This window comes from Eptesicus fuscus, chromosome 23 (assembly GCF_027574615.1).
Source record: "Eptesicus fuscus isolate TK198812 chromosome 23, DD_ASM_mEF_20220401, whole genome shotgun sequence".
NCBI classification, from domain to species: domain Eukaryota; kingdom Metazoa; phylum Chordata; class Mammalia; order Chiroptera; family Vespertilionidae; genus Eptesicus; species Eptesicus fuscus.
This window is the reverse complement of record NC_072495.1, coordinates 26,740,373-26,877,275: the sequence shown is the minus strand read 5'-3', so window position 1 is coordinate 26,877,275 and position 136,903 is coordinate 26,740,373. Positions and strand designations below refer to the sequence as shown.

Genomic DNA, 136,903 nt, shown 5'->3' with positions numbered 1-136,903 from the left:
AGCATCCCGGGAGTCACATGACGTGTGCATCACAGCACGTCCACCAATGAGAGGCCGCTGGGCTTTCAGGCAGGGCAGCAGGGACCACCTCCCCGAGGAAGTGACCACAGAGCCAAGACTTAATGCAGGAGAGAGAGGCAGGGAAAGATCCTCACCAGGAACCAGCCAGGCTGGCCCGGCCGGCGGGGCTCGGTGGTTGAGCATCGACCTAGGAACCAGGAGGTCACGGCTCGATTCCCGGTCAGGGCACAGGCCCAGGGTTTCAGGCTCGATCCCCAGTAGGTGGCGTGCAGGAGGCAGCCGATCCATGATTCTCTCTCATCGTTGATGTTCCTCTCTCTCCCTCTCCCTTCCTTTCTGAAATCAGTAAAAATATACTTAAAAAATAAAAATAAAATAAAACCAACCAGTCTGGCACCCTTATCGCAGCCTCGCCGCCTCCAGAACTGTTAGAAAGAAAGGTCTGTCGTGTAAGCCCCCAGCCACACTGTTCGCTAAGGCAGGCCCACTCGGCCCTCGGCTGGTTCCAAAACCTGGTCCTTTCTGTTGGAGGAATGAACGAGGAGATGGGCCAGCGGGGAGTCGGGGTCTCCCCGTGGGCGAGGGAGCCGCTTGCACGCAGGTATCCCGGCCCTGGAGCGGCACAGCTCCGGCTCAGTCCTGGGTCGCCCCAATCGACGGTGCTCCTGAGAGGGTCACTGGCTTACTAGCTTCTAGACGCACAGAGGGGAAGGCACCGTGATGCCAGCCTGAATTGGGGGTGCTGAGACCCCGGGGGGAGGGGCAACACACACAGTCATGGCAACAGGTGCTGCCCAGGTGCAGAGCCTCGAGGACGTACACCTCCCAGGGGAGCCCTGGTGGCCCCTTCCCCAGAGGAACGCCGAGCTGGGAAGTGGGGATCCACGTAGGCAGGCCCCCTCCTGGAGCCTCGGGGGGGCTCAGCCGCATCCTGAGCTGGATCCCCCACTTCCGGCATCCTGGGCGTGAGCTGAGGCGGGGGTGGTGATGGGGTGAGGCTTGGTGATTTGCACCAGAATTTTGAGAGGCGCCGGATGATGTGAGCGGGCGTGAGCCGCCCAGCGCCAGGCCGGAGGTGGTGGGGGGGGGCGGTCAGAGTCCAGGCTGACGCGGGTTTTCCCCTGGACAAGCTCCTGTGCTCCTGGATCCGGCGGCCGGAGCACCCCACCCCGAGGGACGCGTGTGGAAAGGGAAATACAATTCCTCTGCTCCAGCCTCCCCCTCCCGGCCTGCAGGGCCTTGTCCTCACATCCCTAAAAACCCCTCCTTTCATCTTGCCGTTCCCACCGGGGAAATGGGGATAATGACGCTCCACCCACACACGCCGAGGGGGTGGCCGGCGAGCCAGAGGAAGGAAGCATCCGGAAGCACAGGTCTCACCCGACTGGAAGCCTCGGCTATTGCCGCGGTCCAGCCCGCCAGTTACAGGCTCTCTGCGCTCCTCCCCACAAACCCCACGCTGTCCCGCAGCCCGGCTTCTTCTTCCCCTGCGGCTTCGCTCTCTACTCCGTGGCACGCTCCCCGTGCTGTCCCCCCCACCCCCCAAGCCCACCAGGGCCCCACTCCGCCCTTCTCAGAGCCCAAAGCGGGTCCGCCGGGAAGGCCCGGGCTCTCCATGGTCCCAGCCACGAGGCGCCTCCCCAGATCTCCTCCCCAGCAAGAATCGGCAGGAGCGCCCCAGCCGGTGTGGCTCAGTGGATAGTGTCTATCAGCCTGCAGATCCAAGGGTCCCGGGCTCGATACCCATCAAGGCACCTACTTGGTTGCAGGCTCCTCCCCAGGCCCAGGCCCAGGCCCTGGTTGGGGCTCCTGCAGGAGGCAACCCATCGATGTGTCTCTCCGTCTTTCCCTCTCTCTTCCACTCTCCCTAAAAAGCAACAGAAAAGTATATCTGACCCTGACCGGTTTGGCTCAGTGGATAGAGCATCGGCCTGCGGACTGAAGGGTCCCAGGTTCGATTCCGGTCAAGGGCATGTACCTTGGTTGCGGGCACATCCCCATTAGGGGGTGTGCAGGAGGCAGCTGATCGATGTTTCTCTCTCATTGATGTTTCTAGCTCTCTATCCCTCTCCCTTCCTCTCTGTAAAAAATCAATAAAATATATTAAAAAAGAAAAAAAGAAAAAAAAGAATCGGCAGGAGCAGGCCCCACCCCCACCCGCAGGGCCTCAGAGTCTGCCGGCCGCAGGGTTTCCGCGGAGCGAGCACAGGGCCTGAACACAGCCGAGGAACCAGCCGGCGAGGAGCTGGGCGCAGATGCGCGGAAACGGAGGACGAGCCTCAGCTCTTGACCTGAAACTTGAAACTGTCGTGTGGGAATTACCACCGACGGCGATAATCCCGGTTGTCATCGCGGTGTGACAGCCTGGACCGGGCCCCAGGCTCACTCCCCAGCTGGCCAGGCGCCCACCCTCCTCCCCCCGGGCCTGGCACAGCTGTCAGACGCCCACTCAGCACCATCTCTGCCACCTGCCAGACAGGAGAGCAGGTCCTGACACAGGTGCTTGGTTCTTCTTTTTCTTTTAATATATATATTATTTTTTAAAAATATGTATTGATTTTTTTTTTTTACAGAGAGGAAGGGAGAGGGATAGAGAGCTAGAAACATTGATGAGAGAGAAACATCGATCAGCTGCCTCTTGCACACCCCCTACTGGGGATGTGCCTGCAACCAAGGTACATGCCCGTGACCGGAATCGAACACGGGACCCTTCAGTCCGCAGGCCGACGCTCTGTCCACTGAGCCACACCGGTCAGGGCTTTTTAAATATATTTTTATTGATTTCAGAGAGGAAGGGAGAGAGGAGAGAGAGACAGAAACATCCGTGATGAGAGAGAATCATTGACTGGCTGCCTGCTGCACGCCCCCTACTGGGGATGGAGCCCACAACCCAGGCACATGCCCTTGACCGGAATCGAACCCGGGACCCTTCAGTCCGCAGGCGGACGCTCTATCCACTGAGCCACACCAGCCAGGGCAGGGTGCTGGGTTCTGAAGGCGCCTTGGGGAAAAGTGAGTCCTCCAGGGACAGCCTCAACCCGTGGGCAGGGCGGTGCAGACGCCCCAGGAAGAGGCCGCCGCTCGAACATCACGTGACCCGGGGCATCTGGCAAGGCTCCCTGCGGCACCCGACACCAGCGCCCAGCCCGGTGCCTGCCCCAGAAACACCCCAGGCGGCGGGGTACCAGCTTGGCTCACCTGGTCCGTCACCCGCCCGGCACTCACGCTGCGAGGCTGGCACGTCCCTCGGGTCCTGTTAAAGGCACCGCCTTGGAGCCCGGCTGTGCCCCATTCTGAGCCCTGAATCGCCCCTCGCCATCAGATGGCTCCCTGGGCCTCCGAATTCTACCAACTCTTTTTATTTTTTTAAAATATATTTGTACTGATGTCAGAGAGGAAGGGAGAGGGAGAGAGAGCTAGAAACATCCATGATGAGAGAGAATCATGGACCGGCTGCCTCCTGCACGCCCCCCACTGGGGATCGAGCCCAAAACCCGGGCCTGTGCTCTGACCGGGACTCAAACCCTGACCTCCTGGTTCATAGTTCGACGCTCAACCCCTGAGCCATGCCGGCCAGGCCTACGGATTCTTCACAGCCTGCCACTCCATCACCCCTTCCCCTGCTCTCCCTCACCGGGGCCCCCGCTCCAGGGTCTTTCTCCCACTCACGGGGTGTAAGAGCCTCTTCCATTTCCCACCGACTTTAGAACCCGTGTCCGAAAAGCCAGAACCATCCTTGGCTGGTCAGATGCTTCTCAGGACGGCCTGTCCCTCCATCAGACCACGACCCTACAGGACCCACGGGCCGTAGGCGGGCGGACCAACCAATCCCCTCCCCACGTATTCAACGCATGTGCCATCCCAGGGCCCAGATCAAGAGAAACCCCCACCCACCCGTACATACACCCACCGACACGCAGGGGTGCCGGGAAACACGCCACGAAAGGCGACCCCCCTTTCCTAAAGCTGATGGCACGTAGCAGCTTCCCGTCCACGCTCTCCGAGAGCCCAGCTGTGCCCGGACGCTGCGCGGATGCTCACACAGACAGCCCGCAGCTGGCGCCCTCCGGAGGGCTCGGCCCGGCTTTCAGAACATCTTGGGGGGGCGGGGGGGAGCCCCTTTCTGAGTCACACAAAAACCAAAAGTGACTTTTAGGGTTGGTGACAACCGGGAGAGGCTCTGACATCTGCCCACTGACCCCACGTGTCCATGGCCGAGCGACGGGTATTCCCGGGGCGCCAGGCGGGAGGGCGCAGCTCCTGCAGGGGGCGCCGTCGCTGTGCCCTACTGAGAACCAGGAGGGGAAGTGCTGGCAGAGAGGGGAGGGGACCCCGAGGGCCTGCGGACTGAAGGGTTCCGGGTTCGATTCCGGTCAAGGGCACGTACCTGGGTTGCAGGCTCCTTCCCGGGCCGGGGCCCTGGTCGGGGCGTGTGCAGGAGGCAACCCATCGAGGTGTCTCTCTCGCACCGATGTTTCTCTCTGTCTCTCCCTCTCCCTTCCACTCTCTCTAGAAACCAATGGAAACAGATCCTCGGGGGAGGATGAACAATAAACAAACTAGGGGATGACGCTAAGGTCTGAGTGAGTAAGTCAACAGCGAGTCCCTGGACGAGGAGGCGAGGACACGACAGCTCAGTATCCGGGGGCTGAGCTGTGGCCTTTGGACAGACGGGGGTGCGCCGGGGAGCAGGCAGGCCAGGCGGGGCCTCGGGGGAGCCAGGTCGGGCTGAGGAAGAGGATGAGAGACCCCAAGACTCCCTCTTCTGGGACGGCCCCACCCCGCCTGCCGCTCTAGCCTGGGATGGGACTCTCCGTCCGAGAAGGGGCATCCCTGGGGGAGCGGGCGTGGGCATGGGCGTGGACATAACTCCCGGGCCTCGTGTGCCCGAGCCGGCAGAGGGTGCAGGGCCCGAGCATCCCGGGAAGGACGGCTGTGCATTCCTGCCGGATTCCACGCCTGCTCTGCGCAGCGGCGGGCAGCGGGCGGGGCAGCACAGCCTCCCCACGAGGCAGCCCAGGTCCCCCCAGCACGTGCTGCTGCTCCCCGTGCAAACGTCCAGCAGGGAAATCACCGCCACCCCCACCCCTCCCACGGCCCTGGCCGGTGTGGCTCAGTGGATAGAGCGTCGGCCTGCAGACTGAAGGGTCCCGGGTTTGATTCCGGCCACAGGCACATGCCAGATTGCAGGCTTGATCCCCAGTGGAGGGCGTGCAGGAGGCAGCCGATCAATGGTTCTCTCTCACATTGATGTTTCTATCTCTCTCTCCCTCTCCCTTCCTCTCTGACATCAATAAAAATATATTTAAAAAAAAACACAAAAAAACCTCCTCCTTTCCCATTCCCGAGCACCGAGGGACCCTACTGCTAATCCCAACACAGCCCTATGCGTGCCTAGACCCGCTCCCACCTGACACGTGGGAATGCGGACGCCGAGCAGTAATACCGCACCTGACGCCCTCTGCTCCATCGACGGTTCCAGACGCTGTGCTCCCCTCTCCCCCCGGGAGCCCCGCCACGGGGAAGCAGGAACCCCCGACCACGGTGGGGCACATTCCACGAAGGGTCGCTATGTGTCCCTAACAACTGCAGGGCGTGGGTGGCACTCGGGAATGACAGCTGGAGGCAGGGCTGGGACGGGGCTGCTGGGAGGCAGGCCTGGCATCTGGGAGGTCCGGGGGTCGGAGGGGGGCGCCCTCTGGGGTCCTCCGGCCAGGAACCCCTGGTGTTGCCGAAGGTCTCGGTGCATTTGTGGCCGGAAGCCTTTTTCCCGTGGAAACACGGGCAGGAACTTCAATTTGCAGACAGCTGTACCTTCTTTTTAAAAAAAAAAAAAAAACGTATTTTTAAAAATATATTTTTATTGATTTGAGAGAGGAAGGGAGAGGAGAAACATCAATGATAATAGGGAATCCTGGACTGGCTGCCTCCTGCACGCCCTCCGCTGGGGATGGAGCCCACAACCCAGGCACGTGCCCTTGACCGGGAGTCGAACCCGGGACCTTTCCGTCTGCAGGCCGGCCGACGCTCTATCCACTGAGCCACACCAGCTCGGGCAGCTGTACCTTCTTGCAAGGAGCTCTGAGTCAGACAGACCTTGCGGCCAATGCAAGGGCCTGGCGCAGAGCAGAGGTCGCGCAAACGAGGGTACGCCGCTGAGGAACCCGCGGGGGCGGAGGGAGGCGCTCCTGCAGCTCACCCCAAACTGGAAGGCGCTCTGGCTCTTTGGGGTCAAAGCCAGGAGGGCCCTGGAGCGTGGGCCAGGCTCAGGGATGGGGGAGGGGCTGCAGGGAAGTGACCGGGGAAGGCGGAGGTGCCCCGCACAGGCCATGACCCTCAGAGTGATGCCTGAGGGGGAGGGTCCGTCCCTGGGAGCAGCCACACGGGAAGAAGGCTCAGCACACAGGCACGAGGGCCTCGAGAGACGGCCGAGCCTTCCCGACTTCTTAGGGCCCTCGCCGGTGTGGCTCAGTGGATAGAGCGTCGGCTGGCGGGCTGAAGGGTCCCGGGTTCAATTCCGGTCAAGGGCACGTACCTTGGTTGTGGGCACATCCCCAGTAGGGGGTGTGCAGGAGGCAGGTGATCGAGGTTTCTCTCTCATCGATGTTTCTAACTCTCTATCCCTCTCCCTACCTCTCTGTAAAAAAATCAATAAAATACATTTCTTTAAAAAAGAGGTGTTCTCCAGGGGCCCTGGCCGGTGTGGCTCAGTGGATAGAGCGTCGGCCGGCGGACTGAAGGGTCCCGGGTTCATTTCCGGTCAAGGGCACGACCTTGGTTGCAAGTTCCCTGGCCCTGGTCGGGGTGTCTGCAGGAGGCAACCAATCGGTGTGTGTCTCTCTCATCGATGTTTCTCTCTGTCTCTCCCTCTCTCTTCCACACTCTCTAAACATCAATGGGAAAATATTCTCAGCTGAGGATTAACAACAACAACAAAAAAAGAGAAAAGAAAAAAAAGGTGTTTCTTCAGGGACCATCGAGACGGGTGCCGTCACCCAGCAGCTGAACACCCGAGCACGGAACAGGCCCCGGAAAAGAGTTTACCCCTCCCCACGCTCCCCAGATGGGAATTTCTCACATTCCTTGACAGCTTATCCCCGCGGTTAGCCAGCTTACAGCCAAGATGTTCCCCCATCTGTCCCACAGGGCAGCCCCGTCCTGACAACTCCCACCCTGGTTCCGAGCTGGGTGATACGCGAGACACACGCCCTCGGAACCTCTGCTGGCAGCTGGGGATGACGGGACGCAGCAGGGCTGTTCTGAGACTGACCGTGACACACAGTAGGTTCTGAGCCTGCTCCTGGCACACAGTAGGTCCAGAAAGTGGCAGCCACCAATAGCAAGGCGCACTTGCTAGCCTGCGTCTCCTGGCTGTAACAATCCACATCTTCAAATATTTTCCGGAAGGCTCTATTTCCTTTTCTTTCGGTTTTGTTTGTTCATCCTCACCTGAGGATATGTTTCCACTGATTTTTAGAGAGAGGGAAAGACAGAAACATCGACGTGAGAGAAACACATCGACTGGTTGCCTCCTGCACGCGCCCCGACCGGGACCCGGGCCGGGAAGGAGCCTGCAGCCGAGGTATGTGCCCTTGACCGGAATCGGACCCGGCAGGCCGACGCTCTATCCACTGCGCCACACTGGCTAGGGCTCGCTGACCTTTTTTTAAAAGACAATCTATGGGGATGGAGAACAGGTCACCAGCTGCAGGGGGCGAGGAGGGTGGAGTAATTACAAAGGGAGGTTTTTCCGAGTGATGGAATATTAACTGTATCCTGACTATGGTGGTGGCTACAAAAGGCGTTAAAATTCACAGGACTGCCCTCCCAGCCCAAGAAGCCCGTTTTACTGTGTGACGACGCTCAAAGTAAATAGATGCCGTCTAAAATGAAAAACAAAACGAAATAAGAGAGGGACTCCGGGCCTTGTGGGAAGGCCGTGTCTAAAGAGAAGGCGCACATCAGCCAGGGCGGAGGCTCTGGGCCCGGCCTGCCAGGCCTCCTGAACAGGAATTCTGCTGGGAAGCAGCTCGGGGCTCCTGGAGGAAATGAATCACTAATGGAGCCCTAGCAGGAGGCCTGAGTGGTGGCTAAGCCGGTGCCCGCCCCGCCCTGCCCCGCCCCGCGGAGGGCCCTCCCCCTGCAGCAGGGCCTCCAGGGCCTGAGGACGGAGCAGGCTGTGGCCAGGCTGTGGCCGGGGAGCGTGCCAGGCTGGCTGGGGCGTTTGTTTGTGTAGGTTTGTCCCCGCCTAGTTAAAGGGCTCTGAGGCGGCCCCTCAGGAAGCCAACAGTGCGAAAGGCAGCCAGTGGGAAGGGAACAGAGCCGACGAACCCGAGCCCGTCCCGGGGGCGTGGACCGCAGTAACATGCCCACGACACTGAGGGTGGCCCCACACTCCCTGGTGGCAAAGGCCGGGAAAGGGGCTGAGTCTGGGACAGGTGGGCTGCAGGACCAACCACAGGACCCTGTGGGCTCCGGAGGTCCGTGATCCGACCCCCGACCCCTCACCCCCACACCTTGCTGGCGCATGCTGCAATGCACGATGGCGAGAATGGGCTACGAATAGAGGTCAAAGGTGAGAAGCACGGTCTGGGGCATCTCAGCCTCCTCCAGACCCACAGGGGTTTCCCCCAAATCAAAGTCCTGGACAGCTCCCAGCACAGGCCGGGCAGGAGGGCACTCAGGCCATGCCCTCGGCCTCCTGGGCGGGCGGGAGAGCCTGGGGCCTGGGCCCTGCAGTCCGGGCTCTGGCCTCTGGCCTCTGGCCTCGCCCACACCCTCCACCTGGCCTGCCCAGCCCACTGCCGGAGGGAGGTGAGGTGCAGGGTGGGGTCCACCGAGCGAGCGGGCCCCGGGGTGCCTGGAGAGGAAGTCCCAAAATAACCACAATGCGCTCCCCTCTGGGCTCGGGGACGTCTGGGGTCCAGGATGCTGAGCGTCGGGTGTTCTACTTACGTGCAAGAGGGGGACCAGGGACAGGAAATGCCCGACACCGAACCGGCTCATTAACAAGGACACACGGCCCTGGCCAGTGTGGCTCAGTGGACAGAGCGTCGGCCTGCGGACTGAAGGGTCCCGGGTTTGATTCCAGTCCAGGGCACAGGCCCAGGCTACAGGCTCCGTCCCCAGGAGGGGGCGTGCAGGAGGCAGCCGACCCATGATTCTCTCTCATCGTTGATGTTCTCTCTCTCTCTCTCTCACTCTTCCTTCCTCTCTGACATCAAGGACACACACATGGGCACACCCCTGGGGAGGAGGATGGGGTGACCTCAGTACCGCTCAGGGCAGACTCGGCTGCCTCCCGCTGGGGCACGCCCGCCCTGCAGCTGCCCAGTGAACTGCCCTGATGCCAGGCCTCCGAGGCTGACCCCACGGTCTGTGGCTGAGAGGACCAGAGACGTCAGTGAGAACCCGGAACTCCAGCCCCCTCCCGCCCCAGGCTTCCCAAGGGCTCTGTGCCAGGTGTGGGAGGGCCCCAGGTGGGTGGAGGCACTGCAGTGGGCAGCGGGGTGGGGGATGGGCTCCCCTTCACGCCTCTGCCCTCCCCTGGGTGGGAGAAGGGGGCTCACTCACTCACTCACAAGGCCACTCAGAGGGGACTCTGACCCACCCAGGGCGCAGGCGGAGCTGAGCTTTATTTTTTATTTTGATTTTTAAAAAAATGTTTTCTTTTCTTTTTTAAAAAAATACGTTTTTATTGATTTCAGAGAGGAAGGGAGAGGAGAGAGAGAGAAACATCGATGATGAGAGTCATTGATAGGCTGCCTCCTGCACGCCCCCCCTTACTGGGGATCGAGCCCGCAACCTGGGCCTGTGCCCTTGACCGGAATCAAACCCGGGACCCTTCAGTCCGCAGGCCGACGCGCTATCCACTGAGCCACACCGGTCAGAGCCGGAAGCTGAGCTTTAGAAGAAATGGTGTCCACGCCGTGGCCTACCCAGACTGCCAGGCAGGGCCGTGGCCACGTCCACCTGCACCACAGTGCCACGGGCAGGTTTGCCGTTCACACGCCACGTCAAACATGTAAATGCCCGTGGGAAAACCCCGCTCTGAGGGAGCCGCGGGGGCCGGAGAGGGGGCCCCGGGGGCAGCAGGAGCGGCTGCGGCGTGGCAGCCACGGAAGATGCCCGGGAACCGGCGCCCGCCCGGCTTCCTGTTGTGGACTCGGTGCCTGCGTGTGCCGCTCGGCACCCGCTTCCTCTCGGCCGCATGGAGGGGAGAGATAACCGGGCCCTCCAGGCCGGCGGCCAAGATAAGGGCCCCCCCCCGCCGTCACTCCCCCCGACGGGCACCCCAGGCCCCGGCCGCTGCCCCGGGAGAGGCAGGAAGGGGCGGCTCCCGGGAGGCAGGGCCTGCATCAGGCTTTGCTGGGGGAGAGGGAGGGAAGGGGCGAGGGGAGGGCTGGCACCGCCTGGATCACAGCCCCGGGCCGCTCTGTGCGGGAGGCGGGGTGGGCACCGCGTGCCGTTGGGGTCCGGCCACAGAACCTGCCATCCCGCGGCTGGTACCACCCCCCCACTGTGCGCTGGGAGGGGGAGACATGGCGGGCTCCTCACCAGCTGGGGTCTGGGGGTTCGCAGACCCCGTCCACCTGGCCTCTCCTGGAGCCGGCCTCCCGGCACCTTCTGGGGGCCCAGCCCGCCGGGAGGGCTCATGCTCCGAGGGCGCCCCCCCCACCCCCACCCCAGCATGCACCGCGTCCAGGACTCTGCCAGTGCCCTCCTTCATCTCCGGCACACGAGGGGCCGCCGTCGGAGGGTTCACACTCTTTGCTTCTTCACTTTCTCTCCTCCCCCCGGATTATTTTTAAAAGACCAGGTTTCCTGTTTTCACTGTCTGGCTGGCCCGCCCCGTCCATCCGTCCGTCATCACGGCCATTAGGGCAGCGGCCGGGCGGGCGCGGGTTGGCACGCCGCAGGCCTCCGGGCTCCGTGGTAACGAGGGATTAGCCGCTCTGCGCCCCGCACCAGCTGGCCGCTCGGTAAACACCACTTCCCCCCACGCTGGGCCGGGCCGTGACCTCTCCCACGGCCGGGGGCCTCTCAGTGCAGCGAGGAAACAGGCGATCCATCCAGCTGCTGACAGTCCCCTGCCCTCCGAGCAGGATCATTCCAGGACGGAGCACACAGCCCTCCCAGCAGGTGCCTGGCCTGGCCTGGCCTCCGCTCCCCGCCCCTCCCCTCCCCTCTCCGGCTCTGCCCCCGCCGTGGGGCCGGGACACCAGCCGGCGGCCTGGGCTGGATCAAGGGCCCCCACACCTGTCCCATTACTTGTGGCCCGAGTGGTCAGCATGCTCTCAGGTTGGCTCCCGCCATCCCTGCCCAGGATGCCGAGCGGCGGGGCTGGCTGCCGGGCCTCGCCTCTGCCCCAGGACATCACAGCCTTCCTCGCTGTCACCCCCCAGGTCAGGAGGGCTCAGACCCCACCGCAGGCCCCGCGGAGGGACACTGCAGGGCGGGGGGAGTGCCAGCCAGCTTCCTCTGCCTTACACGCTGGGGATCTCACAAACCTTGCCCAATGACCCTGGCCGGTGTGGCTCAGTGGGTAGAGCGTCGGCCTGCGGGCTGAAGGGACCCGAGTTCGATGCCCGGTCAGGGCACATGCCGGGTTGTGACTCCATCCCCAGTGGGGGGCGTGCGGGAGGCAGCCGATCCATGATTCTCATCATGGATGTTTCTCTCTCTCTCTCCCCCTCTCCCTTCCTCTCTGAAATCAATACAAATATATTTTTAAAACATCTTGCCCAGAGAGCTCTGCAGTTGTTAAGGACAAAGCTGGCACCCAGTGGGCCAGGGGAGGAAAACTCGGGTCTGGGTACCCCACGCACCAGGCGCGGTCCCAGGTCCCCTCTCCGAACCCTCGCGTGGCCTCGGGGAGAGCGAGAGGCGGGTGAGGGGACAGGCGCTCTGAGGCGGACCAGCAGCAGGAGTTGGCCTAGAAGGGGAAGTGCTGGGGGGCTGTGGGGAGCTGGAGGGATTGAGAGAAGAAGAAAAGGCGGACGCAGGACCCTGGGCCTCAGCTCTTCCTTCTGCAGCACGAGGCCTCTCGGCCTCTCCTGTCCCAGCCGAGGGCCCTGCTCAGGGGGGGGGGGAGGGGGGGAGGGAGGAGGGGGTGGCTACAGCTCACGCCCACGGCCCACGGCCCTGCCCAGAGCCCCAGCCTTCGAGGGAACGCCCTTCCTCGTCCTCACAACCCTCCCGTGCGTAGGCAGAGCACGGTTTCCGAGTATTTATTTATTTAACGTTTTATTTTGAAACACTTTCAAACGCACAGAAAACTTGGGAGGAGAGTACAAAGAGCCGTTTGTTTGGGGACCAGCCATGACCTACAAAAGGAACCCGGAGCAAGAGACAGACAGACCGCGTGCCCGGCTCTGTCCACCGGACAGGAGGGCCCTGTCCCGGCCACGAGGGCCCACAGGACGCCCCCTCGTCCTACACATGGTCATCCTCGCCCCCGATGGCCTGGGTCCGTCACCGCTCAGCCAAGACACCCTCTGTCGGGTGACAACGGAGAGAGCGCCCCGAGGGGCTCAAAGGCGCCCACAGCAAGTTCCACTTTGCCACGTAATTTTCACTGTTACCCGGCCGGCGTGGCTCAGCGGTTGAGCATCGACCTCTGAACCAGGAGGTCACGTTCGATTCCCGGTCGGGGCACAGGCCCGGGTGGCAGGCTCCACCCCCAGTGGGGGGCGTGCAGGAGGCGGCCGGTCCCTGATCCTCTCTCCTCGTGGATGTGTCTCTATCTCCCTCTCCCTTCCTCTCTGAAATCAATAAAAATATATTTAAAAAAATAATTTTCATGGTTGCCATTGGATAATTACATAATGTAACCCATGCCCCCTCTCCACTGCGGGATGTGTAGTTTCCAGTTTTCCACGGTTATGAATAGAAGGAATCGCTTCATAGAATAATACCAAACGGGGAAAAGGAGAGGGGGAAAAAGTCCTATTTCCATAGGAAAACAGCCCAGGGTGGGATGACTGGGTCTGAGCCGATAAACACGCTAATGACTCTTCAAACCGTGTAGACGCCGAGAATTTAAAGAGAAAGACACCCTGAGCCATGACGGAAACGGGGTGGGAGGGGAACGGGGCTTTGCAGAGCCCTCGGCGCCCGCCCGGCCCCGCGCCCATCGGCGCTGGTGCTGCCGCCACGTGTCAGGGTCCCCGGCTCCAACCACGGGGCGCGGAGCCCCGAGCACCTGTCCGCGAGGCGCACCCACACTTCCTCCCCAACACGCGGGGGGAGCGGGGGGTGGCGCACGAGACGTGGCTCGGCTGGATTTCGCCATCGCCAGCCCGGCCAGATTTCCTGAGTGCGGCAAAACGAAAGGGAGCCGGGTTGTTCTAGAAAATGACCCGGGTTTCCAGGAAAGGTGCCATGCCTCAGCGTCTGTCACCACTGGCCTGCCCCCCCCCCCCCCCCCCCCGCCTGTCCCCGACTCACCCATCCCGTCTCCCTCGTACACGTCCCCATCCCCGGAAGGCAGGCTCCAGCCGGGTCCCTGACCTGCTCAGCGGGGTGCAGAACCACGGGCCCATCCCAGGGCCGGCCGGACACTGCGGTGTGGTCAGGAGGAGGGCCCAACCCCCCCCTCCGCCCCCCGATTCCGCTTGGGAAGCAAAGAGTCCAAGCCAAGCATGTGCTTGTCCCACCTCGACTCTGGTTTCGTCACTGACTTGCCTGGAAGGGGAAGGGGGGGGGGCAGCTGGAATCCCACGGAAGCACTCCCCCGTCTCCCCGGAACCTCCCTGGAGGCTCCCCAAGTCCCAGGAGCGGCTGACTCAGGCCCCCTCGGCAGAGCAGGCGGCTGGAAACGGAGGTGGGACTCGCAGCCAGAGTGGATGGCCCTTCCCAAGACCGGCAGCCTCGGCACCAGCGGCTGCTCCAGCCCCGAGGACGGCACTCTGGTCACTGCAGGAGAAGGCTGCCCCCCGCCCGCCGCCCTCTGCCCTCTGCTCTCTCCCGTCAGGAGGGCTGAGTGGCACCCGGAGTGCTCAGGCACGAGGAGCCCACTTGTAAGAGGTCAAGAGGAAAAAGGCATGACACCCCCACTCACGGCAGCCAAAAGGTGAAACAGCCCCCCGTCCATGGATGGATGGATGGATGGATGGGTAAAAAAAAATAAAAGGTGGTATAGCCCGGCCGGCGTGGCCCAGGGGTTGAGCATCGACCTCCGAAGCAGGAGGTCACGGTTCGACTCCCAGTCAGGGCACAGGCCCAGGATGCAGGCTCCATCCCCAGGGTGGGGCGTGCAGGAGGCAGCCGATCCATGGTTCTCTCTCATCATTGATGTCTCTCTCTCTCTTTTTCTCTCTCTCTTTCCGGTTTGGCTCAGTGGATAGAGCGTCTGCGGACTGAAAGGTCCCAGGTTCGATTCCGGTCATGTACCTTGGTTGCGGTACATCCCCAGTTGGGGGTGTGCAGGAGGCAGCTTATCAATTTTTCTCATCGATGTTTCTAACTCTCTATCCCTCTCTCTTCCTCTCTGTAAAGGTGGTATATTCATACAATGGAATATTATTCAGCTTTAGAAAAGAAGGCAATTCTGACACATGTTCGAACGTGGATGAACCTTAAAGACTTTGTCCTAAACCCGTGGTCAGCAAACTGCGGCTCGCGAGCCACATGCGGCTCTTTGGCCCCTGGAGTGTGGCTCTTCCACAAAACACCACGGCCTGGGCGAGTCTATTTTGAAGAAGTGGCGTTAGAAGGAGTTTAAGTTTAAAAAATTTGGCTCTCCAAAGAAATGTCAATCGTTGTCCTGTTGATATTTGGCTCTGTTGGCTAATGGGTTTGCCGACCACGGACCTAAACGCAGGAAGCCGGACACCAAAGGACAGCTACCGTAGGATTTTACTGTGTGAGGCACCGAGCGCCGTCGAACTCGCAGAGACAGAAAAGAGAAAGCCGGCTGCCGGGGGCCGGGGGCCGGGGGCCGGGGGAGGGGGAAGCTGGTGTGTGTTGGGGCAGAGTTTCCATGTGGGGAGATGAAGACGTTGTGGCGATGGACGGTGGTGGTGGTTGCTCAACCTGGTGACTCCCCTTCGTGCCAATGAACTATACCCACTTACAAATTCTTTCCCAATTTACCAAGAAAAGGGGCAAAAGCAAAGGGCTGTGACAGGCCCAAAGCCTCGCCTGTGCCCCCCCGCCCCCAGTGCGGGTCTGGACGGCAAATGCTCACAAGCCCAGGCTGTGAGCTACAGGGTCCCCTGACTTCTGTCCCCCCACATCCACCCCAACGAAGAGCTGGTGGCTCCTGGGACGGCCTCCTGCTCCCTGCTCCCGGCCTGGCCAAGCCCTCCTGAGAAGACGCAGGCCCCGACCCATCTCCAGGCAGGACCTCCCCACGGATTCCCGGCCACCAGCACCGCCCCCCGCCCCCCCCAAGAGAACCCACGCCCAGTGAGGCAGAAGGAAATGCACGTGGGTCCTCAGAGCCACGTGGAGGCTGTGAGCAGCCAGGGCGGGGTGGGGAGGCTCAGCTACGGGGGGGTTCCCTTCTCATCTGTGTCATGGACTCAAGTGTCACCCAAAAGGTCACTGGCACAGAAGGGCTCTCTGTTCCTAAAACAAAACAAAACCGGTTGAAAAAAATCACCGCTCGGACACGGACGCGCTGGGCTTTTCCAACTCTGATGGGAAAGGCAGCTTTTCATCGTCCTCTCCGCCGCTTAAAAAAACCCACACCAAAAACACACCTCCACACCCACACCGTCAGCCAGCGGTGCGAGCCAGCACCCCTCCGGCCGTCTGTCCTAACAGCAGCCAGCACCCCTCCTGCCGTCTGTCCTAACAGCAGCACGGAGCCTCCAGATGAGGAAACAGCCGTCCTCCGTCAATTCTCAGGCGTGCATTTTTCTTTTTTAACGTACTTTTACTGATTTCAGAGAGGAAGGGGAGAGGGAGAGAGAGAGAAACGTCAATGAGGAGAGAGAATCATGGATCGGCTGCCTCCTGCAGGCCCCCCACTGGGGATGGAGCCCGAAACCCGGGCCTGTGCCCTGACGGGGAATTGAACCTGTGACCTCCTGGTTCATGGGTTGATGCTCAACCCCTGAGCCATGCAGGCCGGGCTCTGTTGGCACCCTGATCGTGGCCTTCTAGCCTTCAAAACAGTGAGAAATAAAAGTATGTTATTGATAAGCCAGCCGGTCTGTGGTATTCTGGGACAGCAGCCCCAATGGACTAAGGCAAATGGCGGGATGGACACACCGACGGCAGAGGGCTGGGTGGGTGGGTGGGCGATGGATGGAGAGCTCAGGCATGGCGGCCGCCTTCCCGGGCACATCCTGGCCCCGGGCAACAGGTGAGCGGGAGCTCACTCCCATGTTGGGGGCCTGAGGACGCGTCAGGATCCTACGCCCTGTTCTCCCACGGTGGAGGGCGGGGGTGTTTCTTCAGAGCTTTGATCAATGAATGACGTATTTTTTTTAAAACTTTTCATGCCCAGCCGGCTGGGGGCTTAGCAGTTCAGCTTTGACCCAGGAACCAGGAGGTCACCGGTTCGATTCCCCATCAGGGCACAGGCCCAGGGTTGCGGGCTTGATCCCCAGTAGGGGGCGTGCAGGAGGCAGCCGATCCATGATTCTCTCTCATCATGGATGCTTCTCTCCCTTCCTCTCTGTAAAAAATCAATAAAAATGTATTTAAAAAAATAAAAAAATAAAACCTTTCATGATGGGAAATTTCAAACACATACAAAAATAGAGAACAGAGTGTCATGACGATTCCCCTGCGACCAGCCTCGTTCCCGGGGACGGACAGTCAGCACTGGGAGCGGCGGGGGGCACGGGAGGGACGGGGAGCTGGCACCCAGGTGGCCGCCTCCCACCCGGAGCAAGTTCCTGGGGGGGAGCGGCCTCGGGGAGAGAGAAGACAGACCCTCCGGACGCACAGGTTCCGGGAGCGGTCACGTGAGCTGCTGAACACGGACGTGAGCCGCCCACACACGGCTCGGCCACCTCATTTCATCACCACCAGGAATCCGAGGCGGCTCCCTGCAGAACAGGGGCCACGGGGGCCCACGGGCCAAAGCCAGAATGTCACCACCTGCTTCTGTGTGAGCAGGGGCCTGAGGATGGTCTTTTATTTTTTTTTATTAATATATTTTATTGCTTTTTTTTACAGAGAGGAAGGGAGAGGGAGAGAGTTAGAAACATCGATGAGAGAGAAACAGCTGCCTCCTGCACACCCCCCACTGGGGATGTGCCCGCAATCAAGGTACATGCCCTTGACTGGAATCGAACCCGGGACCTTTCAGTCCACAGGCCAACGCTCCATCCACTGAGCCACACCGGTCAGGGCCTGAGGATGGTCTTAAACAATTACACAGAAGATGGTCCTAGAAGCTCCTGTCCAACAGCCTGGATTTCGCCTCTCAGCCACAACATCCTCAATGAGTTACCACCTGGCCCTTTAAGGAAAGGCCCGCCAAGCCCAAAGCTGCAGAACAAAGAGCAGAGGCTCCAATAACCGAACAACCGCCTCTGGTTGAACGCCAGAGCCCGCCACGGACGGACGCGCGCCCTTCCCAGCTCCGGCTGCTGAGCATCGGCGAGGCCGGCACCTCCGCGCCCCGCCTCCCGGCGCGGTGCAGTGGGGCGCAGATCCCGGACGGCGCGTGGGATCCCGTTACAAAGCGTAAAGCCGAAGTTCCCGGACGGGAGGGTGTGGGGGGGTCTCTCTCCTGCAAGACCACAAGAGCAGGCACACAGGACCAGTCTCAGGGGGCCCTGGGGGCCGCCGTGCACAGCGAGCCAAGCCCGCCAGGTGGAAAGTCAGTTCTGAAGGAGCCCGGCCAGCGGGGCTCAGGGGTTGAGCGTCGGCCTATGAGCCAGGAGGTCACGGTTCGAATCCCGGTCAGGGCACAGGCCCGGGTTGCCGGCTCGGTCCCCAGGGTGGGGCGTGCAGGAGGCAGCCGATCCGTGATTCTCTCTCCTCATGGATGTCTCTAGCTCTCTCTCCCTTCCTCTCTGAAATCAAAAAAGATCTATTGAAAGAAAAGAAAGTTCTGAAGGAAACGCAGACCTGCACTGGGGCATCCTCGCCGGTCAGCACGGACGCCTTCCTGTCCTCGCCATCCAGACAGACCAACCCGTCCCCGGGGCTGGCCGGCTGGGCACCAGGGCGGCCCCGCTCGGGCTGGCACTGGGCATGCCCAGAGAGCTTCCACTGCAGGACGCGAGCCTCGGCCTCGGACCCCAGGTGGGTCCTCTGTGATGGAGGGACGCGATGGCCCCGGGTCCCCATGTCCCTCCAACACCGCGGCGCCGAGATGCACGCAGCCGGCACCGCGCACGTGAGCCCCGCGCGGGTCAGCGCTAGAGCCTCCGCCCGGCGCTCCTGGCCACGCAGGGCTGCTCCGCTGGCTGGACACCAGCTGGCACTCCCAGGCCTCCCCCTGCCAACCACCTGCCCGGACACCGCCACCTCTGCCCTGGCAGACGCCTCCCTGCTGCCCGGGCTCTGCATGCCAGCACTCAGCCCAGGGCACACCTGCCCAGCTCCTGAGCGCCCGTGCCAGCCCCAGGGCTGACCCGAGGGGTTTGCTGAGCCCCGCGCCTCTGGCTAGGGGGGCAGGCAAGGGAGATGACCCATCAACCAGAGCCACGCGTGCACGCAGAGCCAAATCCGCCCCCCGCCCGCCCGGCCCCCAGCCACCGCAGGCAGCCAGACCCAATCAGGGTCTTACACAGAGATTGCGCTGGGACGCCTGCCAACGAGGTTTTCCAAGTGATTTCCTGGGGACGCAGGATGACATAATTTAATTCGGAATCACAAAGCTAAAGGGGTCCGACAAGGGGCGGCCGCCGGGTGGCTTCCTGTGACAGGTGGGCGCCCAGGCCCGGGGCGCGGAAGCGATGCCCTAGCAGCCGAGCGGCAGCCGACCGCAGAGCGAGGACGGGCAACTCCGAGCAAGGAAAGGAAAAGGGGGGGGAGCCCCGCTCTCTAGGTCCGCAACCCGGGGAGGGCCGAGCCTCCTGGACGGCTGGCTCTCAGCGGCAGTAAGTCCTCCAACAATCCGACGGGTGCCCACTGCCGTGGGAGACACCAGGTCAGTGTCAGAGACACAGCCGTCCCTCTCCTCCCCTCCCCCCCCAGCCCGTGACACCACACCGCCCGCCCTCCAAAGGCAGCCTTGCTGTGTCTGCCCCCCCCTTCCCCGCCCCCCCACAGCCCACACAGCCACACACCCGACCCACCGCTGCTGAACGACAAAATGCAGCAGCATCCGGGGCCTGGCCGGGCTCTTACCAGCGTCTCTCCCTTCTGTAAATTCCCTTTCCCACCTCAGCGTTCCGTGTCCTCAGAGCCTCCCCCCAAGCCAGGCAGGAACTCCAGGGGCCGGGACGAACTGGACAGTGCCGTCCAGCAAACCGAATGCCTGGCCGGAACGCACGAAGCCAAGATGCTTCTCAGCTGCCGTTACGCGCGGTCCAGAGCAGCCGTCAGTTAGCAAGCTTCGGGATACACAGGGGGCGGGCACCGCAGAACTGACCACGAGGGTCAGGGGGCCAGCAGCCTCAGGGATCTTCCCAAATCAGAGGCCGGGCCTTTGTGGCCCCACTCGGGGCCTCTCCTGTTTCTGGAAGCATCAAGGAATCAGAAGTTACGGAGGGCCTGGCCAGGGTGAGTCAGCGGCTGAGCGTCAAGCTATGAACCAGGAGGTCACGGTTTGATTCCTGGTCAGGGTACATGTCCCGGGTGGCGGGCTCGATCCCCAGGAGGGGGCGTGCAGGAGGCGGCCGGTCAGGGATTCTCCCACATCACTGATGTTTTTATCTCTCTCTCCTCTCCATTCTTCTCTGAAATCAATTTAAAAAACCATAAAAAAAAAAAGATGTTCACGGGATGTAATGAATCTACTGAATTGCGCACTTACAACGTGGTCAATATAAGCAGCAGGCTATTTATTCCTCAGCCTTAGAAAGGACGGACATTCGGACACATGCCACACCATGGGCGAATCCTGAGAGCATCACGCTACGTGAGAGAAGACAGTAATACTGCGTGATCCCACTTATATGGGAGGTACCTAGACTCGACCAACTCCTAGAGACAGAAAGCAGAATGGTGGTTGCCAAGGGCTGGGGGGAGAGAGGGATGGAGACTTACTGCTTAACTAGAGGCCCGATGCACGAAATTCATGCAAGAGGCTCGGCCCTCACAGCCCCCCAGCTTCATCTGGAAGGACGTTCGGCTGTCCAGTCTAATTAGCATATTATGCATTTAATTATTATAGACTAGAGGCCCATTGCATGAAGATTCGTGCAATAGGCCTTCCTTCCCCTGGCTGCCGGCACCGGTCTTCCTCTGGCACCCCGGTCCAGGCCTTCACTCTGGCCACAGCAGAGAAGCCAAGCCTCTTCAGTCTTCACTCGGGCTGGAGCCTTCAGTCTTTGCTCTGTGCCTGCATATGCAAATTAACCCGCCATCTTTGTTGGGTTAATTTGCATATTCACTCCTGATTGGCTGGTGGGTGTCATGGAGGTATGGTCCATTTGCATCTTTCTCTTGTATTAGTGTAATTGAGTACAGAGTTTCAGTTCTGCAAGACGAAGAGCGTTCTGGAGATGGACTGGAGGGGAGGTGGGGGAAGCTGAGGGACCAGATTCTGCTAATGTCAACGGGCTGAGAAGGGGGACATGGAGCCCCGGCTGGGAACGCAGGCCTGGCTGACACTTTGCAGCCTCGGCAGACCCAGCTGTGCCAGGCCCAGGCTGCTGACCCATGGAGATGGGGAGATTTAAACACATAAACGGTAAAAGCCTCACCAATCAGATTCCCCAGGAATGACAGCAGGTGTGTCTGTGTCTGGGTATACGGGCGATTTTTAAAAAAATATATTTTTACTGATTTCAGAGAGGAAGGAAGAGGGAGAGATAGAAACATCAACGATGAGAGAGAGTCATGGATTGGCTGCCTCCTGCACGACCCCACTGGGGATCGAGCCCACAACCCGGGCCTGTGCCCTTGACCGGAATCGAACCTGAGAACCTTTAGTCCGCAGGCCGATGCTCTATCCACTGAGCCACACCGGGTAGGGCAGCAATTTATTTATTTATTTAGTTTATTTATTTATTTTTAACGACAGCAGAGGATGCTGTCTACACAGGCAGCCAGGGTGGGGGCCAACCGCCTTCATTCTCTGCCAGCCAAGCACCCCGTTTCCCACAATCACTCTGATGACAATCTTCGGGCTCAGCAGCACGGAGCAGAGAAAAGCTATGCACCCCCCCCCCCCCCCGCCCCCCAGAGCCCAGGCACTTCCATGGACACAAGACGTGGGCTCCTAACGTCACGTGCTGTCCTGCTGACCAGAGGCCGCGTCAAGATGAAAAGCCCCAGGCCTTTCCCAAGCGAATCACCGACCAGCCCAGCATTAAAAACACGCTCAGCCCTGGCCGGTGTGGCTCAGTGGACAGAGCGTCAGCCTGCGGTCCGAAGGATCCCGGGTTCGATTCCGGTCAAGGGCACGTACCTCGGTTGCAGGCTCCTCCCCAGCCCGGGCCCTGGTCGGGGCTCGTGCAGGAGGCAACCCATCGATGTGTTTCTCTCACATCGACGTTTCTCTCTGTCTCTCCCTCTCCCTTCCACTCTCCCTAAAATCAATGGGAAAATATCCTCGGGTGAGGATTAAAAAAATAATAAAAATTAACTTAAAAACACACCTCGAAGCTTCAAAACAAAACAGCTCTAACAGGGGACAGCCGAGGACCGACCCTGGGCCTCACCCACTGCTCCTGGCTGGTCTGCGCACCCCGGAGCCTGAGCATTTGGGCGTGGGTGTCTGAGCTCGCACCGCGGGGCCTGCAGGTCCCAGGATGTCCCCACCAGCAAGTCCCGCCTCGGCCTTTGATGTCCGAGGTCTCATTAACAGGCAGGCCCCGTCCTGTCCGTGGGAAGAGTTCCAAAAACACAGTGGCCTCCTCCCCGAGGAGTGACTGATTCCCGCACACGCTCGGAGGGAGCTCTGTGCTGAGGGAGAGAGGAGAAGAAGCAGCCACTTCCCATCCTCCTCCCGCGTGCCCCGTCCTCCCGGGGCGACTCGGCTAGGGCACTCTGGTTCTGGCGGCCACGTCCCTGTCCATCTGTCAATCGCACCCCGACAGCTGACAGCTTGTACCTGCAGATTAGAGGGCAGGCCCCTCGCTGGGGACCCGGCCGGCCCAGCCCAGCAGTGGCCACTCCCCCAAGAAAGCCGGGCGCTTCCTGAGCAGTTGGAAGGCAGCTATGCTCACCACTATACCACCAACGCCGACTCTTCCTGAGCAGTTGGAACAAGTGCCTCCCCCAGTCACCTCCCTTGCCAGGTTCTGGAACCCGACACCCCAGCTGCCCAGGGCTGAAGAGGCAAGCACAGGGCTCCCCGGGCTGGGAGGCCCAGTCCCCCACTTCCTCACACACCCCTTTCTGGAGCCCCACACACCGCTTTCGTTTGTTTGTTGTTGCTGTTTTAATCCTCACCCAAGGATATATTTTGCCATTGATTTTTAGGGAGAGTGGGAGAGAGAGGAACATCGATGCGAGAGAAGCACATCGATGGGTTGCCTCCTGTATATAGGAGCCCTGACCAGGGCCCAGGCCGGGGAGGAGCCTACAACCCAGGTATGTGCCCTTGACGGAATCGAACCCGGGACCCTTCGGTCTGCAGGCGGACGCTCTATCCACTGAGCCACACCAGCCAGGGCCCACACACCTCTTTCTAGAGCCTCGTCCAGCCCTTCCTGGGGCCTCGCTCGCCCTTCCACAGAGAAGAGTCTGCCGTGGCGACTCACGCCATCTGGCCGCGGAAGCAACGCCACAGGAGAGGAAACCAGACGTATGTTCACAATCCAACCCAGAGCCTTTAGGCTAAACTAACAGCGGCCCCCCAGCTGCTCCAGGGGTGAGGACAGGCCCGCCCCGCAGCTCTGCGGCGAGATGCCGGCCACGGGCCTCCTTCCCTGGCCGCCACCAGCCCAGCCAAGTGCACAGCAGTCTCCGATCTCAGACCCTTACCCCCAGGGTGGTGGCTTCTAGAACGCTCACCTTATATGCACGGATGCTACATGTGTGTAATATGCAGACAACCTCCTCCGGTCCTCCCGGCTCACCAGCTGACCCAGCAGCGCTGTCTACACGGGAGCATCAGGCATGAAGCTTCGGAAGGGGATCCTCAAAAGCTCCTCTCCAGCCATGGCAGAGCACTGCAGTCAAGCATCCCCCCCACCCCCCCCGGGCTGTCAATCCCTGGCCCCATCCTCTCCTCCCAGTGCCCCCTCGGCTGGCTCCTGGCCACCTGGCCACGCCTCCTCCCAGCTCCCTGGTCCCCGGCCCGGCTCCCCGGGCCACGAGCCGGACACTCTGTGCAAGAGGCTGGCCTCCTCAGTCACACCTTCCCCGCCAGGCGCCGTCCCTCGGCGTCTCCACAACCTGCTCGCAGGTGAGCAGGGCAGCCGGCACCCGTCCCTCCCCCCGCCCCTGACTGTTAGGACAGAAAAGGTGGGTGGAGGGCCGGGCCCTTCCAGCAAGCCTGCCCTCCGGGGCTCCCACCTCGCCCCACGCCACGCCCCGAGGACGTGTGGGGAGTTAGAAAACCCCTTTCCCTGGCAGATTTGCAAAATGAGAGAGAAGCAACACCCCTGCGTGGCTGGCACTCTGTGGCCGCCCGAAGGCAGGGCCGGCGGATCCCTGTCAGAGACTGAGGGCTCCCTGGCCGTCTCCCCGCCGGACGGAAAATGACCTGCTGGGAGGCCTGTCTCCTGACACGCAGCACCCTGACCACCCGACACAGCAGGTCCCCGGACGTGTGCACAACAGCTGACCGAGGTGCCCTCCACTCCCACGGGGGAGGGTCGCTCTGTGCCCACTCTCCTGAGGCCGGCCTCACCCCCCAGTCTGCAGAGAGAGCAGCCCCAGCCCCTCCGCCGGCCGCCTGACCCTGGATGGGTTATTTTAGGGCTGGGCGTCTGCCTCCCACCCCCTCGGACCCAACCGGCCGAGGGCATGTAATTATGATAATGATCTTGCTCCGGCCACTTCGCTCACAGGTGGGGGGCGGTGGGGAGGGGGTGGTGTCGCAATCTCCGGGCCCCAGACCCCGGCAGGTGCGTCTATGACCCGCCTGTCCGTCCCCTTGGGCCCCAGCCACCACCCCTGTCCGCGGTCATTCTGAAGGTCGCAGAGGTGAGCGCTCGGATCCAAGGCTCCGGTGAGCAGGCCCCAGGCTGAGGATGCGAGATGCTCGCTCCGGCTTAGCAGGGAAGCCCCCGCCTCAGCAAAGAAGGAAAAATGAATCTCCAGATCATGACCCCTGCATCCTTGGCCTCCACCCCTTCACCCCCCAAAATCCACTGCCGCTTATTAGATGGGGAGGGAGGGGCTGAGCCAGACAGGGGAGGGGCTGAGCGAACGGAAGCCTCAGAGATGGGGTCTCCTTCCATCTGACTCACGAACACAGCCCCGGAGACACGGACAGACCCCCGTGGGCTCGGCCACCACGGTCACAGCCAACACGGCTCAGGGCCTCCGGGGAGGCAGCACAGACTCTGCCCGCACCCCGAGGACCTCCCTGCCCGGAAGAACGAGGCGGACCCACACAGGACTCGTGGGGAGCGGCTGCAGATGGAGCGAGAGGAAGACACACAGGAAGGGAGACGCAGAACAGGACACAGGTTTGGTTCTGCGTGTGGGTTTTACGGGAGAAGGTCCCTGAGGGGGAGCCTTCCCACAGGCCCGTGACTGAAGCCCACGGCGAGAGGGTCTCCCCGCAGACAGTGCCTGTCACCCAGGAGGGGCTCCAGAAATGCCTCTGACGGACTGAACGGGGGAGAGGCAGTTGCTTTGGTCAAGGAAAGGGAAAAAGTTATCTTAAGAATTAAAAATTTGTTAAAGCAATTAAAGAACTGCCCAGCTGGCGAGTCTCATTGGTTGAGCATCAACCTGTGAACCAGGAGGTCACTGTTTGTTGTTGTTGTTTTTTAATATATTTTATTGATTTTTTACAGAGAGGAAGAGAGAGGGATAGAGAGTTAGAAACATCGATGAGAGAGAAACATCGACCAGCTGCCTCCTGCACACCCCCTACTGGGGATGTGCCCGCAACCAAGGTACATGCCCTTGACCGGAATCGAACCTGGGACCCTTGAGTCCTCAGGCCGACGCTCTATCCACTGAGCCACACCGGTTTCGGCAGGAGGTCACTGTTTGATTCAAGGTCAGGGCACAGGCCCAGGTTGTGGGCTCGATCCCCAGTGTGGAGCGTGCAGGAGGCAGCCGATCCATGATTCTCTCTCATCATGGATGTTTCTCTCTCTCTCTCCCTCTGCCTTCCTCTCGGAAAGCAATAAAAATAAATTAAAAAAAAAAAAAAAAGGCAGCCTTAGTCAAAACTCAGGCCCATTGTCTCGCAACCTGAGGACACCTGAATCACCCATCCATGACTGTGGACATGGGCCCTCTCACCTGTGAGCTGCAGCCGGCCCAGGCACTGCTGAGTCCTCTCTCTCTCTCTCTCTCTCTCTCTCTCTTCTCTCTCTCTCTCTCTCTCGGGTGCGGTGGGCCCCAGCGTATGGCTCACCTGGCGTCTTTGCCCCGGTGAGGGTAGCAGTCACATACCCGGGGCCTGTGGGCCACGGGACTCCCAGCCAGGGGTGGGAGTGGGTGGTGGGGTAGCTACTGAGCAACAAACGAGGCGAAAGGGAGAAATGGGAAAGGCGCGTTCCCCGGGACCCACGCAAATCACCAGCTCTCACCAGCTCCTTCTTTTTTAATTATATTTTCTTTTACTTACTAATATATTTACTTTAATAGATTTTTATTGATTTGAGAGAGGAAGGGAGAGGAAGAGAAACATCAATGATGAGAGAATCATGGATCGGCTGCCTCCTGCACGCCCCCCACTGGGGATGGAGCCCGCAACCCAGGCCTGTGCCCCGACTGGGAATGGAACCCTGACCTCCTGGTTCCTAGGTCGACGCTCAACCACGGAGCCACGCCGGCCGGCCCAGCTCTCTAATGAGAGGTTCTGGAATGCTTCGTTCTGTTCCCAAAACAAGGAAAGCCATCCTTCCCGAGCCAGGACACCTTGTAAGATGTGACCTAGGCTGCGTTCCCACCTTGTTGTTGACCTAAGTGCTCTGGGGCCTCCGTCCGGGGCTGCCCGCTGTGCCTCTGTTCTGGGGGGGGGGGGGGGGTCTGCACCCCACCCAGAGATGACCACAGGCTCTGGTCTAACCAGACGCCGATGGAGCCGGCCGAGGCCTGGGTGGCCTCTTACTGCCCCGCAGTTACTCTAACTGGTCACGGGTCCATTCAATCATCGCCCAAGAGAAAAACGAAGCAGCGGTCATTCCGGTGACCACTCCGCACCAGGACCCACAGGGCAAAGGACGCTGCTGGATGCACGCGAAAACCCAGGACAGCAGCTTGCACGAGCGCCCACGAAGGAACAGGAGATGGGGGCGGGGGGCGGGGGGCGCGGGGTCCCATCTCCCAACGGACACCTGGAACAGGGCTGAGGGTTCAAGTTCAGAATCCCTCAGGCTGCCCGGGCGGGTGGCTCAGTTGGTTACAGCGTCGTCCCCATACGCCAAGGCTGTGGGTTCGATCTCAGATCAGGGCACATTTGAGAACCAACCAATGAACGCATAAATACGTGGAACAACAAATCGATGTTTTACTCTCTCTCTCTCTCTCAAATCAATAAATTTTTAAAAATTAAAAAAAGAGAGAGAGAGAATTCCCCAGACTCTGAAAGGACTAAAAAAGGAGAGAGGTCCCTGGGTCCGCTGGCCTCTCTCATGACAGGGCTTGCCACTGCCCCCGAGAGGAGGTGAAAGGTCAGGAACGGAGTGAGGGGGAGACAGGTGCAGCTGGTAAGACGCTTCCCAGTTCCCAGGGCGCCCCGAAGGAAGGAACCCTCCAGGAGGTGCTGGGTGTCCAGCTCTGACTAAGGCTCCCCAGGAGATCGCAACGAGCCAGGGGACCCCCGCCTTCAAGATGCACACGTGGGTGAACTTGGGGACCTGGTGCCAGACCCCGGGGCACAAGCACTGGGTGATTCCACTTCTACGGACGAGTCAAACCACAGAAGCAGGAAGCGGCGCGGAGGCCGCCCCGGGCTGAGGGTGGGGAATCGGGAGCCCCTGTGGGATGGGTGCAGACCTTCAGAGCTCTAGAGGCGGGCGTGGTGACCGTAGCACAACAGCCTGAACGGACCGAATGGCACTGAACTGGCCCTGAGTCCCGCAGCCCCGCCACTCGGAGGGGCCAAGCTGGCTCGCTCGGGCCACAGCTGGCCAGGCAGGGCTGGGACCCAGCGGCCGCAGGGCAATGCTCCAGACCCCGGACGGGCTGATGTGCCTACAAAGCAGGTTTCTAAATGCCACAGCCTTCCACCACCTCTCCCCCCCCCGCCCCCCACGAAGGGCTCCGGGGCCGCAGCGGGCCCTGGTTGGACCCGGGCCGCAGCTCCACCAGCTGCGAATGGGAACCCGGCAGCTGGATGCACCTGAAACCAACAGGACGGAGTGCTGATCCCAAAAAGGCGGCTCCGGAGCCAAAAATAGCCTCACTTGTTTCAAGAGGGTTCTGACCAATGAAGCACATACCACTCCATCAGCAAAAAAAAGAGAAAAAGGAAAATCAATGAAGCGGAGAACCAGTTCAGTCCAACAGGGACTAGACTCCAGGAGCTTCCCGACAGGCTCACAGCCACCCACCCTTCTCCTTACCCCCGTTACAAACTGGCTCCCACCCAGCCCCATCACCCCAGTGCCCATGGTACGTGCACACAGCCCAGAAGGGCCAGACACGATCCCGTCGATTTCATCTCAGGGTCGGGGCCAGGCCGCGCACTGGGAGCCGAACAGAAGCACCAGTGAGCGCTGGTCCTGGGGGCGCCCAGGAGGCAGGAGCCCAGCGAGTGAGTAACGATGGGTGAAGCCTCCCACCAGAGCCGGGCAGATGGGAACGGGTGTGGCTCTCCACCCCCACTCCCACCCCCTTGGTGTTCGGGGGCCCACTGAGTCAGAGCTACCTGTCACCTCACTTCCTCCTAATTTGCATCTTCACCTGCTGTGACTTGACTGGGGCTGCCGGCTGGCTGGAGAGCGAACCCTACACTGGCATGGCCTGGGAGCAGCGAGCGCATCTAGGGTTCCCCAAACGTGTCATGTAACTCTTCCAGGACAGGAACTGGGGGGACGCCCGACACACAGATCAACCCTGGATAAAAGCATCTGATCCAGACGGCCGAGAAGAAACCCTCTTTATAGGGTTCCCGCGCCTAGGGGAGCAGGGAGATGACTGCCCAGAGCATCCTGGGACCAACGCACACACACCGCCCACTCCTCCCACCCCAACCCCATTCCCAACACCGGGAACCTGCCCTGCGGAGGAGGGCGGGGATGGTCTGTCCAGGCGCAGGGACCCGCAGGAACCCTTCCGGTCCTCAGCAGGACGGACATTCCCTCCAACAGCACCTCCCTGTGCCTCACCTCCGACATCACCCCCTTTCCTAGTCCCTCCTGCAGGCTCCATCGTTCCTGGCCAGGGGGGCCGGGGTGAGCCCCCCCTCAGACGGCGGAGGTACCCACCTGCATCTCCGGGGAAGGCGCTGTCCCCATCACTGGGCCAGATCTGCCCGGTCTTGCGGACTCCCACGATGGTGGCCTCCGACACCACGACGGGGCCCTGGCGGTGGCGCTTGGGGCACTGCGGCGTCGGGGGGCTGCTGCTGTCCAGGGACTGCTGCGAGTTCTGCGAGGGCGAGCGGCTCTTGTCGCGGAACAGGCGGTAGGTGGTGGGGCTCGGGGACACGCGGCCGGACTGGCCGGAGGAGAAGTCCTCCTCGCTGGACGTGAGGTTCTCGTTGGAGCTGCAGTCCGGCGTGTAGCCGCCGCCGCTGTCCTCGAAGCTGCGAGGGGAGTAGGAGCGGCGGGGCCAGGTCAGGCGCTTCTCCTGCTCCGAGGTGCTCTGGCTGCGCAGGAGGGGGCCCCTGCCCTCGCCCTCCCCCATCAGGCCCCCGACGTAGATGCTCTGGTAGGGCTGGTGCTCCAGGGGGGGCCAGGGGGGCCTGCCGCCGCCGCCGCCGCCGTTGGTGTGGATCAGGTTGTCCTTGAGGAAGCGGGGGTTCAGCTCGGCGTCCTCGTAGTCGCCGTCGAGGCCGCAGGGGCTCTCCGAGGGGCGGCCCCGGTGGTGCGAGGGCCGGGGCGCGTCCCCGCCGCCGCCGGCGCCCAGCTGGGACCTCTTGCGCTCCAGCTGCATGGCCTGGCTGCCCAGCGAGCTGATGCGCTCCGACACCTCTTTGTCGTTGACCTTGACCAGGCCGCGCTCGTGGTGGAACTCGACGTTCACGTAGAAGGGCTTCTCGGCGGCGTCGGCCGCCCCGGGCTGGCCCGGGCCCTTGCGGATCCTCTCGAAGGTGGACCGGAGCGCCGCCACGCTGGTGGGGGGCCCCCGGTCGTCCCGGTCGGCAGGAGCGGCGGCCACCCCGGGCCGGCGGGCGGACGCGGGCCTGGCCTTGCTCGGGGACCCCTCTCCGTCGGGCCGGGCCTCGGGCTGCTGCTCCTCCTCCTCCGCGGGCGGCGGGTCGGCGCCGTCGGCGGGCGCGGGCGGCGGGCGCGGGGCGGGCGCGCGGGGCTCGGCGGCGCCGTCGGGGGGCTGCGCGGCGCGGCGGAAGCCCCAGCGCTGCCGGTCGTAGCTCTTCTTCTCCTTGGCCAGCAGCGTCTGCAGGTAGATCATGCGGAAGCGCTCCTGGTTCACCTCCTGCTCCAGGCGCCGGATGGAGGCCTTGCAGCGCTCCAGCTCCTGCTCGATGTCGCCCACCGAGCGCAGCTCCATGCGCGGCGGCTCCGAGTCCGGGAACTGCGCCTTCCACGCCTCGGCGAAGCCCACCGGGTCCACCATGGCGCGGCCGCTCTCACCTGCGCCGCCCGGCTGCGCGCGGGGCCCGGCTCAGCGGCGGCGCGGCGGCCTCGCCAGGCCCGGCCCGGGGCGCCCGGCGACCCCCATGGCCCCGCGCAGCGGCGGCGGCGGCGGCGGCGGCGCGCGAACAATGCCCGCCCCCTCCCGGCGGCAGGTGAGGCGGCGGCTCGGCTCCCCGGGAGGCGCGGGGCGGGGCGCGCCGGGGGTGGGGGGACGGGCGCGCGCGGGCGGGGGGTGGGGGGGTGCGGGCTGCGCGCTCGGCTATTGTGTGCGGGGCGGCTCCGCGCGGGGCGGGACCGAGCTGCCTCCGCGGGGCCGGGAGCCGCTAGTCCGTGGCTGCCGCCCGCGCGCCCCTCTCCGCTCGCCGCCGCGCCGCCTGCGTCCGGGCTGCCGCCGCCTCCCCGGCGCTGCGCTGCGCTCCGCCCGGCCGCTCCGGCCGCACTCCGCCCGGCCCGCACTCGGCGCCGCAGGAAGGGGAGGGCCGGGGGGCGGTGGCAGCGGCGGCTGACGGAGCCGGGCGGGCCTCTTAAAGGGGCCGCGCCGTGGCGCCCGTGGAGGGGCGGGGAGAGGGTGGGGGCCGGGAGGCCTCTCCCACCGCGAGCCCCGGCCCTCCTGGTCCCCGCGCTGGGCTGGAAGCAGGCCCGGCGGCGAACCTGCGTCCAACCCCGAGGCCCTCCTGCACCCCCGGGCCGGGCACACCTGGACCCTCATTTCCCAGGCCCCCGGCCACTCCTCAGCCTTGGGGTGGAGCTGGGAGGGCTGGGGTGGAGGCAGGTCACTCATTCCGGAAGGGCCAGCAGCCCCTGTGTGCCAGGCTGGGCTGGGTGATGAAGCAACAGCTGCCAAACAGGATCGTCACAGAGATCATCAACAGGAACTTCCCCCCAGGCCACGCAACACCCACATCTCCCTTCCCTCGGTCCTGTTCCAGATGTTTGCCCGCCCCCCCTCCCCATCTCTCCTGAGCTCCAGAGGCCGGTGGAGTGTCCCCCGAATTGCCTGACTCTGAACTTGTCTGCCTAGTCTTCCTCTGGGGTACAGGCCTCCACTGTGACCCGCAGGGCAGGGCTGGGCTGCAGACAGGACCGCCCAGGCGAGCAGTGAAACAGCATCTTTTCTCCTGCCCCAGGGACGCCCCGAGACTTTAGGCCACACGCGGCAGAGAGCACAGAGCGGGGAGTGCGATGGGGCAAAGGAAAATACCCCGAACCAGCCCGCTGGGCGAGGGGGAAGGAAACAGGATGGGTCAGCTGGAGAGCTGGGCGTGAGTCCCCGCCTGGGTGTTGGCATGAGAGCCAGGGTGCCTGCCTCCCCCACTGCTGTCCCTGCTGGGCGTGAGGGGGTATCTTTTTGTATATATATTGTTTTTGTTGACTTTTAGAGAGAGAGGAAGGGAGAGGAATAGAGAGATAGACACATCGATGAGAGAGGAACATCATCGATGGGCTGCCTCCTGCACGTACCCCCACTGAGGATTGAGCCCGCAACCTGGGCATGTGCTCAGATCAGGAATCGAACCGACGACCTCCTGGTTCCTGGACCCACGCTCAACCCACTGAGCCACCCCGGCCGGGCTGTGAGGGGTTCTCTTGCCCTCCCCCCAGTTCCAGGGCCACCCAGGTGAGATACCCTGATGTCTAAGTGGGAGCCCAGGGCCAGGGCCCCGCTGCCTGACGAGGGTTCGGCTCACCCCCCAACAGGCTCTGTGGCCTGGGCAGCTCCCTCCCCTTCTCGGAGCCGGTCTGGTCCTCCTACGTGAGATGCTGTGACGCTGTCTGTAAGCACGCACGGGACCCACCGGAAACACACCTGGGTAAAGGCACGCCGTGTTCCTTCCGTTCCTTGTTCCTTGTTAAGGAGGCCAAGAGAGTCACCTGAGAACCCTTGGGGCTGACTTCCAGGCGCAGCTCCCTGCTGCCCTCTGCAGGCCTCTCCGCCGTCCTGCCTGCAGGGCCGGGCAAGGCAAGGCTGACACCTCAGTGGTGCTCACGTCCTCGGTGACCTCATCTTTGAAATGGGTATAATTGGAACGGACTGACTGCGGTCTGAGGGGAAGGGGGTGGGGGGCACTGGATGAAAGAAGGTGAAGGGATTCGCCAAAAAGCATATACAGGGTGTCCCCACAACATGTACACTCCGCTTTAACAGCTGGTAACTCACTGAATTTTCACTCCTTTTCAGGTTTAACTGATTTGAAATAATGGGTGAAGCCAGACTAAGCTTTGAACAAAGAAAATGTACCCACTAGACTGTGTATGGGGATACATAAGAGATACACGTTTTACAGTACAAAACCGGCAACTGTTGACGAGTTGAAGGAGCACAAATACCGAACAAAATTATTTTTAAAATATATATATATTTTTATTGATTTCAGAGAGTAAGGGAGAGGGAGAGAGAGATAGAAACATCAATGATGAGACAGAATCATGGATCGGCTGCCTCCTGCACGCCCCACACTGGGGATCGAGCCTGCAACCCAGGCCTGTGCCCTGACCGTGTTCAGAGGTTGATGCTCAACCACGGAGCCACGCAAGCCGGGGTCAAGTTCACTTTAAACCTGTATGGTTTCGTGAACCAATGTCATCGCAAAATATGCAATTAAATTAAAATAAAATGGGTAGAATGAGTCCTGACCTCGCCGGGGGTGCTGCCTTCGCTGCTGGCAGGCTCAGGCCCCCCGGCAAGTGGCCAGGCTTAGGCCCCGGGCCCTGGCGGTCAGCAGAGAGGATCCCCAAGCCACAAGCTGCCTTTTCCCTGCTGATGGGCCCCTCGGCTTCCAGGGGGGGTTGTGGGGTCACCAGGGGCAGTATAATGACCACCTGGGAGACAAGAGGATACCTGGAGGGGGGGTGGGGGGGGGGACTTCAGCCATCCCTGAGCACTGAGGTCTTCCCTCCTCGGGTTTGCAGGCTCCAGCTCAGCCCTACTTGGAATATTGTACACCGGTGGTCGGCAAACTCATGAGTCCACAGAGCCAAATATCAACAGGACGACGATTGAAATTCCTTTGGAGAGCCAGATTTTTTAAACTTAAACTTCTTCTAACGCCACTTCTTCAACATAGACTCGCCCGGGCCGTGGTATTTTGTGGAAGAGCCACACTCAAGGGGCCAAGGAGCCGCATGTGGCTCGCGAGCCGCGGTTTGCCGACCACTGTTGTAGACAGAAGCAGATGTAGTTCCCAGACCCTGCAGATGTGTAGTTGGGGTTTGCGGCTCTTCTCTCGCCAAATGGCTTGTCGTTGAACTCAAGGACACAGCCAGATAGCGGCTATCTCCCCGCGGGACAGCTTCTTCCGACCCAAGGACACCCCTCCCATCCTCAGCCCTCTTTCTGAACGCGCTCCCGCCTGGCTCTCTGGTGCTTTCCTGCAAAGCTTATCACCCATCCCTTCCGGGGAGGGAGGGGAGGAAGGGGAGGGAGGAAGGGGAGGGAGGGGAGGGAGGACGGAGGAGGAAAGTGGGGCCCAGACACTGTGTGGTTCCCCATCTGCTGTCTGTCCCCAGCTGGATCTAAACTCCGGAGTACAGAGATCTGTCTCTCTTGTGACCCATGACTCCCCGCCCCCCACCCCCCTTAGCCAGGGCTGGTGAATGCGGAAGCTGACGTGGGTGGCCCCAGGGAGAGAGGTGCACGTGTGTGTGGGAGGAATGGATAAGGCAAACAGAGCCAGGCCGTGGCAGAGGGCTGTGTGCCATGTGGGCGCCCAGGGGGAGGCGGAGTCTGAGGGAGGTTTGCCAGGGGAGGTGACACCTGAGCTGGTCCTAGGACGAGGAACAGAAAGGCAGGGACAGGAAGACTAAGAAGTTCTAGGTGAGTTTAAGGAGCATCTAGGTTAAAATGCGGATTAGCTGTCAACCGGTTAAAAATGCGGATTTTGTAATCAAAGAAAACATGATAATTTCAAGAGAAACATCAAAAGTGCTTTCTTCAAAGTAATGTCCATCGCTAGCTACACATTTCCCCCATCTTTCAGGTCATTTGTGGGTACCGTCCCAATAGAACTTTTCTTGTTTTGAGGCAGACCATTCAGAGACCCCATTTCCCACTTCTTCGTACATTTCGTTCTGAACACGTGGTCATCTGAAGGAGCAAGGTCTGGTGAACACGGCGGGTGGGTTAATACTTCCCAGGCAAGATCTTTTAATATGTCTTTAACTGGTTTTGTGCGTTTGGGATTCTCAAAATAAATCCACTTTTCATCGCCAGTCATAATTCAATGCAAAAAAGACTTTCTTTCGTGCCGTTGAAGCAGCATTTTACTGGTGACTTTTCAGTTTTCCATTTGTCTTTCATTCAGTTGATGTGGCACCCATTTTCCTTCCTTTAAGATCTTTCCCATTGCTTGTAAACGGTCGGAAATTGTTTGCTGAGCAACGTTTAATCTTTCTGGGAGTTGTTTTTGAGTTTGACACGCATCTTCATCCAATAATGCTGGTCATTGTTGGTCTTCAAACTTTTTCGGTTGACCTGGACGTTCTTTGTCTTTCACGTCGAAATCATCACTTTTAAAGTGTTTAAACCAGCGCTCACAAGTATCTTGAGATGGAGCATGTTCACCATAAGCTTCCCGAACTATACGATCACTTTCAGCAGCACTTTTCTTCAAAATAATCAATTAAAACTTCCTGCAAATGCTCTTTGGCGCGAAATTCGACATTTTTACATGTAAAAATATCAGAAACTTTGACATATGAGGGTTTGAAGCTTGTTGTCAATACAACAAAATAGCCCACATATCAAATCGCATCTATATCAGCATATGTGTAACTCCATCTATTGAAAAAAATCCGCACCATTAACCGGTCCACCTGGCAGAGTCACCTGGACTTCAGGGCTCAGATGCACCCAGCTCTCACTAGCTGCCCAGCCTGGGGCGAGGGACCCCATCGACGTCCCATCGACGAGACTTCCACCCTCACAACCACCATCGGGGCAGGAGGCAGGGGGAGGTGCCGGAGCCCAGCGGCCTGAGCCCCAGGAAGCCGCTCCTGCCGTGTGTCACAGGCGGGTGGTCCGCGTGGCGTTGTAAGGATGGCGGGGCTTTCTGCCTGGAGGCCCCCGTGAGCCCCCGAGAGCTGAGGCTTTTCCATGTTCCTCCCGACCCTGTCAGTACCCCCATCCCCACCCGCTTTGGGGGTCAGAGGCCAGAGCAGGACTCCCTCCAAGGAGGAGGTCCACACGACCCCCATCTGTCATCTGTCAGCCCCCATCCATCACCTGCCGGCCCGGGAGCTGCAGGCAAGATCTGAAAACGGGGCGATCGATACAGCTGTTCTCGTCGCTGTGCTGGACAGTCCCCCGGCGGGGCACCTCCTCCAGGCTCCCGCCTCCCGCCTCCCGCCGGGGTGGGGAGTGGGTCTCCCCAGGACTTCCTGGGCCCAGGGCTCCGTGTGAGGGAGGGTGTGGGCCTTTCCTCCTAGGCCCCCTCGGCTGCAACTTGCCCGCCTTCTGCAGAATCAATTATTGACGAGGCCCTGGCAGTCGGGTGTCCCCGGGGAGGGTTCTGGCTGCTCCCTCCCCCTCTCCCGCCTTCATGAGGGGGGAGGGGGCGGGCAGGGACAGGATGAGCCTGTTCTGAAGGCATCGCCACGGAGGCGGTCCAGGCCGCAGAGGCCAGAGCACCCTCAGGCCAGGGCAGGGCACTCAGCTGGGGGACCAGGGAGCCCGGGGCTGCTTTGCTTCCCGGAGGACTGAGTGGGAGGCCAGCTGATCAAAGGGCCGCGCCAGACTGAGCTCCCAGAGCCGCCTGGGCCGCAGGCTCGGACAGGTGGCCGGTGGCCCTGGTGCTGGGAGGCCTCTGGGTGCGGCCGGAGTCCGGGAAGGGGCTGCTCTGCCTGGAAGGAGGCGGCATGACCGGCGCAGTTCCAGCCCGCCGACCAGCCTCCCTCTGGGGAGGGCCGCCATATGGGAGGTGACATCGGGGCCAGAGCAGATGGCAGGGCAGCCCCGGAGCTGCGGGAGGGGGTCTTGTCTCAGGGCAGTGGCCGAAGCCTTGGGCTCCCTGGGTGGCAGCCCCCCATCTCCAGGAGCCCTTCTGCGTCAGAAGCAGGGGCCCCTCTCTGAGCTGGCCCTGCCCCCACCTTCTCCCGTCCCTGCCCTGGGCCTCCCTCTGCAGCCCCCACAGCCGGCAGCGCCTAGCTCCCCTCCCGCGGCCTCTCCCTGGTTCACTGATTCTTACTCGTGTGAATGAGTGACCATGTGACTGCAACTGATCATCTCTTCTCACGTCCCAGCTCTTAGGTCTCCCTGCTCGGGGCACCCTGGGTCCCTCTGAGAGCGAGGTTTGCCGGGAGGGCTCCCAGCCCCGCCCCGAGACGGAATGGAAGGGGGATGGACCGGGGCCTCTGCTCCCCCCAGAGGCGCAGGCAGGGCTGGGAGGAGGTGCAGCAGGCAGGCGCCGGGACGTGATTAAGGGGCGCAGGTCGGAGTGAGGACCGGGTGCCTCAGGGCATCAAGGACGCGAGCGGCCAGGCAGTGTGCCGACGGGTCGTCTGGTTAAACAGCACACGCCCGGCTGTGCTCGGCAGGACCCGCCCCGAAGTAACCCTCCAGCTGCGCACAGCCCTTCCCTCCCAGGAGCGCCCCCACTGGCGGGACCTCACTCTGCACGCAGAGCTCTGGACTGTCGTTCTGTTTGACGATCAGCACGCATTCCCTTTAAGAGTGATGTTTACAAAGGATTTTATATCGTCTTTAAAAAGAGAAAGCTAAAATAAAATAAAATAAAATAAAATAAAATAAAAAAAATAAAAAAGAGAAAGCTAAAAGTGCGGCCAAGGGGAGATAGGCAGAGAAAGACGCCCGTGTTCGCCCCCAGCGACGTGGGGCGGTCGTCCGGAGCACCGGTAACGGGCGGGCCCTGCCCGGGTGCTGGGTGGGCGGCACTCCTGGGCTGTGGTGGGTGGGGCGTTAGTAGCCCCCCTGGGGGAGCACCCCAGGGCATGGGGAGGGCGTGGCTCTGGGCAGGAGCTGGGCTGGGGCTGGGACTGAGTGTGCAGGAGGCTGGGCAGACGGGCACGCTGACTCTGGGGGACCTCCGGTGTCCTCCCAAGACCCGTGGGTGCCGTCGCAAAGGCCCTGAGAGGCGAGTGCGGGCATTTTCTCATTCCCAGGCCTTTCCCGTGCAGGCCGGAGGGAGAGAGGGCAGCAGGGGCAGAGCGGGCACTACCGAGCCGGGGCAGAGCGGGCAGTGCCGAGCTCAGGGGACGTAGCAGCGAGCCACCGGGGCAGCTGGGCAGGCTTTTCCCTGCAGCCCAGTGGGGAGCCTGGCTGCCGGGTGGGCCGGAGGGTAGGGGCGGCCTGTTCTGCTGGCCTTGCCCACGGACCAGAGGGCAGGACCGGGCCCCAGGAGGAGCCAGAGAGGCCTTCTCACCTGCCCTCCTCCAGAGAGCAGGGGCCCACGAGAGAGGCAGGCCCCCGGGGACCCTGCACGGCTCTGGCAGAGGGACACGGGACGGGAGACCCAGAAGTGCGAGTCCTGCGCGAAGGGAAGTCCCAGGCAGGGCGGCGGGCGGTCCTCGTGTGCCGACTCCGCCAGGCCCTGCTCACCCAGGAGCGGCTGAGGGCGTGTGCGGTGCTGACGTGTGCTGGGGCCGCGGACACACGTGTGCTGAGGGCCGCGGGCACACGTGTGCTGAGTCTGCAGTCTGAGGTTTCTCAGGGCCGGCCGACAGGTGAGTCTGTAGGTGAGCCTGGCCTTCCAGATGGCACCACGGTGCCCCACAGTCGGGCAGTGCGGGCCCCGGGCCGCCAGTGAGGGCTCTCCTGCCAGAGGGGGTGGGAGCGCGGGAGTGGTGCGTGGACAGATCCGTCGCAGAGTTCAGGCTCCACGTCCCCCCTCCGCAGTCTCAGATGGCGCTGCCCACGCGTGTGTCGGGACTGGAGGCCTCGGACACAGACCCCAGCTAACAGCAGCCCAGGCCCGAGGGCCTCTCGCTCCCCTGGGTCTCAGGGGGACTGCCCTCCATCCCTGGAAGGAGAGGAGAGGAGAGGAGAGTCACTCGGCATCAACCAGGGACCTGCAGGGACACTGGACGGGCCCCCACCCGATGCCCTCTGGTGACGGCTGGTCAGAGGTCAGAGGTCAGAGGCCTCAGGGCCTCTCATTCAAGGCCGGGCACGGGCACACATTCCAGGTGATGGGCAAAGGTAGGAACCAGGAGAGCCACAGCCAGGACACACCGTGGAGCCTGGTGCCCAGCCTGCTCGTGGGGAGACTGCCAGGCGGACAGGGGAGCAGGGAGGGGTCTGAGCGGGCAGGCGGGTCTGGGAGGCAGTGGGCCCGGGTCAGAGTGACGGGAGAAAGGACGACCCGAGGGGGTGGGAGGTGGAGGTGGATTTGAGGCCACAGCCTGCCCCCGGCGCCCCCCCATCCCCCCCACGCGCGGCCTGTACGCACGGATGAGGTCTCCGTCGCCGACCTGGAGCGGGCAGCCGCTCCTCCTCTCCAGGGCCTGCAGCACCGACTGCTCGAACGCCAGGGCGGCCACGCGGCTGAAGAAGGCCGCCACGTTCTCCCCTGCGAGCCCACGAGGCAGTGTGAGCCCGCCCGCCTCTGGGGTGGGGGCTGGGACCGTGCGGTGCGGGGACTGGCCGCCTGCCCCGCAGCTGCCCCAGATCTCTGCCCCTGGGCTCCCCACAGTCTATGCGTCCAGCCAACGGGCGCTGAGCCCCCCTGCGGCCCGGCGTGGGGACCTGGGGAGGGTCCTGCTCTCCTGTAACCTGGGAGCACCTGTCCAGGGCGCAGCTGGGAGGACTGGCACGGGCTGCCAGCCCCACGCGGAGCCCTGTGAGTCCTCCTCCAGGTGGAGGCTGCCCTCCCGGGCACAGGACGGGGGTCCAGGCCCCTCACACTACCCCGTGCAGCCAACAGCCTGTCCGACGGCACAGGGTCACTCTGCTTGGCCCCGGGGCCCTCGGTAAGCCTGCCGCCCCTCTGGTGAGAGGGAGGGTCCTCCCAGGGCACGGGGTGCCATCAGGAAGGAGCAGAGGGCACCAGGCCTGGGCGCTGCCTCCCCCGTCCCTGGCCCGTGTCTGCGCTGGCCCCTCACCAGGGCAAGGACCACCGTGCGGTGTCATTCCTGACCCCCAGGCCCTCTCTGCGCCAGGCGCTCACCACACCTTATTTCATTCCGGGCCCCAGCAGCCTGCGCTTTCCGAGTCTGTCCTTAGCTCTGCGGCAATGTCGAATTTTTCTCGGTGAACACATGGCTTTCGCAATTTCAAACACGCTTTCCCATTAAAAATAAAAAGATGGACAGCATCCCCGCTTCCCAGACACAGACCCTGAGGCTCAGGGACGCTGGGAACGTTGCCGGGACCACGGTGAGCAGTGGCCCCGGGGGAAGGCGGCTCAGGGCCCGGCGCCGGATCCGGGGGGATCTGGCTGAGGCTGGAGGCCGTGAGCGAGGTTTCCTGTCTCCCACGATGACACCCAGGGGAGGGAGGGAGCCCCCGTTACTGGGCCCTTCTGTGTGCCAGGCAGTATCTCCCCCTTCCCCCCGCCCCCGGGCACCCACAGGCTGCGGGCAGGGCCCTGCAGTGGTTACGGTGAGGCCTGGGTTCCAATCCTAGACCTGGCACTGCCGCCCCGGGACCCTGGAAGCCACTTCCCAGGGACAGAGTGACCTGCTCAGAGGGTCAGAGGTCGCTATTCCCGTGGCCCATGGGCAGGTCCAGTCTCCCCGAGAGAGGAGGCTGCTCAGGCAACAGGAGGCCCTGCGCGGCCTCAGCACAGCCGGCTGCGACGCGGGCACTCAACGGGCTGCGTGAGCCTCCCGCCGGCCGAGCCCACACGCGTAGCCCCGAGCCCACCACGCGTAGCCCCGTGCCCACCACGCGTAGCCCCGTGCCCACTCACCCGTCTTCGCCGACACCGACCAGTACTCGGCCTGCATCTCGTTGGCCAGGTGCACGGCCTCCCCCTCCGCCTGCTCACACGCCGCCCTGGACTGGGGAAGTGGCCCTTCTAGGAGGCGCGGGGAGGGGGGGGGGCAGGGGGGGGCTGCTGCCTCCCACTGGGCCTCCTTCCCATCTCACCCTGGGCAGGGCGGGCCCAGGGCAGGGGTGAGACCCCAGCAGCGCCCCCTGAGAGGAGCACCCCTAACTTTCAGGTCCCGGGTCTGAGGCCTTCAGATCCTCATCTAACCACGCCAGGCCCCCTCCATCCCGGGCTTGGGCTGCAAGCAGATACATTTCCCGGGGAACCCCCCCCCCCCCCCGGCTCACCAGAAGGTCCTTCTTGGTTCCCACGAGGAATACGAAGCAGGAGCCCGGCTCGTTCTCCCTCAGCGCGTCCTCCAGCCACTGCCTGGGACGCACGGGGGTTGGGGGGACCGGCTGAGAGACAGCCCCCCGACCCAGAGAGGCCTGAGGAAGGCCAGGGGTGGGTGCAGACCCGGCCGCCTGGGCGGGAGACTGAGCTGGGAGGGTGCCTGGGCCCAGGGGGCTGAGAAGGCTCCGGGCCGAGGCCGGAAGGGCCTGGCTGGACCACGGGGGGCGGGGGGCCCAGGAGCACCGGCCAGGGGCGGAGGAGACCCCGTCTCGGCCGGGGCTCTGCCAGCTGGGGTGACCCTGCACTGTCATGAGCTGGGATGCTCACCCGGCCCCCCAGGGTTTGGAGATGCGAGATGTGAGCACCCACAGGTGGGAGGGGCAGGGACCCGATCCCGGTCCCAGACGGCAGGTGCCAGGCACGTCCCTCCGACAGGACTGGCCACGTAGTTGGCAGGCTCGGGGACAGGAACCGACGCGGCCCTTCGTCCAACAAGGCGGCTTTCCAGATGCCACGGGCGAGCACCGGAGCCAGCGCAGGCCGCGCACCGAGCCGGCCTCACGTCGGCGTGCGGGGCACGTCTCGAGGGCTAACAAGAGCCTGGCCAGCGAGCTGCTCCCTCGCACCTGCCACTGGGGCCCTGCTCAGGGGCCCCGATTGGGGAGCCCAGGGGACCAGGGGCTGCAGGTGCCAGACTTGCCTGGTGTGGCCCAGGGTCTGCACATCCGTGAGGTCAAAGGCCGTGATGATCACTGCGCATGTGGGGGAAAGCCAAGAGCTGGTCAGCGACGGGGGAGGCGACAGGGCGTGGCAAGGGGGGCCCTTCAGTCGGCTCCCTGCTCCCCAGGAACTGCCGGGGTGGCCCCCAGGCACTCAGCTCTGGCCCCCACATGGAGGCCAGGAAGGAGTCACCCCGTGGCTGCCCCTGGTGACCCACCCCCAGCGGTGCAGCCACCGTGGGGGATCCCCTGAGGCCCGATGCCCTTGGGGCTCCTGAGTTCCATCTCCCCTCCGCCGCGCAGCTAAGGGAGCCGGCGGGCGAGGGCCTTCGCTGCCGAGGCCGCTTCCCCACCTGGGAGAGGCGAGGACAGGCCTCCGGCTGCGGGGTGCTGGGAGGCTTAACCAGAGCAGCTATTCTAAAGCTCGTGGTTCAGGGCCTGATGCAGGCGACTCAGGACCGGTGGCAGCTGTTAAGAGCAATTAGCACCCTGGCCGGCTCGGCTCAGTGGATAGAGCGTTGTTGGCCCGAGGACTGAAGGGTCCCGGGTTCGGTTCCGGTCAAGTGCATGTACCTCGGTTGCAGGCTCAATCCCGGCCCTGGTCATGGCCGTGTGGGAGGCAACCAATCAATGTGTCTCTCTCTGTCTCCCCTCTCTCTTCTACTCTCCAAAAATCCGTGGGAAATACCCTCGGGTGAGGACTAACCACAACAACAAAAAGCCCCGCTGGTTTGGCTCAGTGGATAGAGCGTCGGCCTGCAGACTGAAGGGTCCCGGGTTCGATTCCGGTCAAGGGCACAGGCCCGGGTTGTGGGCTCCATCCCCAGTAGGGGTCGTGCAAGAGGCAGCCGGTCAATGATTCTCTCTCATCATGGATGTTTCTATCTCTCCTCCCTCTTCCTTCCTCTCTGAAATCAATAAAGAAATATATTTAAAAAAAACAACAACAACAAATAAATAACAGGCAGTTTGTGAGCTTAAACCACCAGCTTTGGAGAAATAACTGATGGGGGAGCAGGGAGGGCAGGGAGATGCAGCCCCGCCCTCAGCTCCTCCCATTGCTGGCCCAGCCTCCCGCCCGAGTCAGCACGGCTCTCTGGGGGCTCTGGGCACGTGTCTCCCTTGCACCTCTTTCTGAGCTGACACTGGGGCCGAGACTCCCAGGGAGCCCCATCCCCACAGGGTCCCCACAGGGTCCCCACAGGGTTCCCACAGGATCCCCACAGGGTGTGAAGGCTGAGGCCAACCCAGGCCCCGAGGACTGGCCAGGGGTTCCTCAGTGCTTCTTGGGGACGGAGTTGGCGCTGCCTGGAGGGCCTGCTGAGCCTGGCGGGGAGCCCTCAGGTGCATGACGGTGAGGGCCCCGCCGTTGCCGTCACCGGCTGCTCACCCTGGGCGCCCCGGTAGTAGGCAGAGGCGATGCACTTGAACTTCTCTTGCCCTGCGGTGTCCCAGCTGTGCGGAGGCAGAGGGAGGGAGAGAGGTGGCAGGTAAGTGACTGCAGGGTCAGAGTCAGCAGGCTGGGGGCATGGGCGCAGACCCGAGGCCCACGCCGCCCAGGAAGCGCCTGCAGCCGGGCGGCCGTGCCCAGCTCCCAGAGGAGTCGGAGTTACAGCCCAGTCCCTCTGGCCGTGCCATTCTAACACAGAATATGGCCGCCCGGCCAGCATGCTCAGTGGTGAGCGTCAACCTAGGAACCAGGAGGTCACAGTTCGATTCCCGGTCAGGGCACAGGCCTGGGTTGTGGGCTCGATCCCCAGTGTGGGGCGTTCAGGAGGCAGCCGGTCCATGATTCTCTCTCATCATTGATGTCTCTCTCTCTCTCTATCTCTCTCCCCTCTCCCTTCCTCTCTGAAATCAATCAAGATATATTTTTTAAAAAGAGAGAGAAAGAATATGGCTCAGTGGATAGGACGTTGGCCTGCGGAGTAAAGGTCCCGGGTTCAATTCTGGTCAAGGGCACGTACCTGAGTTGCAGGCTTGACCCCTGGCTCTGGTCAGGGCACATGCGGGAGGCAACCTATCGATGTTTCTCTCTCTGTCGCTCCTCCTCCCTCCTACTCTCTCTAAAAAAAATCAGTGGGAAAATGTCCTCTTTGGGGTGCCACAAACAGAAAAGAGAGAGAAGAGAGAGAGAACACGCTCCGGATGCGCTCGCTCAGAAGACGGGGAGCCCTGCAGGGGCCGTGCGCGGGCCGGGCTCCCGGGCGGCTGCCCTGAGCGGAGGGGACACGCGGCTCCCAGGGGGCCAGGTTCTAACCGGCGTGGCTGTGCCTCCTGGGAGACCGATCGGTGGGCTCTGGCTCTCTGGAGAAGCCGAGCCGGGGCCCATGGGAAGGAATACAACGGATTCATGATGCCTAATGCGGCCTCCACCATCGCCTGGCACACGGGCCAGTTTGGGCCCCGTTTTCCAGATGGGAACGGGGGCTCAGAGGCCGGAAGTGACCTGCCAGAGGCCGCCTGGGTGGCCTGGCGAGTGGGGTCACGGGTGGCCAGGTGGGGAGGTGCGTGGTCCTGGGCCCTGCTGGTTCCCACGGGTCCTGGCTGAGTGCCGCTGAGATAGAGCCCATCGAGGGCGCCCTCAAAGTCCCCCCTCCACTCCCCCCACCCCCGGCCCAGGCCAGGCAGGAAATGGACTCCACAGGGACTCACATCTGGAGGCTGTAGGGCACCCCGGCAATCTCAAAGCGCTCGATCTCAAAGTCCACCCCGATGGTGGCCTTGTAGTCGTGGTCGAACACATTCTTGCAAAACCTGTGGGAGCAGGCACGTCAGCGGAGAGGCTGCGGGGACGCTTGTGACGCCCGCTGGGCGTCGCTAAGGAGGTGACAGTCCTGACACAGGCCACGGAGGACAGCCAACAAGGATTATGGGGGGGCCCGGCAGCGTGGCTCACTGGTTGAGCTTCAACCTGTGAACCAGGAGGTCACGGTTCGATTCCTGGTCAGGGCACAGGCCCGGGTGGCAGGCTCCATCCCCACCCAGTAGGGGGCGTGCAGGAGGCAGCCGACCAATGTGCTCTCACATCAGGGTTTCTCTCCCTCTCCCTCTCCCTTCTTCTCTGAAATCAACAAAGTTCTATTTAATAAAAGAGTTATGTGGGGGGAGACAGGCTGCAGCAAACACTGCAGGTCGGGGCAGAGAAAGAGAAATGGGCATCCTTACGCAGCGAGGGCGGTGAGGGCGAGCCCACGGCGCCAGGGGGACAGTGTGACCGATGCCGGGGTCCTGGGATGCCATGCTCTCGGCTGACCCCCCGCCCCCGGATTTCCTGCACCCCTTCCCCGGTGTGCTTCCGGGCAGTGCCCTCCGGGCCTCCCCGGCAACCTGGCGCTGGGCGTGGCGCCGCTCACCGGTGGATGAGGCTGGTCTTGCCCACGTGGAGGTCGCCGACGACAACCGCCTTGGAGAGGCTGAGCCTGCGGGGAAGGGGCGCGCGGCTCTCAGGCTCGGTCACAGAGCATCTCCCCACACTCAGTCCTCCGCCCCGCGCTCCCCGCCCGTGAGCCCCCCCCAACCCCCCACAATCCTGCATGGGGACTTTTTTTCCTTAATCCTCAGCCCAGGATACCTTTCCATTGATGTTTAGAGAGAGTGGAAAGAGAGAGAAACATCGATGTGAGAGAGACACAGCAATTGGTTGTCTCCTGCACGTCCAGACCAGGGCTGGAGCCAGGGAGGAGCCTTGACCAGAATCGAACCCAGGACCCTTCCGTCCACAGGCTGATGCTCCATCCACTGAGCCACACCGGCCAGGGCGCTGCGTGGGGGGCACTTGCTGAGACGCTCGGGGTGTCTGTGCCCTGCTCTGGAGGTGCAGGAGGGTCTGCATTTGTTCTGGGGACCCTGCTCTCCCTGGGGTGTCCTCCCGGCCGCGCTGGGCCGAGTCCCTGACGTGAGAATGAGAGTTGGGTCAGGAGAGGCTGAGGAAGCAGAGGGGGAGCCCTGGGCGGGGCCGCGGGCGAGCCGGGGGCACAGCCGGGAACCTGGGGCACACACACAGCATGGGGGTGGGGGGAGGGCGGAACCCCTGTACCTCTTACCCCCCCGCCCTGGGGCTACACGCCTGAGGGGCTCCCTCCTGCTCCCGCCAGCAGTCACTCCCTGAGGGCACACACCCGCTCCCTCGGGGCGTCTGCTGGGGCCGGCCAAGGGGACAGGGCGGGTCCTAGACAGAACGCCGTCTGCACGCCTGGAGGTACATGGCCCAGGCTCTCGGCTCCCTGCCTGCCCCCCCCCCCCCCAGAGCAGCTGCCCCCCACTCTGTGTGTCCTGCGTTCAGCAGCAGCGCTCCGGGGCTGCGGGTGGTCCTCGGGTTCCTGCAGCTCAGGCCGAAGCTCAGCGGGTACCACGGGACCGGCACTCCCCGTGCCCGCAGCCGCCAGAGGGCCCCTGCGTGCCACGTCTGCGGGGCGGCCTCTGGTCTGGGAACAGGGTGCCCCTCCCTCTGCTTCTCGGAGGAGGGAGTGAAGGCCGTCACTCTCATCCCCACCGAAGCCGCTCTGGCCATCGGACCGAACCCGCCTCCCCGTGAGCGCCTGGGAGCGGGACCGGGAGCGAGAGCGGGGCCCGCACGGCCATCTCCCACGGCTGCGTGACACCTGTGAGCTCCCCCGGCGGCGGGCTCAGCCCTCGCCCTCCTGCGAGGGATCCATCCCCACAGCAGACTCACCATCCCCGGACAGGAGGGGTGCCCCCCAGCCTGGACAGGGGGCAGGGGTTGGGGGGGGGCTTGGAGAAGGCCCCCAGGGGACCTGACACTCCACTGAGGCCTGAAGAGTAGGAAAAAACAGCCCGGCCGGCGGGGCTCAGGGGTTCAGCGTCGACCTAGGAACCGGGAGGTCACGGTTCGATTCCCGGTCAGGGCACAGGCCCGGGTTGTGGGCTCGATCCCCAGTGGGGGGCGTGCAGGAGGCAGCCGGTCCATGATTCTCTCTCATCATCGATGTTTCTTTATTTCTTATTTTTGGGTGGAGATACTTTTATAAAACCATAACAATCACATTTCAGATACAATTTCAAATTTAACTTTACTTGAATCTCACAAAAGAAAAAGAAAGTTGATGGAAATGCTGAATTCATATAAGTATTTCCTCTAGACAGGAGATACTTCCCCTCAAATATCCCTCCAAGGTTTTAAAAAGAAAAGAAACTGAGCACATTGAAGGCTGAAGTGATTATGATTTTCTCCAAGGACATGTTTCCCTGTTTGTGGGACAGACGGGCCTTTCGCTGAGAGAGGGGTTCGCTGGCCCAGCCACACGGGCATGAGCGGAAGTTCTGAAAACACGGAGGCCCTCCTGGACCCGTCAGTCACTGTCAGCCCCTGAGTCACTGTCACTCGCCCAGGGCTCCCCCGCTCTCCTGGCCGCCCCCTCCCACCGCCAGGACCAGCCCCAACCCCGTCTCCCGGGACCCAGAGCCACAGGGGGAAGGGGACCCTGGTCCCGGCTCCCAGGCCCTTCAACAGGCACCACTTGGCCCCAGGCAGCTGAGCTTCCATCTGGTTTACAAACGGCCTCGGTAAGGCTTTGTTTGCAGAAAGGCCTCCGTGTGAAACCGTGTGAAACCTGCGCAAGGTCAGCCCTCAGGCCCTCGCAAGCTTGCAAGCCCGGGATTTCCGAGAATGGAGGCCTTCCTCCCTCACACCCCAGCTCCTTGTGAAGTGGGTGCAGGGCGCAGGGGGAGCCCCAAGGGACTCAGGGAAGGTCCTCCAGTGGAGTTAGAGCCCAGCTGGGATTGGAAGGACGAGGAAGGGCATTCCGGGAGGAGGGAACTGCACGTGCGAAGGCAGGGGGGCAGGAAAGAGCCCGCCGGGACTGGGAACTGTGGGAGGGCGATGGAGCCCGGGTCCGGGAGATCTGCTGGGTGAGGTGGGGTCCCAGAACCCACTGCCGGGCCCCTCTGCCTCCTGGACCTCCTGGGCTCCCGGCTGCCTGCCCAAAAGGGGGCCTTGAAGCTGGAGAGAGGGATGAGGAAGGAGGGGCCAGCTGGGGTGTATTTTTGGATTGCTTCTAAGAAATCTCCTCCTCCTCCTCCTCCTCCTCCTCTTCCTCCTCCTCCTCCGACACCATGGCAACCAGGCAGCCGAGGGGGGGAGCTGCCTGTGAGCTGGCTGAGTTGGGGGGAGGTGGGCTGGGGGTCGGGACCTCTGCTCCCCGCTCTGAGCCTCAGTTTTGGCGTCTAGAACCTGGGCCCACAACCCGGGTGCTGGCTCCAGGAATCGGAGGCCCAGGCTGGAGGCCTGAGGGGGAAGGCCGGGAGGGGAGGGCGGGGCTGGGGCGGACCCTGCATGACCCTGCGCTGCCCACCCCTGCTGGTGCGCCCACTGCACTGTCACCGCCGAGGAGGCAGGGGGAGCCGGAGGCAGGGCCGAGGCACAGACACAGGGATGGGTCTCCCTGGGAGCCCTTCGGGGAGAGGTCTAGGGGTCTCCCCTGCCGGGGCTCAGGGCTCAGCTGTTCCAGAACCCGGTCAAAGCCCCAAAAGGAGGGTCTATTTCCTGAGGCTGCTGCTCCTATAACTACAGACTGGCCTAAACCCGTGGTCGGCAAACTGCGGCTCGCGAGCCACATGCAGCTCTCTGGCCCCTTGAGTGTGGCTCTTCCACAAAATACCACGGCCTGGGCGAGTCTGTTTTGAAGAAGTGGCGTTAGGAGAAGTTTATGTTTAAAAAATGTGGCTCTCCAAAGACATTTCAATCGTTGTACCGTTGATATTTGGCTCTATTGACTAATGAGTTTGCCGACCACTGGCCTAAACCAACAGGGACACGTGTCTCCCTATTCTGGGGCCAGAATCTGAAATTGAAACAGGAATTTTGGGGGTAAAATAGGTCAGGTTTAGGAAGTTTTGGAAATTGGGGGGGCCATGGAGGAAGCACAGGGCTGCAGAGCAGCAGCAGGTGTATTTCCAGAGAACGGGGAGCTGGGAACAGCAAAAGGTCTGTATTTACACAATAAAGAGAAGGAAGCCCGAAGGGAATGGGGAAACAATAAGGAAGGAGGGGGAGTCCCAGGTGAGATTTGACCTCTGAGCCCAGGAGTCACTAAGGGAATAGTGACCCATCAGGGGACCCCAAGGCCCCAGGCTCTGCAGCCTTCATGAGCCGCAGGGAAAAGGGACTCAGTGGGACCCTCTCCCCTCCCCGGTGGGAGTCTGTACTTGTTCTTCAATAAATCTCCACCTTTGCTTTCCACTTTCTGTCCGTGGACTCATTCTTAGATTCCGGCAGACAGACTCCGGGTTCCAGTCCAAAAATCCCGGTTCAAAATCAGGGTGTCTGGGCTGTGTCCCCTTGAAAGGCTCCAGGGGAGGGTCCTTCCTGCCTCTCCAGCTTCTGGGGGCTCCTGGCCGAATCCTTTTAATCGCCATGTGGCCCCTCCTCCATCCTCACCTGCCCACTTGTTCACATGGCCCCGCCCCCTGGTCACGTGCTCATTTACGGCTGTTCACGTGCTCACTTACGGCTGTCCACGTGGCCCCGCCCCCTTGATCACGTGCTCATTTACGGCTGTTCACGTGCTCACTTACGGCTGTTCACGTGGCCCCGCCCCCTTGATCACGTGCTCATTTACGGCTGTTCACGTGCTCACTTACGGCTGTTCACGTGGCCCCGCCCCCTCGATCACGTGCTCATTTACGGCTGTCCACGTGCTCACTTACGGCTGTTCACGTGGCCCCGCCCCCTTGATCACGTGCTCATTTACGGCTGTCCACGTGCTCACTTACGGCTGTCCACGTGGCCCCGCCCCCTTGATCACGTGCTCATTTACGGCTGTTCACGTGCTCACTTACGGCTGTTCACGTGGCCCCGCCCCCTTGATCACGTGCTCATTTACGGCTGTTCACGTGCTCACTTACGGCTGTTCACGTGGCCCCGCCCCCTTGATCACGTGCTCATTTACGGCTGTTCACGTGGCCCCGCCCCCTTGATCACGTGCTCATTTACGGCTGTTCACGTGCTCATTTACGGCTGTCCACGTGGCCCCGCCCCCTTGATCACGTGCTCACTTACGGCTGTTCACGTGGCCCCGCCCCCTTGATCACGTGCTCATTTACGGCTGTTCACGTGCTCACTTACGGCTGTTCACGTGCTCATTTACGGCTGTCCACGTGGCCCCGCCCCCTTGATCACGTGCTCACTTACGGCTGTTCACGTGCCCCCGCCCCCTTGATCACGTGCTCATTTACGGCTGTTCACGTGCTCACTTACGGCTGTTCACGTGCTCACTTACGGCTGTCCACGTGGCCCCGCCCCCTTGATCACGTGCTCACTTACGGCTGTCCACGTGGCCCCGCCCCCTTGAGGCCTTGGCTGGTCTGTTTCCGGGTGCCAGCTCCCCGGTTGCCCCTGCTCTCACTCCTGTCCGAAAACCGTGTGCGATGCCCTCTCCCCTCCGGGGCTGTGACCCCGGGACTGCGGAGGAGACGGGAGGCAGCGGCCCGGCCATTCCGCCGAGCGGTCCAGGGGCCTGAGCCTCTGGAGGCCCGAAAAGACATTGATTCGGGGTCTGCACTCCGCCGACTTCCCGCATTCGCTCCGGGCGACGTGGCTCTGCCCCGGGGCCGCCCGGTCCACGTCCCGATGCCGCCCCCCTCCTGGCAGCACCCTCCCCCCTGGGCCCCACTCAGCGCCCGGCCCCCGCGGCCTCCCCTGCGGCTCCGGGCCCGCTGAGCCCGGCCCCGCCCGTCACTGGTCCCCGGTCCTCACACCGGCCTGGGAGGGCTGACCTCAGACAGAGGGGTGCACACACCGGGTGGGCACCGCCCCCCCCCCTCACCCCACCATCCCCCTTAATGCCAGGAGCTCCGAGTCTGCTGACGTCAGCTCCGGAGGCTGCGCCTGCGCAGTGCGGCCACCAGAGGGCGGAACATGCCTCCAGGCAGCGGGATGCCCACCTGCCCCTCAGCCCCCCCCCACCCCCTCCTGCTGAAGGGAACCAGGTGTGTCTCATCACTGATGTTTCTCTCTCTCCCTTCCCCGCTGAAATCAATAAAAACATACTTAAAAAATAAAAAGCAGGAAACCAGTACAAACGGGAGGCAGATGCTGAGAGCTCAGGCTGAGAAAGCGCGGGCGGGACGAGCTGGGAAATGGTCACGTTTCCATAGGCCCATCATGCTCAGGCCTATCCCGGGCTGCACGGTGCAGTGTGGGTGTGTCACGTGTGCATTCACATGTCCACGCGTGCCCTGTGCCTCCCTGCGGCCCCCCACATCCCAGGCCTGGGCGCTGAGGGGTGCTCACCCGACGGTGCCGGTGCTCCTGCGCTGGCAGGCGGCACTGACCTGCCCGTGGAAGTGCTCCTTGAGCTGCAGGCAGGCGGCAGGCGTGTACCACTGCAGAGGCAGACAGACAGACAGACAGACAAGTGGGCACCTCGCCCCCCAAGCTGCGGCTCCATCCCCAGCCGGGCAGCGAGGCGGTGACCTGCCACCGGCCTGTCCTCCTCACCCCGCACCACGCTGGCAGCCCCTGGCTCTCCCCGGCCCTGGGTCAGGCCCAGCCCCGCTCCTGCCAGCGGCCTCAGGAGTCCAGGTCTGTCCCGAGGAGCAGCTGGGGCGGAGCCAGACCAGAGCCCAGCGGGGGCTGGAGAGCTGGGTCTCCCCGGGGGCTGTGCCCTGACTGCGGGCACGTGGCAGCTCTCCACCCCTCTGTCCTCTGGGGTGAGATGAAGGGTGGGCTATTGGGGCCCTTTGAGCTCCCAGGTCCTCCCACAGCTTGTACACAACCCCAGGCTATTTGTGTTTCTAGCACATGCACACGTGTGTGCATGGAACAGGCGCGGGAAGGCACTCCACAACGTCTGGAGGGCAGACCCGGCCTCAGGGTGGAGAAGACCTGCGTCCAGGCGTGGCTGCTGGGTGACCCTGGGCAGCTGCCTAGTGTCTCTGAATTTAAAAAATGTGTTTTTTGGATTTCCGAGAGGAAGGGAGAGGGAGAGGGAGAGAGGATCATGGACGGCTGCCTCCTGCACGCCCCCTAGTGGGGATCGAGCCCGAAACCCTGGGCCTGTGCCCTGACGGGGAATCCAACTGTGACCTCCTGGTTCACAGGTCGACGCTCACCTCCTGGGCCACACCTGTGTCTGAACTTTAACTTCCCCATCTGTAAAGCCTCAGGGGCTTGGGGGCCTGAAAGGAGATCATGTATGTGAAGCACAGAGCCAGCCTGGCACACACTAAGTGCTCACCAAGGGTTCATGGCTGTTCCGGTGCCATGACTCACGCCGCATGTACGTTTGTTTTAAAATGAGAGAAACACTTCGATGACCATTACGTTTTACTCTCAAACTGGCCACGGCTAAGCAGGGAGTGTAGCAAGGACTTGGAGAGAATGGCATCATGGGAGACTGCCGATGTGCTCTGCTCTGACGCGGCCGTGGTGGCCCGGGCCACCGGCTCTGTCCCTCGGGGCGCTGCCTGGGCCCACGGGTCCCCCGTGTCAGGGGCTTGGCCACATGCCCTCGCCCAGGTGTCTCTTCTGAGCTCCCAGGCCCTGGAATGGGCTCTGCTCTGGCCCAGGTGCCCTCTCCATGCCTCCCAGCTTCTCAAGAGGCCTGTCAGCAAGGAGCTGACCCCCCGCTTCACCTGCTTTGATTTTGGGGGTGAGTGCAGGTGGGGAAAGCTACCGGGTATACCGGTTCATGGTGCGGATTTTTCCCAATAGATGGAGTTACACATATGTTGCTATAGATGCGATTTGATATGTATGTTATTTTGTTGTATTGACAACAAGCTTCAAAACTTCATATGTCAAATTTCCTGAAGGTGTTAACATCATAGATATTTTTATGATTAAAAATGTCGATGCCAAAACCGGTTTGGCTCCATGGATAGAGCATCGGCCTGCGGACTGAAGGGTCCCAGGTTCGATTCCGGTCAAGGGCATGTACCTCGGTTTCGGGCACACCCCCAGTAGGGGGTGTGCAGGAGGCAGCTGATCGATGTTTCTAACTCTCTATCCCTCTCCCTTCCTCTCTGTAAAAAATCAATAAAATATATATTTTTTAAAAATGTCGAATTTCATGCCAAAAAAAGGGCATTTGCGGGAAGTTTTAATTCATTGTTTTGAAGAAAAGTGCTGCTGAAAGTGATCGTATACTTCGGGAAGCTTATGGTGAACATGCTCCATCTCAAGACACTTGTGAACGCTGGTTTAAACGCTTTAAAAGGGATGATTTTGATGTGAAAGACAAAGAACGTCCAGGTCAACTGAAAAAGTTGGAAGACCAACAATGACAAGCATTATTGGATGAAGATGCATGTCAAACTCAAAAACAACTCACAGAAAGATTAAACGTTGCTCAGCAAACAATTTCCGATCGTTTACAAGCAATGGAAAGATTTTAAAGGAAGGAAAATGGGTGCCACATCAACTGAATGAAAGACAAATGGAAAACCGAAAAGTCATCAGTAAAACGTTGCTTCAACGGCACGAAATAAAGTCTTTTTTGCATCGAATTGTGACTGGCGATGAAAAGTGGGTTTATTTTGAGAATCCCAAACGCACAAAATCACGGGTTGATCCAGGTCAACCATCATCGACTGCAAGGCCAAATCGCTTCAGAAAGAAGACAATGCTCTGCGTTTGGTGGGATCAGGAAGGTGTGGTGTATTAGGAGCTTCTAAAACCAGGTGAAACCGTTAGTACTGATTGATACCGACAACAAATAATCAATTTGAACCACGCTTTGATCATTAAATGGCCAGAATGGGCCAGAAGACACGGCAAAGTAATTCTGCTTCATGATGACGCACCATCACACACTTCAACACCAGGTACAGACACGTGAAAAGATCTTGCCTGGGAAGTATGAACCCACCCGCCGTGTTCACCAGACCTTGCTCCTTCAGACGACCACGTGTCCCGATCGATGGCACACGCACTGTCTGAGCGGCCCTTCAACACGGACGAAGACGTGGGAAAATGGGGTCTCTGAATGGTCTGCCTCAAAACAAGAAAAGTCCTATTGGGACGGTATCCACAAATGACCTGACAGATGGGGAAATGTGTGGCTAGCGATGGACATTACTTTGAAGAAAGCACTTTTGATGTTTCTCTTGAAATTATCATGTTGCCCTAGCTGGTTTGGTTCAGTGGATAGAGCGTTGGCCTGTGGCCTGAAAGGTCCCAGGTTGGATTCTGGTCAAGGGCACATGTCTGGGTTGTGGGCTTGACCCCCAATAGGGGGCGTGCAGGAGGCAGGCAGCAGATCAGTGGTTCTTTCTCATCATTGATGTTTCTGTCTCTCTTTCCCTCTCCCTTCCTCTCTGAAATCAATAAAATATATTTTAAAAAATTGAAATTATCATGTTTTCTTTGGTTACAAAATCCTCACTTTTAACCAGTATCCGCACTTTTAACCGGTACCCGCATTTTTTAACCAGTATGCAGATTAATTGTTAACCGGTTAAAAGTGCGGATACCGGTTAAAAGTGCGGATACCGGTTAGAAATGATATTTGTGGACACGGTGTGGGAGCGCAGTGCTCAGGTCAAGGTCTGGCCTCCGGACTCCCTACCTTAGGGAAGCTGGCGATGATGCGGTCCGGGCTCACAGGGGGCCCCAGCGGCGGCAGGGAGGCCCTCATCCTGGCGGAGAGTTCTGGAGACCCAACCCGGGGAGAGAGTCAGGGAGCTGGGCCAAGGCCTGGGGACTCGCCCGCAAGGAGACCTGGGCCTCCCCCCTGCTGCGGGGTGTCCCACCGGGAGCGGCCCCCCCTTACTGTCTGCCTGGCTGTGGGTGAGGCACACACCTCGCAGGCAGGCTGGGTGTAGGAAGTGGGATGGGGGGGGGGGTGCCCTGCTCCTAGTCTCTAAGGGAGGAAGGCTTTGGCTGGGCCAAGGGCCTTGGGGTTCAGCCCACAGGCCTGTCACCCCACCCAGGACCGGGGCCCTGACGCCTCGTCAACAGCCCGATCGCGCCTTCCTCGGCCTGCTTCCCCGCGAGGGGGGCCTTGACCCCGGCCTGTCGTCCTCGCTCGGACCCCGCTCCCCTCCGGGCGCAGCAGGGGCCGGGCCCAGGGTCGGGGTTCAGGAAATGCTGCGGCCTCAGGGCCTCAGGCCGCGTCCAGACTCTGGGGGTGGGAGGTGGGCCGCGGGGAGGACAGAGGGCGGCGGACTCACCGCGGCGGCAGCAGAGGGTTCAGCGCAGCCCCGTCCGGCTGGTTTCCGCCCTCGGCAATCACCATGGCAACGACGGCCACGCCACGCGCGCCCGGGGAGCATCTGACCAATCCTGGGCGTCGGGGGCTGGGTCTGGGCGGGGCTCGGAGCGGAAGCAATCCCACTGCGGTTTGCGGAGCCGTCACCATAGCAACCAGAGCCTCGAGGGCGTCTCGGGCACTTGACTGGGCTGCTTGCCTGGCCCTAGAGCGAGCGCTTGCGATCACCATGGAAACGAGGGCGGGGCTGGACATGGGGCTGTGGGCGGGGTCATAGCGGTCTCGGGGGGGTGTGGGGGGGAGCCTGGATCCAGAGATGGGGGTCTGGGCGGGGCTGATGGTGGAGAGAGCTCTCTGACGATCACTGCAGCCGGGCGGGGTGGGAGCTCAGACTGGTAGGGGTTGGGATGTGACGTGTTTAAGCGTTTATTTTTGTAATATACTGACTATGATTTTGTCCTGGTTACGTAAATATTTCATGGTGTTCGTTATCTATTGGCCTGGAGGGGTCTTCCGGATCCCTTGACTCCTTCTGCATCCCCTCTCATCTATCAGTCAGTTCTACCCTGACAACGTGTCCAGTATTCTCTATCTTCCTCCCACACCCATTGCTATCACCCTGGTCCAAGCCATCATCTTCTCTCTTCTTTTTTTAAAAAAATAATTTTATTGATTTTTTACAGAGAGGAAGGGAGAGGGATAGAGAGCTAGAAACATTGATGAGAGAGAAATCGATCAGCTGCCTCCTGCAGGCCTCCTACTGGGGATGTGCCCGCAACCCAGGTACACGCCCTTGACCGGAATCGAACCTGGGACCCTTCAGTCCGCAGGCCGACGCTCTATCCACTGAGCCACACCGGTCAGGGCATCTTCTCTCTTCTTAAATGGTCCCCCTGCTTCCACCCTCGCCCTTATTCTATTCCCCGTCAGCTGGATATCCTGTTAAAACAAAGATCAGATCGTGTCCATCCTTGGCTGCAAACCCTGTAGTGTCGCCTCATGGCGCTCAGATTAATGACGTCTTTATAGTGACCCAGGAGGCCCTATGTGATTTCTCCTGGCCCTGTTCCCTCTCTTCCTTCATCTCCCGACGCTCTTACCGCCTTCCTCCTCCCAGGCCCCACTTGCCCCAGGGGCCTCCTGGCTGCTGTTTCTATCCGGCCAGGCACACAGGTGTGTGCACGGCTGTGCCCGGGGCCTGGATGCTCTGTGCCCAGCTACTAGCATTCACAGTGCTCTTTCCTCACCGCCCTCACGTTTGCTCAGATGTCACCTCTACAGGAGGCCTCCCCTGGCAGCACCCTCCCAGCCCCGTATTCCGCGCTGTTGCCCCAGGCACTCGCGGTGTTCTAACATGTTATATAACGTATTGTTGTGTCGATTGGGGATCTCCTCCACTGAGAGCAGCGACAACAGGGCGTTTGTGTGTAGCTCATGGATGCCTCACGCTGGCTGAACAGTGCCTGCACATAGCAGACACTTAGTGAACGTTAACTGAGTGAACAAATATTAAATTTTAAAAAAAGAAGGCGGAGCCCTGGCCAGGGTGGCTCAGTTGGTTGGACCGTGGTCCTGTGCACTGAAAGGCTGCGGGTTCCGTTCCTGATAAAGGGCGCATACCTAGGTTGCAGGTTCCATCCCCGGCGAGGGAGCGTATGGAAAAGCAACCGATCAATGTTTCTCTCTCTGTGTCTGTCTCTCTCTCCTATCCCCCCTCTCTCTAAAACCAATAAGCATGTCCTCAGGTGAGGATTGAAGAAGAAGAAAGAAGGAGGAGGAGGAGAAGAAGGAGGAGGAGGAGGAGGAGGAGGAGGAGGAGGAGGAGGAGGAGAAGCTGGAGGAGGAGGAGAAGAAGGAGGAGGAGGAGGAGGAGGAGCTGGAGGAGGAGGAGGAGAGAAGAAGGAGGAGGAGAGGAGAAGCAGGAGGAGGAGGAGGAGATGAGGAGGAGGAGGAGGAGAAGGAGGAGGAGGAGGAGGAGGAGAAGGAGGAGGAGAAGGAGGAGGAGGAGGAGGAGGAGGAGGAGGAGGAGGAGGAGGAGGAGGAGAAGGAGGAGGAGGAGGAGGAGGGGGAGGAGGAGGTGGAGGAGGCTAACAGTGTTTGAAGTATGCTGCCACAGCATTAAAAAGTAAATAAATCATGTTTACTTGTATACGTTTAGCTCACATCTGGAAAGACACCAGTGGTTACCACGGGTGTGGACAACCTGTTGCCTGGGGACCAAGGGAGAGATTTTTCTTTCATACTGTTTGGATTTTCCCTACGTGTATATACGGCCTGTTAAAGAAGGACCTCCGATGGAAATAAATGCTTTGAAACCCAGAACACAGTAACGCCCCACATCGCTGGCCCTTCCGCGTCAGCTCCCACGTACTTCGGAGGGCTGCCCTCTGCGGCTCCTTCCTGCAGACACCTCCTCCTCTTTGTCATCCTGGCAGGCGAGCGCCGGCTGTCGTATTGGCGTTGGGTTGGAGGCTAGCTTTACTCAAAGTAAAGGACAGTTTGGACTCTGTCCTGAGGCCACTGGGGAGCCATGGAGGGTTGTCTGCAGGTGGCGGCTGGGTCTGGCTTGCTTTGGAGCACAATTGCTCCCGTCAGCAGGGCATTGGGTCCACTGCGGGGGCCGGTCTGTGTCCTTACCGGGCATCAGCCTGCAGAGCAAGGAGCCTGCAGAGCAAGGAGCCTGCAGAGCAAGGAGCATGGGCCAGGGCGAGGCGGTCCTGGGCTCCGGCCTGCGTGGCTTTGGCAAGCTACCAAGAAAACCTATAACCTGGATCATGTTGGCAGCCCACGGGTTACTGTGAGACCGAAGGCATGCCAAGTGTTCCGCAGACAAAGGCGTGCTCACTCATTTCCCTTCCCTCCGGTGCGATGCACAAAGCAGAGCCGTCTTTGTTCCCCAGGTAACCCCGTCAAGTGTCCTTCTCCCCTCTTTACAGCCGGCCCCAGTCCCAGGCTGCTCGCGCCTGCGCGGTGGGCGCCAATTGTGCAGAGCGCCGCGCCGAGGACGCCGCTGGGGTCGCCTGGCAACCGGGTCGCCTGGCAACGGGCGACCGCACACGCTGAAGCAGGTGAGCCTGCGGCACCAGGCAGGGGCCCAAGACAGGGGGACAGGGGACCCCCCCCTCCCCCCGAGATCCATCCAGTCTGGCTCACACGGGTCCCGCGTCCTCTCTCATCCGCGGCGGGACTCCCGCAGCCCATGCCACAGGCAGAAGGGCAGGCCCCTTGTCCCCGGAGCCCAGCATTCCCCGCAGGGGGCGCCCCAATCGGAAATGGCCCAGCCCGGCCATCTGTCCCTCCCTGTCACCCGGTGCCTGGGACCAGAGTGAGGCCGACTCCTCTCACTGGGGTAGAATCCTACAGGGCGGGGCAGGGCACGGCACCCACCGTAAGGACCACAGCCAAGGCATCTGGAGCCGGGGTGTGCCAGGCTCAGGGGACGGTTCACCTGCCAGCTCGGGGGGCAAGGGAAGGAGGTGCTATGATCAAGTCCCTTTTGCAACTGCAGAGACTCCCAAAGAGGAAGAAACTGTCCAGGGCCGCCCATGGCCTGGGTCTGGAGCCGGTTCTGAGTACTAAGCCACACTGCCTATAGACGCCCAAAGCATGTGTGTGTGTGTGTGTGAGATAAAAACAATCCAGGCCCTAGCTGGTGTGGCTCAGTGGATAGTGCGTTGGCCCACAGACCAAAGGATCCCGGGTTCCATCCCGGTCAAGGGCACGTACCTCAGTTGCAGGCTCCTCCCCGGCCTGGGGCCCTGGTCCGGGTGCGTGCAGGAGGCAACCCATCGATATGTTTCTCTCACATCGATGTTTCTCTCTGTCTTTCCCTCTCTTTTCCACTCTCCCTAAAAAAAAATCAATGGAAAAATATCCTCGGGGGAGGATTAAAAAAATATTTCACCTTTAACTTTTTAAAACGTAAGTCCTTCTGAATTCCGCTTTTGTGGGCGCGCCAGGAGCATCTGAATATGGGGGTCCCTGATGGGCTAAAGAGCTGGCCCCGATTTGAACCCTGGCTCCCCGCCTTAGCAGCTTTGTTTCCTCCAGCCAGCGCCTTCTCCCGGAACCTCACCTCCCTCCTTTGTGAAATGAGGGTGACACAAGTCCCCTTCTTTGGGGTGGCTTCTGCTGGGACCAGATAAGTACCGTATTTTCTGGCGTATAAGATGACTGGGCGTATAGAAGATTTTCCTGGGTTAAAAAGTCGTCTTATACGCTGGAAAATACGGTATTAAGTTAGTGATCGTATTAGTCAAGTGTGGGTGGTTTCTTCTGTCGGGAAGCAGGGGAGAACTCTGCAGTTTGCTGTTGGGGCTGCTACTTACTTTCACGGTGCCCTTGAGCAGATCCCTCCGTGGTCTCAGTTTGCTCATCTGTAAAATGGTTGTAAAAATATCCCCCCGGCCCAGCTGGCATGGCTCAGTGGTTGAGTTTCGACCCAGGAATCAAGAGATCCCTGGTTCGGTTCCCGGTCAGGGCGCATGCACAGGTTGTGGGCTCCGTCCCAAGTAAGAGCGTGCAGGAGGCAGTTGAATGGTGATGTTTCTCCGTCATCAATGTTTCTCTCTCTCCCTCTCCCTTCCTCTCCTCTAAAAATCAATAAAAACATTAAAAAAATCCACTCAAGTTGTGCTTACCGTTTTGAGGATTGAATGAGAAGTAGCTTCTAAATCACGGTAGTAACAATGACCACGTTTGGGGCTCTTTACATCCGTGGTTTCCGCAGAGCTCCGCTTTGGAAGCGAGAGAGTCGCCTTCTGCAGGTGTGGAAAGATGGCCAAGACCTGGATCTCGATGTACCTGCCCCCCGACATCAACCCTGCCCAGGCCTCCATCGCGTATGGCTGCCGGGCCCTGCCCAAGCTGAACGAGGAACTGCAGTCCGAGGACCTGCGGACCAGGCAGAAAGCCCTCATGGCCCTGTGTGACCTCATGCACGACCCCGAGCATGTCTATGTGGCCATCGACATAGGTGAGAATGTCTGGAGCCCAGGGGACCATGACTGGGTCTGGAGGGACAGACACAGAGTCGTGGAGGTGGGAGGAGTTGAGGTGACCTGCCCAGCTGGTCAGTCCGTCCTTGGAGGACGATCCCAGCCGCCGACCCAGAGCCACAAAGCAGCCCTCTCTGCTGTGGCTTGACCGACCAGGTGGCCACACATCCACCCAACAGCCCTGTGTCTCTGTCTCATCCACGAAAGATAGGCACGCCCCCTATTGGAACCACCTGGTGTCTGGGACCCCTGTCCCCTGTTACCCACTCTCCTAACGACCGAAAGAAACGCTGAGGTGATCATAGTGGCCTGCCCCACCTTTCCCCGATCAGCACATGATGAGTGAACTGCCACTCCTCCCCCCGCCTTAGCTGAAGGGCTGATTAAAAATAATAATTATATGTACACACACACACACACACACACACATATATATATATATATATATATATATATATATATATATATATATTTGTTGATTTCAGAGAAGAAGGGAGAGGGAGAGAGAGAGAGAAACATCAATGATGAGGGATTGAGCCTGCAACCTGGGCATGTGCCCTGACTGGGAATTGAACCAGCGACCTCCCGGTTGCTGGGTCGATGCTCAACCACTGAGCCATGCCATCCAGGCTGCAAATGCATTTTCTTTTTTTAAAAAAAATATCTTTTATTTTTTTTTTTGTATTTTTTTTTTACAGAGAGGAAGGGAGAGGGATAGAGAGTTAGAAACATCGATGAGAGAGAAACATCGATCAGCTGCCTCCTGCACACCCCCGACTGGGGATGTGCCCGCAACCAAGGTACATGGCCTTGACTGGGATCGAACCTGGGACCCTTCAGTCCGCAGGCCGACGCTCTATCCACTGAGCCAAACCTGTTAGGGCTCCAAATGCATTTTCTTAATCCCGTGGTGTGACTGCGAGAGAAGAAGGTGCTGGCGAGCAGTGTGCAGGGAAGCTCAGGAGGGGCTAGATGAAATGGTCCCCGGGCGGGAGCACACAGGGCCCCCCGCGGGGACTCTGACCTCCTTCCTAAGCGCCATGATGCCTCTGCCGGGCTCCTGGGCGGGTTGAGCTTGGAGACGGATAAACGTTCAAAGGTGCTTCTGCCCGCAGGCTGCCTGGAGAGCCTGCGAGTCCTGCTGAGGGACACCAACCACATGGTGCGGATCAAGACCACCGAGGTGCTGTCCATCATGGCGACCCACAACGTGGGCAGGTGGGCCACTGCTCATGGAAGCCCATGTCGGCTTTGGTTTTCTTCCCCCCAATGGAAAAACAAAAAGCCAGGAACCAGAGAACTTGGACATTCCCTCTGAACAGTTCATTTTAACCCCAAACACGAAGGGTTAGGCATTCATCCACCCCCCGTGCCACAGGCCTTTCCTTGGAGGTGGGCCCACGGAGCCGCGTTCCCCCTCCTCTCTGGGACTTAAACCACACCTGTCCCTTCGTCTAATTGGCAGCCGTGGCTTCTTTCAAGAAGAGCAAGAACTCAGACATCAATGCGGTGATGTGGATGCAAAAACCGTCTAGGGTCTTTTTATAATCCTCTCACCTTCCTTTAGCGCAGCGGTTCTCAACCTCTCTAACGCCGCGACCCTTTAATACAGCTCCTCATGTGGTGGTGACCCCCAACCATAACATTATTTTCGTTGCTACTTCGTAACTGTCATTTTGCTACTGTTAATGGATCGTAATGTGAATATCTGTGTTTTCCGATGGCCTTAGGCGACCCTGCTAGCGGTGCGAGGCCCACAGGTTGAGAACCGCTGCTGTAGAGACTCACTTTTGAGTCTCCTCAAAGCATTCCACTTGGTTTTCATGAGGAAACAAAAAACAAACAAACGCTTGTCTCCCATCCAATGGGCTCACCTAACGTATAGAATTTATACGACTTACCGTACAGCATCGTAACAATGAGGACGGCAGGCGTCCATAGGCTGGAGGCCGGCAGGGGGCTCACTGCGCTGGAGCCTCAGGGCTGGGTGGGTGGACAGAGGGCCACGCAGCCGGCAGGTCAAGGGAGGCCGGTTGTGGGCTCTGCTGCCTTGTCCCCATTTGCAGAGGGACCGAGGCTCCGAGGAGCACAGGGAACCTTCCGGGCCACAAAGACCCGAGCCCAAGTCCTAGCTCTTCCCTCCACCCCACCTGCCACGCTGCTCAGGGCCTGGAGGGTCCACTTCTGGCCGGGGTCTTTTTTTTTTTTTTTAAACAAGGAATTTTTATTCGTTTACTTTCTGTGTGTGTGTGTGTGTGTGTGTGTGTGTGTGTGTGTGTTGCTAATCCTCACCCGAGGACATTTTCCCATTGATTTTTAGAGAGAGTGGAAGGGAGAGGGAGAGAGAGAGAGAAACATCGAGGTGAGAGAGACACATTGATTGGTTGCCTTCTGCATGCACCGGGTCTGGGGCTGGGGCGAGGTGGGGCGGGGGATCGAGCCTGCAACCGAGGTACATACCTTTGACCGGAATTGAACGTGGGACACTTCAGCTGATGCTCTATCCACTGCACCAAACGGGCCCGGGCCGGCCTTGGTCTGCTCTCAGGAAGCCAGAGGGTGTGGCCTGCAGCCGCCTGCGCGGGTTCAGGATCCGGGGGGGGCGAGGAGGGTGGGCGGCGGATGCCCGGTGCTCCCCGGGGCCGCTCCGGGCCTGGTCTTGGCCGCGTCTAAGCCCAGCTTCCCCCTCCAGAGACGGCTTCCTGAGGCACGGCATCATCACCGTGCTGTCCCTCCTGCTGAACGACCCGCAGCCGGCCTGCCGCGAGAACCTGCACCTGGCCTTCAAGCACCTGGCCCAGGTGCCCTCAGGTAGGCCCCGACGGCGCCCGCAGCCCCCCACCCCGCCTCCCTCCCGGCCAGGCCAGGCGGCACCTAGCGCACAGGTTTAACAGTTCCGCTTCACGTCCGGGCTGGAGGGCCCCGGGTTCGATTCCGGTCAAGGGCACGTCCCTCGGTTGCGGGCTCCTCCCAGGAAAATCAGAAGACCCCCCCCTCGTCCGTCGCTGGCAGAACCGTCTCTGGGCTCCGGGGAGGGGGGCTTGCACACGCCTCTCTTAAACGAGCCCTGGCTGATTCTCCGGGGTGGCCGTGGTGGAGAGGCAGCGAGATATTGGGGTGTCTCCATGACAGGCCGGTGCTTGGGGCTGAGCCCCGGGCTCCCCATGTGGGAACCTTTAAAGCAGTGGTCGGCAAACTCATTCGTCCACAGAGCCGAATACCAACAGGGCAACGACTGAAATTTCTTTGGAGAGCCGGATTTTTTAAACTTAAGCTTCTTCTAACGCCACTTCTTCAACATAGACTCACCCAGGCCGTGGTATTTTGTGGAAGAGCCACACTCCAGGGGCCAAAGAGCCGCCTGTGGCTCGCGAGCCGCAGTTTGCCGACCACGGCTTTAAAGCATTCGGAGAAGCAGAGACTCAATGATCATGGATGTCAGCTACCACCACTCAGCTTTGCTGCATCTTAACGTTCCACCATATTTCATAGGCGCTTGGGATGGCTGCTGAAAACCCCCACACCATCCAAGTCCCCTGCGAGCCTCCTCCGCTCAGGCCCCCTCACGCCCCGCCCCCGTTCCCCTTTGATCGTCTGGGGACGGTATCGCCACCGCGCGTCCACATTTCACCACCCATGTGAACGGACACAGATCGTCCCCTGCGTGTTTCCCAGCTCCGTGCAAACGGACCTTGCTGGCCACCTCCCTTTGCTATGACAACAGTGCCATGCCGTCCCTCTGAGATGGACCCGTGTCGCGTCACGGGCTCTAGTTCGTGATGAGAACCGCGGCGCACCCCCTGGAGCGGGGTGCATTCTCACGTGCAGCACACTCACCGGAGGCGCTGGGCGGAGGAGAGCGTGGGGGGGGGGGGGGCCTGGAGAACTCCAGCCCGCCCGGGTGTGCCTGCTCAGCCAGACACCCAGTCTTGCAAGGCCGCGTTAAAGGTCTGTTTGCACCGAGAGAGAGAGAGAGAGAGAGAGAGAGAGAGAGAGAGAGAGAGAGAGAACACGCAAGCCTTCAGCTTGGCCCGAAGTTGCATGTGCTCCATCCTCGTCAGCGAGCCAGCGGCGTGCGGAGCCGGTCGCTGAGTGCGGCTCGCTGTCTCCCGTGACCGCGGGCAGCGGCATCGTCCCTCTGTCCGGCGCCGCCTGGGTCTCCTCTCCTGCCCAGGGCCCCCTGGGAGCCGAGCCCGTGTGTGGAGCTGTGTCTCCCCCGACCCCACTCCTCACCGATCGGAGGGGATGGTGCATGGACTCTGGCCTCCCACCCTGGCGGGTCGCACACGTGGGAAGTGCCGTCTCCTGGGCTTCTCCCTGTGGACTTGTTCGCTCACTGGTCCAGCAGCTTTTCATCCGAACGTGGCCCGTCTCATACACCGTGTGCGTGTGCGTGTGCGTGTGCGTGTGCGTGTGTGTGTGCGTGTGTGTGTGTGTGTGTGTGTGCGCGTGTGCGTGCGCTTTTTGGGGTGCTGTTTAAGATAACCTGGTGCCGTTGAAGAGCCCATGAAGACTGCCTGCCATAGTTCCTTTCCAAAGCGTTAAGAGTTTTGTTTTTCACCTTGATCTTGTGAAGGCCCCTGGGATGGGTTTTCATTTCGGTGCTGAGGTCTCATCTAGCCCTGGCGGGGCCAACCCTGTCCTAATGACCAAAGCTCTATGGCCCCGCCCCCCTGCCCCCCTCCCGCCCCCCGCGTCTCCTCCCTGCAAACTTTTCTGGAATCTACACGCTCCGGGGGTACCGAGGAGTCGGGCTCTGGTTCTGACAAGCCCCATCCGCGGCTACGTTTTTAAAGGTCACTTGTTTGCTTTCTTGCTGCATTTCACTCGCTCACCCCTTCCTGTGTTTGACAAATGTGTTGGGGTATCTGGGGGGGATGGAGGTCTTTCCTCTGAGCCCTTGCGCTGGGTGGAGTCTGGTTTACTGGCTGTTTTCCCAAAGCAACCAGCAGGGGGCGCCCCAGGACTGTGACAGCCCGGCCGGGCCCTGCTGTGACCTGGGCCGGGGTGGTGGCCTTCAGGAGAGGAGGGCCCCGAGGGCAGAGGCAGTGCCTCCCGGGGGCCCCAGCCCAGGCTCCAGAGGGCCCGCCTGCAGGACGTGTCTCCATTCCTGGCCGGGCGTTCAGCTCCAGGGCTGAGACTGGGGGCTCTTGGGTAACTGGATTTTGGGGTGCAGCTGAACAGCCAGGCGGTCCCTGGAAGTGTCTCCCTACCAGACCTACTGGCCATGCCCACGCCCCCTTGGGCCCTCTCTCTGACGGTGGCATGCCTGCACCCCGCACCCCCCCTCCCCCCATCACTTGCTCCTGTGCGGGGCTTGGGGCTGCTGGCCCAGCTTTCCCCGCAGTGTTGTAAGGACCTGACCCCGTGTGCAGCCTGGGCTTGGGGTGCGGTGGGGGTGGAGGCAGACGCGCCTCCCTCGGGGGAGAGGCTGTGGGATGTGCTGGGGCCTCTCCCAGGGCCAGGCCCGGGAGGGACAGGGCACAGTGGGAGATTCTGGACCCAGGTTTGATCCTGGAGTCATACACCCTCAGGACTAGAGAGAGAAATCGGGGGGCTGTGTCCAGGGGGAGCTGAAGCCGTGGGGCAGGGGTGGGGGCACCAGGGCCGTGTCAGCCTGACCGTCTCGATGGGCAGTGGAACCTCCCAGCCCTCCAGCCGTGCATTTTTAGGCTGGCGATGCTCACTGGTCCTCTCACAGCCGGTCTCAATGATTTAAACCACGTCATTCTTCACAAGAGCCCCCTTGGGCTTTGCCGTTTGGTGATGTGGGAAGGCGTGAAGGGGATCCCACATGGGCGCAGGGGCGGGGCTGGGCGGGGAGAGAGCCAGGTTCCTGGGTGACTAGGTGCTGAGTGTCTGCGTGTGCACACCTGTCGGCGGCCCCTCACCCAGGGCTCGGTGTGGGTGTGGGTGTGGGTGCTGCATTCGAGGAGGCGACGAGGGTGGCTCTGTGCGCCCCGTGGGCTCCTGATCCTTCCGTCCCGGCAGTGACCAGGGGCAGAGGCAGGCGAGGAGGCAGGCCTCGGGAGGCACGTGCCCTTTGCTCCGCCCGGGAAAGGCGTCTGCACCACTCCCTGACCTTGACCTCGACCCTTTCACCTATAAAACGGGCCACAGCAGACAGCTCCGTCGTGAGTGTTAACGGGATCTGGGAGGAGCCGGTGCCGGGTGAACAAAGGCCCGTGACTTCCGATCGGTGCTTCCCCCCCACGGGGATGCTCTAACCCGAGTCAGCGATGGTGGGCCGGGGGCACCACGCCCTGTAGGACTGCCTGCCCTGATGGGGTGCTCAGCACCCTCCGGGGACAACTCTGACCCTGGCGGGTGTCTTTAGGGTGGGAGGGGCCTGGGGGCCAGTGCAGCCCTGGTGGGTCTTGGGGACAGTGGGAGGGCGGAGCCATCATCACCCCCAAACCGCAGCGCCTCGGGACACATGGGCCTGGCAGGGTTCCTCACTTTTCAGAAGATAAGTTTTTCCTTAATTTCAGAGAGAGGAAGGGAGAGGGAGGGATGGAAACATTAATGATAAAATCACGGATCGGCTGTCTCCTGCACGCCCCCTGCTGGGGATCGAGCCCGCAGCCCGCAACCCGGCAGGTGCCCTGACCGGGGATCGAACCATGACCTCCTGGTTCCTGGGTCAATGCTGAACCACGGAGCCACGCCGGCCGGGCAGGCTCCCCACGCCGGCAGGCTCTTTCCTCTGAGGGTGTTTGTTCTTGACATGCATTTCGAGATGAGTTACCCACGTGTGTGTGTGTGTGTGTGTGTGTGTGTGTGTATGGGAGCCGGGGTTGGGTGGGTGAGGCGCAGGGGAGAGGAACCTCAGGGTGGACGCGCCCAGCCCTCAGCCCTGCACACGCAGCACCCGGCTCGGCTGGCTTGTTCGGGACATTTTATTTTCTGAAAGTAGACAATCTCTGACTTCCACACCACACCGGCCCCGCGTCCCTCTGTGCGTCTCTCCAAGTCCTCGGCTGTGCTTCGGCGCCGACCTCGGGCACACGGTACCGAACGGAGGCGGAGAGGAGCTCTGGCAAGGTCTCGGGGCGCCTTCCCTCTCGGTGGCAGGGTTCGTATTTACATGCGATCCTCGGCCAAGGTCCTCCCACGGCGGCAGGTGCCACGGGCCCTGGGCCAGGGCGGGGGCTGGGGTCCCGGCAGGGCCTCCCTCAGGCTCCCAGGCCGGCTGAGCCTTCACAGGAGGCAGAGCGGCTCTCAGCCTCGGCGCGGTGCGGCCAGGGCCCGCCTCCCGCCTCCCCTTCCCCTCCTCGCAAAGCCAGGGAACCCCCTCTAACCACCAGACAGTTAGCTGTGTTCCTTCGCCCCGAGGGGAAGAACCGCCTTTAAATACGTCACGTTGAATTTTCTGAAACAAAAACGAAGCAGAAACCGCACCAGGAGCAGGAGCAGGGACGGGCCGGATGACAACTGTGACACTCAGCAAGCCAGACACGAAAAGGACCACCTGAAACAAATAGGTTCCGAAAATCCGCGTTTTAAAAAAAGAATACTCGACTGCATTTGAAATGGTCTGTTTTTTCCTGCGAAACACCACGAGGTTTGGCAAAAAAAAAAAAAAAAAAAAGGTGTCAGAGAAGAAATCCCAGGTCTAGAAAACACCGGACGAGCGGCGGGAAAGCTGGCACCCAGCTGGCCTCGCCGGGACGGGTGGCGCCACTCGTGTCGTGTCGCTGACGCGTCGAAGCTGTTTAGAAAGAGCTGCGAGTGGCGCGAGGTCTGGTCAGCGCTGCGTCTGGCCTCGCACCCGGCTCCGGGCGCAGAGCGTGGTCCCCGGTGGCCGGGGTGGGCGTGTCCAGCGGGAGGAGCTCGGACCCTCCCTGGTCCTCCCTCCTGGTCAGCGACAAGGTCCCTGTTCTAGGGTACAGCTGGCCTCCAGGTGGCCCCAAGGCCTCCCCCGCAGTCCCACGGGGCGGGGAAGGGGGACCCCATGCAGAGTGGGGCCAACTCGGGGAGGGGGAAGGGCTTCGGGGAACGTGGTGACAGCGCCTCAAACCTCCAAGAGACCCCGACGCTTTGGGGCGCGCCGCTGTCTCCAGACTGTGTGTGTGTGTGCGTGTGTCTACCTACCTAGCAGCCTATCCGAACATGGTTATGTCTGTGGAAATGTGGGGGCCAAGGAGGCGGAGGGGCGGGGCGGGGCGGGGGACGTTCTGCAGGCCCCGTTTTCTGGCCCTGCGCGGGGTCTCCCCAGCACGAGCGGGGCTGGGGCGGGCCCCGGGTTCCGTCACGGGCAGACGGCGGCCCGGCCCCTCAGCAGAGGCCTATGTACTTGAGGTTGTTCTGGATGATGACGTCGGTCACGGCGTCGAAGACGAACTGGATGTTACTGGTGTCGGTGGCGCAGGTGAAGTGGGAGTAGATCTCCTTGGTCTCCTTGTTGCGGTTCAGGTCCTCGAACTGCCGCTGGATGTAGACGGCCGCCTCCTCGTAGGTGTTCTGGCCCTTGTACTCGGGGAAGCAGACGGACAGCGGGATGCGCCGGATCTTCTCGGCCAGCAGGTCCTTCTTGTTCAGGAAGAGGATGAGCGACGTGTTGATGAACCAGTTGTTGTTGCAGATGGAGTCGAAGAGGCGCAGGCTCTCCGCCATCCGGCTCTGCGGGGAGGGACACGCGGCGTTAACTGGGGGGCTGCGAGGAAGGACCCCGGACCCCCCACGGCTGAGCCTCCCAGCCTGGGCCTGGCCCCCACTAAAGCACCCTTCCGGCCCTGGCCGGTGTTGCTCAGTGGATAGAGCGTCGGCCTGTGGACCAGAGGGTTCCGGGTTCGATTCCGGTCAAGGGCACATACCTGGGTTGCAGGCTCCTCCCGGGCCTGGACCCTGGTCGGGTGCGTGCAGGAGGCAACCCATCGATGTCTCTCACATCCATGTTTCTCTGTCTCTCCCTCTCTCTCCCACTTTCTCTAACAATCAATGGAAAAACATCCTCGAGTGAGGATTTAAAAAAAGCGCATCTTCTGTTGGGTGTTCCCACTGCCGGGTGCACTGTCTTCAGCGTCTCCCACGGGTCCTGCCGCCCTGAAGCGGCTGCACCCGCCCACCCACGCCCCGAGCCTGGCACGGGTTGGTAAGAGGCTCCTTCCCTGCTGGCGCCTCCTCCGGGCCCAGTGGTGACGACACGTGGCTCTGGGGCTGCAGCCTGGTGGTGGGGCTTCGGGTTTACGGACTTATCTGACCAGATTGTACCACCGGCGTGGTAACCTCGAAACCGCCGCCACACTGGCCGTGGGGACATGGCGCTGCTTGCCTGATCCTCACACCTTCCTAGTCCCATTGCACAGATGAAGAAACTGAGGCTTAGAGAGGCAGGAAATGGCTCCGAGTCCCACAGCCCAGAGCTCCAGGCTCACTGCACTTCTGGGTGGACGGGCGGTGCTGTCGGGCCCAGGGGGTCACCCCAGGGTGGGGGTGCCTGGGAGGCTCCCACGGAAACCCTGCTCTCCCTCGGACCCTGAGTTGTCTGAGGCGCAGGGCGGACAGCGTCAGTGCTGAGAGGGGCCAGGCTGAGTGGGGGAGGATGCTCAGAGGCACGGCCGGCCGTTACCCCGACAACAGAGGAGCTGCCCCGAGAGCCGGCGCGCCGCCCGCCCGGCGGATCATGTTCTGCAAAAGCAACGCGGGCTGTGTCTTCGTTAGAACCAGCCCTGGAAAGCGAGCGGCTCAGGTCGGGGGCCTTCTGCAGAGATACACGGAAAGCAGCGCCCCATCCCCAGCAGGGCCCGAGGAGCCGCACTCGGCCGGCCGAGCGAGAGCGGAGTGGCGGGCTGGAACCGACCCGCCGCCGGGAGCAATCAGCTTCAGTGGGTTCCTGGAAGCCAATCACAGACTGACGGCGCTGTCATTTCTCACGGGAGTGATGTCATAATCGGGCTGCGCGGTCCCCACGTTCTACATGGTATCAACAGTTCACGCAGCCATTGGCGCACATGCATGAATCCGTTGAGCAAAGACTGGAGGTCACACACCGAGAGGCAGTGACAGGTCCCAGTCGGCAGGGGACAGAGCCCAGTTACCAGGCAGGGCTCTCCGAGGGCTGAGAGGGGGTCTGGCCACCAGCAGGTGGGACCCAGCAGGCCAGTGGCTGGGGAAGGAGCTGGGGTTCAAGGGTGGGTTTGCAAGCCCAGAGTGGGGGCCAGGCAGAGGGGACAGGACATGGTCAGGGTCCTGGCGTGGGACCTCCCTGAGCCCTGCTGGGTCACCTGGCGGCTCAGGTGCCCAGCCCGCTCTGTTCAGGAGCTGAGTGTGGAGTTTGGGAAGAGGGGCGGGGGGGGGGGGGTCCTCCACACGCAGGGCCTCCCAGGGCTCAGCAGGGAGCCCGAGATTGCACCAACCGCGCCTCCTCTTCCAGCCAGCAGCCCCCCCCCCCCCCCCGCCACGTTTCCCTGTCCCGCTGCCAATGCAGCGGAGGTCGGGGCGCTTCTCGGCGGACACGGACCCCGCGGCTCCGGTGCCACCAGCTCTCTCCGGGCCTGCCCCCGGGGAGATGGGCCGGGGCTCGTCCGCACATTCGTTTATAGAAACCACACGCCGCCTGTCGGGGGGCCTGGGCGGCAGGGGAGCGGGGGGGGGGGAGGGCGGGGCAGGCGGAGGACTCAGTTTCCTCAGCTCTGGGCCGGGCGAGTCCTGTTACAGACGGGAAAGCCCGAAAGCCGAGTGCGGTCCCCGGGGAGGCGGGGCTGGGGGCGGGGCCGTGGCATGAATGAGCTCCATTCACCGGGGACGGAGCCAGCCCCGTGGCCGCCACCCGGCAGCTGGGCCACCAGGCCTGTCCGGGCAACAGGGTGCCAGGCTCCAAGGGCGCCGAGCGCGGGGCCTGGCATGGAGGCCGCCTGGCAGTGCCCGCTGGGTGGGGCAGAGGTGGCTTAAGGGGCACAGGGTCGCTGACAGTGCGTGGCCAGCCTAGTCCACAGTCTGGTGCCCGGCCTCGGTCACCGGCCGGGGCAGGTGAGGCCCCGAGCCCTCTGCTGGGGGCCTGGTGGACCAGTCTGAGGCCTGCGCACCCCAACTTCTCTAGCGGGTGAGAGGGCAAGTGCGCCCCACTGTCAGACCCGCGCCGACGTCCTGGCAGGGGGTGGCAGGGGCGGGGCGTTGGACATGCAGCCGGGGAACCGTGTGACGGGTGGTGCCACCAGAGCAAGCGCACGTCAAGGATGGCGCCGGCACTCAGAAAACAGCGCACGCTCTGCCCTAAAGGGGGGCCAGCCGTCCAGGGAGAGAGGCCTGGGGTGCTCGGGGCCTGCTGGGTGGCCACAGGGGCAGGCGGAGGCTGTGTCCAGGCCGCAGGCTCACAGCCCTGCGCTCCCCCAGGCAGCCAGCCACCGAGGGTCCCGTCCCTCTGGGCTCATTTCCCTTTCGGGGTCCCCGTGTCCCAGGGGAGCTCGGAGGAGCAAGACCCTGGCTTGCGCCGGGGGCAGGGGTGCCGCTGAGGTGAGACCGCCGGAGGATGCGGCCCTGGGCCCCGCAGCCACAACCTCCTGTGGCCTCTGCTGCCCCGGGCGCAGGCCTCTGGTTGGAAACAACAGAACTTGGGTTTCGACGCCCCCAGGGGACGTGGGACTGTTAGGGACCAGGTTAGGGCCGTGGTCAGGGTGGGTGGGGCGGAGACACCTGTCTGCCCTGTGTGTGTGCAGAAGCCCGGGCACCAGACCTCAGTCTACCCCCAAACTGCAATCCCCCCCCACCACCACCACCCCTCCGGTCTGCCACTTCGTCCTGAACCACGACTCCCAGGGACCTGGCGCAGTCTGGCGTCCGTGGTGGCGGGCACTGCTGGGGGCTCCCACCGTCCTGTCCTGCGGCATCCCCGACATTCACCCTCGACACCCACCGTTTCTAAGGAGCCTCTCTGACGGCCGCCTCCCCTCCTCTGGGCCCCCCACGCCACACAGACGCGGGGCAGCAGCTGGTCCTGCCTCGAGGCCCGAGGTTCCCTGGCTGCCCCGTGCTGCCGGCCTGGCTGCCTCCGCCTCCTGCCTGCCCGGGGCCTGCAGACCGTGGCTGCCCCTCTGCTTGGTGTCCCCTGTCCTCAAGGAGCTTCCAATGCCCATGGGGGCTGAGCGGCGACGGAGATGGGCAGACAGACAGACAGACAGACAGACGAACACGAGCAGCCAGCGGCATGGCCGCTGCTTCCCCGCAGAGGCCCGGCCAGGGAGAGGGGGCGGCTGGAGGAGCCTGAGTCATCTCTAGCGCCTGCAGGGACCGCTCGCTCGGAGCTCGGAGCTCGGCCTCCCAGGCAGCTCCAGCTCCAGCGTGTCGCCTGTAGGATCTGCCGCTCCTCCCCCACCCGCCCGGGGAAGCGTGTCCCCTCGCTGGAGGGCAGGGCCGGTAGCACCGGGTGGAATCACAGAAGCCCGGTGGACAAGAGGGCACGTGTGGCCGTGGTCAGCCACCCACAGAGCAGAGGGGCTCGGAGCACGGCCGCCCCGGGGCCTTTCCGTTGCTGAGCTGCTGAGAGTGTGACGGCAGCTGCCACCCAGGGCGGCCGCTCCCCTCCCTGCGCAGAGCCTGAGCGTAGTACCCAGACACGCAGTAGACTGGCTGCCGTTTCCATGACAACCGGGAGGAAGCCTCCATCCTCCGAGCCCAGCACACCAGCACAGACTGATGGCGGGAGGATGCAGCGGGTTCCTGAGCCCGGCAGGCGTCCCTCCCTCCACAGCTGTCTGTCACTTGTTGGGGTGCGGGTAGGAGAGGCCTCTGGGCGCTGGGGGGATGCTGCTCCCCGAGAGACAGGCAGCGCGAAGGTCCTTTTAGTGACCTGCCCGGCTGGGGAGGGCCTCCTGGTGGACGGAGGCGGGAAGAGGGCGCTGTCTCACCCATGACACTCTGTGGGGCAGTGGCCTCAACAGCCGCCCTGACGGCCCTGGGCCTCGCCCCTCCCCGTGGGGGCTGTGGTGCTGACCCCATGCCCAGCTCTGCTCATCTGAAAGTGGCTCCCAGGGGCTCCCAGTGCCAGGAGAGGCGCTGTCGTGGGCTCCACCCATGTCACCTCGCCTGCCCAGGCCCCTCAGCCTGTGCTTCTGTCACCCCCCCACTGCCACTGGCCTCAGGAAACGGGGGGGGGGGGTCTGGGGACAGAGGTGGGCGACCCGGGTCACTCCTGGTTAGCACTCCCCACCTCCTCCTCCTGCACACCCTGTGCTGCGGTGCTGGGCTGGAGGGCGGGGTTCATGAGGCTAAGGAATCAATGAGCCCCTGATTGATGGCTCCTGGGGCCAGTCCGCCGGGACAGTGCTGAGGGGCGGAGCTTCCACCCGCTGCCTTGTGGGCAATGGGCTGGGGGGGGGGGGGTGCTGCCTGGGAGGCCCTGTCCCCACAGGTGCCCAGGCCCAGGGTCAATCAAACTCACTCCCCATGAACCAGGAGGTCACGGTTCCATTCCGGTCAAGGGCACAGGCCCGGGTTGTGGGTTCAATCCCCAGAGTGGGGCGTGCAGGAGGCAGCCGATCCATGATTTGCTCTCATCACTGATGTTTCTCTCTCTCTTCCTCTCTGAAATCAATAAACACATATTAAAAAAACAAAAAACAAAAAACAAACTTCACCACGGAGTAACGGGGCTGGAGGCCTCGTGCCCCACCCAGCGCTTCCCCGCTCCAATGTCCGCCAGCGTCTGAGCCCAGAGCTGAGGTGCACGCTCAGCCCCACCGCCTGGCTGTCCCCCCGCACCTGGGCTCTGGACCCCAGGGGTCACTCCTGGCCACACCTGCAGCTCCCAGCGAGTGGGACAGAGCAGAGGAGCAGCCCGACTCAGAGGGACCGCGTCCCCTGAGGAGGGTCACATGTGCCAGCTGCCCAGCACTGCCCCGTGCAGAGGGCGGGCGGCTGGAGGGCGGGTGCTGATGAATGAGCTGACGGGGGGGGGGGGGGGGGAACAGGGCTGTCCCTTCAGATCTGTGCAGGCCTCTCCTCCCCCTGCCACTTCCTTCAGCTCTTGCTGGGACCCGCCTCCCCGCTCCTGCTCTGGGGCTCCCGCCACCACCACAGCCAACCAGGTCACTTCGCTCCCTGGGCCGGCTCTCCAGCGGCTTCCACCACGAGTGGATGGTCGAACACCCTCCGCCTGGCTCCCCCTCCTCCCCCACGGGGCCATGCTGTCCCTCCTGACCCAGAGGCCGTCCTGACATCCCCGTCACGGTCACTGTAACCCGTTCTGCTGATGGGCTGCGCGCGGAGAGCACCACGGCACCCGCGTTATGGCTCCCGGTCTGCCCGAGTGCGGCGCTGCCCGTGGCAGGCGCGCAGCAGGCGGTCTGCCCAGCCTGGGCCAGGGCGGGCGGGCCAGATGGTGGCCGCCGTGTGTACGCGGAGCGGCAGCGCTGTGCGGGGGCCGGGTGGAGGCGGCGTGCGTGTGCCCGAATGCCCTGCCCTGGGCGGGCCTGGGCCACGGAGGGTCCGACAGGGAGGGTGGGGGGCGGTCTCCCCTCCCCCCTTCCCACGCCTCGCGTTCGGCGGGGACCGGGAGGACAGCAGGGGGGTACCGTCCTGGCCTCTCGTGGCCTGTGGCTGCCTCCCTTCTCCCTGCAGCGCCGCCATTCAGCCGATCGATCTGGCCAAACCGCCCGAGAAGGCGTTAGATGAGCAGGGCTGCGGCTTCGCAGTGACGGGCTGTGTGAGCCTGTGTCGGTGGGTGAGGCCTCGGGGTCACTTTCCTAGTTGAGCCCCTCGTGGCCAACCCCCGGGGGTTCTGTGTGCCGAGGTCCCAGGGCCTGACTCCCCGTGTGCTCCTGCGGTGGGGACCTGCCACCCCGCCCCTCCCGCTCCCGCTCCCCCAGCTGCCACCGGCAGACACGCAGCCCCGAGGCCACGGACGTGTTAGGAGGGAGATTAGCGAGCGGCACAGGAAGATTAGCGGCCAGGACGCGCACACCTCCCGCCTCCACACTCCGGGGCCTCGGGTCTTCCCGGGCGTCCCCCTCCCCGGGATGAGAGCGGCGGGGAGAAGGGCCCCTCCTCCTCACGTCTCTTCTCCCAGCCCCTGCGCCCCCGGAGCCCATTTCAGAGCGGCCTGCGGCCTCGGGCCAGCGACAGATGGGGCTTCTGTGGGGCGGGGCGGGGCCGAGGAGCCCAGAAGCCAGCCGCCGCCTCCCGACCCCCCCCCCCCTCCGGTCCAGGGGCCACTGCCCGCCTCGCAATCACACAGCGAGCGGCCTGCGCGTCACACCGCCGGCTGTTTAAACAAGATAACGCCGCTGCCCGCCCGGCCCTAATGGCCCGACACCTGTCCTGTCCTGAGCTGCCGGGAGCAGCGCGCTTCCTGCGCTCGGAGCTGCTCAGCCGGCGCTCGCCTCTGTGCCCCCCTCGGCTGGCCTGTTTGCTGGGCCCGGGTCCCCACTGGACAGTGTGGGGGGCGGGAGTGACCCTAAGTAATGAAAGGGTAGCAGCCTCCCGCTCCTCAGCCCCGGGCGGGGGACAGCGCACCTGCTGAGCCCCTGGGCAGTGTGTCTCAGAGCCCGTGCAGCCTGGGCCCTGCCTCCCTCCTGCCGCCCTCACCTCCCCCCCCCCCCCCCCCCCCCTGCCTCCTGCCGCCCTCACCTCCCACCGATGCCTGGGCTCAGCCTCCCTCCTGCCGCCCTCACCTCCCCCCAAGCCTGGGCCCAGCCTCCCTCCTGCCGCCCTCACCTCCCCCCGATGCCTGGGCCCAGCCTCCCTCCTGCCGCCCTCACCTCCCACCGATGCCTGGGCCCAGCCTCCCTCCTGCCGCCCTCACCTTCCCCCGATGCCTGGGCTCAGCCTCCCTCCTGCCGCCCTCACCTCCCCTGATGCCTGGGCCCTGCCTCCCTCCTGCCGCCCTCACCTCCCCGGATGCCTGGGCCCAGCCTCCCTCCTGCCGCCCTCACCTCCCCCGATGCCTGGGCCCTGCCACGCCCACGGCCGCAGTGCGGTGTGGTCAGTCCGGCTCCCACCCTTTCATTGACTCTGTGGCCAACCACACGCAACACACAGGCTTTCCCAGCCTCAGCCCTGCCAGCCTGGCACGTGGACTGCGCCCACCACTCGGGCCGGGCACAGGTGGCCACACCACAGCCCTGGAGCCGAAGCCAGGCCGTGCCCCAGGGCACCTCCCTGTCCCCAGGCAGGACCTCGCAGGCCAACCAGGACCCTGGCGGCCACCACGCCTGTCGGCGCTGCTCCTCCAAGCGCAGGCCCAGCGCCCAAACACACACATCCCCGTCCTGGTCTCTGCTCACGGGCCCTCAGAACCAATGGCCTGCAGACCTGCTGGCCACAGCCCGGGGGCGTGGGCCCTGGATGGGAGGTGTCCTGTGACTGGGGGGGACTCAGACAGGTTCAGCGACTCCCACTTCTGGGACAGCAGGTTCCCAGGCCGACACGGGGCGCGTTTGCTCTGAACGGGCCTGGGGCGCCCGGGTCCTGCTCCCCACTTCACGCCCAGGGACGAGAGGGAGGGCCTGGCTGCGGCCCGCAGGAAGCATGCCTTTCCCAGCTCCTTGTTGCTCCAGTGAAACCAGAACTGCTTCCTGCTGTTTCCTGGGACACCTGCTGGCGGGAGCCAGGCACCCCCACGGCCCGTCCCGGGTGGGAAACTGCGAGCAGCGGGGGGCAGGGCCCGTGGACTGGGAGCTGCCAGAGGGCAGGCCTGGCCTGGGCTCGAAGGCCGCCCTCTCGCTGGGCGGGCCCCGGAGTGAGGAAGCCCCTCCCGTCTGCTCCAGAGGCCGCCTGGAGCCCTGTCTCTCGGCCTGTCTGACCCGCCTCAGCTGGCACTGCCCGGGCCACACCTCGGAGCAAAGGCCGGTGGAACCGCTGGCCAAGGGGGGGCCCGTTCCTGCAGGGACGTGAGAGGTGGGGACCCTGCCTGTGGCCAACAGATGGGTTCAGAGAGAGAGGCTCGTCCGTAGAAGTCCCGGGTCCCCACTGCCGTGCACGCGCCGCGCAACCACACGACTGACTGGGGCGAGTTAGGGAGCTGCAGGCCCCGGCACCGCCGCTCAGGGCTCGGCCCGGCAGGCTGCTTCGAACCCCGTGCCATCGCTGCACGTGCCCGTCACGGTGGCTGGCGGCTGTATCCTGCCCGGGACGTGGTGGGGCGGCAGGGACCAGGCAGGCGCTAGGACTGCCCACAGGCCCTTCGGAGGCGCTGGCCGAGTTCCGGAGATCGGAGCGCCGGCGAGGGCTCCTGTGTTCCCGAGCAGCTGCTCCGGGAGGACACTCCTCCATCCCGGCCGCTGACCCGGCCCCGAGACGCACAGACAGCAGCCCAGAGGCCGATCCCAGCACGGCCCCTCCCCGCCCGTCAGCCACAGGGACTGCCCGGACCCGGGCCCAGGCCGGCCGACTCCGGACAGGGATCAAGGCTCGGCCCCAGGACCGCGTCTGCGCTGAGCCTGCTGCGGGCTGAGAAACCCCGTGTGAGCCGGGAGCAGCCATGTGAACCCCACACCTGAGAGCCTGTGTGGCTCGGGCGGGGCTGTTTTGTCGTCGGCACCCCCTTACCTGGCGAGGCTCTCAGCAGCTGACGGTGCTCCCCAGGGCTCACCTGGTGGACACCCCGAGCCTCTCAAACGTCGGGGGGAGGGGAGAGAGGCTGGGCGGGCCGCTCTGGCCCCGAGCCTTCGTCTTCTCTAAGGTGACCCCTGGTTGTGGGCTCAGGTGTGAGTGACTCCCGGGTGGGTCCCCAAACCTCTCCTTACACCTGCGTCACGCCCAGGCCCTCGCACGTCTTCTACAGCAGGCAGTGTGGGGGAGTGTGGGGCAGTTCAGGGTGGCCCTAGGCCGAGCCACAGGTGGGCAGGGCCCCCGGCAGCGGCCAGGCTGCTAAGGACAGGCCGGCGCTGTGAGCGGCCGGGAGTGAGGGGCTCGGGAGAGGGGCCGAGCCTCGCGGCTGTGCCTGCGGGCAGAGCGTTGGGCGGAGCAGCGACCAGGCCGGAGGGGAGGGGGCGCTGGAGGCTGGACTAGTCACTGGGTCGCGGCCTCCGTCTGACCCGAGCCCCAGGGACAGCCAGGCTCCCGGTCCCCAAGGGCTCCCTGCTGTCCAGAGGAGACCCACTCCTGCAGCCCTCCCACCACTGCAGCCGGTCGGGGAGCCCGGGAGAAGCCGCAGGAGGCCAGGCCTGGCAGTGCCCGCTCTTCGCTCTGAGACGCCGATGCCAGGTCCCCTGGTCGGGGGGCTAGACAAGGCCAGCCCACGAGGTCTGGGCGTCAGAGGCGAGGTCAGGCCTGACCAGCACCACCCCGTCCTGACTCAGTGGGGGCTCTGGCCTCTGTGGTGCCATGTCCGGAGGGGCCCGAGCAGGACGGGGGCAGGCGACAGACAGCTGCCCGTGGCTCTGCAGAGGCCTCCCAGGGACAGAAGCAGGGCGCAGGCCGGGATGTCCTGGAGCCCCGTAAGCCCAGAACCGAGGGGTTCTGCCGCTCTGAGCGGCACTGTGAGAGCGGATCGCGTGGCAGAGGGGGGAGACGACAGAGGTGCGGGCTGTAGCGGCCCCAGCGCACCCCAGCTCCACCACCCCTGGACAGCTAGGGTTGGATGCGGTGCCTGGGACCCTGAGCTTCTGCAGGTGCCTGGGGCCCGAGCTCTCCATGGCCCCCAAGCAGCCCCCATGTCCCGCCTCTACTGGCTGCGCCCATGGCCCCCCCCGGCGTCCACGCCCCCCGCCCCCCGGCGCCCACAGCCCAGGCTGGATTCTACGAGGTGCAGATCGAGCCCAGATTGCCACCCCACCCTCACCCCGGTCTGCCCAAGCCCCGCCCCTGAGGTCTGGGCCCCCTTCTCTCCTGCAAGTTCGTCTCTGGGCAGAGGAGGGTTCCTGGCTGTTCTGCACCGACAGCTGCTCCTCGGGGACCCTGAGGCCAGCCCCAGCCATGCTGTCCCCATCTGACCCGAGGGAGGAAGGGACACGCGTCTCTGCCCAGACGGCGATTCGCGAGGAGAAGGCAGAGCCTCCCGGCTCCGAGCCCCTCTGCGCGCAGGGTGCTGTAGCCCGCCTGGGAGAGCCGCAGGGTGCTGTAACCCGCCCGGGAGAGCCGCAGGGTGCTGTAACCCGCCCGGGAGAGCCGCAGGGTGCTGTAACCCGCCCGGGAGAGCCGCAGGGTGCTGTAACCCGCCCGGGAGAGCCGCAGGTGCTGTAACCCGCCCGGGAGAGCCGCAGGTGCTGTAACCCGCCCGGGAGAGCGGGAAGGGGGTGGGGCGGAGGAGCAGGGAGCCACCCGGCTGGTCACCGTTCGGACGGGATGGATGTGAACAGAAGGAACACGCGCAGTCACGGGCTAGAGCGGGCATCGCGGAGGCGTCACGTCCCGGAGGAGCTGACACCAGGGGCCCCGCCCGGCTCTTCGGGGACGGACAGTACATCCTGTAACTCACGGATGACTGAGCCGACCGGCAGGCCCCTGGCCGGGGTCAGAGTCGCCGGATGTGGTCGCGGGTGAATGTTTAACAGCCCACCGGGCGGCGGACTGGAAGCGGCTGCCGAGCTCCCCGCTGCAATCCCTCTCACCGCGTGGACTGGAAGCTACCAACTCGCTGTCGAATGGCCCACAGGTTCCCGAAGATCGGACACCGACACCGAGCCAGTGCCACCCAGCTCTGCCCTCCCGCGGGCTCGTGGGACAGGGCGGCCATGCTGGAGCCCGGGCTTAGCCTCCTCTGCGCCTGGGCCCGCTCTCCCCACACGGGCCGGTCAGCACTGGGGCCAGGCCCCCACTGGAGCCCAGCAGGTCGGCTTCCTGTTTAGGGAGAGCCACCGCCTCAGAGACCCGAGGAGCACCCAGGGCACCCCCTGTAGACCCCGCCAGGCACAGGGTAAAGCTGCCATGGCGGAAGAGGCGCCGCGATGGCCACCACGAGGGGGTGCGCCCGGCCATCACGAGGGGGTGCGCCCGGCCATCACGAGGGGGTGCGCCCGGCCACCACGAGGGGGTGCGCCCGGCCATCACGAGGGGGTGCGCCCGGCCACCACGAGGGGGTGCGCCCGGCCATCACGAGGGGGTGCGCCCGGCCATCACGGAGGGGGTGCGCCCGGCTACCACGGAGGGGGTGCGCCCGGCCATCACGGAGGGGGTGCGCCCGGCCATCACGGAGGGGGTGCGCCCGGCCATCACGGAGGGGGTGCGCCCGGCCATCACGAGGGGGTGCGCCCGGCCATCACGAGGGGGTGCGCCCGGCCATCACGGAGGGGGTGCGCCCGGCCATCACGAGGGGGTGCGCCCGGCCATCACGGAGGGGGTGCGCCCGGCCATCACGAGGGGGTGCGCCCGGCCATCACGAGGGGGTGCGCCCGGCCATCACGGAGGGGGTGCGCCCGGCCATCACGGAGGGGGTGCGCCCGGCTACCACGGAGGGGGTGCGCCCGGCCATCACGAGGGGGTGCGCCCGGCCATCACGAGGGGGTGCGCCCGGCCATCACGGAGGGGGTGCGCCCGGCCATCACGAGGGGGTGCGCCCGGCCATCACGGAGGGGGTGCGCCCGGCCATCACGGAGGGGGTGCGCCCGGCCATCACGAGGGGGTGCGCCCGGCCATCACGAGGGGGTGCGCCCGGCCACCACGGAGGGGGTGCGCCCGGCCATCACGAGGGGGTGCGCCCGGCCACCACGAGGGGGTGCGCCCGGCCATCACGGAGGGGGTGCGCCCGGCCATCACGAGGGGGTGCGCCCGGCCATCACGAGGGGGTGCGCCCGGCCATCACGGAGGGAGGGCGGCTGATGCGCTCAGTGGCAGAGCTGGCCCATGAGGAGGAGACGGGACGAATGGAAAGGCCCCACCAGGTGTGTGGAGCGGGGCCGAGGGGGGGACACGGAGCAGAAGGGCCTGCCCGCCCCTTTCCTTTGCTGACACAGGACCTGCAGGGGCGGGGGGAGAGGGGGGAACCAGGCAGATAGGAATGGAGTCGTGGACCCCTGTGTGACGGGGAGAGGACCGAGGAAGCGCTGTTGCCAGAGGCCCCTAGCAGCTGGCCGTCCCCTAGCAGCTGGCCGTCCCCTAGCAGCTGGCCGTCCCCTAGCAGCTGGCCGTCCCCCAGCAGCTGGCTGTCCCCCTAGCAGCTGGCCGTCCCCTAGCAGCTGGCCGTCCCCTAGCAGCTGGCCGTCCCCTAGCAGCTGGCCGTCCCCTAGCAGCTGGCCGTCCCCTAGCAGCTGGCCGTCCCCTAGCAGCTGGCCGTCCCCTAGCAGCTGGCCGTCCCCTAGCAGCTGGCCGTCCCCTAGCAGCTGGCCGTCCCCCAGCAGCTGGCTGTCCCCCTAGCAGCTGGCCGTCCCCTAGCAGCTGGCCGTCCCCTCAGCAGCTGGCCGTCCCCTAGCAGGTGGCCGTCCCCTAGCAGCTGGCCGTCCCCTCCAATGCTTGGGCCACGTCACGGCCACAGTGAGAAAGAGCTGGTCCGAGCTCCCAGGGGTCCCCGGCTGGGGAGCACGCGACCAGCTGAGCCCTGTGCCGCCTGCACCTGCCCACACCTGCCAAGGGCCTGACTTTCTCGCTGCCTCTGCCTCGCCTCTCCGATCTGTGCCTGGGGCTGTCCACGCCGAGGGAGCCCAGGCCCCTCTATGGCTGCGCCCACCTCCCGGCTCTGGTCCAGGAGATCGCTCTGTCCCAGGGTCACCATCATTTGTGAGGCTCCAGACAAGGTGCATGTGGTCCCGGCACAGCATGAGATCGGAAGGAGTGCTCGGGAAGCCCGGCCCGGGGGGGAAGGCTGGCGGCCCGGCAGGTCAGTGGCACCTCCCTCTGGCACTGTCCAAGTCCCAGGGCAGGGTTCCGGGATCTGTGTCCTCAGAGAGGGACAGAAACATCCATGGTGAGAGTCAGGGACCGGCTGCCTCCTGCACGCCCCACACTGGGGATCGAGCCCAGAACCCGGGCCTGTGCCCTGACCCGGAATGGAACCGTGACCTCCTGGTTCCTCGGTCGATGCCCATCCCTTGTGCCACGCCGGACGGGTGACATGCCACTTTTAAAGCACAAACACAAGCTCCCTTTCCGGGCTGCAGGACCAAGCACGGTGGTGACTGTTTGCAGAACAGCTCCCCTCCCAGGGTGCACTGCACATGCCTGCTCCCACTGGGCCCGGGCACCCGGGGGCTCCCCCAGGAGGGCTGAGCGTGCCAGCATCTGCACACCCAGCAGCCAGGGCCCTGAACTCAGGCTCTGCCCAAGCCTGCCTGCCCCGAGCCCACAGGTTCCTGAGCACCACGTGTGCCAGGCCTGTGCCCACACCGCACAAGGCGGGAGGACAGGTGGCTGTCACCTGTGGCCAGGGCTGGGAGAGCTGACCCCCCAGCCTACCGTCTGGCTGTGTAGTAACCGCCACTCGCAGAACTTAACCCCCTAGAGGGAATGTCCTATGTCCCACCTGTGCCCCAAGGGACCCTCCTTGACATGTCAAGCAGCTACCTGCAGGGTAAGCAGTGGGGACACCAGGCCTCCCACGGGGAGCCTCGCTGTGGCACAGACCACGTGTGGCCCCAGTCAAGGTGGGGATACTCCTGGGAACCACTCCCTGCTGGTCCTGAAGGAGGGCAGGTGTCACCAGGCAGCACGAGGGTTTGTAGAAGTGACACTGTGACTGCCCTGGGTGAGAGTGCCCCCTACCACAGTCCATTAGCAGCTTAGCGCCAGGCCCCACACCAGGCACACAGCAGGTATACAGCAGACGCACAGCAGGCGCACAGCAGGTATACAGCAGGTCCACAGCAGGCACACAGCAAGCACACAACAGTTATACAGCAGGCGCATAGCAGGCGCACAGCAGGTGCACAGGGGTATACAGCAGGCACACAATAACAGTTATATAGCAGGCGCACAGCAGGTGCACAGGAGGTATACAGCAGGCACACAGCAGGCGCATAGCAGGCGCACAGCAGGTGCACAACGGTTATACAGCAGGCGCTTAGCAGGCGCACAGCAGACACACAACGGTTATATAGCAGATGCACAGCATGCACATAGCAGGTGCACAGCAGGTGCACAGGAGGTATACAGCAGGTCCACAGCAGGCACACAGCAGGCGCACAGGAGGTATACAGCAGGTCCACAGCAGGTATACAGCAGGCACTCAGCAGGTATACAGCAGGCACACAGCAGATATACAACATGCGCACAGCAGGTATACAGCAGGCACACAGCAGGTATACAACATGCGCGCAGCAGGTATACAGCAGGCACACAGCAGATATACAACATACGCACAGCAGGTATACAGCAGGCACACAGCAGGTATACAGCAGGCACACAGCAGATATACAACATGCGCACAGCAGGTATACAGCAGGCACTCAGCAGGTATACAGCAGGCACTCAGCAGATATACAACATGCGCACAGCAGGTATACAGCAGGCACTCAGCAGGTATACAGCAGGCACACAGCAGATATACAACATACGCACAGCAGGTATACAGCAGGCACACAGCAGGTATACAGCAGGCACTCAGCAGGTATACAGCAGGCACACAGCAGATATACAACATGCACACAGCAGGTATACAGCAGGCACTCAGCAGGTATATAGCAGGCACTCAGCAGATATACAACATGCGCACAGCAGGTATACAGCAGGCACTCAGCAGGTATACAGCAGGCACTCAGCAGATATACAACATGCGCACAGCAGGTATACAGCAGGCACACAGCAGATATACAACATGCGCACAGCAGGTATACAGCAGGCACACAGCAGGTATACAACATGCGCGCAGCAGGTATACAGCAGGCACTCAGCAGGCTGCTACAGGGCTGGGAACAGCGACCCTTTGCTAGGAATGGGCAGTGAGCAAGCTGCTGTGTTCACCTGGGAACACGCTGCCCCTTCCAGGAAGGCCTTCTAATCGGTCTCCTCTGAGGGTTCCCTCCACTGTGAAGTGCCCCACAGTCCATTAGCACATCTGCAGGGGCCGAGGTTGGGCAGCAAGCACCCCCTTTTCCCTAGAGTCCCAGCAGGCCCTGAGGAGGGGGCAGAGCCCGTGTCGCCACAGGCCGGGTGAGGGGCCTGTGGCAGGCAGCACATGGCCCTGGCTGCCACGGTGGGTGGGTGGTCTCTGCACGAGTGGGGCCTCGGCTGAGCCTGCAAATGCGTCTCCACTCCTGGAAGGGGCCGGGGGGCAGGCAGAGCAGGAGGCCGAGCTGCCCGGGCGTGGCTCCCCCTGAGGGCAGGTTGGGGCTGGGCAGCCGGGCTTTCCCACGGCCGCCACCAGCTGCAGGCCTGGGTGCCCCACCTGCCTCCCCACCCGTGACAGGGACAGCAGGCACGGCTGCTGCCCGCATGATCAGTCAGGTGACGCATCTGCGGGCTGTGCTCCGGCCTCCCACGCTGTCTAGGGAAGCCCCATAGGAACAGTGAGGCCCGCTGACGGGGGCCCTGGGCGCCTGGGGGGACTGCACGGGGGATGAGGACCCATGAGATCTGTGGGACGGGAGCTGGGTCACCGTCAAGGCCGGGCACGGCTCGATGCCCTGGTCCGAGAATGCTCTGGAATCCGCCTCCCCCTGCCCAGGTGTTGCCCTGCGCTCGCAGCAGCCCTCCGTGCCCAAGAGCCCAGAGATCCCGCCGTTACCCTTGGCAACATGCTGACGCAAATGCCAGCGGGCGGGTAGGGGGCTGAGGCTCCTCTGCCGGCTGGGGGAGGGGGCTCTGCCAGCCCTGCCAGGGGAAGCAGGCCCCGGAGCCGAGTGGGGGTGGAGAGCTGGAGCTCCGGGCCTGTTGTTGGCTGCCTCGCCTGTGCCAGGGCCCAGGGGGAACAGTGAGGGCCGCCAAGGGGAGACCGAGCCGGCAGGGTGGCAGCCCTGCCCAGGCCGAGGCGGGCGGAGGGGGCAGGGGGGCAGCAGAGGCGTGGCGGCGGCGGGGACCGGACCGCGCCGTCTGCAGCCCTGGGAGAGGCGGCTCTCCTCGCCGCTCCGGCTCGGGCTCCGGGCGGCCAGCCCACCTCGGAGGCTGCGGCGAGGAAGCGGGAGGCATTGTCTTTCTCGGAGCCTGTTTGTTTTCCGTCCGGAGACACTGCTGGTGGAGCGTGGAAGGTCAGGACCATTTGGAATCCAGTGAATTTCCAGCCGCGCTTGCTTGAGTTTCTCAAGAATTTCCTTTTCTGGTGAACAGCCACCTCCCGGGCCTGCCGCCCGCCTGCGAGGCCAGGGTGGTAGCGGGGGCGGGGCGCGGCCTGGCTGCCAGCCCCTCCCTCCGGAAAGTGCCCTGAACGGCCTGGAGCCCATGCCTCCAGGAGGCCACACGGGCACAGAACCCCGCGTCCAGGCCAGCAGCCTGTTCTCGCCCGGGGCTCCCCCTGTGGCTTCCCGCAGGGACAGGGCAGGAGCAGCCAGAGATACGAGGCCCCGGGGGCTGCCTGTCCTCCTGGCTGTCCTCCTGGCTGTCCGCTCAGCCTGGCTGGGCAGCTACTCGCTCGCACAGGAGCTGTGCCCGCCCTGTAAGAGTGCCCGCAATGTGGGGGCGCGCAGGCACCGGCTGAGGTCAGGAGAGGCCTCCCAAGGAGGTGACACCTGGGAGGAGACTGGGGGGCAGGGGCAGGTGGGCAGGTGCTTAAGTGGGGAGAGCAGAGCACGGGGAGAGTGAAGCACACACAGGCCAAAGCAGAGAGAGGCAGAGGGGAGGCAGGATGGGCTGGTGGGGGCCAGGAGGGCCTCGGGCAGAAGGCCTGGCCCTGGGCCCGTGTTTGAGGACACGTGGGCCGCCTCCTGGCTGACAGAGAGCAGAGATGAAAGCCAAATCCCTCCACGAAACACGGGCCCGGCTGCGGGCCCGGGCACCCTCCGCCGGGGTCCTGGCACACCTGTGGTCTCAGGCTCGGCGGGCAGAGCCTGCAACGCAGAGTCTGGGAGACAAGCCCGGCGCCCAGGGACCTCCCCACACCAGCCCTGGAGGTGACAGACGACACAGCCCGAGAGCCCGGTCCCCGGAAGGCTCGGCGCACAGGCTCTCACCAGCCTCAGGCCCGTCAGAAAGGGCAAAAGCTGAAGAGCCGCCGGCCGCGGAGCCGATGAGGCTGGAAGACCGGCCTGGCACTGACCTAGGGCCCGGCCTGGGCATCCTGCTTCGCCTCCCGGCCTCACAGCCCGGCCAGCCCAAGCCCTCCACCCACAGCCCTGCCCCGCGAGGCCTGACCTTGTCTCGCCGGTGCCCCCAGGCCTAGAACTGCGCGCGGCGCTGAGGCAGGGGCAGGCGGAAGCGTAAGGGCGGCTGGAACTCCAGACCACACGGCGCTGGGCGCAAGGCGGGCCTGTCCTGGGGACAGTGTTGTCCTCGGCTCAGGCCACTCCCACCAGCGCCACACCTGGCACAGCTCTGGGCAGAACCCCAGGGGCATCGAGGGCCGTGAGGAGAGCCCTGCCCTGCCCCATGGCTGCCTGCAGCTGCTTCCCCTCTCGAGAGGCCGTCTCCTGCGAACCGCACACCCTCCTCCAGAAAAGCGCTCAGGGGCCCGCACACCCTCCTCCAGAAAAGCGCTCAGGGGCCCGCACACCCTCCTCCAGAAAAGCGCTCAGGGGCCCGCACAGCCCTCTTCGAGCTGCAGGCCCATTAGGACTCCCAGCTGCCCTCCCAGACAGCTCCCACCTGCCTTAGAAAGACCAGGGAGGGGGCAAGCCCTTTCCTTGCCATTGCCCTGGCCCCCAGACCTGAAGGCCGACCCCCGTTTACCAGCACGGGGGTCTCCCATGACCCCTGCCCTAGGTCCTGCCAGCACTGCCTCCCCCAGCCCTGGCACCCACAGCCCCACACTCACAGCTCCTTGCGGACCCGTTTGCCTCCGTGACCCACCCAGGGTCAAAGGCCTCTGGAGGGCAGATTCCGAGTCTCTGCCCAGTGCTCCTGCCTGGCACAGCACCTCTGCTGCAGCGAGGGCGGTGGGAGGCCTTGGCCACGTCCATCCCTCGTCTGGCCGTGTGGCCTCTGCCACCACCCCTCCCGGGAGCCAGGGAGCTGGGCACCTCGTGCTCGGGGCCTTCTCCCTCGGCCCTGACAGCAGGTGTGACCCTGGGGTCCACATTCACCCCAGCCACACACCTCGCTGAGCCACCTGGACCCTCTGACGGCAGCCTTGACGCCCCCCCCCCTTGGACACGCCCAGGACCCCCGCTTCCCGGGCGGCGGCGGCGGGAAGGGGAAAGCGGGCCGCTCACCGTCTGGTTGTCCTCGTACAGCTTCAGGTCGTAGCCGCTCAGCTCCACGCAGAAGATGATGGCCGTGACGCCCTCAAAGCAGTGGATCCACTTTTTGCGCTCGGACCGCTGCCCGCCCACGTCCACCATCTTGAAGGTGAGCTCCTTGAAGGTGAACTTGTTCTCCACGATGCCCGTGGTCATGTCCCGGGAGCGCAGGATGTCCTCGACGGTGGGGATGTAGTCGGGCGCGGCGATGCGCTCCAGGTCGTTCAGGTAGTAGGCCGCGTTGTCCTCCAGGTGGTACTCGTTGGAGCGGCCGAAGCAGGTCTGCGCGCCGGGGTCGGCCCACAGCCGCCGCATGACGCCCAGCAGCTCGGGCGTGATCTCGCCCTTGCTCTCGGCCGGGCCGGTCAGCGCGAACAGCTGCACGGCGTCGTAGGCGCGGTCGGGGTTGTGGAAGTCGATCTTGAGGGCGGCCAGGGCGCGGATGATGCGGGTGAGCGAGTCGATGGCGTTGTAGAGGATGAGCGGCTTGTACTCCTTGCAGGCCTCCAGGTTGAAGCCGCCGCTGTGGATGATCTTCATCTGCTTCACGATGGTGCTCTTGCCCGAGTTGCTGGTGCCCAGCAGGAGCAGCTTGATCTCGCGCCGCTGCCGCTGGCTCTCCGAGCGCAGGTGCCGGTCGATGCGCCGGGACCGCCGCGCCGCCTCTTTCTCCTCCGAGCTTTGCCGACATCCCATGGTCTGGCAGCGGCGGCGGCCCGGACACAGGAGCGCGGACGGACGGGGGCCTCTCCCTCGGCCCCGAGGGGACGGGATGCTGAGACTCGCTCGGGCGCTGTGCCCGCTGCCCTCGGGCGCTCAGTGCAGGTGGCGGGGCGAGGCCGGGCCCCGCTGCAGCCCCTGCCCCAGCGCCTCTTCTGCAGCTGGCATGGCGCTCCGGCGGCGGGAGGGGCCGGGCCCTCCCTCTAGCGACACTCGCCCGCCCCGGGCTGCCACCTGGCCTGAAGCACAGCAGTCATTGCCCGTCCTCCTGGTGGTGGGAAGCCGTCCGCTCGCCTCCGCCGCTCGCCTCCGCCTAGGCTGTGGCCGTCCGGTCCCCGGTGGCCGTGGCGATGCTGCCGAGTGCGGCTGGAAGGCCTGCCGCCAGGGCCTCGGCCGAGGGTGCTCCCTGCGGCCCCCCTGCCTCGGGCATCTGCCTTCACCTGCCAATACAGAGAACAGAGTGAGTCTCCTCCCATGGCGGGGCGGGGGGGGGGGGGGGCCCTCTGGGAAGCAGGACCCTGCCTGGGAACAGTGACGAAGCCCCTCCCTGGAGCACCACCGAGCTGGCGTCCGAACCCCAGCAAACACACACCCTGGGCCCTGCACTGCACCCCGTTCGCTGAAGCCGGTGCTCAAGGGAAGAGGGCTCAGCGGTGTGTCATGAGAGGGGATGTACCCTCTCCCAACTGGGGGAGCTGCCCCGCAGCGTGGCTCAGTGGTGGAGCGTGGACCCAGGAACCAGGAGGTCTCGGTTCGATTCCCAGTCAGGGCACAGGCCTGGGCTGCAAGCTCGATCCCCAGTGTGGGGCGTGCAGGAGGCAGCCGATCCATGATTCTCTCTCATCATTAACGTCTCTCTCTCTCTCTCCCCCTCTTCATTCTTCTCTGAAATCAATAAAAATATAAAAAAGACCCTAGCTGGTTTGGCTCAGTGGATGGAGCGTCGGCCCGCGGACTCAAGGGTCCTATCCGGTCAAGGGCATGTACCTTGGTTGCGGGCACGTCCCCATTGGGGGGTGTGCAGGAGGCAGCTGATGGATGTTTCTCTCTCATCCATGTTTCTAACTCTCTCTCCCTCTCCCTTCCTCTCTGTAAAGAATCAATAAAATATATTTTAAAAATATAAAAAAGACAAAGCGGCGAGGCCCTTACCTGACACCGTGAACAAAAACTAACCAAGTGGCTCAAAGACGTTAGAAAGCAAAGGCCAGAGCTGCCTGGCACTGGACGGGCGGCGCTTTCTCGGCCATAACGCCGAACACACAGGCAGCAAAAGAAGGCAGCCGGCGAGCTGGGCTCCATGACAATTAAAAATCCGTGCATCACCCTGAAGTCGACGGGGTGGGAAGGCAGCACAGGCGGCAGAAAACACGTGCCGAGCACAGATTTGCTAAGGGGTGAATATCTAGACGATACAGAAAACTCCGAAAACTCAACAACAAAACCAGGCAAAGACGTCACACAGACATTTCTCCAGAGAAGACAAGCAAACGGCCATTAAGTGCGTGAGAAGACGCCCAGCGTCAGCAACCCTCAGGGCAATGCCAATCAAACCACCACGAGACGCCCCACACCCACACGGCGGCTACTATACAAACGGCAGAAGGCACAGCGCCGGTCGGGGTGTGCGGGAACCGGGACGCGGCGCGCTGCTGGCGGGAACGGAACACGGGGCAGCTGCTGTGGAAAACGGCGTGGAGGTTCCTCAAAACATTAAAAATAGAACTAGCGTAGCTCCGGCGATTCCACGTCTGGGGACAGACCCGAAGGGACTGCTGTCAGGGTCCTGGGGAGAGCTTTCTACGCCCGTTTGCACGCAGCAGTGTTCACGGCAGCCAAGACGCCGAGCAACCGTGTCCGCTGGCCGGGGAGTGGACACGCAACCTGGGGGCCATCCTTCCGAGGAAATAACACTCGGCCTTAGACAAGGGGGGAGGGATCTGACCCAGGCCACGCACGGATGGACTCGAGGACAGCACGCCAAGTGAAGCCAGCCCGTCACCGAAGGACACACACTGTCCGCTTCCCCGCACACGCGGTCCCTGGTCCCCGGAGGCACGGAGTTCACGGAGCAGAGAGCGGGAGGGAGGGGCTGGCGGAGGCCGGGGAGCTGTTTAACGGGGACAGGGCGGTGAGGGTGGCACAACACTATGGATGTACTTAATCCTTCTCAACTGCACCCTGAAACCCGGCTAAAATGGTAGATTTTACGTTATGTGTTTTATCACCAAAAAATGTTTTGTTGGAGACCTACCAAAAAAAAGAAAAAAAAGGGCGAAGGCCACGTGTGTGGGAGACAGAGGCGGGAGGTGACCGGCCCTGGCTTCCCCGCAGCGAGGGCTGTCCTGGCCCAGTGTCCACTGTGCACGCGGGGTGCCGAGCCCCGTGGGGGGCGCCCCTTGCCCTTCCAGGCCAGGGTCCAGGGCCGCCCTGTCCGAGGAGGCCTGGCTGTGCTCTGAGAAGCACGTGCCCACGGCCTGGTGGCGAGGGCTGGGCTCCGAGAATCAGGTCCTGGCCAGTGCACACCGGCAGCCACCGGGCAGCTTGGGAGGAAAGGGGAGATGGTGGCCGCGGTGGCCGCTGTCTGCGTCCCGCCCAGCTGCCTGCCATCTGCTCGGGCAGCCCCCACAGTCACAGCTGCGGTGGTTCCCTCGCTGGGGACACCTCTTGCTTCCGACCCCCAGAACCCACACGCTGGGGCCCACACGGGGCTCTCCCGGCAGTTCCCCGGCTCAGCTGCACCCCGGGGGGTGAGTGCAGATGCCAGGGGAGTGGCAGTGGGTGGGGCGGCACCTTCCATTGTCCCGCTGCTCACTGGGCCGGGGATCTGAGCGCGGCGCGTGGGCAGGTTGGAGGTCACAGCTGACCGAAGCAAAGACCCGTGCCCGAGTTTCCGAGGGTGAGGGGGGCAGGAGTCAGACCGAAGGCGGCGAATGAACTGTGAAGGGGGAAGGCACCGAGATCCGAGGGTCGGGGACGGGTGTGAGGGCTGTGGAGCTGGGCTAGCCTCCCACGGGTGCGGGGAGAGGTGCCCGTGAGCAGGAGGGGGCAGCAGGGCCTGCCGGTGCCAGGGCCTCTGGGTGGGGCTGTGCCGGGCAGGGAGGGCAGGAGCAGGCGGGCGCCGGAGCCGGAGGAGCCGACAGGGGCCACTGTGAGCGCTGGCTTCTCCTCTGCGCTGGGCAGCCAGGCTGAGCGGGGGTGTGAACAGGTTCTGGAGCCGGCGGCTCCCGCACGAGGCTGTCTGTCGGGCGAGGGGCAGCGGTGTGCTGAGCGCTGGGGAGGTGAGCTCATGGGCTGGACAGTGGAGTTAGGGTTCAGGGCGCCCCGGGTCTGGCTCGCAGCAGGGCTGCTCTTGGAGAGGGGACCTGGGAGGAGGCGGCGGGTGCAGACGTGTGGACCCGCCGGGGCTCCAGCAGCTGGGGACTCCTCTGCCGGTGGCTCCTCACCGGCCTCCGATCGCCCACCACCTGCCGGTGCACCTAGAGGCTGCCAGGGGGTGACCCCCCAAACCAACAGCCCACGCCTGCAGACCCCCCTCCTCCCTCCGGCTGTTTGTTAAACACTGGGATCACACCTGCCGAGGATGCGAGCGCTCCAGACACCAAACTGGACTTCCTCCTCCCAGGAGAGGCCCGAGGGGGAAGCGAGGAGGACCTCCCTCCGGGGAGCTGGGTGCTGCTCACAGCGGGGCCTCGGGTCACCTCATAGGATTTGGAGGTGTCAAGGGTGCACAGGGAACCTGGGTCCAGGCCACACGCGGGGGACCCCGGGGCAGAGGCAGCGAGGCGGGGCCGAGGGCTCCTGGGCCGTGGGGGCAGTGCCACACCCCTGCCCTCACTCAGGCCAGAGGCCACCCTCTCTCAGGAAAGGGCCCTGCCGCTCAGTTCCACTGGCCTGTCCCCAGGGCACCCTCGCTGCTCTCCCAGCACCTAGGCCCAGGCCTCCACCTCAGACCCCATCGGGCAATCACTCCACCCCCCACGGCGTCTGCTCATGCCCCCGCCCTCTGGGAACTGAGGCCGCTGCACACGCTCTGCTGGGGCTCGGGGAGGGGGCGGGTGGACGGGACCGAGGCTGGGCATCCAGCATCCGCGGGCCGTTTCTGATCAGAGCGGCGCCTGGAGACGAGGGAGCAGGCGAGGCAGGTTGAGTGGAAGGCCGGGACGGACGTTCAGGGGAAGTGAGGCCCCTCCCCCTCCATTCTGCTCCCCGGTTGCCGGCTCTACTTCCTTCTGAGCCAGCGCCTGTGAAAGATGCGAGGACAGATGGATGGGCACCGAGCCCGCGGGGGCCGCTCCGAGGCTCCCACACTCCCTGCTGAGTGCATGACCTCGCGTGACCTTGCCCCCTGGGGCCACCAGGGGCCCGTAGCTGAGGACCCACTGTGGCGGCCTCCTCGGACACACGGGCCATTCCCAAGCCCTTGGTACCGCTGGGACTCAGACTCCGCCCTGTGCCTGCCCTCCCCACGGTGCCCCAGTCCATTAACTCCTCCCCAAGGTGCAGGCCAGCGCCCTGAGGCCCCCAACTCCGCGTGGCACAGTGGGCTTTCGTCACCTGCCCCCAGCTTACGGTTCCTCCTCCCATCTTCTCGGTCTCACGAGGGGACAGGGGTCCTCCTGCCCACCCCTCCTCTCCCCCTCCCACGTCCCGGGCAGCCCTCCCTGCCCCTTCCCTTCCCAGTTAGCTGGTGCCCCGCCCCAAACACATTCCTGCCCACCCCTAGCCTGCCGAACATACGACGGGTCCTTGGGGCGGGGGGCACGCAGAACCGTGCATCATCGTAGGAATGATGGCATTCCTTATCTTCCAATGTTGCACGTTCACCTGAGACAGAGCAGTGTGGGTGCATCTGCCCATCTTTGGAGCCGGCCGGCCGGGGTGGTCTCAGCCCAGCAGCTACTGGAGCTGCCGCCCCGTCTGTTAACCCACAGCCACCAGGTGTGACGGACAGAGACATTCTCACGGGGTGAGGTGGCAGAGTGACCGGGACCCGACTCGTAGCTGTCACGACTCCCTGCCCCCACCCCACGGCTGCCTTGCCCACACCAACCCCCCACGGCTCCCACTGAGGCTCCCAGAGCGGCCGCTGGACGTCCATGGCCGCCCTTTCTGCACGCACACGGCACCGCTTACAGGACGCTCCAGTGCCACGTGCCACGGACACACGCGGTGTGGCCAACACCACTGACCAAAGCGGTGGGGGCCCGAGTGCCCGGCACGGGCCGCCTGCTGTCCGGGGACGTCAGCCTGCAGTCACGGCCCGTGAGCGACGGGAGAGGCAGGCACCCACTCACCCAGCGAGCGACAGGGACGGGTAGAGGGTTTCTGAGCGCCTAGATTTCTGTAAGGCTTTTATTTATTTATTTTAATGTATTTTTATTGATTTCAGAGAGGAAGGGAGAGGGAGAGAGATAGAAACATCAATGATAGGATCATGGATCGGCTGCCTCCTGCGCGTCCCACACTGGGGATCGAGCCTGAAATCGGAAATCTAACCGTGACCTCCCGGTTCATAGGTCGACGCTCGACCACTGAGCCACACTGGCCGGGCTCTGTAAGGCTTATAGATGGCTTTGCATTACACTGATCACACAGTTTCTGCAAACGTCGGGAAAAAGGGTAGCTTGTGCATACGTGAGACGCTACGGCCTGCGCCCGCGGAAAGGGGCCAGGGACACGTGACTGTGTGTGGGTTCGTCGCAGCCGCTCACGGCCACCGGGGCCCTGGCCACTGGGTCGGCTTATCCAGCCCCAACCTGCCTGCCTGCCTGGCACTAACCCTAGAGCAGACCCCGACAGCAGCCACTTCCTCTCCCGCCTTACTCAGAGCCAGCGTCCGTCCGAGTAGACGGAGAAGGACAGGCTGTGTGCGCAGGTCCCAGCGCAGACAGGCCCAGCAGACGCTCCGCCTTGGCGAGGCAGCCTCAGCCGGGGAGGCCCTGCCCCGGGCCGGACAGCCCGAGGCTCTGGGTGCCCTCCACCGCGTGCCCACGGCCGCCAAGGCTGAGCAGACGAGCTGTGATAGCATCGCCTGGGAACACTGACTCAGGAGGAAACCAGGCCAGGAGGAAATAAATAAATAAAACGGAAGGTTCCGTCCAAGCGGAGGGAGGCACCCTGCACGGGGAGGTGCGGCCTCCGCCAAGAGCCAATGGAGGACCCCTGCCCCGGGGGAGGGACCTGGCTCCCTGGTTTCCATAGCGACCGTGCCTCGTGGCCATCCATCAGGCCCTGGGCTGGGTGGGGACTCTGATTTAACCAGATGGGCACGCCAGATGTGTGGCCGCCTCTCGCCTGGCCTGAGCAAACTTGGATGTTGCCCGGCCACAGCCCCAGCAGGTGTCCTTCACCTGGGAGCCCGTTGGGGCCGGGCTGCGGCTGCTGCCACTGAAGGGTGCCCCCACCCCCACCCCCAGGCCTGTTCAGGAGCCCCGCCCTCACCCTTCCCGCCCGCTCCAGCCTCCTCTGCCAGTGACACCGGCCGCCCCGAGCCTGGGCTGCAGCTCCCCTTCCGCTCCAGACCCGGCCGCCACGGTGCCTGCACCTTTCACACCTGCACGGTCCTGCACCCCTCGTCCTGCCCGGAGAGCCCCAGAACAGCCCGCAGGAGAAGGCTGACAGCCCCGGCCCCGGCCCCGGCCCCGGAGCAGAGAGGGGGCGTGCGCGAGGCTGTCAGGGTTCCTGGAAGAGGCGGTGGTGTTGGGGTACCATGGGCCCCTCCTCCCCGCCACAGGGCAGGGCAGGGCGGGATGTGCCTGGTGCTCTCACAGAGGGAATCGATGCTTGGCACCGGCTCAGTGTTTAAGGGAAATGAATAGATTTTGGCTGAGGACAAAGAGAGTTTGATTAATCAGAAATTGGATAATGGAGGCAACACTCTATTTTTCTTCCCAGCATTTTATCGAGAAATATGTTTGCACAGCACATCGGAAGTAACGGAAGGCTGTGAGCAGGGTGGGGGAGGGGCGGCCGTGCTGGAGCCCAGCCCAGCCCAGGGACAGGGCTACCGAACCCACACGCACCGACAGGGACGGGCGGCAGGCCGGCTGGGGTCCTGGTGGTCACCTCATGGGGCCAAGGGAAGCCAGAGGGGATGGGCTGGGCAGGCCAGAGGTCACACACAACGGGGGCAGCTGGGGTCAGAGGCTGGGCCACAAAGAGGGGGGCAGGGGGCAGGGGAGGGGAAGGCACACGGCCAGGTCCTCAGTCAGCACGGAGGTGGGTGGCCTCAGAGCAGGTTCCTCACGGGGAGACGGCTCCGTCCCCAGCCTGGCCCCCTCCCCGCCACCCCACGCTGCCCGTGGCCTCCTCGGTCACTCTCCCTCCTCCTGTGCTGTCCCCCTCCTCCGACGCCGAGAGCCTAAGCCACACAGGGTGGCAGGTTTCCGTGGTCATCTGGTCCCGCCTGATCCCGGCAGGCGGGTCTGTGCGGGGCAGAGCTGGCTCTCACCCAGGGGACAGGGGACAGAGAGGCCGCCCTGGGAAGAGGCAGTAACAAGGACCCGGTTGCCAGTTAGACGCCTGATGCCGCTGGGGAGCACGGAGGAGGAGGTCGGGTCCTCCCCTAACCTGGGGTCGGGGTGCGTGTCCGGAAAGAAGGGCCCGGAAAGGGAGGTGAAGGATGAGCTGAAGCTGCTGGGCAAGGCTGAGGGGTGGCCAGTCCCTGGCGAGCACGCCCAAAGCCTGCCCCGGGTGCCCACTGCGGCCATGGCTCCTCGGCCACCACGGCTTTCCTCCTGAGCCTCAGCGCGGCCTCAGGCCCTTCCCGCCGGGCGCCGGGCAGCCGCTCGGGCGTCGGTATAAGAAACGGAAACTGCCTGCACCGTGACCAGGGCCGATTGAAAGAGGAGGCCGCTGAGGTCCAGAGAGTGGAGAGGACGGATTCGCCAGCGTCAGCGTCACAGGCAGGGCCGGGACTAGAACCCAGGGCTCCCGGCTTTCCATCCAGCGCCCTGTCGCCCGCACTGAGCTGCCCGGCTGAGCTGGGCTTGGGCACAGGTGCCACCGGGAAAGGCCGCCCACCATCACGTGGGCACCGGGTGCCTTTCCGACCACCGGGGTCTTGCCTCTCCCTCTCAGACGGTTTCCCATGGACGTCCTCTCTATGTCCCGACTACGGGTCCCCCGTCTGGCCAAGGCCCCGCCAAGTATTCCATGTCCCCGAGGGGCCAGCGTCAGCCCGAGGCATCCAATCCCGGATGCGGGGACCTGGGCCTGCGGTCCCAGCATGAGAAGCCGTCGGGCAGGCCGCCGGAGGGAGGGTGGGCCACCTCAGGGCCTCGGACACGTTCCCGGGCCGCCGGTCCCCACTCGGGAAAGCCCGTCCCCCAGGTCTCAGGCTCCGTAACTGGGAGGAGACGGAGGTGAAACAGCCCCTCTTGGCAGAGCTGGTTGTGGAGGGTGAAGAGCTTCTGTGTCCCCCAGCCCCCCCGAAAGGCACCTGCCCCCCGTAACCCAGAGCAGCCCCCTGCGTTCCCCGAGAACGCCTGGGCACGCGCTTGGCCCCGGGGACTGTGCACTGGAGTCCTCTCTCCTCCACTCAACTCGGCCGTGACCTCCAGGACTCAGGGGCAGGCCTGTGGGGGAGGTCAGCCCCCACCCCGCCAGGGCTGGGGGTGCTCAGTGGGCAGGGTCCCTTCCTGGAGGGTCTGCTTCGATCTCTGCGGGCACCGCCAGGGCAGGCCTTCGGGGACACGGGGCGGGCTTCTGCTTCGAGGCTCCTGGAGGGAGCGTGGGGCCTGACGCGGTTTGTAAAGACCCTCCTACCCCCCGGCCCGGCCGGTGTGGCTCAGTGGCTGAGCGTCGACCTATGAACCAGGAGGTCACGGTTCAACTCCCGGTCAGAGCATAGGCCCGGGTTGTGGGTTCGATCCCCAGTGTGGGATGTGCAGGAGGCAGCTCATCAATGACTCCCTCTCATCACGGATGTTTCTGTCTCTTTTTCCCTCTCCCTTCCTCTCTGAAATCAATTTTTAAAAATTAGATAAAGAAAAGACCCTCCCGGCACCATGGTTTCTAACAGCCTCCCTTCTTGGTGGATCCTCCGGGGAAGCCTCTAAGAGTCACACCTTCATTTAGAAGCGGACACTCAGGGCCCGGCGATGGCGCAGGCTCCTCGGAGGGAGAGGAACTCAAGGAAGCCATTGCTGGGTGAGGCCGCCCTGCGCCGGCCCAGGTCCTGACCGCAGGACGCAAAGGCCTGCAGCCCTGAGCTGTGGCTCCCGCCGGAGGCCGCGGGGGCGGTCAAGGGCCTGAGGGGGAAGAAAGCACATTCGGGGGGCTGGGGTGGGGCTCGGAGGGTGGCTCTGACTAACCCCAGTGGCCCCAAGTGCCAGACACAGACCACCAGCCCGAGGGAGGCAGACGGAGGGAGAGAGGGGGATGGGCCACGGCACTGTCCTCGCAGCCACCGCCCACCCGGCTCCCGGGCACCGCACGGCAGGCACAGGCCCGCGCCTGGTGCGATGCTCTGTTGTCACTGTCCTGAGATGCTTCATCGTTTAAAAATATATGTATTTTCATTCATTTCGGAGAGGAAGGGAGAGGGAGAGAGATAGACACATCCATGACGAGAGAGAATCATGGATCGGCTGCCTCCTGCACGCCCCCCACTGGGGATCGAGCCCACAGCCAGAGCACGTGTCCTGACCGGGAATCGAACCCTGACCTCCTGGTTCACAGGTCGATGCCCAGCCACTGAGCCACACCGGCCGGCTGCTTCATCATTGGTAACGAGGGCCCGGCACACGGTGCGGCCTGTCCCGCCCGTTCCCAGTCGCCATGCACCCCGTGTCCTCGCAGTGCCTGTGCGGGCCCCGCCCTCCGGGGAGACACCCTGGCGTGGCCTCTCCCCAGCTTCTGGTCCAGAGAACCTTCTCAGCTCCCCCGGGAGCAGTGGAGGCCCGAGGCCGGGCCCCGCCCTCCTGTCCCACCTACCCTCCACCCCCACGTGGCCTCGGCCGGGCCCTGGCTTCCCACACGCTTGGTGCCAGACTCCAGGTTCCTGTCCCCAGACCCTCCCCCCTCTGACCGCCACGTGCACCCACGTCCTGCAGGGTCTGACCGACCCCCAGGGCCCTGCCCCTCCCAGCCGAGCCTGCGCCGTCCTGCGCACCATTGCCAGCTCCGACCTCTGACCTCTCCTCCTCGCCTCCCCTCCAGCAGCAGGTCCCACCGAGTGCCCCCACCCGCTGCCGCTCGCTCCCGCCCCACTGGGTCAGCAGCCCCCTCACCCCTTAGGCCTGGCCCCCGCGCCCTCCGCCAGGCGGGGCTTTTGAAAGTGAAATTAGCTCCTGTCTCCTGATCCAAAGCTGCGAGCCTCCAGGCTCACCGGGGCCTGCGGGGCCCTCCCTGACCTCTCGCAGCTCCGCCCCCTCTCCTGGGCCGCAGCCACGTGGATTTCCCCGTGCCCTCCGCGCGCCCCCCCGCCCCCCGCGGTGCGTTTGCACCTGCCATCCCCTCTTCTGCGGCTCTTCTCTGTCAATCACCCGCCTCGCCCATGGCCTCGCCACGCACTGCGCCGACGCCACAGGCTCTCCCCTCTCACGGCGCCCATCCTTCCCCGCATTCAGTTGCCCACGTGCTGGGCCGGCCTCCTGTCTGATGTGGGTGCCAGAGTGGACGCGGCGTCGGTTCTGCTCCGCCGTGTCCCTGTGCCTGGCACAGGGCGGGCCCTCGGCAGGGGCGGGAAATATCAGCCGGGGGAACGACTGAATGAGCAGCGTGAGGGCTGACGCCTCCTCCCAGGCTCCAGGCCTCAGACAGTCTCTGTGAGTTAGTCCCTGTGAGTTCACGGGCCAAATGCGAGGGGGGCACCTGCGCTGGGGAAGTGGGGGGCCTGTGCAGGGACGTTGGCTCTGCTTATGGGCGAGGACGAGGTGGCTCAGAGAGGACAGGGATGGGCCGGGGGCAGCGTGGCCAGGTCCTGACCCAGGTCTTCTACGCCTCACCCGGAGCTCGGCCCTCCCCCGCCCCACCCTGCGGGGCCTGGGCCCTGCCACGCCTGCCCCGGGCCGCGCCCCGTCTGCACCAGCTGTCAGGCCGCCCTGCGGCTCTGCCCGGACCGATACAGCGGCCGCCCGATGCCTGTCCATTTCCTCCGCCCTCCTTCCTGCCAACCCTGGTGCTCCAAGGCCTGCCCCTGGGGCCCGGGCTCCCCCAGGTTTCCTTCCTGGGGCCGCGGGAGAGCAGCGGCTAATCTGCCTCCTTCAGAGTTCCTGCGGCCCCGCCTGGTCAGCTGCAGCGGGAAGGCCCTCGCGCACCGGGTTCCAGACCCGAGGGCTGGTGTGGGGCAGCACGGGGCTGCCACGCCCTCACACCCAGGGGTAAGGCCCGCCCGCTGTCCCTGTCATCGCAGGACAACCAGCCGAGGCCACACCCCGAGCCTGGGCCGCCTTCCCTGCGATTGGGCGCCCCACCCACTGGCCTCTCGGCAGGGACCCTGGGCAGCCTCCCCGAGCCCACCTGGGTACCCAGAGTGCCCGGCATCGCCCTGCGAGCTCCTGAGAACCAGACCAAGGCGGTTCCCCTCCTGGGACCCCAGGAAACAGAAGCGCTGAGCAGCTGGGACAGAGGGGGGAATGTATTCCCCGTGTCCCCAATTTAGAGTCCCTGGCAGGCCCCCGGAACAGAGCGGGCCACAGGCACAGAGGGAAGCCCCCCAATGGGCAGGTGGGCTGCGTGTTCTCACTGCAACCCCCTGGACCTCACCCCAAATTTGAAAGTGGGGGGGTTGGGGGGAGGGGGGGACTGGCAGCCAGAGAGCAAGCAGGCCGAGGGCAGAGGTGACCTGGCCTTCGGGGGGCGGGGGGCATGACTTATCCTCCTCCTGTCTCAGCAGACCAGGTCTGTGGGAGAGGAACGCAGGAGAGTTTTAAACCAGGCGCCGCGTCTCGTGGCTGAAGGCACACCACTCATCTGAGCACGGGCGGGCGAGCGTGGCCAGGCCCTCCCGCACCACAGCCCCGGCACGGAGACTCCCAGGCCCGCACGGCTGCTGCTCCCTGAGGTCCACGCCCAGAGGGGCAACAGCTAAACACCACCCTCCATCCTGGCTAGGAGGGGCGAGGTGGGAGGGGGCGAGGTGGGTGGCTGCCCAGGGCCCGGGCCTTGCCCCAGGGCCGAGGTGCCTGGACAGGTAGCCAGGCTGCCAGGGGCTCTCGGAGGCCTTTCAAGCTCTGCCCTGGGCCCTCGCCAGCTCCCAGAGTACACAGCGAGCCGCCCCCTTTTCCAGCTGACAAGCAATGGGGTCGCCCTTCCCCCAGCTCCCTCGGCCCCTGCGCGGCGGCCCCCACCCACCTCTCCGGCCACACCTAGGGCTCCCCAAGCACCCCCCCTCTGCGCCCCTCAGACCCGACTGCCCCAGCTCCTGTGCCCTGGTCCGTTTTCTCCCCTCTGCCGGCAGTGCCCACCCCATCTGTGCCCGTGCCCTTCAAGCTCCAGTTCAAATGCCACTTTGCCCACGGGCCTGTCTGGCCCTCGCCGGGGTCACCTCTTTGAGGTCCCCTCCTGAGACCCCCCCAAACCCACACTCAGGGTTGGGTTATCTGAGCAAAGACACTGCTCCCCTGTGGGGCGGGGGTGTGAGTCAGTCCCTGGAGGGCAGGCCCGTCCACTCCCACCCCAGCGCCAGGCCCTGGGGGGGGGGGGCAAACGCTCAGTAAATATTTGCTTAATCGAATTTGGCCCAGGAGCCACCTCCAGACAGAGCCAAGGCAGCCGGACCGGTCCCCAGGGCAGGGAGATCACTTGGGCAGGAAAAAAAGCCGGCCAGGGGCTGGGCTGTGTCCTGCAGGCCGGCCAACTTCGCCTCCCAGGCACCAGGCGGGCCCCTGCATCCTCAGACACGGGCTCCCCGGAACCCGGGCCGCGGCTGCCTCTCCATCCTGGCCCCAGAGAACCCCAGTTCCAGGCCCAGGCGGGCTCCTGCCGTCACCCAGAGGCGCAGCGCCGCCCCCAAGGCAGAGCCCCCCTCGGATCTCCCGCAGGATCCCGAGCCCCAGCCCGGAGGCCCTCGCACCCCTCCCCCCGAAACACCCCCACCGCCTTTTAAGGGAAAAAAAATATTGAGCCAGGAACGTAGCAAAATCGCAGCGGGTCGGTCGATACTCCTCTCGCTCGGAACGCCTCGGAGCAACCTGCTCGCCGCCAGAGCGATCGCCGAAAACCGAGAGCCATCCGCGCTCGGGCGCAGGCCTCCGGGGCCCTCTCCCCCGGCTCCGCCACGGCCACGCGCTGGCGCACCCGCCGCCCCGGCCGCCGCCTCCCCGCTCCCCCGAAGGGGGAGACCCAGCCTCAGCGCCGCGCCCGCAGGTCGCCCGGCCCCTGCTCCGCACCCGCAACTGCTGGCGGGGGGGTGGGCGGCGCGGCATCCCCAGCGGCCGCTGTCCACCAGCCCGGCCCGCAGCCGCCCCCTCCCGTCGGCTCCCCCGCCGGGGGGTACCCCGTCTCCAGCACCTGCTGGGCCCGCGGCCACCCCCTGGCCACCGCCCTGGCATCCCCGCCCTCGTCGCCCCCCTACCCCAGCCGGGCATCCCAGTCGCCGCACCGGGCACCCCCAGCCCGGGCGGATCCCCGGCACAAAGGCCCGGGCGGGGCCCCGGGTGGGGGTGGGGTGGATGCCCCGGCCGCGCCCCCGGCCCCCCGAGGCTTCGCCGCCCTCCCGGGGCCACGGGGCCACTCACTCACCTCTGGGCCGCAGCACCGAGCATCCGCCGAGCTGCTCCGGCCGGCGCGGGCGGGAGGGCGGGGTGGTGAGCGCGGGCCGTGGCGCCCCGGATCCGCACGACGCGGGTGGCAGCGCCCGCGCGGGGACGTGATCGGACCGCGGGCGGCGCACACACTCCGGCCGCCCTGGCTCCCTCCGCCCGCCCGCCCGCTCTCCCGCGCCGCCCGCCGCCCGCGGGTCCGCCCGCCCCGCGCTGCCGCCGCCGGCAGGGGGCGGAGCCGCGAGCGCAGCGCGTTGCCGGGCAACCGCGGGCGGGGGTGCCGCGCGCCCGCCGGCGACCACGCGCCGGGCGCCGCCGCCCCGCCAGCAGCGTTGGGTCGCTGCTCATTGGGTACGAGCGGCTGATGGACGCCTCCGCGGCCCAATGGCGGCTGGAAGGGGCGGGGCCGCAGCTGGGCGCGCGCCGCCACCCCGTACGCGCTGCGGGCGCGGGCATCCCCGGGACCCGGCCGCCCCGAGGCGCCCACCCGGTGGCGCTGCCCCTAGCGGATCTGGAGCCCGAGCTTGAGAGCGGCCGATGGCCCCTGCCCTCCGCCGGCCCCAGTCCCAACCCAGCTCGGCCTTTTCCGAGCTCCGCGACCTTGGGCAACCGACTGACCTATCAGGGCCTGTTTTGCAAAGTGGAGCTAGCGGCACCCGCTTCCCTGGCTCGTGGCGACAATCCGCTAGAATGCAATGTGGGAAAGGGGTGCAGTCCTCAAGGTTCACGCCCGCGAGGTTTGTGCAGCGGTGGGAGGGGCCTCAGCCGGCCTTGGCTCGGCCCCCACCCCCCCCACCCCCCGCCAGCTCTCAGGGCCCCTGGCAATTCTGACCACGGAAGATGGATTGCCTGGAAGCGGGGCAGGGAGAAGGGCCCAGGAGTGTCCCCCAGACCAGAGAGGCGAGTGGGAGCCAGCCCAGTGAGGGTCCCAGTGCCGCCTTTGGGAAGGAGGCGTGTGGAAGGCATGGGATGCTCAGCAAAATGCATCCGAGGGCAGTCTGCCCGGTTCTGCTTTCCGTTTCAGAGAGCCCATCTGTGGGCCTCCGCGCCCCGAGACCCTCACTCCTGTGCGTCCATGCTGTCTTCTCCGTTATCCTAACGCGGAGGAGCAATCGCCGGTGCCAACGCTGACCTCGGCGCTTTCCACCGTCGTGGTCATATTACAAGGAGCACCCCACTCGTGGGCGTGGGAGCACTGGCGCTGACCGCTGGCAGAGGCAGACGGGGTGTTGGCCCCAGCCCAGGTCTGTGGTCGGGAGACAGAGGCAGGGGGATCTGGCTCTGCCCGCTGGGCGCCGTGGCACCAGCATCATCCCGTGACCTCTCTGGTGCGATTCCTCTGCTGTGCAATGGAGACCACCTGTGACGGGGCCGCCTACACGGTCAGGGACAGGACAGAGCCTGGTGATGGGCACCCAGAGGTGGACCGAGGCGGCCAACGAGGACCAAAGGGATGCGGCTCGCAATCGGGGGCTCCTCTGTGTGCGTGTCCTCCCTGGCGGAGCACCTGGCTGGGTTAGGCTGGGCCCCTGCGTGCCCGCCTGTCCTGTGGACCACACAGAGGCCCGCAGCTCTGACAACAGGAGGGCGATGGCACGGGCCCTGCCTCGGGTGCATCCGAGGGGACGGGGGGCTGACAGCGACGCACAGGCCCGGCTCTGCTGCCATTCCCTGTGCACCCTCGGGTGACGGACCTGGCCCAGCCTCCGTTTTCTCTTCTATCCAAAGGGGACACCCTAGAGCAGTGGTCGGCAAACCGCGGCTCGCGAGCCACATGCAGCTCTTTGGCCCCTTGAGTGTGGCTCTTCCACAAAATACCACGTGCCCTAATTAAGTTACTAACCATGTACCTACCTATATAGTTTTAAGTTTAAAGAATGTGGCTCTCAAAAGAAATTTCAGTCGTTGTCCTGTTGATATTTGGCTCTGTGGACTAATGAGTTTGCCGACCACTGACCTAGAGCAGTGGTTCTCAACCTCCCTAACGCCGGGACCCTTTCATATACTTCCTCATGGTGTGGTGACCCTCAACCATAAAATTATTTTCGTTGTTACTTCATAACTGTAATTTTGCTACTGTTAATGAATCGTAATGTAAATATCTGTGTTTTCCGATGGTCTTAGGCTCTACAGCAGTGGTTCTCAACCTGGGGGTCGCCTAAGACCATCGGAAAACGCAGATATTTACATTACAATTCACTAACTGTAGTGAAATTACAGTTACGAAGTAGCAATGAAAATAATTTTATGGTTGGGGGTCACCACACACGAGGAACTGTGTTAAAGGGTCGCGGGGTTAGGAAGGCTGAGAACCACTGCCCTAGAGGGTGATGCTGAGGAAAAACACACATTGGCGCTTGTCCGAAGACGAGCGAGAACCGAGTCTGTTGCAGGACCAGGGCTTCGAGCTGAGCTGCGGGCGAGGGCAAACCTAGATGCGAGCATGAGGTGACCCTCCATGGCGGCACAGCGTGCTGAGGGGTCCACTGCGGCGGGAAAGGTCACATGGCATCAACCGCCCATTTAATCCTTCACACAGCAGCCCTCACCGATGGCCTCCTCGGCACCAGGCGCAGCCAGGGCACAGTTCTAGGATTCTGACAGACCGAGCCCTGCCTGCTCCACCCTCCTGGCGGCGGGGCAGAGGCCGACAGCAGGACACGATCCACCAGGACAGTTGTTCGGGGCTGGACGGCGGAGACCCACCGGGGGCCCGGGGGCGTGTGGCAGGGGAGGCCCTGGGCAGTGGGACAGCAGGAGGGGGAAGTGGCCCGTGACTGGCGGCAGGAGAGAAGCAAGTTCCAAGGTGGGGAAGGCACTGGGCGTGGAGGGGCGTGAGGCCCGCAAGACCCCAGCGAAGGCCAGTGAGCGCGTGAGGGTGCGCAAGCACAAGGCTGCGGCGGGGCTGGGCAGTCATGCCAGGCGGGTGGCCCGCGTGTAGAATTAGGGACACTGGCCTAAGACCCACTGGGGAGTTTTAAGATTAATTTAAAAAATATATATTTTATTGATTTCAGAGAGGAATGGAGAGGGAGAGAGAGATGCATCAATGAGGAGAGAGAATCATGGATCGACTGCCTCCTGCACACCCCACCCTGGGGATCGAGCCCGCAACCCGGGTATGTGCCCTGACCTCCTGGTTCATGGCTCGATGCTCAACCACGGAGCCACGCCGGGCGGCTCCGGTTAGTGTTTTTAAATGTGAGAGGGAGGGAGACAGTGTTTTGTTTTCCATTTACAGTAGGCATGTTCCCACAACATGCGTTGTCCTAATATGCAGAATCAGATGGTAAAAATGACAACTAGTCAGTCCCGAGAAAATAAAGCAGAGACATCGGGCGGGGAGGGCGGGGGGGAGGCGTAGGAGATGCTGGAGGAAGGGGTGGCGCCTGCTAAGCAGTTGGAGGAGCAGCTGGAGGGGTGGCCAGGAGGCCAGGGCGTGGAGGGTCCCAGAGCCACGCGGAGGGTGTGTCTCGAGATGGAAGACGTGGTGGGCCATGTCCCGCGCCTTTGGAGCGAGGCTGAGTGAGCCGCGGACGGAGCAGGGTCCCCACGAGCAGCGGCGGGCACCGGCGTGGGGGTCCGTGTGCCAGGAGCTCAGGGCAGGGGGCCGTACAAGGCGAAAGCTGGGCGGGTGAGTCACGGTGAGTCGAGGGGGGCCCGGGGGGCCGGGCACAGATGTGCGGTCCCCAGGGCAGGGCCAGCGCTCCGTCGGGACCAGAGCCCACAGCTGGGCTCTGGTGGAAGGAGGAGCAGGGCCTGGTGGCGAACCCGCCCTGCGGCATCTCGCCCACCCGCAGGGGCAGCGGGCTGAGGAGAGCCCGCGGTGGTGGCGTCAACCCCTCCCCCAGGAAACGCCCAAACCGCAACCCAAGTGGGGTCCCCCTGTGGACATGGGGACCCTCAGTCCCAGCGGAGCTTTCCGGCTCATCAGCCGCCGCACGCACCCAGCCACGCGGAATCGGGGCCTCCCCAAACACCGGGGGCTCGTGCTTCACCCCTCAGCCCCCCGAGGCCCAGCTCCCCGAGCCTCCCTTCCTGCCCATCGGGCCCCCTGGGGCCCTGGAATTCCTCACCGCCTCACGTGGCAACCTGTGCTGTAAGGACGGGTCCTCGCTGACGCCCCCCCAGCCCCCCTCCCGCCCGCCCCCCAGGCTCCGGCGGTGTGGCTTGCCGCCTCTGGGCCTCTGGCGATGGCCCCTGCCGCTGACCTGGCTGTGAGCCCCCCTTGTCCCGTTCCCCACCCCCTGCCGGCCAGTTCTCAGGCTGTGAGGGGCCAGCTGGGCCCTCCAGTTTGTTTCCTCGGGGTCTGCGCACCCCCCACGCACACTCGAACACGCCGTTGCCGATCTGGGTTAGTTATAAATAACCAGGCCCCGACTCTCCTTTCAGCTGAGAAGCAGCGAAGTGAACGAGCAGCAAGGCACACCCGGCGCGCGTTTTATTTTTAATGTTCTCCCTCCGTCTCCAAACAAACCGTCCCCGTGCCCAGCCTTCTGCAGGCGGAGGCCGGGAAAGGAGGCCCGGGAGCCGAGGGCCCGGCCCGCCCCGCTGCTGTGTGGCCTTGGGCACCTGCGTTGCCTCTCTGGGCCTCGGTTTCCTCATCAGGTGGTGATGACCTCCAAGACCACAGCTTTATTTCTTTTAATTCCCACCCGAGGATATTGTCCCATCGGTTTTTAGAAAGAGTGGAAGGGAGAGGGAGAGACAGAGAGAAACGTCGATGTGGGAGAAACACGTCGATGGGTTGCCTCCTGCATGTGCCCCGACCAGGGCCCGGGCCGGGGAGGAGCCTGCAACCGAGGTACGTGCCCTTGACCGGATTCGAACCCGGGACCCTTCTGTTTGCAGGCCGACGTTCCGTCCACGGAGCCGAATAGGCCAGGGCCAATATCGCGACTTTCTGACTTCGACCCCCTCCCTGTGCGCCGCCTCCCCTCAAGCCGCCCCTCCCCCGCCCCTCCCTCCCACCCCCCGTGGCTCCAGCAGCTGTCCCTGTCCCTGGGTCTCCCTAGGCCAGTCCCTATAGCAAGGGAGGCCACAGTCAAGCCCTGACGGGATGATGATGATGCACAAATTCCCCCCCCCCCCCAGGACCCTCTCCCTCATCAGCCAGCAGAGGCCTTCCTGGGAAGTGGCATGGGCACCTCTCCACTGTGAGCTGGGCCGAGAGGGCCCCAGGCCTGGGGCAGGGGAAGCACAGCAGGAGCAGGGGGCGTCGGGGGCGTCGGTCAGGGGTCTGTCCGAGAGGCGCTTGCGGGGCAGGGACTGCACAGCGTCTGCCTTTGTATTCCACTCCTCCCAGCCTCCCCCGGCCCCCCACAGGCTCTTGCTTGCGGCGGGGACCCCGTGCTGGTGGAATTCGGGAGACTCTTGCTGTGCTGGGCCCACATGTCCTGGGCCTACGGTGACAGTCCCTTGCACAGAGGCCGTTCCCACCTGCTACCCCACTGGCATCGCGCAACCCCCTCCCAGGTAGGCAGTGCGGAAGCCAGGCTCAGAGAGGCCAAGCGCCTTGTCCGAGGTCACACACTGGCACACGGAGGAGTCCAACTTGGGCCTTTTTTGAAATGGTGTTCAGTAAACCTTAAGCAATCAGGAAACTGGCGTGGTGACCCGAGAGCAAATGGCTGCTCCCCCACCCCAGCGAGAACCTGGCCAGGGGCCCCGGGCGGGCGCTGCTGGCTCTGCCGGCCGCGGACTGCCTCTCGCCCCTCTCACCCCACCCCTCACCCCGGGGCGGCCATTTGATGTCCTTTGAGAGCCAGAGGAAAAGACCGGGGCGATGCCTTCAAAGAGGAAACCCTGGCGCTAATTGGCACTCAGAGACCTTTAGGCTAATGAACCTGTTGACTTGTCTCTGGAGTAAATTAGAAGGCTTAGCTGGGGAGGCGGAAGAGACAGGTGCTTGCCGGGCCGCCTCTGGGGGGCCGCGGTGTGAGCTGGTGGGGAGGCAGGGCACGGTGGGCCGCAGGGCAGCGGTGACGGCCGCCCTTGCGCCGTGGGGAAGGGCTGTGCCCCCTGGTGGCGTCCCGCTCACTGCCCCGTGAGTGCTGCTCTGGGCACGGGGGAGCTGGGCCCCTAGGGGTGCCACCGGCCGGCTCTGGGTTCTCCTCGGCAGCCTCCGCAGACATGCCCCGGGAGGGACTTCCCCAGCGCCAGTGCCCCAGCCATGCCACGTGGAGCCCCACCTGGGACACTTCAAGACCCCTTGGTTGAGTGTTGGCCTAGGAACCAGGAGGTCGGGGTTCAATTCCCGGTCAGGGCACATGCCCGGGTTTCGGGCTCCATTCCCAGTGTGGGGTGTGCAGGAGGCAGCCGATCCATCATTCTCTCTCCTCATGGATGTTTCTCTTTCTCCCTCTCTCTCCCTCTCTAAAATCAATAAAAAATATATCTTAATAAAAAGAGCGATGCCCCCAGTCATAGGCGACCAAAGGCTGGCACCTTCCCGGGTCCTCGGGGGCCTCGGGGACCCCACCCCTGCCTGTCACCCTGCGTGACCCGGCGTGGGGGGACACGGCGCCCCCTCAGTGCGCTCTCCGTCCCCGCAGGGGCCAAGGGCATCGTCAGCAGCGGCCTGATCCCCTCGCTGGTGCGCAAGCTGCACCGGGAGGAGGAGGGCATCCAGGAGATCCTGCTGGACACGCTGGCGGCCTGCCTGCAGGAGGACGCCACCGAGGCGCTCAACAGCCGCGTGGTGCCCTTCCTCAAGGAGAAGCTGCTCAGCCCCAACGAGACCATCCGCTGCAAGGCCGCCCGCACGCTCATCGCCGTCAGGTGAGGCCCGGCCGCGGGGCCCGACAGGAAGGAGCAGGCGGGCGGGTGGCGGCCCGGCTGGCCTCACAGCGGGCCCAGGAGCTCTGCCCCCGCCCCCCCAGGAGACAAGCAGCACATCCGTGGGGAGACGGTCCTGGTGTGGCAGCGTGGGAGGGAGGGGTGCCCCTGGCACAGAGGGGGCAGGGGGCAGGGAGGCTGCTCCCCATCTCACGGTGCGCAGGACCCCTCCCCATGGAGGCCAGGGGGTGAAGCTCTGGGGGAGTCCACCACGTTCATCTTCACGGCGTCGCGTGATGCCGGGATTGAAAGTGACCAAAAAGCCCGGCCGGCGTGGCTCGGTGGTTGAAGGTTGACCTCTGAACCAGGAGGTCACGGTTCGATTCCTGGTCAGGGCACAGGCCCGGGTTGTGGGCTCCATCTCCAGTGGAGGGCGTGCAGGAGGCAGCCGGTCCATGATTCTCTCTCATCACTGATGTTCTCTCTCTCTCTCCCTTCCTCTCGGAAATGAATAAAAAATATATATTTGAAAAGTGACCAAAAAGGTCATCTCGCCCGAGGTGGCTGCTGTTTGGCGGCTTCGGTCCTGGCAGCTGAGCTTCTTACGGAGACAGAAGGAGTCTCCCTGTGGTTCCCCGTCCCGTCCCTCCCCCTCCGTCCCCCCACCCTGCTCCTCTGCGTTGGGCTGGAGATCCATCGGGTTTCTCCCCGTGATACCTTAGGGCAAGGCTCCATCGCGCCCTGGCTCCGGGGTGGGGGTGGGGTCTCACCTTTAGCGGCCCCCGGCCAGGCTCCCGGATGGTCTGGGCATGGGACTGAGGCTCAACTTCCTGTCAGTGCCCCCTTGCCCCCGGGGCCCAGGCCTTGGTCCCAGCACAAGTCCCGTCTCTGGTGTCCCCCTGGCTGGTCCCAGGTCCGGCTCCCTGGCTCCACCCAGGCAGACCCTGACGCTCCCCTCTCTGGCCCAGCATCCCTCTGGAGGGCAAGAAGCAGGTGTGGCGGCATGACGTCATCCCCATCCTGGTGCACCTGCTGCAAGACCCGGTGGAGGAGGTGCAGGCCAACGCCGCGGGCGCCCTCATGTACGCCACCGTGACCACGGAAGGTGAGGCGGCCGGGGCTGGGGTCCAGGCGGCGGGTGGGGGCCTGGTGGTGGGAGTGGTGTGTGGGGGGGTCACCACAGCCCCACCCAGCTTCTCTTCAAATGTTCTTTCAGAAGGAAATGGAGAGGGAGAGAGACAAGCACCAGTGCTGAGTCATTGATGGGCTGCCTCCTGCACGCCCCTTACTGGGGATCGAGCCCACAACCAGGAATCGAACCGGTGGTCTCTTGGTTCCTGGGTCGACGCTCAACCACTGAGCCCCACGCAGCGGGGCTGGGTGTTAATTTTTAAGAGACCCTTGTGTTGCCTTGTAAAGGTGGGGTTGAGGGGCAGCCACCAGGATGGAAGGGAGAAGCCAGTTAGGGGGCCGGAGGGGAGGAGGGGCCGGGGCCTGCGTGGGGGTAAATGAGGGCACTCCGGTAGCAGGTGGCGCCTCCCCTGAGGACAGCAGGCTGGAGGCCGGGGGGGGGGGGGCCTGGGGAGGGGGGTGAGAGGAGGTGGGCAGGCGCCCCGCGGAACGCCTGGTGCTGGTCGCCCACAGGGAAGTACGCGGCCCTGGATGCGGAAGCCATCCACCCGCTGCTGGGCCTGCTGGTGTCGTCGCTGCAGAAGGCCCGCCTGAACGCCATCAAGGCCCTCACCATGCTGGCCGAGGCCCCCGAGGGCCGCAAGATCCTGAAGGCCCACGTGCACACCTTCCGAGTCCTGGAGGCGGACCCCAGCGAGGCTGTGCAGCGAGCGGCCCAGGTGGCCATCAAGGTCATCGAGTGGAAACCCTGAGCACCCCCGCGGCCAGACCGGAATAAACGGGCTGAGCTGCTTTCTCTCGGGCCTGCCTCTCACTTGTGTTCATGGAGCCTGGTCCTCTCTCTCTCCTGCCAAAGAGGACATGCCCGGCCCAGAAGGGCCAGGTCACAGGTGGCCAGGCGAGGCGGCACAGGCTGAACCCAGGGTCCAGGTACAGGTGGGAGGCAGCGCTGCTCTCTGCTGGGGCCAAGAGTCCCCTCAGCAGGTAGAGGGCAGGGCTGAGCCTTCCAGGGACAAGACATGGGGGCGGGGAGTTGGGGGAAGGGACACAGTTGGACCAGGCATTATCCAAGCTTTGGACACGGGACTGACCAGGCCCACGGAATGTGGCTGGGCACGGCCCTGCTCAGCCAGGTCTGCTCCCTCCCACACTGGTAGCAGGAAGGTCAAAGGTGTCACCCCAGCCCTAGCCAGTTCTGCTAGAGCCTCGGCCCTCGCACTGAAGGGTCCTGGATTCGATTCCGGTCAAGGGCACGTACCTCGGTTGCAGGTTCCCGGGCCCTGGTTGGGGCGTGTGTAGGAGGCGTCCGATTGATGTCTCTCCACATCAATGTTTCTCTCTGTCTCTCCCTCTCTCTGAAAAATCAATGGGAAAATACCCTCGGATGAGGATGAACAAAAAAAAAAGGTGCCACCGTGTGCGCTCTCGCTGAAGGCGGTGCTGCCCGAGGCCTCCCGGGGATGCTCAGGGCGGTTCTCCTAAGCCCTTCCTCCCAAACAGGCGACCCTCCCTCCTCGGGCAGGAGGGCCCCCACCCCCACCCCTTGAGCTCCAGGCAGCCTCCTGGCACCGCCCCACCCAGCCTCCCTGCTGTGGGCCTGGCCCAGGCCTGGTTTGCTTCTCCCCCAGAGAAATTGGCTGAGGTGGCAGAAGAGCTGGGGGGAGGGGGAGGTTAGGTCTGCAGGGGGACCCCGTAATCTCCCCCACCCGTCGCTGCCTGGTTCGGCGGGGTGACTGGTCTCCAGCCAGCTCTGACCTCTGCCGGAGAAGCTGCAGGCGCAGGCTTAGCTCCAGGGTTGGACTCATTCGTCTGGGCTGAGCTCGAGCCTTAATTTTTCCCCGTGAGCTTTTGGGGGCTCCCTGCCTCCGCCAAGGTCTCCCTCATTCTATCACCTCCCAGCAGTCACGTTCCCTGTGGGACAGGACCCCCCTGGCTCCTGGCATGCCCACTCCCCCCAAGTAAACACCAGCCGAGCCAGCATTCCCCAGTGAGCGCCCCCGCTGTCCTCCGGCGACGGGGCCTTCCCTTCCCTAGAGGAAACAGAAGTCCTGTCCCTGGAACTAGAGGGTTAGCCTGAGCCGGTCCAAGAGGGCCTATTTGTGTCTTAAAGAAAAAATGTTGATTTCAGAGAGAGAGGGAGAGGGGGAGAGATGGAAACATCCATGATGAGAGAGGATCATGGACCGGCTGCCTCCTGCACGCCCCCCACTGGGGATCGAGTCTGCAACCCGGGCCTGTGCCCTGACCGGGACTCGAACACTGACCTCCTGCTTCTTAGGTCCACGCTCAACCACTGAGCCACCCTGGCCGGGCGGGGACTGGCTGCTGGGCCCAGCTGGGTCAGGGGAAACCTCTTCTTTAGGCAAACAGGAGGGCCGGCCGGGGCTCCCATCCCTCATGTCCCCATCTCGCCTCAGCCACAGCCTCCCCAAGGCCCCCCCCAAGGGGACTGCCTCCCCGCTGCCAGGACCCGTGCTCTGCGGGACGGACAGGTGCGGGGCCCAGCCGTGGACGCTGCCTCCCGTGGAGCTGGTGGAGTCCTCGGGAGCCAGGGTTTCGGTGTTCCTCACAGCTGTCCTCTAGGCCCGCTCTTCTCCCTCGACACCGCCCAGGCTCACCTGCCGGACACGGGCCTCCGCTCCTGGGGTCCCTGCGTGGCTGGGCCTGCCTGGGCCTTCCCCAGGCGCTCCGGAGCGTACACAGTGCGCGGGGGCCAGCGAGGCCTGGGTGTCGGCAGACTGCTGCAGGCCTCACCCCACTCCCTACCTATGGGGACCCTCGCCGAGCCCCGGTCTCCTGTGTGAAACGGGCCAGTTCTCCTCTCCCACAGGGTGCCCCTGCGGCGGTCCTGGCCTTGCCCGGGTGAGGGGCAGCCGGCACCCGAAGCGCTGGCAGCCGTTTAGGTGGCAGGGGCCTGGCTCGCAGGCCTTCTGTGACCCTGAGTCCACTGGGGTGCCCCAGGCCACGTGCTCTGCTCACGCTGTTCTCTGGCTGCATCTGGCATATCGCAGGAACTCAAAAATGGCAGCTCCAGAATTAAACGAGGGCTCAGCGGATAGAGCGTCGGCCGGCAGACGGAAGGGTCCTGGGTTTGATTCTGGTCAAGGGCACATGCCGGGTTGCGGGCTTGATCCCCAGCAGGGGGCGTGCAGAAGGCAGCCGACCCATGACTCTGTCATCCTTGATGTCTCTCTCTCTCCCTTCCTCTCGGAAATAAAAATACATTTAAAAAATAAGACTGAGCCTGGGGACGGGGAGCTAGCTGCCGTGCTAGTGCCCCTCGGGGTGTGATGGCGGCGTCTCCCCAATCGCTTCAAGCACTGAGGCTCCTAAAGGCGCAAACCCTTTTCTCAGGTCTGAGGACTAGGAGGGGCCTGTGGGACAGCTCAAGGGACCCTCACCCCTGGACCCAACTCCAGTACCATCCCAACGGCTGGGCAGGGCCTGGCAAGGATGGCACGGCAGCTCAGCCGGTGCGGAGGGCGAGGGGAGCCTGCTTGCTGGGGCGGAGGCTGCCTCAGCCCCTGCCCTGGCCCAGCAGGAGCCCCCATTCCCATCCACAGGCAGATGCGCTCCAGCTGGCCTGCATGTCATCCGTGGGCACATGTGTGGCAGGAGCCCAGCATGGGGGTGCTCACGCCACACAGCACGGGGGTGCTCACGCCACACAGCACGGGGGTGCTCACGCCACACAGCACGGGGGTGCTCACACCACACAGCACGGGGGTGCTCACGCCACACAGCACGGGGGTGCTCACACCACACAGCACGGGGGTGCTCACACCACACAGCACGGGGGTGCTCACACCACACAGCACGGGGGTGCTCACGCCACACAGCACGGGGGTGCTCACACCACACAGCACGGGGGTGCTCACGCCACACAGCACGGGGGTGCTCACACCACACAGCATCTTTGCCCGCGGGGCCGCACATTTAAACAGGAGGAGAGAACAGGAAGTGGAGGTCGGGTACAGGAAGGACGTGGTGACAGTAAAATAAACATAAGCAAAACCCCAGTACATCTAGCTACGAAAAGCAGAATGAACTCGAAGTGAAAGTCAGTGTTTATCGGGAGAGCCATTTGGAGGAGTGAGTCCTGGCGTCACGAGGCAGACGCTCTCGCCGCGTGGCCCTGCGCCTGGTGGACTCTGCTGTCCCTGAGGACGCAGCCTGCGCTGGTGGCACCTGCTGGCGCCTGGGGCATTTTCATTAGTGACCCGGGGCCCACCCCCGCGGGCCTCTCCCTCCGTGCGGGCCACGTCAGTGGTAGAGCATGTGGAACATGGCTGTGATCAGGAGCAAGAAGAGCCCGCTGCTGTCGGCAACTTTCCCCCAGAATGGCGCCTCCAGCGCCTCCGGGGGCTTAGTCCCTTCCGGTGAGTCGCTCTGCTCGGGCTCCTCGGACGTGGCCCCGTGCTCCTCCGTCGTCGTCGTCGTCGCCTCGGTCTCCTCTTCTGGGGCCAGCTTGGCGCTTTGCCTCGGCTCCAGGCCACAGTATATGTCCAAGGCATTCCAGAAGCAGCCCTCGGTCCTCTTTCTTACCGCTGGAACAGAGGGCAAAGGTCAGGAGGCGCAGGCGCAAACACTCCGTAGGGGGTCCCATCTCAGCCTTGCTCTGATGTGAACAGTCCCCGGCCCCTGCTAAGGGACCTACCACCACCCGCAGAGACGGGGAGAGGGGACTAGATTGAGGGGAGCATGTGGGGGCAGTGGGGCTGCCTGGGCCACGCTTGCCGTCTAGGGGCAGAGCCTTCGGCTGGGCCCAGGGCCCCTGGACTGGGTGGCGGAGAGGTCAGGGGCCTCTGGTCACAGAGCAGGCTGACCCAGGGTGGCTCGACATGCCCACACCCCTGTCCCGGCCACACAGCCCAACGCAGCTCTGCAGGCCGAGGGCAAGCGGGTGCTCCCCCGCCCTCCGCAGGCACCTCCCTCCCCCGTGGATGAGGACGGATTCCTGACAGACACTGCCGCCTTCGCCACGTCGAGGAACGTCTCGGGCCCAGGATGAGGCTCTGCAGGCCTGGGGGGGGGGGGGGTCAGTGGTGTCTCCCAGGGGGCACGGGGGAGGTCTAAGGATTACAGGAGATTTCTCGAGGCTGACTCCGTGTGAACACCTAACTCTGGGGCTGAAACTTGGCCCCTGTCAGCACAGCGCTCCTCAGCGCGGTCAGCACCACGGCCAGCGCCGGCGCGTCCCTCCGCCCCAGCAGCGGCCTGGGGGCGGCTTCCTCCTTGGCGTCAAGCGTGGTTCAGTGGGAGCGGATGCCCAGCAGTGTGCCCGGAACGCGCTCTGTGCCTTGGGCAGCCTCCAAGCCAGCTGCTCCTGAGGCCGAGGTGGCACCAGGAATGTGGAACCCATCGCCAGGGACGGAGGAGCCCGTTCCAGGGGGAGGGTGGCTGCAGCCGGAGGACCCAGGCCGGGGACAGCGGCATCTGCTATGGGTGCTGAGAGGCCTGAGCAGCACACCCTGGCCTGCTCCTCAGATGCACGTCATCACACCGCCCGCAGCTGCCAGGCCCGAAGAGGAGGCGCATGTGAAAGGTGACCAATCACTTGACAACAGCCTCAGAGCAGCGGGATGGGAGGCGGGATGGGCCAGTGGCCAAGGGCACACACTTTGGAGTCGGGCTGCCTGGGTCCGATCCCAGGTCCACCACTGCCTAGTCCTCTGTGGACCCGGGGCACGTCATTAACTGTTCAGTGCCTCAGTCGCCCCATCTGTGAAGTAACTACGGCACTTCTCACGTATGGGCATGATTGTGACAGCGCTGGCACGTCCCAAATGGGCGGTCAATGTTAGCCACTGTCACCACCACCCGTGACAGTGGGATGGGGAGAAGAGGCATCGAGAGGTGCCCCAGAACGAGCACCGGGCACCCTGTGGGCGCAGCGAGCCAGTCTCCCGTTAGAGAAGAGCAATGCCCAGGGAGCCTGCATCCTCCAGGTGATAGATAGCCTTGCTCATGGGGTCACCCCCCCCCCACCCCACTGGCCGGGCAGAAGTCCCAGGAGCCCACCCACCCCAGGTCTCCTCTGCACGTGTCAGAGGGGCCCCTCAGGCACTGCCTTCTCCTCCGGCAGCCTCTTTCCTCCCTCCCTCCCCCAGTCTCACAGCCCCCCCCCCCCGCCCCCGCACCCCCTGCCTGGACTCAGGGTAATCCCCTTAGGCCTCATCCTGCTGCGTCAGGGTCCGAGAAGCTCAGGCACCGTCCTTTCCTGACCTGACCCGCCGGGACCCTTCCTCTGGGCCCGCAGGCCCGCGCTTCCGCCTGGAATGCTCTCTCAATTCCTGCTTGGATGAGGCCTAGCTGTCCTCGGACCTGGCGCCCTCTTAGGTGGGGCTGCTCCCCCTTACAGACCATCTCCCCCGCCATGCTGCTCTCGGTGGCTAAGCCAGCAGCCGGTTCTCAGGCGTCATTCCTCGCCGTCAGCATCTGCCTCAGTGGTGGGTCAGCCGCCCTGCAATGCTTCCAGGTCACCAAGCACTGTCCTCCCCGCACCCCCCACTGGCTCCTCCCGGTGGCCTGGATGCCCCTGCGCTTCACGAGGGGAGGGACCCCTTCTCTCCTCCTCCCCCTGCCCCGCCCTCTAGGGGTGGCCCAGTGCTCTGGCTGACGGCTCCCACGTGGGTCTCTGCAGCCAGACCACTCAGCAGAGACGTCCGTCCGTCCGAGAGGCCTCTCCCTCAGCAGCCACAGGCCCCCAAGGCATCGAAAGGAACAGGAAAGCCAGGGCCTCTGCCTGGAACGCATTTCCGGAGGTGGGGCTGGTGGCGGGGTGCTGGGAGGCAGCGCAGGTCCCTTCCCCCTCCAGCATTCCCCCCCCCCAGCCCCATCCCCCAGGCTGCGGCTCCTCCTCACCGGGTTTCATCTGCAGTGCAGTTCTCCTCACTTGCATCTCTGCATCCAGGTCCACCCTTTCCTCCTGGCTGTTGCGTAAACTCCAACAGAGCCGGTGCAGCTGGGGAGGGAGCGACAGTGCCCACTCAGGCCTTGCCACACCGGCCTACAGTGCCACGGCTGGCAGGTGGGCACCGGGGCTTGAGGGACTGAAAGGGACCCGGTCCTTAAACTCCAACACAAACGGGAGGAATGGGGGTGGGGAAAGCAGGGCCCTCGGCCGCCATGGAGTTCTTGCAACCCCTCCCCAGGCCTCTGTACTCGCTCAGGGCCCCTTCGGGCTCTGAGGGCCCAGGAGCCTGTGCCCCCAGGGTGAGAGCAGCCCCGTCCCCGCTGGTCTGCACCCCGGCGGCGGAGGCCCTCTCCCTGGATGGAAGGGACAGACCCGCCGGGACGGGCGCTGCTCTCCCGGACCCTCCCGGCCGCCGGCCGCCGGCAGAGACAGCACTGGCTCAGCCCCAGAGGCTCTTCCCGGGTTCCTGTGACCTGGCCCTGCCGCGCCCGGCGCACAAGGGAGCATCCCTGCCCCTGGTCTGCGACTGTTCTTTCCTGAAAACGTGTGGCGACCTTGGGGAGGAGCAAGACCCAGGCGATCGCTGCTTTCCCGCCCCAAGGACTGGGGTCAGCAGGAGCACCACTAAGTGGCCTTCCCGCCACCCGATCTGGAACAGGTGTGACCCTCTCGCACACCAGCCTGGGGAGGTGAAGCTCAGCCCACCCTCAGACTTGGCAGGGGTGTGAGTGAGGCAGGGCCCCTCCCCGCCAGCCCCCCAGCACCCGCCTGCGCCCGCCTCTCGGGTTCAAGTGCCGGCACTAAACTTCCGTGTGTTAAGGAGAGGCCGGCTCAGCCTTTAGCTGCTCCCTGGGGATGCCGTGTGTACACATCTGCCTTCCCAACGACACCCTCGCGCCGTTTCCAGGTCCCGGTGCTCGGGAGGGGCCTGGGCTCACCGCTGTCCCGCCTCCCGGGGGTGGTGAGCAGGGGCCTGGCCCAGTGCCTGGACACGGACACTGACCCATAAACACTGCCAGGCGGTGGGACACACTCAACCAGCGCTTGGTTGCCTGAGAAGCAGGCAAAACCAAGAGGTGAGAGTAAGGGAAGGGGTCACGCCCATCACCCCCAGCTTCGCAAGGTGCCAGAGCAGGGAACTCTCCCGCTGTCACGATGGCGGGGTGACGTGTGTTGGGCCTGCACCCCGGCAACCCTGGCTGCCCCCCCCCCCCCAGCCACAATGGCTCTCTCCCTCCTCCAACGGGGCTGTGTGTGCAAGAGGGAAGGAGCAAGTGGAGCTGCTCAGCAGCAGTGCGGCCAGCGGAGGCCCAGCGGAGGCCCAGGGGAGGCCCAGGGGAGGCCCAGCGGAGGCCAGGGGAGGCCCAGCAGAGGCCCAGCGGAGGCCCAGCGGAGGCCAGGGGAGGCCGGGCCCTGAAGCAGTCTTGCAGCTCACGGCTTTCCCTACCCCCCAGGCGAAGGCGCGGGAAAGGCATTAGGTGTTCCAGATGCTTTTCCCTTCTGAGCTCCGAGACTGGCCACCTGGAACCTTCCTGTGCTTTCTGGCTGGCCATGCCCCGTCCTGCGGCCTGCCGGCTGTGCTGGGCCGTCGGAGGTGCTGTGCCATTTACTAGGTTGGCACCTCGGACCAAGGACTTACCTGCTCTGAGCCCAGGCTTTCTCATCTCCACCGGGGCGACTGGGACGCGTGAACACCGGGCCAGGTGAGCCGGGAGACGCCCACCTGAGCGGGCGCAGGCAGCTGCCCAAAGGACTGTCCCCCCTCCCGTTGGCTTACTTGTCTCTGGGTGGTGGCAGCTGGGCCTGACCTGATTCTGTTCATTCACAGCGAGGTTAGGGAACGCCACACTCCAGGGAAAGTGTGTATTTTAAAAGCCAACTTCCCACTCGGTGTGAGTACCGATTGGCAGAGGGCTGCTGGAGGGGTTAGTTCCGTTTCGTGTGAGGCAGGGCCCTTTCTGCTGACTTGCCTGAGTCTGGTCCCTCCCCTATGCCTGGCCCCGCCCTCCCCTTTCAAAGCAAGCGCAGGGACTCGGCCTGGCCCCGCTGGCAGAGCCCAGGTCCTGCTGCTGGGCCCCTGGGCCGGCGGCTGACCCGAACACCCGGGGCAGGACTTACGTGCTTGTCCGGAATCGGGTCCGTGAGCAAGGAGATGCCCATGATGGTGAGGAGACTGACGATGAAGAGGAATATGGCGAAGTAGAGGTAGTGCACGCCGCAGATGATCGGAGGGCACTTGCTGTTTGCCGAGCAGGTCTGGCGTCCGTAGGCAAACTCAGACACCATGCGGATGAAGCCGATCACGAGTCCGCCGATCAGCCCCCAGAAAGCCCCCTGCCGGGGGAGGAGCCCCGAGGGTCACTGAGAGGGCGTGGGGGGAGCCACAGCCCCCTCAGCCAGCTCCCCGAAGCCAACCTTGTCATCCTAAGCCCCCCCCCACACACAGGAGCACTGTGAGCACCAGGGTGGGGTGCCTTCTGGGCTGAACACAGACCTGAGAACGTGCGCGCCCCCTTAGGCTAGACAGAACGCCAGAAACACTGCGCATGCTTGTAAGGTGGGTCACACACAGGTACCTCCAACGCGATGTGTCCAGAGAGACCTAGTCCTCCCCGTCCTGTAAGGGGCACCTCCATCTCCCTGGTTGCTCATCCCTGTTCTTCCCTCTCGATCCTGCCCTACCTCCCACCCATTAGCCAATTCTGCTGGCTCTACTTCTCAAGTGTCTCTGGAGCCCGGCCGGCGTGGCTCAGTGGTTGCGTGTCGACCTATGAACCAGGAGGTCACGGTTCAGTTCTGGGTCAGGGCACAGGCCTGGGTTGCAGGCTCGATCTCCAGTGTGGGGCATGTAGGAGGCAGCCGATCAATGACTCTCTCATCATTGATGTTTCTCTCTCTCCCTCTCCCTTCCTCTCTGAAATCAATAAAGATATATATTTTTAAAAATATGACTCAAACCGAAACCGGTTTGGCTCAGGGGATAGAGCATCGGCCTGCGGACTCAAGGGTCCCGGGTTCGATTCCGGTCAAGGCATGTACCTTGGTTGCGGGCACATCCCCAGTAGGGGGTGTGCAAGAGGCAGCTGATCGATGTTTCTCTCTCATCGATGTTTCTGGCTCTCTATCCCTCTCTCTTCCTCTCTGTAAAAAATCAATAAAAAAAAATATTTAAAAAAAAAAAAAAAAAAAAATATGACTCAAACAAAAAATAAAAAATTCTGACAAATTGTGCTTTCAAAGTCTGATGAAAGCACCATTGAGCCATTCCTGGGATCTCTGCTTAAAGCGTGGCTGGGAGAGGTGGCCCTCACTGCAGGGAAGGTGGGGGGAGCCACAACTGTACACCCCCCTGTGCACGTGAAACCTCTGAGCGAGACGCATCCCAACACAGAGGCAGGCGGCGGCCGTTTCCCACAGCCAGACGTGCGGGAGGGCGGGCTGCGGTGCGAAGGGAGGGACACCAATCAGAGCCGGCCTTTCCCGCAGGCCCATCTCTCCGGGAGGAAACCATCTCTCAGGAAGCACGTGATGCCACGCTGTGGACCCTGGAGCACTAGCGACCTCCCCCGGGCAACTCTGGCCAAGACAACAACCCGCCTACCTGCTCAGTGACTCTCTTGCAAAATATGGCGAGCAGGAAGATGGCAGTGATGGGGGGCACCAGGTAACTCTTAACCGCATGCATGTAGTCAAACAGCTGTTCACTGTTTATCGCTTGAATTATAGGGACCCAGATGATGGTGACAATAAGTAAGATGATAACAAAAAACCTGCAAATTAAACCAACAGTCAATGGCAGTTGGGTGCGTTTCCCCCCTTGCCAATAAAATGTCTACAAGCCATAAACGATTAACTCAGTTATTCCTCAGGTTAAACTCCAGTGCCCATTCCGAAGTGTGGGGCAGCGGAGACAGCCACACCCCGAAACACTAACAGGGCCGTGTGGCTGCAGACAAAAACCCTTCAACTTCTGAACGACGACGACAAAACTGTTCGTTCGCCTGTTCCTGAATCAGGGATAGGCTTTTCCCGTATTTGCAGGGTGTGTTTGAGGCAGTCATGCTTAAAATATGTAATCCATGAAAACTATCCATTTCTCAGAAAAGTACCTTCCGACTATGGACTGCTAGTCGGAATGAAAAGACAACCTCAGAAGCAGGGATTAGAGAGAGAAAGGAGATGAGCTACATGCTTCTTCATGCAAGAGAAAGGAAGCATCGAGACACATTAGGCCACGTGACATGCACGCAGGCTGGACGTGGCCCAAGGGCAGTCACCGTGACACCTCTGGGAGAGAGACAGGGCCGCACTGTGCAGGGCTGTGTCCCCACTCCAGGCCGAGGATGGTGCTGTGTGGCTCTAAGATGGACGAACCCTCCCACTTACCGTGGGACCTTACATAGGTCAATTCCCTTCTCTCAGCCTCCTCCCCCCACTTCCCCAAAGAGAATAAGACAGCAGAACTTCCTTCAATGGCATGAGGACTAAAAGAGATGACGAGACACTGTATGTAAATGTCCTCACAAGGACTATTTTGGAGCGACAGGAAACTATGCTAACTTTTCTCGGTAATTACTTAATTCTTTTCCCAAGTAAATTTTCTATGTGATTATAAAAGCAATACATCTTCATTGCAAAACGGCAGCAAAAATATACAGAATCATCCTGTGTACAGACAGGCTGATTCCAGAGGTGGTCTTACGGTCTAAATGTTTCATGCAATGACCCTGGGCCACGCGTCGCGGCCAGCAGTGACTGAGGCGGTAGAGCAGTCCTTCACCTGGCTGTCACCATGAGCTCCCTCTCGGTGGCCGTGGGCCGGATCTGGGTGTAGATGTCCACGGTGAAGAGGGTGCTGGCGCTGTTGAACACGGAAGTCAGGGTGGACATGAGCGACGCCCACAGCGCGGACAGCATCAGGCCTCGGGCACCTGCAAGAGAAGGGACGTCTCCTGGGCCTCCGGCTCTGTCCACGCGGGGAGGTGGGGGAGCCTCCTAAGGAACCTGTCCAGGTGCCGCATTTTCTCCACAAAATAGGCAAGTTCTGCTTGGAGTGAAATTTCATCGCAGAGATGAACACGTTACATTTGTCCTTGCTTTGTGAGAGACTTACCCGCTTCCTGCTGTGTCTTGATGTAATAATGGAGCCAATCTCTCCTGAGGGTTACCTTAACCACAACATTTCTTAGGCATCAGCCTGCCGATCCCCCGCCCACCCTGTGCGACAGACACCGCCGCTGCCTCCCCTTACAGACGAGGAGCCAGAGGCGCGGAGAAGGTCAGACTCCAGACAAGTGGTGCTGCTCCTGGTGCCTCAGTGTCTTCGTCTGTAAACTGGGCACAAAAGCACTTGCCACAGGCTGTTGTTAAGATTAAGATAAGCAGACGGGTCAGCGCGATTCCCAATGCAGAGTGCTCCCCCGACGTTAGCGATAACCCTAACAATCGAGCCCTGTGACCTGCCAGGCGACCACGGGCAGAGATCTCGACCTGCTGGGAGCCTGAAGGCCACTGCAGTGAGGCCCAGGCACATGATGGGCTGCTCGGCAGGCACACCCCGTGTCCTTGGACTTGCCCTGCTCCAGGAGCCCTACAGCCCCCACTCATGCCTCCGTTTCCACCAGAGGGACGGCTCCCAGCCCGAGCCCCACGCTCCAAGGCGCACACAGATCCCGGGTCTCTGTGGCCTGGCAGGTCCATCTCTTTCTTCTTCTTCTTTTTCAATATTTTAAAAATACATTTTTATTGATTTCAGAGAGGAAGGGAGAGGGAGAGAGAGAGAAACATCAATGATGAGAGAGTCATTATCGGCTGCCTCCTGCATTCCCCCCCGGGATCACGCCTGAAACCCAGGCCTGTGCCCGGACCGGGAATGGAAGCGTGGCCTCCTGGCTCACAGGCCGACGCCCAGCGTGGAGCTGGCCGGCGGGGCGGGGCCCGTTCCTTACCTTTGGGCATCAGCCCTACGATGAGCAGCGCGTAGGCGATGGGGCTGCAGGAGGTCTTGGCGCCGCAGTGCTTCTCGCATTCGGAAGGTGTGACGCAGGCCACTTTGTCTGCAGACAGAGAGAAGCCAGCATGTCGGGCCCGGAGCTCTAAAACCTGAGCTCAGGGAGAGGAACGCAATGGGGATGACAGATTCCTCATCTGACAGGTTCTGGGGTGACTGGTGACGCTTCCAGTTCACGATCCTAGCCACTCTTGGGGAGCTGGGGGTAGAGACAAAAGCTAGGAGGTCGGCGCTGAGGCGTCAAGGAAGTGGATGCTTCTACCAATTCACTGCCTGACCCAAAGCCGGTCCCGGGACCCTGACCCGTCTTTTAATGATGCAGCTACTTGTTCGGAAAGCAAAAGGATTATTCACCTAATGTGTGAGCAACTCCTAACCCTACGCCCTTGGCCCCGATAGGGTGCGGTTTCAGGGTATTGGGAGGAAATTCCGGACAAAGGGAAGTAAAGGGAGGGACTGTGCTGTACCCTTCAGGAGCTTACACCCAGGATACAGAGCTGCCCCGTGAGGAACCCCCAGTGAACTAACACCAGCCAGGAGGAGGCAGGCTACCGCCAGGTTTGGGGGGACAGCTGTCTGGCTTAGGAAGCGGTTACCAAGCTCCCGGAGAAAGCGTGTGGAAGCTCAAGGGGGCGGCACAGCGCACGGCCGCTTGCACCCGCCCACTCTGCTCCCCCCCCCCCCTCCCCGCCCCCCACCGCGTTGCCACCGGAACCTCAGCCTGCCTGGTGTGGCTTGGGGGGCCAGGAGCCAGGCCTGGCCATTCTGGGAATTCCTGCTCCTTGGTCACCATGCCTGGTGCCTGTCACCCACGGGAGTTCGCGAGGACGCCCCTGGGATTCCTGCAGGAACCACGGGGAGAGGAAGCGCCCTTGCTTTGGGGGGTGAGCTGGTGGGACAGAGGCTGTGCTGCTGTGACGGTCCTGGCCCCGGACGGCCTGAAGGTGGCGCAGCCCAGAAGAAAGAGGACCCAAAAGGCAGGTCACTTTAAACAAACACCGTCACGGGGCTCCGGAGAACACTGGACGCAGAGGCAGCGCGTGGCCGACGTGGCGGGAGGGCCGATCAGGCCGGGAGAGCACCCGGGCTGCTGCCGGCGTCTTCTTCCAGGAACGCGGCAGGCGCCAAGCCTTCACGCCGAGTGCCTCTCTGGCTCTCTACACTTGGCACGCTGAGTGGGTCCGTGACTGGGCCAGTCCTGAGGACCGGGACACGTGGTTCTGGCCCTCGCACCCCAGGGCTCTCCCCAGTGCATTCCAGCACCTCTATGCACCTCTCGGCAGAGGCTGGAGGGACCTCGGCTTCCTGAGGCCACTTCCGCCAGAGGGGAGAGCTATGCCCCTGCTTCCTCCCTCCCTCGGCAGCTTTCAGAGTCCCAAACACATGCAATTCTGCCCGACCTCGTCCGTCAGGGAGGGGTGGTCGGTAGTATGGAGTGTGTGTGTGTGTGTGTGGGGGGGCATGACGCCAGGGCTCTTGGGTCCTGGAGAGCACAGGGGCCTAGTTTCCATCTAATGCAGAGGCACCCGAGGCCCACAGGAGCGCTGCCTGCCTCGAAGGCCAGATGCGGGGATGCTGACAGAGCACGCCTCCCTTCCTGCTGGAACTAGACGGGAACTGGGCTCAGAGAGGCGGGGCTCGGTGGCTGAGCGTCAACCTATGAACCAGGAGGTCACGGTTCAACTCCAGGTCAGGGCACAGGCCCGGGCTGGGGCTCGATCCCCAGTGGAGGGCGTGCAGGAGGCAGCCGGTCCATGATTCTCTCTCGTCATGGATGTTTCTCTCTCTCCCTCTCCCTTCCTCTCTGAAATCAATAAAATATATTAAAGAAAAGAAACAGAAAAAGAGGCGTGTCTCAGGGCAGCTGGAAGACGACCTGGGTGAGAGATGTCACTGCACAGGCTGAGCAACAAGCAGCGCTTGCCCCGTGGGCTGGCCATGGCCCGGCCGGGAGACCACTCTGTGCCCCTGGCTGCCTCTAACAGCGCGCGTGCTCCCCACAGGCTGAACCGATACACAAACCTGGGCCTGAGGGCCAGCAGCCAGTAGAACTAGGGGTGGGCTAGGTCCACAGGATTACGATAGCTCATTACGGGAAAAGGGATGCTTTCGAAGCATTTAGTGGAAAGAATGTGGGCCTCAGAGTCAGACGCACTTTGGGGGTACGTGGAGTTCCCCCTCCTCTGAGCTTTATGGATGCAATGAGGTACAAGCCCTCTCTGGAGCCGTGAGCGCAGGGACAGCACCGCCAGATCCCAGCACGGCACCCGCCCACAGGACCAGGGCAGGGGAGGAACCCAGCCTTCCTGGCGCGGAGCTCTGGTCGGCTCCTCCCTGCCTGAACGGCTCTCTCTGGAATCCTCTCCAGCCACCACCTCCATGGCCTCTGCCAGACTTCTCTCGGCGTACCCCTCACCCACACCGCGGGCTCCCACGGCAGCGAGCTGGGCACCGGACACCCGTTCACTGCGGGAGCCCTGGTCACCCAGACGGCTCCTGGGTCTCCAAGGCAGGAGTGGACTGGGGCGACCACGTCAGGACCCAGACTTTACCTGTGTACAGGATGCGGCTGATCATGCCCGGCATCACAACAGTGAACATGGGCAGCAGCTTCAGGTACCCGCAAAGGACACAGCCGCCCTTCACATGAAATATGTTCTTCCCCGCCAGGCACCTCTGGACAAAGATCTGCCGAGGAAGCGCAGACGGTGAGGGGGGCTGCTCTCTCAGGGCACACAGAGCCGGCCCCTGGCGGAGAGGAGGGTGGTGACCCTCCCCCAGGCGTCTCCGGGCACCCCAGCCAGAGGGGACGCCTGACCAGGAAGCGCGCTTTGCTCAGTGCACAGCTGCCGGAGGGGACAGGGCGGGCGGGCGTGACCTTGGCCTCGTGGCGGGCACTGATGCAGTGCTTACAGCCTGTCCCCCAGCAAGGACGAAACTCCCTCCTAGGGGCCACAGACCGTCTCTGCTGGGGAGAAGGAACAGAGCCCTGAGACGTCAATCAAAGCGAAGGCGGGTCCCTGGCCACAATCGGGCATTCCGAACTCGGACCAACTTCGCTCATCTCATGTAAAGGAGCTAGTCGAGACCTTAAAAATGCAAACATCTCCTCCAGAAGAGGTCTGCTGACCAATTTCATGGGCTCCTGCTGTAAGGGGCAGGGTGCGCTCGGCCGAGCAGAACAGCAAGCTGGCAGGTGGCGAAGCACTTAAGAAAAAGCCGAGACGTGGGCCAGAGCCCCAGAACCATTCAGCTCGATGTGTGCACTGAGCGACATCCCTGAAGACATCTAAGTCACGCGGGGAAATGCCCACAGCGTGACGGTAACTACACAGCGCAGGATGCAACAGTAGCACATACACCTCGACTCCATACGTCGGAAAAGGTCCACAGGAGTAAACCAACATGATCACAGTGGTTAATCTGCCCGGCCGGCGTGGCTCAGTGGTTGAGCGTCAACCTATGAACCAGGAGGTCACGGTTCGATTCCCAGTCAGGGCACATGCCCGGGTTGTGGGCTCAGTCCCCAGTAGGGGGCCTGCAGGAGGCAGCCGACCCATGATTCTCTCTCCTCACTGATATTTCTCTCTCTCTCTCCCTCTCCCTTCTTCTCTGGAAAAAAAAAAAAAAGATTTATCCATGTTACTATATATAGTTATACTTCCTTTTTATTTCTATATTTCCTTTTCACTGTATGAATATTTCACAATATATTTCATGATCCACCATTGAGAGAGCCAGAGAATTTCAGAATAAGTTTGAGTCCTTAAAAAACCCAACTGATGTGCAGCTTGGCTGCATTTAATTGGCTCAACTGAGGAGAACGGACTCACTTTTTCGTGTCCAAAAAAGTATGTTTTAGAGAATGACAGGAAAGAAGAAGAAAATACAAACAGTCGTTGTGCTGTGGATGGCACTGCGGGAGAAACGCCTGTCAACACCATTCCACCTGCATCACGCAGGCCGCGAAGAGGGATCCGAAGGCGGACCTGACCACCGAGGGCGGCAGGCCCCCACGCGGTCACCGGGCCCCACGCGGTCACCGGCCCCCACGCGGTCACCGGGCCGCCGCGGGCGCCTCACCTGGTCGCTGCACCAGTAGTACATATTGATGATGGGGATGCCGAAGACGACGCCCGGCCAGGGCAGGTCCCCCGTGATGGCGTTCCGGAAGATGTGGAACGAATCGGCGCGAGGGACGTAGCATTCCGGGGCGGCAGTCCAGTTCCCGTCTTGGATTATGCTGGGCTTCGCGTTGGGATACTTATGCAGGAGCTCATCGTACCCTCCCACTTCATTGAAGGCTTGGAAACAACACAGAACGTATCAGAGCCGTAAACCGTACGACGGCACACACCCCAAGGACCGGGACTGCACAGCGGGCCCCCGGTTGGTGACCTGTATCTAACATGTAAAGTGCTAGGGAGTGGCAATTAGTCGAGACTGCACGTGCCTAAGAAAAGATACCGTTTTTCTCAAAGAGAAGGAAGGGGCCGGGGGACCCCGGTGGCCGTGTGCCCAGCACCCCGGCTCCTGCTTCCGGTGGCAGAACCCCTCTTCCCAGCTCCTTCCATCCTGTGTGGCCTCGGTGGGCCTCGTCACACATCCCAATCGGGTATGTGACCCGCCCGGCCAGTGTTCCCTAGCCCCTGGGAGTGGATTGGAGACCCACGCTCAGCGAGTCAGAATGTATTCGCCTGTTTAAGAAATCAAACAGGCCTGCTTTCTTCCTTTGGGGTTCTCGGCTAGCGCGGCAGTTTGGAGCCGTCTGTCTCGCTGGCTCAGGCAGAACCCCGATCTAGCCAGGCCTGGAGGTACTATGAGCCTGGAACAATCTTAGGAAACTAAGAATGGAAGGGAGCTATGTTAGTATGACCAAGAATGTCTACAAAAAATGACAGCAAATATTTTATTTAATTGTGAAACATTCAAGACTTCTCCTTTAATATTGGGAATGAGACAAGAATGCCTGCTGTCTCTACCTCTATTCAACACTGTCCCGAAGGCCATGGCCAGGGCAATAAGGCAAGAAAAAGACACGAAAGGTATCAAGCTGGAAAAGGAAGTAAAGAAAAAGGTAACTTCTTGGCTGGGTGCTGGTTTCCAGTGTGCTCCCGTTGTAACAGCGCATCTAGCTGCTCACCTGACCCGTGCACTTGACTTTCTCTCAAGGAAGCGGAGCCCTCCCGCCCCCACATTTCAGCACGACCTCAGATACTGCTCTGGGGTGCTGAGGGCCTCGGTCTCCTCATCTGGAGATGGGGATGCTGACAAGGCCGAGGGCAGCGAGCAGCTTCGGAGAGCCCAGCCCTGGTTCTCAAGGTTTACTCACCGAAGCCCATCACCAAGAGGGAGCCCAGGACGATGATGCTGGCGTGCAGGGTGTCGGTGTACACCACCGTGATAAAGCCACCTGAGGAGGCAGGGAGGGGCAGACGCCACGTGGGCTCTTCCGCGGAAAGGTGCCCTGGCGTCCTATTCCACCTGCTCGTCTCCCCCGATCCCACCCTCACACCTTTGTCCTTCAATCCAGTGGGTCTTGGCGCACCGAGCTCTCTAACACCCGTGAGGACCTCCTGCTGGATTCTTATCTTGCCCGCTATGCCTCCATTTCCCTTTCTCCCCTTTTTGGATGAACCAAAACCTGGTAGTTTCCCGGGGGGAAACCTGTCTGTTTCTTTAACATCCCAGGTTGGAAGCAACAGTCAGCACCCCGGCCTCTCCCTGCCAGATGCCAGCAGCACTCTCCGCTGTGACACCCCGACACGTCTGCACACAGCCCCTGGGAGGACAAGCCCCACCCGCACTGGCCACGCCGAGGACACTGACGGTGCGTTCCGTTCCCAGCCCCGATTCTCTCCACGCGACTGGTGACCGGCCAGGGACACTTCCCGCGTCCCAGATCCGCACCGTGGCTGGGGAACACACGTCCTCACTCTCAGAGCCCAGGCAAGGGGACAGAACTGCCCCCACAGAGGTCCTGTCTGATGGCTGCCGCCCCCTCCTTCCCTTCCTGGGGTCCCATTCTTGCACCTGGCAGCCTGCTGTGCCAGGCCACCCCCACCTACACACCATCCCTGCCGCCCCTGCCCACCACCCCTCATTCCTAGGCGAGGGCTCTCCTTGGCCACGCCTGCCCCGATCACTGTCACTGTTCCCCGCAGCCTCCAGGCCTCAGCAATGTGCGCTCCAGACGCAGGAAAACGCAAAAGCTGAAGACCCGGCCTCCGTGTCCACCAGGTCGCCACCAAGAGGCGGAGCGTTGGCGTTAACAGGAACCCGTGTGCTTAGCCGCCTCACCCGAGATCATGTAGACGCCGGTGACGGTCAGCAGGACCATGGTGGCCTGGTACACATCCATCCCCAGGACCAGCCCCATGAACATGGCGCCCGTGCAGATCTCCACCTGCAACGACACCAGGCAACGGGCTGCACTTCCCTCTCCGCGCGGTCCCCACCGGCCCGAGAGACACCGCCCTTCGGAGCCATCCGCCGTCAGCACGTGGCCCGCGTCACCAGGGGACACTGGGTGAGGGCTCCCCAAGTTCTGCTGGCAACAAGGCTTGTGCCCCGTGAGTTCAGCCCAGGCCAGCACCTGAGGGCTTGGCTAACCCGATTACCCGCTTAACACACTGAGCCGTCTCCCCTGGCGCCTGCGCGGGGGGCGTGTGCTGCGGGAGCAATTCGAGTTCTCCACTTGGGAAGGCAGAGGCACCAGCTGGTCAGGAGGCGGCAAATGTTCTCTGTGCAGCACCAGGGCGATGGGGACCCGGCAGGCTGTGCAGGCCACACACCGTCCCTGCTCCTCTATAACCCTCCGCACTGCGGAAGCTTTCTTAGCTCCAGGACCGTAGGAAGCTGACCACCATGAGGAGTGGCCTGTCGGGGGGGAGAGGGGTGTTCTGAAGACACAGGGTTACCGAAAGTCAGTCGCTGTCGCCCAGCCAGCATGGCTCAGTGGCTGAGCGTTGACCTATGAACCAGGAGGTCACAGTTCGATTTCCCGACAGGGCACAGGCCCGGGTTGGGGGCTCGATCCCCAGTGTGGGGCGTGCAGGGGGCAGCTGATCAACGATTCTCTCTCATCATGGATGTTTCTATCTCTCTCTCCTTCTCCCTTCCTCTCTGGAATCAATAAAAATATATTTTAAAAATGATTTTAAAAAGTCAGTCACTGTCTTCAAGTAGCTTACACTTAATGATGGAGACAGACCACTAAACAGGACGTTTCCGTGTAATGTGGTAAGTGGCGCTCATGGGATTGTTCAAAGGACTTTCATTGAGTGGTGTAGGCGCTATCCATGCTCTCAGCACGGGGCATAGTGACCAGCCAGGCCCGGCCCTGGGCCTCAGGCAGTGTGCACTGACGTGGAGAAGACAGACCGAGAGCAAGGAAACAAATGGATTCCGCTCACATGGCGACACGTATTACAAGAAAAACAGAAACTGGGCAATGGCGCAGAGAATGACCAATGCACCCATGGAGGCCTTTCCAAGGAGCTCGCTGAAAGACATGGGGAGACATTGTGGACACGTAAGACAGGTGGCACGGCCTCGGGGGGAGAGAGCTCTCTGGCTGTGAGAAGCAATAGGCAGGCAGGGTGGCTATAGCCGGTGACCACAGCAGAGCACAGCCCTTGCCCGTCACAACAAGGGGTGGTGGCAAGCCCTGGGTGGCTGTAACAGGGGAGTGACATCACCTAATGACACGACACAGGAAGCCCCAGGTTCTCTGGGGATACAGAGGAGGGTCCTGTGACCTCAGCTCGGAAGGCAAGACGCCGCTGCCTTTTATCTTTTGTAAACTGTTATGAAGCTACTAGAGGCCCGGGGCACGAAATTCATGCACGAGTAGGCTCCCTAGGCCTGGCGAGCAATCAGGGCCAATCAGGTTCCCCGCCTCCCCCTTCTCTCACTCCCTCAGTGCCCTGCCACAGCTGCTGGTCACCTGCCATGCTCTGCGCCGCCCCCTGGTGGTCAGCGCATGTCATAGCGAGCGACTGAACTCCTCCCAGTCTCCTGGTCCAACTCCCAAGGGGACACTTTGCATATTAGCCTTTTATATATATAGATTCTTCCTCTGCTCTAGCTTTAACAGCAGAGGCCAGGAAGTAACTTATGGGGCCCCAGAGTGAACTGCTGGGACAAATATAGCACAGTCCTGGGTACTGATATTTATTTTCTTTCTTGGGCTGGCTTTTCCACAACTTACTGAGATCTTTTGGAAGAGATAGAGGAATAAGTACAGAATAGCGAGGAGGAACTGGATCCGGTAGCCACCAAACCTCTTCCTCAAATATTCTGGCATCGTCACCACCTGCAGGAGCAACAAGAGAAGTCACCGTCAGACACACTGCAGGCTCACCGGACGGCCGAGCTCACCACGTGCTGGTGGTCCCGGGGAGCAGCCAGGGTGGGAGTGGCCCAGGGAGACCAGAGGCAGGTCCCGGCCCTGGCTTTGTACTGCACAGTGGCTGCGAGGATGAGAGAAACAGACAGGGCAGGCGCTACTGCTGCTGCCTTCGAGAAGCTTGGAATCCAGGCCGGCCGGCGGGGCTCAGTGACTGAGCATCAACCTAGGAACCAGGAGGTCGCGGTTTGATTCCCGGTCAGGGCACAAGCCTGGGTTGCAGGCTCAATCCCCGGTGTGGGGTGTGCAGGAGGCAGCCGATGGATGCTTCTATCTCTCTCTCCCTCTCCCTTCCTTTCTGAAATCAATCAATAAAATATATAGAAGCTTGGAATCTGCTTCGAGTGCAATCCTCGGAGAGCAGAAGGAAATCCAGTTCATTCAAAATGTTTCATGATGACAAAGCACTTTTATGAAATAACCATAGAGCACAATTAACTGCTGCATCACATACTACACATCTAACAGGTGCGTGTGAGAGAGAGAAGAGCTTGACTCCGTGTCAGCAATGCTCGCGGGGGTGCTGGCGCCCCAGGCAATCCTGTTCACTTCTGCTCCCAGGCGTCAGGCTGTGTGCATCGTGGGCAGGGAGTGAGCCTCTGCGGTCATTAGATCCCTGGACCTGAGCGCAGCGCCTGGCTCACGCAGGGGGGTGAGTAACTGTCACGTGAGGACGGTCCCACCTTCTGTCCGAATGTCTTCATGGGCTCGTCCTCCCACCTCGCCCAGTCTAACCCCAATCCCACCGGCTTGAAGAAGACTCGCCCGGGGGCTCCCACGGCTGCATCTCAGGAACACGGAGTCTCCGACTGTGGCCGCTCCCTTGCTTTCCATCCTCTCCTGCCACCCAGAGCTCATTCGCAGGCAGGTCCTCAGATGTGTACACCGTCTGCATCGGTTAGACAGAGGCCTCAGCGCACGCCCCCCGTCCCAGGCGTCGGCAGGGTTGGCTCTCGCCGAGGGAAGGACCAGGGAAGGACCGGTTCGGGCCTCTCTCCTTGGCTTGTTGAGGGGTCTTCTCTCTGTACATGTCTGTCTCCGCATTTCCTCTTCTCGTGAGTTCATGCCGGATCAGGGCCCACCCCAGTGACCTGGTTTTAACTTGATTACTTCTGAAAGGCCTCATCTCAAAAATAACAGTCACAATCGGAGGTAATTTTCCTGGGATTGTGGCTTCACAATTGCAAGTGTCAGCACGGCAAATGAGCCTGTTACGCTTTTAATGCCCTCTCCACAAATATACATACGTACATACATGCCCTGGCCAGGGATTGAACCCGGGACCTAGTGCCCTGACCGGGAATCGAACCAGCAACCTTCCGGAGTACTGTACGATGCTCCAACCCCCTGAGCCACACTGGCCAGGGGCTCCACGCGTATTTTTAAGTTTAACAGTTTTAGGAGATATAATTTACACTCAGTAAAATTCTCCCAATGTTACGTAAAGTTTTATGAGCTTGGGAAAATGTATACAATTGTGTAATCGCCACCGCATTCAAGGTACAAAGCATTTCCAAAACCCCCACAAAGCCCCTGGGGCTTCTAGTCAAGGCCTCCATCCGCCCCTGTAAGAAAAACATTGTAGAAAAGAGAGTAACTGATAATTGACACTCACCCCAGCCTTAATGTAGATAGGAGAAAATATCCAACCAAGAGCAAAGATCAGAAATGGAGACTGAAACCAAAAAGGAAAACATCAGGGTCCCACACAGGCCACGCTCTCAGGTAAGATACAAGCTCACTCACTACCTGCTCTGACCCGGACTACGGTGCTACTGTGGGACCCGAAGAATAACAGCCCATGGGAAACCTCCCATCCAATGAACTTCACTCACAGGCACTTGATGTTTGCCTGTAAAGGGTGCATTCTTAATTGTGGGGGGCTCCCTGAGCCAATTTTCAAGGTATTTATTAGTATTCATTGTTCGCCTACTTCCAGATAGAAATGAAGGTGACTTATAATGAAATATAGTTAGAGAAAAAAATCAGAAACCATGCAGAGAAATGGGAGAGAAACTACCAAAACTGTACACGAGTTATTGAAATTGAATTAAAATTGGGTCTGGCTTTCTTTACAAAGAATGGAATATCTGAAGGAGACGCTAGCAAATTTGGAGAGGAGATGCTTGTAAAATTGAGCGTTTCTTACTAGGGTTGGAATTCCCTCTGCTAGAAGTATTCTTTTTAAAAAATATATATTTTTTTAATATTGATTTCAGAGAGGAAGGGAGAGGGAGAGAGAGAGAGAAAACATCAATGATAGAGAGAATCATTGATTGGCTACCTGCTGCACGCCCCCTACTGGGGATTGAGCCCGCAACTGGGGCGCGTGCCCTTGACTGGAATCGAACCCAGGACTTTCAGTTGGCAGGCCAAAGCTCTATTCAGTGAGCCAAACCAGCTAGGGCTAGAAGTATTCTTTATTTTTGTTGTCCATGAGAAGGAAGATGTGACTCACACAGATATACACATACATATGTATATACAGATATATATTCATATATCTAAATGTTAATATGATCTTTTCTCCACCTGACTAGTTCCCTAAAACAGTCATTTACTGTATTCCTACAGTCCCTGGGATATAAATATTCTCTGTCTCTTCATTACTTTACCAAGAAGAGAAGAAACTAGCACGGTTTCTTTGAGAAACTAAAGACTTGGTTCCCTCCTCCCATGCCTTCTCAAGAAGCAGTCAACATTTACCCAAAGTTGGAAGCAAGTTTTGATGTTTATGAGCTTTCCTTGGACAAAGGTAACGGTGCAGGCTCGTCACCACACACCCGGCACTTACATTCCACTCGAAGGCCCCCACAGCGATCCCCGAGGCCGCTCCCGTGCCCGCCAGGCCCATGAAGTGGGCGGGGCCAATGTTGGAGGCATACAGAGAAGCACCAATCTGGTAATCAGAAGACAATTCCACATCAAAACTTTCAGTCCATGCCCAAGAACTAATTTCACAAATGCAAACTCAAACCGGATTTCACAATGTTTTTCAAAAGGGGTTACTTCCTGGGCATAATTCCCATTTGAGCTTCTTCTACACAAACCCCAACCCTAAGTCAGAAGCCAGCGAAGAGAAAAAGGTAGAACAGCCATTCTGCTGCCACCCCCCCTGCTCCCAGCTGACCTGCAACTCACGGACGCAGAATGTCAGCAGGAGTGTGACCCATCATCGTTCAGAAATACTTTAACACAGTAACAATCTAACTCATTATATGGAACTGGTTAAAATACACGAAAACATTGAAATACAACGCAGCATAAATAAAAATGAAGGAGCTCTAGTAAGTCATAAAAGTTAAATAATATTATGATACTAGAGGCCCAGTGCATGACATTCATGCATTTGGGGGGGGGGGGTCCCTCAGCCAGGCCTGCACCCTCTCGCAGTCCGGGAGCCCTCGGGGGATGTCCAACTGCCGGCAGTTAGACATCCTTAGTGCTGCTGCACTCACCAGCCGTGAGCCCGTCTTTTGGTGCACTGACCACCAGGGGGTAGCTCCTGCATTGAGCATCTGCCCCCTGATGGTGAGTGCACATCATAGTGACCGCTTGTTCTGCCGTTTGGTCAATTTGCATATTAGCCTTTTATTATATAGGATAATCTCATTAAAATATTGTGTGTGTACATTACGCTTGTGCACATACATGTTTATATATGCATGGGAGAGATTCTGGTAAAAATATATATAAAACAAAATACTTCTGGGGACTGGAATTATGGTTGTAGAGACGGATAGGGGAGAAAATTTCAAGGTCTACACTGGGACTGTACTTTTTTTTTTTTTTTTACCACCAACAGCTGTTACTTTCAAAATAAAAAAAATCCCAGTGGCATTTAAAACGAACAAAATCCCTTCTAAACCAAAAATCGCTTTTTAACAGAGTGGAGACAGCCACTCTGTTAAAACAAAAATCCAACTATTATGCTATTGATATGAGACACATTTAAAACCAAATTATCAAGAGAAGATTAACATAACAAAGCCTTTTAGTAAAAACAAACAAGCAAACAAATAAATAAAAACAGCACTGTTTCTAACAATCTTAACCTAAGATAAAATAGCACATAATACCAAGAGCACTGAACAAGACAGAGAAGTCTGTTGTTATAACTATGAAACATAAAATGCACTAAGACATAGTTGAGAACGTACAGGCATCAACATCTTAGCAATAACAAATATGAGGCCACATAATCTTAAAAGAGGCACATACTAAGTACTCAAGTGATGACAGGCATTTTTACTATTAGGAATATTCATTACGGTTGTCACAATACTGCAGAATTATACACTGCCTAAATTGCCCAATAATATGGTAAATAAAAGGAAGAATGTTCATATAATACTATGCAATTGCATATAAATACAGAGTAGCGCAAAAGTAGGTTTACAGGTTTATATACGAAAAATAATACAATAATCAATACAGTATATACAAAAGCCTAAGCGACTGCCAACGTATTGCTATGATGTACACTGACCACCAGGGGGCAGACGCTCAAGCAGGAGCTGCTGAGCTGCGGTGACTTGGCAGCTGCGGTTCTTGGATGATGCACTCGAAACCAGAGAGGAGGGAGCCCGATTCTGGGGTGCGTCACCCAAGAACCGCCCTCTCACAATCCGGGACCCCTTGGGGGATGTAGGAAAGCTGGTTTCAGCCCAATCCCCGCAGGCCAGGCTGAAGGGACCCCACTGGTGCACGAATCCATACACCAGGCCTCTCGTTAATCCTATATAATAGAGAGCTAATATGCTAATTAGACTGAACAGCAGAACGACTGTCCGGATGACCATCCAGACAACATTCCAGATGAAGCCAGGGCTGCGAGGGCCGAGCCCCTTGCACGATTTGGTGCATCGGGCCTCTAGTAAATAATAATACAACAATGAACTGTGTTTCATGTGCTCACAACCGTAAACCTATTTTTGTCCCACCCTGTATAAAATATCTATATCTACTTACCTATGTTTACATAGACCTAGGAAGATATTACTACATTAATAATGAAAGGTAGGTTAAAAAGTCACCATTCATTGCCCTGGCCAGTGGTTAGGGCATCAGCCCCTGGACCGAAGGGTCTCAGGCTCAATTCCCACCCCAAGTCGGAGCGCATGTGGGAGGCAACCAGTCAATATGTCTCTCTCTCCCCTCTCCTCAGATGAGGGTTAAAAAGAAAAGGCCACCATTCATTAATTCAATAATTACTATAAATGTGCATTGCCATCTGGGTGCCAGGCACTGTTCTAGGGGCACACTGGTGTGTCAAACAGAAGAAAGCCCTTGCCCTCATGAGGGTAACTTTCTTTTGGGAAGAAGAGAATAAACAAAGTAATTAGAGGGTTATTTTCTAGCATAAGAAGCAGCAATTGGGTGGCCGGGATAGACTGAGAGGAGATCTGAGGAATACCAGAAGAGGCGAGGAAGTAAGCCAGGAGAGAGCTGGGGAGAAGCCTCCAGGGGGAGAAGCCTCCAGGGGGAGAAGCCTCCAGGGGGAGAAGCAGCAGGGGCAAAGGCAGGACAAACCCAGGACACTGGCTAGAACTGGGGCCAGGGGTCCTGAGAGGCGAGGGAAGGAGACAACCTGTGGCCTAGCATAGGCCGTTAGTAGCAGCTGGGCTTTCGTTCTGGGGGTCAGGGAGCCCCCAGAGGGTTCTAAGCATAAAAGTGAGGTGGTCTGACTCAAGCTGTAACTGGCTCCCATGTCTAATTCCCATTCCAGATGGTGCGCTGCCGGAGGGCAGGACTATTTCCTTGTACAGACTAGCTTCATCGGGACATGAGCGCTCCCTAACCTGGCAGAAGGAAACAGACATGCAAGTAAGTGCAGAGTCCCAAGTGTGTTCCCGTACCCGGTAAGTGGTTATTAAACGAAAACGGAGTTAATTGGGAACATTTAGGTAACAAACTACTTAGGAGTTAAAGGAACCACCAATGAAATGGCTTTCCTTGTTTAAAAATTTCAAAATATTCTGAGTATAAGACATCTAAATTAAAATAATAAGCAAGTTGCCCAGCTAGCGTGGCTCAGTGATTGAGCGTCAACCTATGAACCAGGAGGTCACACTTCGATTCCCGGTCAGGGCACATGCTCAGATTGCGGGCTCGATCTCCAGTGTGGGGCCTGCAGGAGGCAGCCGATCCAGGATTCTCTCTCATCACTGATGTCTCTCTCTCCCTCTCCCTTCCTCTCTGAAATCTATAAAATATATTTAAAATAAGATAATAAGCAAGTTAACATGTACCCCCAAAGTGGATGCCACACTCACCAGCCACCACGCCAGGCTTCGGCCAGCCAGGAAGAAGTCTTCCACGTTCCCACGGCTGCTTGTCAGGATGGCCTTAAACAACAGAGAGCATGGGACACAGACACACTGCTCCAGAGGCACGGCCTCTATCGCGTCAGTCTCTTCAGTGAGACCCCAAACCCAGTCTCCCCTGCTTTCTTTTTAGGAATAGAAGGCTGTACCTCCCCGCCGTCCCCCTTCCCCCTCCCTCCCCCCCCCCCCCCCCCCCCCAGTTAGGGGAGGGCTCATGGCGGCCTCGCTGGGGACTACAGTCTCTTCCAGCTCTGACATTGCATGGGGATGTCTATATCTCCACATTCTGGTAAAAATAATACTGCTTTATTTTTGTTCCAAATAGTTGACTAGTGGCACGGTTTCCAGCAGAGTCTTGGAGAGAATGTTTGTACAAACTTGGAGTGGGGAAAAGTTCCCTAAGCCAACCAGGAAATGTAGAAGATGCAAAGGAAAAGAGAGAGAGTCGAGTTCTTCTAAGCCCGTGGTCAGCAAACTGCGGCTCGCGAGCCACATGCGGCTCTTTGGCCCCTTGAGTGTGGCTCTTCCACAAAATACCACAGCCTGGGCGAGTCTATGTTGAAGAAGTGGCGTTAGAAGAAGGTTAAGTTTAAAAAATTTGGCTCTCCAAAGAAATTTCAATCGTTGTGCTGTTGATATTTGGCTCTGTTGACTAATGAGTTTGCC

General features: G+C 62.3%; 5 protein-coding genes across 7 annotated transcripts in view; 1 reads left to right on the top strand and 4 right to left on the bottom strand.

The window, feature by feature from the left end:
* BCR (BCR activator of RhoGEF and GTPase) overlaps positions 1–30,036 on the bottom strand; it is a 71,713-nt gene extending 41,677 nt beyond the window's left edge. The window contains exon 1 of the mRNA XM_054712661.1: positions 28,611–30,036. Within this exon, the coding sequence (XP_054568636.1) occupies positions 28,611–29,922 (1,312 nt within the window). The 5' untranslated portion in view covers positions 29,923–30,036. The remainder of the gene's footprint in view (positions 1–28,610) is intronic.
* A 7,767-nt stretch (positions 30,037–37,803) lies between these two features.
* Positions 37,804–53,547, bottom strand: RAB36 (RAB36, member RAS oncogene family). The gene is made up of 10 exons (XM_054712698.1): positions 53,469–53,547; positions 50,192–50,283; positions 44,295–44,360; positions 43,594–43,695; positions 42,329–42,393; positions 40,916–40,971; positions 40,174–40,251; positions 39,806–39,896; positions 38,345–38,464; positions 37,804–37,915 (listed from the first exon to the last, which is right to left on the bottom strand). Exons 1-10 carry the CDS (start codon positions 53,535–53,537, stop codon positions 37,851–37,853), a joined length of 804 nt encoding a protein of 267 aa, XP_054568673.1. The 5' UTR covers positions 53,538–53,547; the 3' UTR covers positions 37,804–37,850.
* A 5,299-nt stretch (positions 53,548–58,846) lies between these two features.
* Positions 58,847–109,349, top strand: RSPH14 (radial spoke head 14 homolog). Its single transcript, XM_008157202.3, has 6 exons — positions 58,847–59,085; positions 60,223–60,325; positions 61,800–61,918; positions 107,222–107,447; positions 108,413–108,549; positions 109,089–109,349. The coding sequence occupies exons 1-6, from the start codon at positions 58,887–58,889 to the stop codon at positions 109,325–109,327; spliced, it is 1,023 nt and encodes a 340-aa protein (XP_008155424.1). The 5' UTR covers positions 58,847–58,886; the 3' UTR covers positions 109,328–109,349.
* Positions 65,998–87,034, bottom strand: GNAZ (G protein subunit alpha z). 2 transcript variants are annotated; one of them, XR_008555286.1, is made up of 3 exons: positions 86,212–87,034; positions 67,202–67,729; positions 65,998–66,578 (listed from the first exon to the last, which is right to left on the bottom strand). XR_008555286.1 is itself a non-coding variant. In XM_008157201.3 (2 exons), exons 1-2 carry the CDS (start codon positions 86,932–86,934, stop codon positions 67,385–67,387), a joined length of 1,068 nt encoding a protein of 355 aa, XP_008155423.2. In that variant the 5' UTR covers positions 86,935–87,034; the 3' UTR covers positions 66,690–67,384. The 2 variants fall into 2 exon arrangements, 1 of the variants encoding a protein (XP_008155423.2); XM_008157201.3 differs by lacking the exon at positions 65,998–66,578 and having other exon boundaries at positions 66,690–67,729.
* A 3,275-nt stretch (positions 109,350–112,624) lies between the features above and the next one.
* LOC103300378 (sodium/glucose cotransporter 1-like) lies at positions 112,625–132,805 on the bottom strand. Of its 2 annotated transcripts, XM_008157259.3 has the most exons (13): positions 132,706–132,805; positions 131,527–131,586; positions 129,714–129,818; positions 127,802–127,907; positions 126,834–126,914; positions 125,585–125,805; positions 124,054–124,189; positions 121,440–121,547; positions 120,272–120,422; positions 119,093–119,261; positions 117,610–117,825; positions 115,440–115,539; positions 112,625–113,122 (listed from the first exon to the last, which is right to left on the bottom strand). In XM_008157259.3, exons 1-13 carry the CDS (start codon positions 132,763–132,765, stop codon positions 112,839–112,841), a joined length of 1,797 nt encoding a protein of 598 aa, XP_008155481.3. In that variant the 5' UTR covers positions 132,766–132,805; the 3' UTR covers positions 112,625–112,838. The 2 variants fall into 2 exon arrangements, with proteins under 2 accessions (XP_008155481.3, XP_054568394.1); XM_054712419.1 differs by lacking the exons at positions 129,714–129,818; positions 131,527–131,586.
* Between the last annotated feature and the right edge of the window lie 4,098 nt (positions 132,806–136,903).

What these genes read in the sequence shown, in the direction of transcription:
- RSPH14 (XM_008157202.3), top strand. Translation starts at nt 58,887, where the DNA reads ATGGCCAAGACCTGGATCTCGATGTACCTGCCCCCCGACATCAACCCT. An exon ending in CTATGTGGCCATCGACATAG is followed by an intron (nt 59,086 to 60,222) that starts GTGAGAATGTCT and finishes TTCTGCCCGCAG; the next exon opens with GCTGCCTGGAGAGCCTGCGA. An exon ending in CGCACGCTCATCGCCGTCAG is followed by an intron (nt 107,448 to 108,412) that starts GTGAGGCCCGGC and finishes TCTCTGGCCCAG; the next exon opens with CATCCCTCTGGAGGGCAAGA.
- RAB36 (XM_054712698.1), bottom strand. Translation starts at nt 53,537, where the DNA reads ATGAGGGCCTCCCTGCCGCCGCTGGGGCCCCCTGTGAGCCCGGACCGC. An exon ending in AAGACCAGCCTCATCCACCG is followed by an intron (nt 43,696 to 44,294) that starts GTGAGCGGCGCC and finishes CTGCTCCCACAG; the next exon opens with GTTTTGCAAGAATGTGTTCG. An exon ending in GAACCAAGAAGGACCTTCTG is followed by an intron (nt 39,897 to 40,173) that starts GTGAGCCGGGGG and finishes CCACTTCCCCAG; the next exon opens with TCCAGGGCGGCGTGTGAGCA.
- GNAZ (XM_008157201.3), bottom strand. Translation starts at nt 86,934, where the DNA reads ATGGGATGTCGGCAAAGCTCGGAGGAGAAAGAGGCGGCGCGGCGGTCC. An exon ending in TGTACGAGGACAACCAGACG is followed by an intron (nt 67,730 to 86,211) that starts GTGAGCGGCCCG and finishes CCCTCCCCGCAG; the next exon opens with AGCCGGATGGCGGAGAGCCT.
- LOC103300378 (XM_008157259.3), bottom strand. Translation starts at nt 132,765, where the DNA reads ATGGGCCTGGCGGGCACGGGAGCGGCCTCGGGGATCGCTGTGGGGGCC. An exon ending in CTATCTACATTAAGGCTGGG is followed by an intron (nt 129,819 to 131,526) that starts GTGAGTGTCAAT and finishes TTGCTCCTGCAG; the next exon opens with GTGGTGACGATGCCAGAATA. An exon ending in CGGCGTCTACATGATCTCGG is followed by an intron (nt 126,915 to 127,801) that starts GTGAGGCGGCTA and finishes CTGCCTCCTCAG; the next exon opens with GTGGCTTTATCACGGTGGTG.